This window comes from Pelodiscus sinensis, chromosome 11 (assembly GCF_049634645.1).
Source record: "Pelodiscus sinensis isolate JC-2024 chromosome 11, ASM4963464v1, whole genome shotgun sequence".
NCBI lineage: Eukaryota > Metazoa > Chordata > Testudines > Trionychidae > Pelodiscus > Pelodiscus sinensis.
In genome coordinates this window covers 22,783,249-22,905,632 of record NC_134721.1, presented here as the reverse complement: position 1 = coordinate 22,905,632, position 122,384 = coordinate 22,783,249, and the positions used below count along the sequence as shown (strand labels likewise).

General features: G+C 43.3%; 1 protein-coding gene across 2 annotated transcripts; it reads left to right on the top strand.

Annotated features, from left to right (window-relative positions):
• The first annotated feature begins 7,251 nt into the window (after positions 1-7,251).
• On the top strand, positions 7,252-102,739 carry C11H3orf22 (chromosome 11 C3orf22 homolog). Of its 2 annotated transcripts, none has more exons than XM_075938780.1 (33): positions 7,252-7,389; positions 9,739-9,914; positions 10,588-10,653; positions 11,324-11,424; positions 13,099-13,185; positions 14,784-14,893; positions 16,800-16,922; positions 17,642-17,718; positions 20,320-20,537; positions 22,243-22,408; positions 23,822-24,028; positions 24,697-24,858; positions 37,829-37,909; positions 40,453-40,615; positions 42,367-42,441; positions 43,892-44,044; positions 44,798-44,903; positions 55,533-55,638; positions 57,203-57,408; positions 59,190-59,278; positions 60,726-60,797; positions 61,357-61,489; positions 62,363-62,511; positions 67,074-67,242; positions 68,320-68,381; positions 70,325-70,385; positions 75,870-75,901; positions 79,396-79,418; positions 84,172-84,246; positions 85,372-85,514; positions 95,214-95,358; positions 100,401-100,547; positions 101,380-102,739. In XM_075938780.1, the coding sequence occupies exons 2-33, from the start codon at positions 9,838-9,840 to the stop codon at positions 101,567-101,569; spliced, it is 3,774 nt and encodes a 1,257-aa protein (XP_075794895.1). In that variant the 5' UTR covers positions 7,252-7,389; positions 9,739-9,837; the 3' UTR covers positions 101,570-102,739. The 2 variants fall into 2 exon arrangements, with proteins under 2 accessions (XP_075794895.1, XP_025038925.2); XM_025183140.2 differs by lacking the exon at positions 7,252-7,389 and adding an exon at positions 7,443-7,611.
• Positions 102,740-122,384: the final 19,645 nt, after the last annotated feature.

Here is a 122,384-nt window from a genome sequence, read left to right as displayed (position 1 = left end):
GGATTCAACGTTTAGTTCATTGCTGAAGTGGTGATTATTTCTGGTACATACCTTGCATACTGAGCATGAGTCCTATCTGGGCAGCTTTACATGGTTACCATCTGTGCAGGTCATTCAGTTGTAACAGCTTAAAAGAGGATCAATGAAATTATACATAGCTCTGTGTGGAACATCTGTTTGAACTGAGTGGCAATTCAAATTGTAACTTCCAACCATGCAGAATCTCTCTGAATGGAGGAGCAAGCAGAAGAAACAGATTTCAGAAGTTATTGCTCTTAAACAGGGGTCTCAAACTCTGGCCAGCAGGCCATCCGTAGCTGGAGTGATTGTGCCCTCTGGCCCAGGACTTCGAGAGGAGAAGGGCTTTCTCTTACTGACCCACAAGCCTTTCTTTTTCTCACCCTCACCCTGCCCTCTTCTCTTCCCCCTCCCCATTTCATGGCACTGCATCCCTGAGGACAGAGCTTCGGGGATTGCCAAGCGACCAGGAAGTGGGGTGCAGCGGAGCGAGAGTACTTTCCCAGTCTGCTACATTTCCCCCATGGCTTATGGCACCACGTGGCATGTGGAGGAGAGGGGCATGACAGCTGTTGCCACGCTGCGCCAGGCTCCTTCCCTCTATTCCCTCTTCCCCCAGTGATTTTTTTTTTCTGAAGCAATGTCCTTAGGGACAAGGTGCTGTGGGGGGGGGGAGAGGAGGGCAGAATGATGGCAGGAAAGGTGGGGGTGGGTGTTAAAGATCAGTTAATAGATTTTGCATTGTCCTAGTAGCTCTAGAAATAAGCAAACCTATTAAGTTCTAATGCACATGTACACTGTATATATACTGTTATCCACATTTTTAACATTCTTATATCAATCCATTATAAACAATTTAAATGGAGCCTTAATAAAATATGTCAGTACAGGCAGTCCCCGAGTTACGTGGATCCGACTTATGTCGGATCCGCAATTACGAACGGGGCCGTTCCTCTCCCTGGTCTCCAGCAGACCAGGGAGAGGAAGCAAAGCAGCGGAACACGTGGGCAGCGGACAGGGCTGTTCGCTGCCCACGCGCTCCGCGGCTTGGCTCTGCTTTGCTCTGCTTTGCCCCCCCGTCCCCCTGGTCTGCAGACGCGTCTGGGCTGTCAGCTGATCGCGCGCTCCGCGGCTTGGCTCTGCTTTGGCCTCCCGTCCCCCTGGTCTGCAGACCAGGGGGACGGGGGGGGGGGGGGCAAAGCAGAGCCAAGCCGCTGAGCACGCAGGCAGCGGACAGCCCAGACACGTCTGGGCTGTCCGCTGCCCGCGTGTTCCGCCGCTTTGCTCCCCGTCCCCCTGGTCTGCAGACCAGGGGGACGGGGAGCAAAGCAGAGCAAAGCCACGGAGCCCGAGGGCAGCAGGACAGCCACGGCGCGTCTGGGCTGTCCCGCTGCCCCCGTGCTCTGTGGCTTTGCTCCGGACACCTGAGGTACAGCAGCTGGGGCGCTGTCAGTTGGTCCCGTAGCGCCGCTCTGGGCGCTACTGGACCAACCGGGCAGCACCCCAGCTGTTCTGCCCTAGGTGTCCTGATTCAGCCACTGCTGGTCAGATTCAGCAGCGGCTGAATCAGGATGCCTGGGGCAGAGCAGCTTGGGTGCTGCTGGGTTGGTCCAGTAGCGCCAAGGAGCGGCGGCGCTACTGGACCAACCCAGCAGCACCCCAGCTGCTCTGCCCCAGGCGTCCCCAAGTCAGCCGCTGCTGAAACCGACCAGTGGCTGACTACAGGAAGCCCCTGCCCCGGGCTTCCTGGAATCTGCCGCTGATCAGTTTCAGCAGCAGCTGACTTTGGGATGCCTGGGGTTCTTAAGTTGAATCTGTATGTAAGTCAGAACTGGCGTCCAGATTCAGCCACTGTTGAAACTGATCAGTTTCAGCAGCGGCTGAATCTGGACGCCAGTTCCGACTTACATACAGATTCAACTTAAGAACAAACCTACAGTCCCTATCTTGTACGTAACCCGGGGACTGCCTGTACTCGTATAATTGGCCTCTGCATATTGAATGAAGTGGCTGAGAAGTCTACAATAGTTTGTACAAAGAATAATGTTAAAATAGTATCAGTCTGCTCACAAGGAATATTCTGCTTGTAGCAATTAATCAGTGGCACTTATCTTTAAAGTGGAGATCAGAATGGCAGCATGAGATCAGAATGGAGATCATTGTAAGCGGAAGAGATCAGGGTTCCATCAAATGTGATTATGTAAAGGAATCAATTTTAGAAATAAAAACTCAGTTATCCTGGTGAGCATGGTGTTAATGGTCTTGTTATTACTCCGACTGGTATGCAGTTCTCTGCAACAACATTTTTCTCGAACTAGCGTTGAGTCTCACCTTCCTGCAGTTTGGATGTTGAATGGCAGTGCCTGAACTTCACAAGAAAGGAGATACCAGATCTGCAGTGGAAGCATGATATCTTCGGCAGGCTCTTCTTTCCAACATCAAAATCTGGATCATTCATCAGATTTTTTAGTAAAAGTCGCAGACAGGTTTGCAGGCAAAAAGAAGTCACATAAGTTGTGCCCTGTTACGGCTTACTAAAAATCTGTAACAAAATAGGGATCTGGGCATTATTTCCAAATAAAGTCCTTGTGTAGACCAGGGCTTGGTTTCTGTGGTTAATATCTACTGGGGCAAAACTCTTAACATATCAGTTTAGTAATTGAGGGGTTAAGAAACCTTAAAAGTGAAATTTACTACCTTTATTTTTATCCTGTAGTTCGGGAAGTATCCTAGAATTTGAAGACTATTTTGATAAACTGTAACCTAAGCAGTTATTCATGATATTAAGCCTTGTTTACTAATTTACTAATTAGTAATTTACCTTATTTACTAATTTCTCTTCTAGTAAATTAGTGCCATACTCTCATTCATGAAAGCACTCTTGACCTTCATCAGAAGTTCATAGGATTACAATTCATTTGTTTTTCTTTTGACAATTGAACTTAAATACATCTAGAATATGAGCTACATCTAGCTTAGGGATTGGCTATGGATGGCAATCACTGTACTATATGTTTAAATTCAGATACTGTAATATTCATAGCAAAGGAGATGCATTCTTGTAAAATGCTTCTCAAAACACTTAATCTTGCACTTTCATATTAGTAAATCTACAGATTTATTTATATCTGGAAAAAATTCAACTACATTAATAAGTCTGTTGTTAGTCAAAACAATGTTGGGTCTTGTATCTGCTTTATAATCAAGGTTGAGTCTGTGTATGCATCTTCTCTTGAAGCAATGAATAAATACCAAAGATGCACGTTTTACTAATAAGTGGAAGAAATGTACTCTACAAATGTTAGTAACTATAGCTAGTGTAAATATGAAAACATTAGATTAGTTTATGCCACAGTCTTTGATTGTAATTATAGCTTCACTACTGCAATTTGTTGTTAGTAACACCTGAGCTGGTAGTTGCCTGTGTCATAGTTTCACAAGCTAAGCTATCTTTAAATAAAGAAGAAGAGGACAAAGGCTTTCAAAATATTGCCTGATACTTAAGGGGGAGCTGGCTGGAAAATGTCATTCAGTTTTCCAATGGAAAACCTTTTTGTTCTAACAAGTGACAAGTTTATGGAAAGTCTACTTTCCTTGAACACTTCGTTTTTTGTTTTAAAGAAAAACTTCTGGCAACTGGAAAGGAATTTATTCAAAACCAAGGTTTTTTTTTTCTGCATTCCCCCAAAATGCCAACAAATTCAATATAATCTTTATGAATTGGATAATAGTCTGGGTAGTTGGTTTTGTGGTTATGGGTCTTTTACATAGCAAGAATGAGAAGATAAGAGGAGTAGTCGTGTTAGTCTATAACTTTAAAACAACCAATAGTCCTGTGGCATCTTATGCTGTGTCTAGACTACATCCCTCCTTCGACAGTGGGATGTAAATTAGACACTTCAAAATTGCAAATGAAGGGGGGATTTGAATATCCATGCTTCATTTGCATAATCACGTTATAGTGCTTTTTAGAAAAAGCGTCATTTCGAAAGTAAAACCGTGGTCTATATGTGGTTCTTTCAAAAACAGAAGGCTTTTTTGAAAGATCCTATAAACCTCAAAAAATGAGGGTTACAGGATCTTTCAAAAAAGCCTGCCATTTTCAAAAGAACCACATCTAGACAGTGGTTTTACTTTCAAAATGTTGCTTTTTCGAAAGAGCACCATTAAGTGATTATGCAAATGAAGCACGGGTATTCAAATCCCTGCTTCGTTTGCAATTTCGAAGTGTCTAATTTATATCCCTTTATCGAAAAAGGGATGTAGTTTAGATGTAACCTTAGGGTAGGTCAAGACTGCAAGCCTCTTTCGAAAGACAGCGTCTAGACTACAAGCAGATTTTTTTTTAAAAAAATGAGCCGCTTTTTTGAAAGTGAGTCTAGACGCTCTTTCGAAAAAGCAGTTTGAATTCAATAGTGCCTTTTTTCGAAAGAGTACTTTTGAAAAAAGGCGTTTTTCCTTGTAAAATGAGGTTTACCGCGATCAAAAAACTGCAACATTCTTTCGATTTACTTTCGAAAACACAGCTGCAGTCCAGACACAGGTAAAGTTTTTTCAAAAAAAGGCTACTTTTTTGGAAAAAACCCTGTAGTCTAGACACAGCCTTAGAGAGTAACAATAGACTTTAAAAAGTTAGAACCATCCAACAAGTCACTTTCAATATGTTGTTTTAAAAATTCATCAGAAAATCTTTCTTAATTAGTCATTTAATGTTTGTTTTAAAGGAACACAAAAGTAAATAAACCTGGCACTAAGTTTAGATGGGGGGGGGGGGGAATTAAAGACTTTTTAAGACTTGTAAAAACTAGGGCTAGTAGAAATGTTTCACAGAAAAAAAAACCACAAAGTTTTCAACTGAAACATTTTTAAACACACTCCTCTGCACTGTTTGCAGTCCAAACCTCATATCCGCGAGAACCTGGAAACTAATTTCATTGATTCTGAATGTCTAAATGGGAAAAGTAAACAAGAGCCTAGAAAAAAAGGAATTAGATTTTTAAACTTGACAGTTTAACTACCAGTAAATCAATATGGCAATCTGATTAGATTGTGTCCATTTAACTAGTAACAATTACTATTTTTTCAAAAAAATACCTGAAAAATGTAATTGCTTAAGTCAGACTGAGTTTAAATAAGACTCAGCCCTTTTGAAATTTGTACTTCATATATGTTAATTTAATTATGTTCATATAGAAGTCATTAGTACATATTTGTGACTAGATCCTTACTAATTTATTTGTGATAGCTTAGTTGAGGAATACATTTTATTTTGCCACAGTTGTTTAGTTCTGTAATATTTTATAGTCCTACAATAATTGTAGATGTATTTTCTTACTTGATGTAATTTTCCTTATTTTAAAATGATAAAAAATAAGGGACAATTGGCCATATCTGTCTACACTGAGCTGTTTTAAATACTTTTAACACACTTCTGAATAAGGGAATTTATTCATGAGCATCTTTATTGATACTCCCTAATGTTGGGATGAAATTTTCTGATTAAAATTAAACTAATCTCTTTTGCCACTCAATCAGGAACAGTAACATTTTTCTTTGCTGTTTTGTGAACAGGCAAGCATTTATTATAAATGTGGCTGTATTTGTAGGTTAATCTGAGATGAGGGTGCTTGCATAGACATGGTAACTACTACTCCCCTGTTCAAGACTAATTTAGGAAAATCAGTTGCACAGTAATTTTAAGACGAGAGGGATGGAATTAGCAAGGAATTATCTGTGTAAACTAGAGGCTCTTTTTGTCACAGAAGCTGAAGGCTTATAAGGAAAGAGCTTTCCCTCTTTTACCCTCTTACCCCACTACCCTGCAACCCCTTCCATACATGTACGTATAGCTCATTTAGGGTTTAACCATGTCAAGAACTACGAGTGACTTATTCAAGTATTTCTGCTGCCTTAACAGGAGCTCTCCAAAATGGAGATATTGTGGGCCTATGTCTTTGCAGGACTGGGCTCTTAAAATACAAGAGTGGGGAGATGAAGAAAGTGTGTTTGGTTTTAGGGTCCCCTGTTTGAATTTGTGTTAAAACATTTAAAAAAAATTTTTTTAAACCCTCATTTAAAAAAAAAAAAAAGAAAGTTGAAATGGGATTCTTAAAGTGGCAGGTTGCCATTGGATTCTCATGGGGAAAGGATTAGCAGTGGGTTGGATAGAAAGGGTTTACAGCAATGGTTTTCAACTTTCCAGTTGCAGACCCCTAAAAATGAGTGATACAGGCCCTCTTGGAAATCTTACACAGTGACTGTGTTCCACTTTTCCGGAAAAACTTGCCAGCTGTTTACACTGGCCGCTTGAATTTCCGCAAAAGCACTGACTTCCTACTGTAAGAAATCAGTGCTTTTTGCAGAAATACTATGCTGTTCCCGTTCGGGCAAAAATCCCTTTTGCGCAAAACTTTTGCACAAAAGGGCCAGTGTAGACAGCTGAGATTTGTTTTGCGCAAAAAAGCCCCGATCGCAAACAGGGCGATCGGGGCTTTTTTGCGCAAAAGCGCATCTAGATTGGCACGAACGCTTTTCCGCAAAAAGTGCTTTTGCGGAAAAGGGTCCATGCCAATCTAGACGCTCTGTTCCGAGAATGCTTTTAACAGAAAACTTTTCCATTAAAAGCATTTCCGGAAAATCATGCCAGTTTAGACGTAGCCAGTCTGTTCTATGGGGCTATGCAGACCTCTTAGATGTAGTTCATAGACTCCTACCCCAGGGGGGTTGCAGACCACAGATTAAAAACCACCAGTTTGCAATGAATATCCAGAAACTGATTTGTCTGAAGAGTCCTCACTGCTGTAGAAACAGCCTAATAATCTGTTTTGTTGCCTTGTGAAATAAGACTCTTAAATTCACAGCAGCTCCTTTACATAAACCTGGTGTGCCAGGTATCTCATGATGTTCAGGGATTGTGATGGGGAAGGGTTGGGGGCATCTGCTAGAGCAGGTGAGGGGAAATTTGGGAGCATCTGGGCTGAAGGGTCCTGGAATAATTTTTGGGGGGGATAGATGTTGCTATCTATGCTAGAGGAGATGAAGGGAGATTTGGGGGCAGCTGGGCTGTAGGGGGTGTAATAATTGGGGGGGATCTGTGCTAGAGGAGGTCTGGGCGATAGATGTTGGTATCTATGCTAGAGGAGACTGGAGGCTCTGTGCTGCTATCTGTGCTGGAGGGGGTGGGAGGTTTGGGGGTTCTGGTGGGAGAGGATGGGGGAGGGGCGGGGGATCTGTGGTTGGCGAGGTTTGGCTGTGGGGCTGCAGGAGGAAGTGGGATCTCGCAGATCGGTGGGGACACATCTCCCCTTTGTTCCCCTGCCCTGAACAGGAAGGCGCGTTCAGCGCCGCAGGCCAGTGTGGGCTCGTTGCCAGGTAACGGTGTGGGCTCCTGGGCCAGGCTGCTACAGGGAGGCCCCGTGTGAAGCAGGGACAGAGGGGGGCCCCTCGCACAGTGCTGCAGCGCCTGCGGGCCAGGGACACGGCGCAACTGCCGGCTCCCTCCAGGGGCAGGAACAGCCCCCACCTAAATCCCCCACTTACCTACAGCGCGTCTCCCGGACCTGCTCCCGGGCTGCAAATAGCGCCCCCTCCCTCGTAAGAAATCCTCACCCCACCCAGCCTATTGCCCCTCCCACCTTCTACCTGCCCTTGCCCCCTCCTGATCCTATTGCCCCTCCCACCTTCTACCACCTACCTACCCTGCCCCCTTTGAGCCTATTGCCCCTTCTGCTTTCTACCCACCTACCTACCCTGCCCCCTTTGAGCCTATTGCCCCTTCTGCTTTCTACCCACCTACCTACCCTGCCCCCTTTGAGCCTATTGCCCCTCCTTCCTACCCACCTGCCCCCAACTCCTTTGAGCCTATTGCCCCTCCTGCCTTCTACCTACTTACCCACCCCCTGCCCCCTCTGGAACCTGCCTACCCCAATCCCTTCCAGAGCCTATTGCCACTTCTGCTACTTACCTATCCTTGCTCTTTCTGGAGTCTACTGCCCCTGTTGCCTCCATCTGCCCCCACCTCCTCCGGAGCCTATTGCCCTTCCCACCTAATCTGTTCCCAGCCCCTTTGGCGGCTATTGCCCCCCTCACTCCACCTGTCTGTCCCTGCCCCCTCTGGAGCCCATTGTCCCTGCCACTTCCCATCTGTCTGCCTCTGCCCCCCTAGAGCCTATTGTCCCTCCTACTTTCCATCTGTCTGACCCTAGTCTCCCAGAGCTTATTACTCCCTTCAGTCAGACCAAAAGCTCCCTGCCTTCCAGTATTTCATCTACTTGCCCTCATCTCTCTCCAGAGCAAGCATCTCCCTGCCTGTTCAGCATCCCTAATACTTACACTCAATCTTCCCAAGTAATATCCTCCAGCTTCCCTTCTCTCCTTCTCCCCCCACACTTCCAGATCCTTCCTGTTTCCTATCCACTTTAGCAGATTCCCCCTGCAAGGACAGACCTTCCTCCCATCTTTCCTAATCCATGCAATCTTCTACCTCTTCTTCAAACACATCCTCGAATCACTGTTTCCCTCCCACTTTTCCACCGCCATGTCCAGGCTTCTCATTACAGCCCACCATTGCTCTAGTATATTTTATCAGTCTGTTAAACTTTAATTTAAATGACTTGATTATCCTCCTCCCATCTGGAAAGAGAAAGATGAAGCAATTTAGGAGTGACTTGGATAATGTGGCAGCTTCTTTGAATTCCAGATCCCTGCTGATCTGGGGATCTGGAATTTTCTCCCCTTTCCTTTAGTAGAGGAGTAAAATGGTCCAGGGAAATAAGCCTGGGATTTCTGTGTGCCTGAGTCTGCTAATGACTGGCTGGTAACTTTAGGGAAGTAACTTCACCTCTCTGGGGTTAATAATACTTTCCTAAATCATAAGGGTGTTGAGCCAATTACTCAATGTTTGCACAACACTCCTAAAATATAAAATGTTGTGTAAGTGTTAAGAGACCTATGTAATTGAAAACAATTGCTTGGTGATAGCCTGAAAGTAATCTAAATTAGCATTATGTGAGGTCCTGTTTAAACACTCTAAAGAAATTACAGTACCTTTTTCCTGGATTTTTCTTTTAAGATGACAAAGAGAACTTAAAAGAGTGAAAGAATCTGAAACAGGGATGACTAAAGTCCCAATCTTTCTTAGCCAATCCTAGTGTGTGAACCCTAATACAGAGAGGGCAAGAGCAATATTTCCTGTAAGTTGTGTGCTTCTGCAGCCATGCAGGAGAGATTAGGTGTTTGTTCTACTTGTGGTGCGCTTTCACATATGCCCAGGTGCATATAAAATTATTCTGCACCCAGTTGGAAAAAAATCCACACATGGATGGAAAAGATTACAGAGAACATTGGTCAACAGGTTCCACCTGGGCAGAGATTGGCTCATGTGGCCAGATCTCAGGATGAGCAGTGGGGAAAAGTAGTATGGTTTATTTAAGGTACAGGACATCTTGGTTTTTGTGTTTAGCTCTGGCATAGACTTCTCGGGTGACATTGGACAAGTTACTTGCGCCCTCACTTTTTAAATAAGCCATTGATTTATGATAGTTGGGTCTTGATTTTTTCAAAGGTGCTAAGAACCTCTCATTTCTGTATACTTGCTACTGCTATAAATATAACTTCTGAAATGTGGACTCAGGTTGGGTACCCAAAACAATTTATTTTGGCAGAAAATTCTGCTTTATCACAAACTCTATGTAAGCCAACATTTTTACTTTTAAATTTCAGATCATCCTTTTGTGGGTTAATGACAGAGAAAATTACCAGGAATCAAACCAAAACTTCCCAATGATTAGTTTCACGTTCACTGGCTAACAACTTTCCCAGATGGAACTAGACACATCAATCAATAGCACTTTTACTAAAAAGCCTCCTGAAGATGCTGCAGAGAGTTGCAGAAAAAGGTGAATTTGAATATTAGACTCAACTTGCATATTAAGTACATGGTAACACATTCCTATTGTCCTTTCAGATTGCTATGAACTCACCTTGAACAAGTATAATTTAACAATGAACCTAATATATTTCTGAGATCTATATAAAACAACTAACTGTGTAACAGTGAATGAACATATTTTATCTTGATAATGATGACATTTTAAACACAGAATTAAAAAATAGTAAACTCTTAGATATGCAAACTGGCTGAATCATAACACTGTAGTTTGCGGTCTTCATGCAACCTCAGTTTGGCTCCTTTTTCTAGTCTTGGATTCTGCAGGGAAGCAGTGGATGAGAAGTTATTGAGCTTCTGAAAGTAAGGAAAATTATTTCTCTGCAATGTCCCTTTTGGCTGCTTACCTATAGCTTCAGATCCTTCTACTTCCATTCTACCCTTGTTGGTCAGAAGTGTTAGAAGACTTCCAAGATATGAATGTGGGCTTCTTATAGGAATCATTAACCATTAATAGAGCTGAAAAAATTAATGACAAAAATCTAAGGAGAAGGCTCCATTTACCAGGGGACAATTTGCTTCTGGAGTTCCCTGCCAGACTTTGGGTGTCAATAAATTCAAAAGTATTATTTAAATTACCCATTGTTATAACCTAATTCTATGTTGTTGTTGTTGTTGTCAAGATTATCTTTTCTAGATGATATAAATATATCAGAAGATGACCACAAATTAAAAGAGACCGTGAAAGTGTACGTATGTATTATATATGGGATGGGATGGGATGGGATGGTTCCCTGATGAAATATAAGACCTTTTTAGAACACTTGAACATCCATTCTCTTCTGAGGGAGCTTTGGGTACTAAATGTTCTTAAAATTGGGCCTAGAGCACTTTACTAGAACTAGAGTGGAGTCTTCAGTTTAATATTTGGTATCTCCACCAGCCTGGGATGCTTCAAACGCTCCACACTGTGCGTGGGGCAAGATAAATGAATTATGAACTATAAAATCCAGTCTGATCCTGATCTGTTAAAAGGATGTTGATTCTAAGACAGGGAAACAGAGAGCTTTGTATGGCTAGAACTAAAAGTCACAGAACATCTCCACCGAAAGGGAAATGAGAATAGACATTTGTAGATATAAGGCCAGAAGGGATCACTATGACCCTGTAATGTGATATCCTGCACAACACATGCTGTAGAACGTCCCTAAATTAGTTATTATTTGAACTAGAGCATATCTTTTAGAAAAAAATCCAATCTTGGTTTTAAAATTTTTCTGTGATGGAGAATCTACTACAATCCTTGGTTAAAATATATTTTATTACTGACTGCCACATTTTTATTGCTATCTTTTCAGTTACCCTTTGATCCTGTACAATTGTAAATACTGAAATAACAGATCATTCTCCCTATTGCAGAATTGCAGGAAAAGAAGAAACTGCAAAGGCTGTTTGGTTTCTTACCTTTGGCCTCTACTTGGTTAAAAGCTTTACTCAGCAACGCTTAAATATAGTAGGAGGTAAGAGGCAGCAAAGTTTAGTCAAATAAAAGGAGCTAGAGGAATATATAAATAAAAAGAAAAGCAAAGTCTGACAATATCATGATGGAAAAACATGCTGAAGCATTTGGTTTGTTTATAGGGAATTGCATGGCTAAATACCTGCAAAGCATTTTGTTAATACAGGTGAAAATTCTCCCTTTCCCATACTTCCACAGGAGAGAGGGAGAGGCCACAGAAGTATGGAAAAGGGAGAATTTTTCTCCAAAACACATTAATAGTGTTTTGCTAGTGTTCAGCTATGCATCTCCCTATAAACATAACAATGCTAGCAGTTGGAATAAACTCTTGAAAATGGACCCATAAATATAAGCTAAGTTTAAATTAAAACTCTATACAGCACCTGTTGAAGATAGAAACCAGCCACCCACCCACTGGTGATTAGTTTGAGGCCTGGGTTTATATGTGATAAGAGCACTTCTCTTTATAAGCATTATGTATAGTAATAATGACAAAAATATCATGTATTTAGAATACTTTTTGGCTGCTTACCTTTAGTTCATAGGCAACTGGTGCCTTCAGGGGAAGGGTGTTCAGGGAATGCCATCCAATGGGTCAGGAAGGGGATATGTGGGGGCACCCCATTTAGCAATTAAAATTTTGGCTGGGACACAGGATACCTCCAGAGTGCTACCAGGAGTCATCTAAGCATTAATTGCTAGTTTAAAGCAATGCCAAATTCAGTGAAACATTTTAAAGCATTAGTCCAGTAGTTATGAACATCATAAAGTTAAATTTGCTCTTCTGTTGTACCAGAAATGCTGCAGTTGTTCATAAATTTTGTTAGAGGACACATGTTAGTTCAGTAACACAATAGGGGTATGATTTACTACAATGGTCACCAACCAGTAGATCAAGATCTACTGGTAGATCTTGGAGCCTCTGAGAAGTAATGCTGACTGGTTTGGCCAAGAGGCTATCAAGTGCTGGCACTTCAGCTACCCTTTCACCCACTGCTGCACAGCTCCTGCTCTCTGCCTTGGAACTGTCCCCTCATTCCTTGTGGAACAGAGCAGGGAAGGGAGAGGAGGATGTTGATGTAAAGGTGCTCCCTCCCATCCTGTATTCTATCTCCACAGAACGGGTCGGGGGGGGGGGCAGGGGGTAAGGGGAGTTTTCTGACTTCTTTTGAGAGTGGTACAGGGCCAGGACAGGGGTGAGCCTGCCTTAGCCCCACTGCACCACCACCACGGAGCCACCTGAAGTAAGCAGTGTCCAGCTGGAGCCAGCTCCCAAACCCTGCCCCAGTCATGAACTCCCTCCTGCATCCCAAGCCCCTGCCTGAGGCCCGAGCCCTCTGGACCCAAACTCCCTTACAGAGCCTGTACCCTGAACCCTCTTCTGTTCAGGCTCAGCTCAGAGCCCCCTCACACTGAAAATCCCTTAGCTCAACCCTCTGCCTATGCCTGGTGAAAGGGAGGGAAGATCAAGTGAGCAGGGTCAGGGCCTTGGAGAAGGGGCATGAAGGAGGTGGGGCCAGGGTATTTGGGTTTGAGGTAGATCTTACATTGCACTTAAAATTCAAAAAGTGATCTTGTGATTAAAAAGGTTGTAAACTAGTGCTTTATTCCAACATTGCTAGAACATTTAGCCACAGTCAAGCAGTGAAACTGACCTCTTCGCAATTCTGTTTAGTGACCTACAACAGCAGGACTAGAAGACTGATCCTTGTAGATGGCAGAGGTTTGTTCAGCTTGGATTTACTTGCTTCCAAGACTGTAGGTGAGAGAGATCTTTATCTGTCAGGTTCAAGAGGTCTGTCAATCTTGAACTCCATAAAAGATTAAAGCAAATGTGCAAACTTTTGTTTTTCAGTTAGCACATAACTTTCCTGGCATGATCATCTTCCTTTTCAACTCATTTTGATTTACATTCATGTGTCTCCATGAAAAAGCCCTCGGGCTGCAGCATCCTGTTGTACATTTATTACCTGCAAGCAGTGTAAATGAGTGGGCTTCAGCTACTCTTGGTTTTGTTTACACTTCAGAATATCATGACTGTCTGGATGGGATCAGGAAATTAGAAATATGATAACAGAATATTTTACTTATAAACTATTCATCCCAGGCTGATAGCAAATGGCTTGATATTGTTACCATCTGATGGCTCTTCATTGATCCATGTGAATTGAATTGAATTGGGAGATTCAGTTCAGTTCCTTCAATTAGCTCTTTTGATAGTTATCCCAAGAGTACCACTGATTGAATTGGCCACAGACACTGAATTCTTCTTTTGCTGGCAGATGTTGTCCCTTTGTTGCTGAGATACATTAGTGGGGCAGTGTGTCAAAATCTTCCATTGCTATATTGTTCATATTGCACCTATTTTGTAGAAAGAAGACTTCTGTTTCCATGGTTTTTTTTTTAATTTATTGCCTTCCATTAGCACTAAAAAAATTACAATTTAAAAATCTTAACAAAAATTATATCTAATATATAAAGGAGAATATTTGTATGTTTGTGCCCTGATAACTTGGGCACTATCAGAGTTACCGCAACCAAACTTTGCATGGGGTAACCTTTCATCTAGGAGAAGGTTTTAAGGTAATCTTGGCAGTACTGGGAGAAGCAGCTTCCCAGGGGAAGCAGAGGGGACAGTCACTCACTAAGGCTGGCAGCGGAGGTGCGAGGGGAGGGGCAGCGCTCCGAGCGGCAGCTGCCCCACTCGCCTCTACCAGGCCGTTCCACTGCACAGGCACCTCCAGAGCAGGGGAGCCCTCTCCTCCCTCCCACCCGTGATGTCACTCGGCCTGGGCCCCTCTCTCTGGTGGTGGCCGAGGGTTGCCGAGCGGCGGGCTGGAGTTTATTCTACACTAGTTACCATCTACATGTTTTGTTAGTCTATAAAGTGCTGCCAGACCATTTGTTGCTTTTTTTTAGTGGTATCTTAGACAACAGATCCAGTCAGTTGGGGAGAAGGTAGATAGGTGGTTTTTTGAAAGTGTTGTCCATTGTCTGAAAAACTGTAGGAGATGCTTTGAATGTAAGGAGAGGCTGATGGAATTCTTTTTTTTTTTTTTTTTTTTTTTTTGCTATAAACTTTTTCCATTTGTATTAATGTGAAAATGCTTCTTTAATCCTTTAAAGACAATATATATAATACCTGCTCTCATATTTTATTGTGCCATCTATTTTTCCGTACAAAAAAAGATATTTTGAGTAAATTTGCTAAGAGTAATAGGATATTATATATATCTAAGTAGGCAATTTTTCACATGCATTAAAACTTCATAAGGTAAGCTATGCTGAAAAAGAATGTAAGTAATTTATTATAAATTGTTTAGTTTGTGCTTTTATTTTGTGTTTTGTTTTTATTTTTAGTTAAAAGGGAAATGGATTTTCACAAGTATCAGTTCAACATAGTGAGATGCATCACATACTGTGAAAAATTCAATGTTTACTTTGTGTTGAGAAGAGACTATTCACTTACGGTAAAACCACCTACTATCTGCTCAGTTTATTTTTTTCAGTTGTTTTGATTTTGAATTTATATGTAAGCTTTGTTAGAAGTATAAACTAATTCTTATATGTAGGAGAAAGTCTCAAATCCTAACCAGGATTTAGGCAGCAAAGAGATAGTGCATAGTAATTACAGACTTTTAAGGATACTCTCCTCTTGCTGTTCAGTAGTCAAATAGAAGTTGCTTTTGGAAGTATACAAACCCATTCTACTCCCATCGTTTCCATCTCTCAAGCTGTTTATTCCTGTTCTGTAATACTTGTACATCTGCTATTTAAAATCAGGAGACAATGTTCAAGGTGTAAACTCAGTTCATCTGGGCAGCAAAGCCCAGCGTTATCATTGTGCCATAAGAACTGCTATGCTGGATCAGACTCAAGGTCATCTAGCTCAGTATTCTGTCTCCTAATAGTGGCTAATGCCAGGTGTTCCAGAAGGTAATCATAGAACATTAGAATTGGAAGGGTCCTTGAGAGGTCATCAAGTCCAGTCCCCTGCCCTCATGGAACCAGTACAGGTAGATATCAAGTGATCTATCCTCTGTTACCTATTCCTAGCTTCTGATAGAGGCTAGGGACACCATCCCTGCCCATCCTGGCAAAAGGATGGACCTATCCTCCATGAATTTATATAGCTCTTTTTTTAACCCTGTTATAGTCTTGACCATTACTACATCCTGTGGCAAGGAGTTCCATAGGTTGACTATATGTTGTGTGAAGAAGTACTTTTGTTGTTTGTTTTTGTTTATTTTAAACCCGCTACCTATTAATTTCATTTGGTGACTTCTAGTTCTTGAGTTATGGGAAGGAGTAAATAACTCTTCTTTATTCACTTTTTCTACACCAGCCATGATTTTATAGACTTTAATCATATTCCCCCTTAGTATCTCTTTTCCAAACTGAAAAATTCCAGGCGTATTAATCTCTCCTCATATAGCAGCTGTTACACACCCCTAATAATTTTGTTGCCCTTTTCTAAATTTTACCAATGCCAATATATCTTTTTTTAGATTAAACAAACGCATTTGCACACAATATTCAGGATATGGTTGTACCATGGATTTATACAGAGGCAATACAATATTCTCTGTCTTAATGATTCCCAATACTCTGTTTGCTTTTTTAGACTGCCACTGCACACTGAGTAATGTTTTCTGAGAACTATCCACAATGATTCTAAGATCTCTCTCTTGAGTGGTAACAGCTAATTTAGACACCATAATTTTGTTTCTTTCACCATAGTTACTAATTAATTCCATTGATGTTTAGTATGACGTAGTAAACATTGCAAGAAAACAACAATCCCTTGAAGAAAGAATGGCTGATTTTTGCATCCACTCTTAGTATGGAAAGCAGTACAAGAACTATGGCAAGAGAAATTTGTTTTTTATCACTTTGTGTGATTAATGTATTTAGCTTAGATTAATCAATGTATCTAATCTATTTTAGGTATTTTAGGATTCATGTCATCATAGTAGCTGAAAATGAATGGATGAGCCATATATTGGTAGAAATACAGCTTAACTTACCCCTAAGTTCCTGTCTCTGTTAATCATATATCTCTAATTGTTTGCTACTGTAAAGTTTACAAATAGGATTGATAATTTTTCCCTGCAAGTTGTGAATTCACCCTTGGGGATGATTTGTATTTCTCTGTTTATAATTTCATTTAAAAAATTCAAATAAATACTCTGTTAATGAGGACAAAGTTTCTGAAAAAAAATGTACAATATATTTTGGGAAATTATATGTTTGCTCTCAAAGGCTGTTAGTCTCAAAGGAGATGACTTCCATACTTCAGTGCTTTGCGCGATCTGGGACTTAATCACCCACAGCCTTTTTGGCGTGATTTGTGATCATCACTTTTCTTTTCATAAGGTGTCTAATAAGGATTATGAAGAGATTTGCTCAGTAGAGAATGTGGAGTCACATTTCATGACATTTATGGTATTCAATCCTGTGAGTGATGAACTCATTACTGGAGGAATCAAAGGAGTAAAGGTAAGGGAATATCGCAGATGGGGTTTGAGTTGACTTATGTAACATTTTGAAAGCACAAGTATGACTTTAGTGTAGGGCAAAGTGAGACTGTATGCCTTGGTGGACAAATCAAGGGAACTTTCACATTTAATTCACTGATTGAGCCCAGCATGATCAGTAGTGACTGAAGGATGTTACCATCTGATGGCTGCTTTGTTGTGCTGATTAGTTTTTTTTAGTAATCAGATATTCAGATCCCAAAAACACTATCATAACTTGGTGGTAGTCTCAGCAGAGAGACCAAGGGCCTATATATATATATATATATATATAGACAGAACTGTCAATGCAGAACCTTTCAGCACTGTATTTACTTTGAAAAGAAAATGAGAAAATATTGTGGATTGGCTGCTTTATTTAGTTTCACTTATAGCTGAGTTGTCATGATGAACAAAGATCATCAGTTGAGAAGCATTTTTAGGTGATGAAATTGTGTCATGATCATCATTTAGTTTTTTTCTGTCAAAACAAATTAAAAGTTTGATAAATGTTTTCTCATGAAAGCTGCTCTTACTTTAGGTTTATGTGTTCTGAAGCATTCAGCTGGGTAAGTATGGAAGTAATGGGTGAACATAATGGCTTGTTGAAAGTTTTTACACTTGTCATTCAGATTTCTAGTTCTAGACTCAAGTACCAAATCAAGCTTGCAAAATTATCTTTGTATTCCTTTTTTCTTTTAGATTTGGAAGTTTAAAGAAACAGAAAATACAGATTACTCTGGTGCAGTTCACATGTCCAATTACAAACTTTTCCCCAGGTAAACAAATTGTAATTATTTGAGTTTATCAAGTGAATATGTGCACAGGTTCTCACTAAGGATGTTAAAGAGCAGTTATGTGGATAATCATGTTGTTAATACAATTTGTATCGACTCTTACTACGTTTAAAATGCAGAGGGGCATTGGTCCTGGACAAACCGGGTCCATCAGCCCCTGTTTGTGGTGGCCTGCAGCGAGCCTCAGGGCAGCATGAGTAGAGGCTGCTTTGCAGCAGCCTCCTCTATCCCCAACTGGGGGAGGAGGCAGGTGGCACCATGGAGATGGTGCTGAGGGTAACCAGCTTTTACGTTGGCTCCCTCCAGCACCGGCTCCTGTTCCCCCCTCCTTGCTGCCTTTCATACAAAGGTGGGGGGGGGGAGAAGGGAGGCAGCGGGGGGAATGAGTAGTTGACTACTCACTTACATCCCTTGTTCTCACAACCAGTAGTGGGTTGTTTGTTTGGGGTTTTTTTGACCTCAGAACATAGCCACCAACTCTCACTGGTAACCATACTAACTCTTTTTCCTAAAATTCTTAAATTAACATAGAAAAAAATAAATATGCACACATACAGATCCAATTGTTGTAACTAATTTATGTAGGTTTTGTGTATTTGGGGTTTTTTGCTGATTCAGTAATAAAAATAATGCTGTGAAAAGTGATATTTATATATTTGTTAATATAATTTTTCACAACAAACTTACTAGGTGGATGGGAGATTGTGAAAAGTGATGTTGAGAAACACACAAAAATAACTTTTCACAGCTTCCAAGCTATCTTATAGGTCTGCTGTGAAAAGTGATACTTGGATGTTTTTAATATCACTGTTTTCATTAGCTCCAGGGAAAACTACTGTATATCTTTGTTGAGAATGCTTTTATTATGAATGATTGTACACAGGGGCATTGTGCAGGGGCACAGGGTCACATGCCTCCAAATGCCATGTGTGGGAGGGAGCAGCCAGTGGATGGAGTAGTAGAGAGGCTCGGTTCCTCAGCAGGGGTCATCCCTTTCCCCACTCACTCACTCTGCTCTTCTGGCCATGTCACTCAGGGGAGGGATTTGGGACCACCCTTTTACTCACCAGCGGAAAGTAGAGCAATGTGGCCAGAGGAGCAGAGCAAGCTGGGGCTGCATCGCTCCACTTCCACCACCCCATTATTCTCCTGGGCCACTTCAGCTAGAGAAAAATCAGGGTCCAGAAGCTGGGAGAGGGCAGAGGAGAGGTGGGGAGAAGTATGGCTTGGGGCGGGGGATTATCTCCGCCCTTCCCCAGGTTGACAGGGTCACATGACCAGTGCAAACGCCCCCCCCCCCCCCCCCCCCCATGGCCACAGCACCAGTAGCTCCTGATTTTACATTATGTGTCTATTCACAAACACGTATTCTGTGTATTTGGAAATTGCTGCCCTGTGATTTCTATTCAGAACCTTGTACTAAGTGAGTTTATCATCTTCGAATGCCTCACCTGCACTCTGCCAACTAATCCATCTCCCCTGTATTTATTCCAAAATTCTGAAATCTTGAGTAACTTCAACCAGAAGTGGGGGGCGTGGAAGGAGTGAGGAAGGAAATCCCCTTTCTACTCCCAAGAGTTAAATTCTCACACAGCCCTCTAAGTGCTTCCAAAAATTATATTGGTCTGAGGTTCAGGACAAATAAATGTTCAATACATATAAACAGCTTATATATATAGATATATAAACATCTATTTTTACAATTCATTGACATATGGCATTGAGAATTAGAAACTGTAGCATTATATCTTTACAAAATAGATACTCCCAGGTTCTCAATGGGATCAAAGACTATCTTCTAATCATGGGAAATTGAGGTACTGAACTTTCAATTTGTATAATTTTTATGTAGAAAGAAGGTATTTAGGAAGGTTTCATGGCTCTTTCTGAATCCAGTAGACTTGGATTTATAATAAGTAAGGGTACATTTACACTTGCTCCTTATCTCAAGATAGGGATGCAAATGTAGTGTACCGAAATTGCTAATGAAGCGCGGGATTTAAATATCCCATGCTTAATTAGCATAATCACGTCCGGGCACCATTTTGAAATCGTATTATTGCAAAATAAAACACCCTGTGTAGCAGTGTTATTTCGAGAGAAAACCTCTCTCTCGAAATAACTGTTACTCCTAATACAAAAATAATCTTTGTGACCTTTTTAAAAACTCCTAAAATAGTTTTTATGTCAACATATTTAATCTGGGATGATATGCTGTAAAATTGTATTGGCTTTTATTTGGAATGATCAAATTTACTTACCAATAGTAAATCCATGAGTGAATTAGATGGCCATCCCAAACAAGTGTCATTAAAACCTCTAAAACACACCATTACATATTCCCAGCATACTGTGTTATGATTAGACAATTGTTTGAACACTATAATCAACTGAAATGTACTCATTACTGCTTCTAGGAAAACATGCTTTTTAGAAATATAAAATATATCCAGCAGCTTTGATCAAATGAACTGTGTAATCTTGTAGTATGCAAAGAGCTTCACAAACCAGATGAGACTGTCATTTTATTTAAATGTGTGCAGAAGTGTTGCTGTGGTTTTAATCATGTTTTTTTTAATATAGTGCAGAATTCCCACACCTGAGGGAAATGTGGTGTACAAATTTGGAGTTGGATATCAGTATGCAAAGACTCTATTGCTTTTCTAATTGCCACCTCTTCTGCTATGATACCAAAGGGAATATACTGTTTCAGCTAACCAACGCCCACCAAAGTACCATTCTCTCCTGCGTCTATTCATCATATTCTAATGCTTTGCTTACATCCTCCAGAGACTCGGAAAGTAAGATGGACCACTATCGCAAAGCATCTGAGCTTATGATCACACTTCTTTGTTTCTTTTTACTTTACCATATGTTTTAATGAGACATCAATGCAAATCAGTAGTGTTTCAGTGTATGAACAGAATTTTAATTCTAAACTTACTTGCTCTCTCATTTGAAGTCATTAAGGACAATTTCTGTAGGCCATATTGGCAGGGAGTCTGTTGACTGCCTTCCTCAGAAATACAAAGTCCAGGTCACATGTTGTGTCACACGATCTATTTTTTGTAGTAAAAAAGGATACCTAGAAATTAATGGGTCTAAGTCTTCCCCATCATCATCTTTTGTGTTTCTCTGAGTTTTCATAAATAGAAATGTTAACTATTAACATTTGAAACACAAACATAAATCTTAACATACAAAGTGTGACTTCTTTATTAATGCAAATATACTGGAGCTTTTCAAAATAGTTCCGCAGATGAATAACTCTTAACCATTATTTATTAATATTGACATCTCCAAAATATCTTCCCATTATCTGCCAGTGAATTCATGAATTATTTTCTGTGATAATGACAAGGTGCTGAGCACATCCTAAAAGATGCAAAATGTGTTCAGTTTCATGTTATAGAAGGATTTCTCGTGTCCTTTGAGGAATTGGGCCCTGTTGTGCAGCCTTTCAACCTAAATTTTGAACAATTCCTCCAAGCAACATTATATTTTATTCATTATCTCACTAAGTCAGTATGGCATAGGTTTTGATTGGACTATTATCTATCAAGAATCATTCTTTTGTAAATATGTAGCCTTCAAGGGGATAAGCAGGCACACTCTGAATGGCTAATGGAGAATATAGCTATCCAGATTTTATAGTCTTTTCCAAGTAAAGAAGCATCTAGCTTCCTTTTCAATATACTGACTAACGCATGAGAAAATGCCCAACCACTCTCTTTTGATTTTCTCACAATAATTATTAGAAAAATCAGAGATGGTCATGATGAAAAGCACTAGTTTTCAAAACACAGAACTCAGGGTACTCATGACTCCCATGAACTGACTCCCCTCATCGTCTATTGCATTTTTTCACAGTACAGTATATCATTAGCTCTTAGGCTACGTCTACACTGGCCCCTTTTCCGGAAGGGGCATGTAAATTTCATGAGTCGTCGTAGGGAAATCCGCGGGGGATTTAAATATCCCCCGCGGCATTTAAATAAAAATGTCCGCCGCTTTTTTCCGGCTTTTAAAAAAGCCGGAAAAGAGCGTCTAGACTGGCCCCGATCCTCCGGAAAAAGCGCCCTTTTCCGGAGGCTCTTATTCCTACTTTGAATAAGGAATAAGAGCCTCCGGAAAAGGGCGCTTTTTCCGGAGGATCGGGGCCAGTCTAGACGCTCTTTTCCAGCTTTTTTAAAAGCCGGAAAAAAGCGGCGGACATTTTTATTTAAATGCCGCGGGGGATATTTAAATCCCCCGCGGATTTCCCTACGACGACTCATGAAATTTACATGCCCCTTCCGGAAAAGGGGCCAGTGTAGACGTAGCCTTAGAGTATTAGATCCGAAGCACAGAGTGTTTTTAGTGTTTGTGGGTTTTTAAAAGAATAATCTTGTTTTTAGTGCTGTCCTCAGTAAAATAACTAGAGACAAAGAAATATAGTTTATTTTTGCTTCTTCATAGTTTAGTTCTCATTGATGGTTATTGTTTTTTGTTTTAAAATGTAACCAGTAAAATCTTGGAATGACCAGGGCTGTTTGCTGCATGTGTTTCATGGCCATACCAAGTCTGTCACACATGTCTTCCTTCACCCAAACACTTTGTCTTTATTTATCTCTGGATCTTTGGATGGGACAGTGAAACTCTGGTCCCTGGATACAATGGAGCTGTTTTACAGGTATGTAGAACAGTCATACCATTTATGTGAGCCTCACTGCTAACAAATAATGAAATATAAGCAAGTTAATATGCATTTCTACCATTAGAATTTGCAGCATTTATGGTATGTTGGATGTATTTCAAAAGGTAAATAGTGAATCTTTAAGGAGCAAGGTAAGTATCTTTATAGATTGTATGTCTTAAGAATATTTCCACAGTTTAGCTCTATTTTCTAACTCTTTGGGGGCTGAAATTGTGAGGAGTTGAGGGGACTCAAAATGTTGCAGAAGGTACCTATCTCTTAACATCTGGGCCCAGATCCTCGAAGGTATTTTAGCATTTAACTTCAATGAATTTGATTTTGGTGGGAGTTAGGCATCTTATGTATATTTTGGAGATAACCCCACTTGCTTTGAGTGTAAGGCAAGAAACCCTGCTAAATAGAAAGTTATGTATCTCATCTATTCTCAGCTCATTAGATGGTGATGATCTCTTCAACACAGCTTCTGTTAAAAGCTGTGCAAATAATGATTTTTTTCAGTTCAATGGCAATTTGGGTGAAACCCAAACCAAAATATTTTGTCTAGATTTCAAGCATTGAAATGCCATTGAATTTTTTTAAATAAAATTGGTGGAATTTTTTTTTAAAAGTCATTTTGTGAGTAAAGTTAAACACAAGCATAAGATTTGCAGCTCAAGGTCTTCTTCATTAAAGGGTCAGTTCACCTTTAGTAGTGAGTTCTACTGTAATTCTGTGAGTATTTATATAAGAGCTAAGATGTGCAAGAAGTGTTTAATTTATAAAGAAAAAATAAGATGTACAGTTCATGGGCTTCCATTTTGTTTTACAGTTATGAATAGATATATAAATGTTTGTGTGACATTTCCCGAGGCATAAATAATTTACACAGCTCTGAATTGGCTTTGAAGTGTTGGCCCTGTAGTTGCAAGGCACCATATCATATAACTGACTTTTAAAGAGACCTCCATGTCATTGACTTACAGCCTGTAATAAGAGATTCAATAAAATACATCATTTTTAGTAACTTCTAAAAGGTTATCATAAGAACTTGAAATGGAAATCATGGCCTCTTGAATATTATAATTTCCAGCAACATATTTATATAACCTGCAGGAATTCACACAGAATATACTTAGGATGTAAGTACATGGTAGATCCATGTCTTTGTGGTCTGCAAACCAGATTCACCAAGGTGATCAAAGTAGTCAGGGGTGACAGTCACTATAACTAGTGACAGTCAGAAATAGAAGACAGGACAAGAAGAATTATTTTTTGGCTGAACATGGTCATCACTGAAAAAATGTCCCATCTAGTTCAACCTGCACTCAAATGTAATTAATGTAAACTCCCTGCTGATTTATTTTAATTCATGATTTTATTTGGCTTATGGTGATTTTATCTTTCATTTAGTTTATCATTGTTCACTGAAGGAATTGTTTGGATGGGCCTGACTGAAGATAAATTGATATACTGTTCTTCTGCCCATAATCTTCATGTGTATGACTTGAACCATTTTACCAAATTCTGGACTCGTGTCAGCAGTCAGATTAAGGCTCTGTCTCTCTGTGGTGCCAATGGCAAATCCAGTAGGGTGGTAGCTATGGGATCTGACAACAGGTATGTCTGACTATGTGTGCTAATGGAATTTGGAGATTGTTTAAAGCTGGGTTCTTGGTTGTATTGCGTCTCCACCACTAGCAATAAACTTGCAATAGAAAAATGGTAAAGTGTGTCTGTTAATAAACACCATATTCAACCATATCAAAGGGTTTTAGCTGTCGCCTGTTAAAATTGTAAAGTAACTAATCAAATAGAGAAAGTATCTGCTTGCTTGACTCAATATAGGTTACAAATTGTCCATATTTCTGAGATTTAGGTTATGTTAGTCAAAATAAATAACTGTGACTCATTCTTAATGAAAGTTGCACATTCAGGAAGAAAAGTATCAATGTCTTATGAGATCTTCAGATTGTGGAAACTGAGCAGAACAGCATACAGGCCAACATTGTAAACATGGGCATTACTGGAAAAAATAGCATCACAACTTTTAACTCCATTGATGTGCACTAGCTTACAAAAGCTTTCAACACAAAGTGAATGGGAAAATTGTGGTACTTTTCACTTTAAAACAACAGGCCCCTCCATTTAAAAGGGGATGTTTCCATGGCATACTAAAATTACTGTGGGAGGATGAACTGAAGTGTCTTCCCTATGTCTTGATTAAACAACACCTCTGTATTAACCTTTTTCCTTTATTACTTTCTTCTCTGTTTGTCTTTCCTAAGTTTAAGAATTTTCTCTCTGCATAATGGGACAAAGTTATGTACTGTGCTGCCGCCTCCCTATCCCTCTCCGCTCCAGTCAGTTCTCAGCTTTGCCTATAATCGAACCAGTGGAACAATTTATTTCCTCCTGACTTCTTGGGATATATGGGTCTACACAGCTAAGTACGACATCTGTTTTGTTAAGCATTTACTGTTTTCTAGCCTGTCTTAATTGCCTACTTTTCTCATACTGTAGTATTTGGTTTTTTGTTTATTTTCACTTAATTACAACAGATGAGTAGGATGTTTTGGTGTTAGATGAAGTAGTGTTACATGAAGAGAGTGTTTGTGTTCTGGAAAATGTTTAAAGTGTTTTACAAATGTTAATATTAATTAATATTGTATAGGTGGATCAGTATTATTACTGCCTACTGTCCCGAGGACAACAGTGAGTCCCAAAGAGGCAAAGTAACTAGACTAAGGTCACACACAAAGTCTGTGGTAAAGCTGCTTATAAAACCCAGATTTCTCAGATCCCTATCCATTAACGATAAAAACAGCCTTTCTTCATATTTGAAACACTGTACTTACAATTACCATCAATCCCTAACATTCCCATGAGATAGGTAACAAGAAATACTCCGTAGAGGGAGACATTGAGGTTACATCTACAGTTACAGCTTGTGACATGATTCTCAGCCTGTGTGGATGTATTTGCTCTAGCATTGTGCAAGCTAATGCACTGAAAATAGCAGCATAGCTGCGATAGTACAGGCAGCAGCAAGGGAGATCATGAGAGTATAGGTGTGTATGTACTTGGGGAGGCTATCTGTGTCACTGCTCTCTGTGCTATCCTAACAACACTGCTATTTTTATTGCACTAACTTGAACAGAGCTAGCATGGTATATCTGCATGAGCTGGGAATCACACCTCCATAGGTCCATAGTATAGACATAACCTTAGCTGCAAAATTCCACCTGCCAAGCAACACCCTACTATCTGATTGGTGTATGCAACTTTGAATGTGCAGTTTTATTGCCATTATTCATTACTTGCATTGCAGTAGTGCCTAGAGGCATTGATGAGGGCACTGTATAGTCAACATGCCATAGGCAAGCAAACAGGAAAAGAGAGCTGGAGCAATGTGGGTGACAGGGAGCAGCAAACATAGAGGTATTTGCATAAACCAGCCTGACCAGGTGCAAATACTTGTGTGAGCATTTTTAAATATAATTTATTTAAATTAATGTCTTACAAAACCTGAGGGTGATTTGAGGCAATCTAAAAATTTGGCTTATTTGCTTTTACCTTCAGAATTTCATTTTTTCATGATTAGTGACTCGGTTCACTAGCATACTTTTTTCATCATTTGAAGGAGAAAAACAGGCAGCATTGCCAGATCACTTTTGGATTTCAGTTAATAAGAGTCTTCTTGAATTTTGTTTCTTATATAATTTTAATTAATAAAGTGATGTTTTCAGCTGCTTTTCATTTTATTTTACATTTGGAGATGACTAAATAGCAGACAATGATAATCTGAGGTCATGCAATACTCTGGAGATGGAGACTGGCAATTCCATCATCTACTTTAAATCTCCAGTGAGCAAAACATGGAAGAGACCACACTGAAGGCAGAAACTATAGGCCTGGTTTGTTATCACAGTATAGAATAGAGCTGTTGTTTGTGTTTTCTTTCCCTATCACATTAAATCCTTGCCTCCCCTTTCAGCTCTGAGGCCTATTGTGATGGCATCTTAACTCTTGCCAGGAAAGCATTGCTTCCAACAATGTGTTCAGTGAGTTGCAAAATTTCAGCTAAAATATTAGCCAAATGATTTATGGGCTTATCCAACCTTAATGCCCAATGATCAGTTTGGATTAATTCTTTAGAGATTTTTATCTTTGCCGACTGGGTGAGTTGAACAACTAGCATACAGGCATTTTGAAGTATACTGGAGACCAGGCTTCTGATTTTGTGATTATGTGGAGGATTGTAAGGAATGGACCCTTTCAACTGACAACACATCTTCTGGTCCCCTACAAGATAATTATAACAATGTTATTTCCATTGGCATCTTTGAGCATGAAAGATGCAAATAATTTTATACGCTTGCTAATATACCAACATAATTTCATCAACCATCTTATTGAAAAGCAGAACAATATAACAACATTCTGTGGGAATTTGGGGCAGGAAATGAAGAAGAAGAATGTATTCAGCTGAAACCATGAAGGGAATTTAGGTCAGTAGAACCATAGCCAGAATGTGGTCAGGATGCCAAGGTTAACAATCCTATTCTGGAGAACAGAGAAATATAATCTTTAATAACAATGAATGATCAGGATTAAAAAAAAGCCTCTGATGCTACATTTATTGTTGGTATCTTGTAATTACAATGTATATATATAGTGGGGGGGGGGGGGAGGGTTTAACTGTAAACATTGGATTCAAAATAAAAGGAGATGGATTAAACTTTTTAAAAAACAGTGACCCAGGTAATTTTCCTCCTAGTCAGAACTGGTTTAAGGAGTTTGTCACAGTTTTAATTGATAATTGAGGTTACTAGTAGTTGTCCTAAATACTTATTCAGTAGACTGCCCTTGACTAATACTCCAATCAGAGACAGGCAGCGGGAGTTTTAATGACTAGAAAGTGATAAAGGCAGTAGGGGGCTTAATTAATTTTGATAGAATATGTCCCTTTCGCACCTAGAAGTGAGAATCTAATGTAAATACTGGACAGTGGGGTGGAAAGTTAAGGATAAAATAAGGGGAAGAATGAAAACAGCTACAGGAAGTAACACAGGAAGAACAAAACAAGTGTTAATGCCTTTGCCTCAAGACCAACATGCTAGTACAGTGTTTCTCAAATTGTGCTCCGCAGAGCCCCAGGACTCCGTGAGACATCTCCAGGGGCTCCGCGAGGTTGACAAACTGGAAACATCGATAGGTACAACACATAAAATCAGTGGACTGCTGGGGCTCCGCATTAATTTTTACACATGTAAAGGGCTCCAGAGCCCAAAAAGTTTGAGAACTGCTGTGCTAGTATATATCTGAGAGTTGATAGAACTTGGTCCTTATTGTCTCTGAATGCTTCAGATCCTTGGAAGAAATAAGAAAAATAAATTAAACTGCTTGTTCTCATTGATCGTAATAAAGATTGTGCAGGCAGAATTTGGCCCTACTTGAAACATGAGTAATAATTCTACTGATTGTTCATAAAATATTATATAATCCACTTCACAGCTGTGTTGACTCTCCACAGCTGATTTGAGTAAAATAGAGCTGTCAAGCAATTAAAAAAAACCATGATTAATTGTGCTGTTAACAATAATAGAATACCATTTATTTAAATATTCTTGATATTTTCTACATTTTTAAATATATTGATTTCAGTGACAACACAGAATACAAGGTGTACAGTGCTCGTTTTATATTTATTTTTATTACAAATACTTGTACTATAAAAAACCCAAAGTAGTAATTTTATATTCCTCTAATACAAGTACTATAATGCAATCTCTTTATCATGAAAGTTGTACTTAGTAATGTGTAATTAGGTGGGGAAAATAACTGCATGTTAAACAACATAAAACTTTAGAGCATCAAAATCCATTCAGTATTACTTCTTGTTCAGCTACTTGCTCAGACAAGTAAGTTTGTTTACATTTGCAGTATATAATGCTGCCCACTTCTTATTTTTAATGTCACCTAAAAGTGTTCTCATGGCACTATTGTAGCTAGCATCGCAAGATAATCACATGCTAGTTGTGCTAAAAGTTCACATGTCCCTTCATGCTTCAATCAGATTCTCCTTGATAATGATCCAAAGCAGGATGGACCAATGCATGTTTATTTTCATCATCTGAGTCAGATGCTACCTACCAAAGGTTGACTTTCTTTTTTGGTGGTTTGGGTTTCTGCATTGAAGTATTGCTGTCTTAAGCATGCATTATACCTATCTCTCTCAGATTTTGGAAAATACTTTAGAATTTTAAACCTTGGTTTGAGTGCTGTAACTATCTTTAGAAATTTTACATTGGTATCTTCTTTGTGTTTTGTCAAATCTGAAGTGAAAGTATTCTTAAAACAGCATGTGCTGGGTCATAATCAGAGACTGCTATGACATGAAATATATGGCAGAATGCGGGTAAAACAAAAAGAGAAATACAATTATCCCCTAAGGAGTTCAGTCACAAATTTAATCATTCTTTTTTTAACAAGCATCATCAACATGGAAGAATGTCCTATAGAATGGTGGCTGAAGCATGAAGAAGTATACAAATGTTGAGCATATGTGGCATGTAAATACCTTGTAATACTGGCTACAACAGTGCCATGCGAACACCTGTGCTCACTTTCACCTAAGCACATTGCAAATGAGAAGCAGTCATCATCATCATCATCATCATCATCATCCTCCTCCTCCTTCTCTCTCTCTCTCTCTCTCTCTCTCTGTATATATCTATCTATATATATAATTTTTCCTGTGGGATGACAGAATGATGTTATCACTTCGCTCTGTATTGCCACGCCCCCAACTCCAAGCCCAGGACATGCTCCCCACCCCCAAAGGCCTTTTCCCAAGCTTCCAGTGCCACCAGCAGGCTTTCCCACTAACCAGCCTCTTCTGCAGCCCTACAGGCTTCAGCTCCTCTGCACACCACCCTCAGCCCCCTCACTTACCCTCCCCCCCCCACACCAGCTCAAGCACTGCCCTGATGGTGGCCCCCCGCCAGCCTCTCATCACACTACCAGTGCTGCCAGCAGGCTTCCCTGCTGACCAGCATCTGTGAAATGCGGGGTGGCGGGGGAGCAGTGACTCCATTCCTGCACATCACCTGGAGCAGCATCCGCTTGCTTCTGGGCCCCACCTCCAGCCTGCCTGGCCCATGTGCTTGCTGCGTGGATTTCCTCTATGGAGCTCAAGTCTGGCCACAACGTTTGGGGACTATGCTGCAGGTCTCCTCCCCCAAGCGAGCTGCTCTGGCATGTGCCAGTAACCCAGGGCCAGGCCCCTGACTCAGGCGCGCTCTCCCAGGCCCACTGCAAGCTGGGCAGGTCTTGCATGTCAGCCACTTCCCCGGCTCTCCAGAGCAGCCACTATGGGCTCTGGGCTCTCTGGGTTTGCCTCAGAGCAAAGCTGCCCCCAACAACCCCATTCGGAAAGGCTCTGCTGGGGGCCTTCCTCAAGTGAACTGGGAACCCTTCTCACGTCATCATTCCTGCCGTTGGTCACCTTGCTGCTACTGATTGGAGCCCAAGCATAGCTGGTCTAATTCACCCACCCCTGCCAACACGAGACTCCCCCACTCCTACCCAAAGCGCATCCCAGAGACTCCAACATTCTGAGCCTGAGGAGAGTCAACTCTCCGACCAAGAACATCTGCAGGGAGTTTCTCCAACAGATCCATGTTAGTCTTCTCCCGACAAGGGTATTTCCAGGAGACTCATCACTGATCAATGACCGCTGACAATTTCAGGACCTTTTCAAACAGGTTTTTGACAGTCAGGAGGTCCAGTTCACGGAAATACAGGAAAAGCAGCACCATCTTTTAAAAAATGTGCAGCCCTCTCAGAAATCCCAAGGTCGCTTTGCCATTTCATGAGGCTATTTTAGAAGTGGTGGATGACATTTGGCAAACACCTGCTTCTGTCCCTGTGACCAACAAGAGGGCCAATAAGAAATACTTCATTCCTGCTGAAAGTATGGATTTTATATTCACACATCCACAACTTAATTCCCTTGTGGTTGATGTGGCGCAACAGAGGGCCAGGGCCCCACAATATAAGAACAGTACCAATGACAAGGACAGTAAACTTTTTTGGCAGGAAAGTTTATTCACTGGCTACTCTGACCTTGAGCATGACCCAGTATGCGACTCTCCTGGCAAATCATAACTTCGATAACTATACTTATAGAGCACCTCTTGGACAGCAAATGCCAGATTCTAAAATCTGCGGTACAGGAAGGGTACGCCGCTTCCTGTACCGCTCAGCAGATCACGCTTGACATTGCCGACACAGCCGCATGATCTACTGCGCAGCGCCTCATGGCTGCAGTCCTCAGGAGCAACCAAAGAATTACAGTTGAAGGTGGAAGACCACCCCTTTGATAGACAAAAGCTATTCATAGAGAAAACTGATAAAGTCCTACACTCCAGCAAGGACTCAAGAACTACATTAAGAACACTGGGCATGTACACACCACCAAACAGACACAAACATGATATTCCTTTCCAGAGGCACGGGCCCATCCCTTACCTGCACCTCAGCTTAGATCGTTTGACCAGCATCGTACTAAACAGCGCCCACAGAAATTATGCCCTCAGAACAATAGGACATCTAACCAGCAGAATAACTGGCAGCAAGTTTGATGCACTAGTCGAGGGCCTGCAAACCATTCCGCTCATTAGTCACCAATGCAAAGAGGCTAGGTTGTTTCATCACCATCTAAGACCATTCCAATGATGATGGGCCTCCATCACCACCGATCAGTGGGTCCTCAAGCTAGTAACACCCAGGTACTCGATTGCCTTCACTTCGCTCCCTTCTCATTCCCCACCCTTCCCGTCCCTCTTCACGGTCCCTTCTCACAAGACTCTTCTGAGGCAAGAGGTCTTGCGCCTCCTCACCATCAGAGCAGTAGAGAGAGTACCCAAAGAGTTCAGGGGCAAGGGATCTTATTCCCATTATTTTCTTACCCAGAAAAAGTCAGGTGGGTGGAGGCCAATCTTAGACCTCTGCTGTCTCAACCGACATCTTCTCAAACAGAGATTCAAGATAGTGACCTTAGCATCTATTATCCCAGCTCTCGACAGTGGGGATTGGTTAGCATCCCTCGACCTGCAGGACATCTACTTTCATGTCACAATCCATCTGGCGCACAGACATTTCCTAAGATTTGTCATCAGAGCCAAGCACTTTCAATACAGAGTTTTACCCTTCAGTTTGTCTTTGGCACCCAGAGTCTTTTTGAAGACACTTGCGGTCATAGTGGCCTGCCTCTGTCAAGCCGGGATCATTATCTTCCCTTATGTCGATGACTGTTTGATCAAGGGCCCATCCTTCGACGACTTGCTGCTGTCTACCAGCATGACAAGGGCAGTCTTCAAAGCTCTCAGTTTTATAATCAATTTCCCAAAATCATCAATGACATCACAACAATCTTTGGAATTCATCGGTGCCTAGACTCATCTACTGCCCGGGCTTACCTGCCGTTAAACAGATTTCAGGTTATTCGGGATCTCATACAGGTTCTTCCCACAAGCTCCACAATTTCCGACTTACCTGCCTTCAACTCATGGGGCACGTGGCAGCTACCACATATGTTGTAGAGCATGCCAGGCTTGCCTTCAGCACTGGATAGCCTCAGTTTACGTTCCTGGCAAACACGACGCTGACAGGAGAATTGCAGTACCTCCAAAAGTGGTGAAGTCTTTGAGTTGGTGGACCATCCCCGCCAACATGTTAGCCAGCGTACCCTTCCACTGACCTCAAGCCATGATGCAAGTTATCATGATACAGTGCAAATATTAGTAATCAAAAATAATAATATAAAGTGAGCACTGTACACTTGATATTCTGTGTTGTAATTGAAATCAATATATTTTAAAATATAGAAAAATATCCAAGAATAATTGGTATTCTCTTGTTTAAGATGGCAATGAAAATTGTGATTAATTACAATAATTATATTAATTAACAATTTTTGAGCTAATCACATGAATTAACTGAAATTAATAAATATCCCTGGAGTAATTAACCCCCCGTATTTTTATTATTAAAATTAGTTTGAATGATGTGAAATAGAATAAAACACAGATCTTCTTTCAGAACTGCATTTTAAAATATATAATACATACCTCTGCCTATAAATCATCAATGTAACTGAAAGCATTTAAGTACTTTTCTTCTAACTTACAACGATGGTACTATGCTCCATGTAAGTAATAGATGAATTAGAGTTATTTTTCCTCTCTAAATTTCCAGCATCAGTGGAAGAGATTTTATTATAATTCCTTTTTTTTTTTTTTTTGGTGGTTACGAAATCCAGAGCCAATAAAGAAGTCACATCATTAATTTTTGTGAATATATGACATGTTAATTTTGCAATTCATAGCAGTGTATGTTCAGTAAGTACTGGCACATATTCCCGATTTAATAGATGAGTAGTGACAGAGACACAAACATAAATCATTGTTCCTTCATGACGGATGTCAATGTGTTTGCACATGAGACTCTAGAACACTTGGCCAGACCTGACTATTCTGCTCTTTTCTCTAACTTTGTAATTAGGTGAGTAGGAGATGGCTTGTTATTTTGCAGATCTCCCCACAGCTCAGTGAGTAGGTGTCACACGCTATTGATTATAGAGATACAGAGTGTCCAGTTGTGCAATCATCAGTCCCTTTGCATTTCAAAAACAATAATATTTAAAACCAAGAACTACATATACAGAGGTGGTCTAATATCTCTGGGCATCATGATATTTTCCCTCCAGTAATATTCATTACAAGATACTTTTTCTTATTTGTATGACAGTAGCATCTGGAGGACCCTGCTGAGCTTAGCACCCCATTGTATAATTTCATACACATGTAATTTGCCAGTGTATGCCCTAAAAAGCTTACTGAGCAAATAGAGGAAACATACAAAGGAATGAGGAGAAGAGGAAAGGAAGTTGAATATTGCCATTTTATAGATGGAAAACTGAAGCACAGAGCAATTAACTTGGCTGAGTCACTCAGGAAGGCTTTGATTTCTGGAATGCATTAACAGGTGTGTTGTGAGCAAGACACGAGAAGTCATTCTTCCAGGCTATTCTGCGCTGATTAGGCCTCAGTTGCAGTATTGTGTCCAGTTCTGGACACAACATTTCAAGAAAAATGTGGAGAAATTGGAGAAGGTCCAGAGAAGAGCAACCAGAATGATTAAAGGTCTAGAGAACATGACTTATGAAGGAAGATTGAAAGAACTGGGCTTGTTTAGTTTGGAAAGGAGAAGGCTGAGAGGGGACATGATAGTGGTTTTCAGGTATTTAAAAGGGTGTCACAAGGAGGAGGGAGAAAAATTGTTCTCCTTAGCCTCTGAAGATAGGACAAGAAGCAATGGGCTTAAACTGCAGCAAGGGAAATTTCGGCTGGACATTAGGAAAAACTTCCTAACTGTCAGAGTAGTGAAACACTGGAATAAGTTGCCTAGGGAGGTTTTGGAATCTCCATCTCTGGAGATATTTAAGAGCAGGTTAGATAGACATCTATCAGGGATGTTCTAGACAGTATTGGGTCCTGAGGGCAGGGGACTAGACTCGATGACCTTTTGAGGTCCCTTCCAGTTCTAGTGTTCTATGATTCTATGATACCAGTAGAATGAAAACTCCCATAAGAAAGTTTGGGTTTCATTTTGGATCAATGAGATTACACATAAATCACTGCAGATCTAGTCTTGCAACTTGATATGGAGCCAGTCAATGACTTAGTGCATCCATATTTAGTCTGTGTAGTTTTCTTTTCTATGCTGGAATGAGTATTCAGTTCATGAATGCCATGTCAGCCAGGCATGGCAAGAAGGCCCTCACAGCACATCTACATTCAGGGGAAAAGTCAAATTGAGATACGCAACTTCAGTTACATGAATTGCATAGCTAAAGTCGAAATAGCTTAATTCGGATTTTGGCACTATCTACACAGCAGGAAGTCAAAGGAACACTCTTCCTTTGACTTTGCTTATTCCTCATGAAATGAGGTTTTCAGAAGTCAGAGTACAATGTCCGTCATCTTGAAATTATTTCAAAATAACAATTTTCTGTGTAGATGCACACTTTATTATTTCGAAATAACACTGCAGGGTAGATGTGCCCTCAGCTCCCTGAGAGTGGAGCTCAGAATAATAAATTAGACCAAATAGGGTACTAGAGGGGTTACCCAACCTTTTATTTTTTCTGTGCATTCTCAATTACTACCTGGGTGTGCTGTTTTAAAATTGAGGATTCTGTGAGCTGTAGCTTTTCTTACTGTTTGTATCCCTGACATACAAACAGCTCTGCATGGAGCTCTGGGTGTGAATTTCAGTTGTGAGCTAGATTACTGCTGCTCCATTCTTGAACCTCTCTTGAGTCAGACTCAAACAAGACTTGTGGCAGGATGGGGTTGTGATGTGGGTAAACATCCACCACAGAATGAGATCATCAAACTTCATTCATTTGTGATTTACACCTGTATCTCAAGAAATGAAAATAGTGCACTAACCCAGAGTCTCATTTTATTCTGCATTCTGTCAGCTGACGGTCAGGGCAGTGAGTGGTGTGTGTGTGTGTGTGTGTGTGTGTGTGTGTGTGTGTGTGCTATACACCCGAGACTTCAACTGCTGAGACCGGGGTCCCTTGCAGCGGGCAACCTGGAGGAGGTTGACGAGTGCCCCAATAAGTTTGCAGGGAGAGCTTATTACACTTCAGATTTTAGCTGCTAGAATCTGTGATTCCTTTGCAGCGGGCAGCCTGGGGGAGGCTGAGAAGTACCCCAACGGATCTGCCACCTGGGAGTGACACAAATCCAAACGCCCAAGCTCTCCATATATCTGTCCCTTAAGACCGGCTGAAGTTCTTTTAAATTGTGCCTGGTTCTGTTACAGCAACTGAAGGAGTCAGGTTAAAGCTTAAACAGTTACAGGTTTATTGAGGAAGCTTATAAATCATATGGTTGCAATGGCTATTGTTCTATTTCTTAACTGCTAACAAAATATAGATCTTAAAAATGGTTACAAAGAAGATAAAGATAGGAAAAACAGAAATAATAGTACCAAATAACAGCTTAACCTTTAAAGAGCTCTTAGTCTGTGTACACTTAAGACAGAGGACCACATCCAGGTACAATTTTTACCCCCCTTCTGTGCTTCTCGACTCCAGCATGTCAGGCCAGGACCAGTCCCTCAATTCCTAGGAAAGACAAAGATACGAGATACCCCATAGAACCTCGGGAGGTCAAACACCTAACCCGACCAGCAGGTAGAGGGTAGAATGACACTCAAAAGTGAGTGTGCTGCTGTACCCATATTTATACCCATGGGGTCACGTATTTCTCTTTCTTATCTGTGATGCCAAATGGTGCTGGTCTGTCTTTTGTGAGACCAGTTCTTACAAGGGAGTTGTGAACTTAATTTACACTTGTAAGAGAGAGAACTAAATTGGAAGTACTGGGCATTCTTTTCTCAGTGGGAAATTCCTGTTCCAGGGACTGTGTGTTCGTATCAACATGGGAGCCAGCCGGGTACTTCTCGCAGCCTCGAGGCCAGCTTATTGCCTTAATTGTTCTCTCCTCATATCTGTTTTCAGCTTCTCAGGATCAGATGAGCCAGCATAGACTATGCTGATTTTATTGCTCCTTCTCTGTCCTGTATGCTTCAGGAACCTCAGAGAGGCAAAATAAGATGGATGAGATGGGGGGGGTGGGGGGGCTGTCTGGCTACAATTCTCTTCCGTGTTTCATCTAAATTTCCCCTGAAGTGGTCTTTACAAATTCCTTACAAAGTACAATTTAAAATTGCAGGTGTTCTGTGTGGTTGGAAATGTTCATGATTCCTGTCATTTCTCATCTGCCAGGATGAGAGTAGTCATGTTGTCACAATTCACAAATGTGTAAAGTATCAGGGTGGGAAGAAATGCACATTCCCCAAAGCTCTGAAATGGAGAGGCGAGGAATTATGTATTCATATGCTTTTGTATGGTACCTAGCATAGTGAGGTTAGTGTGTCTAGGCACTACTGTAATATACATATTAAATACCAATAAATGTTAAATACTAAAACTCACAGATTATTCTAATGCAGAAATAGCTAATGTGCTTCCTGGACTCTGGAAACATCATCTTAATAATCTCCTCATCTGCAGACCACTTGATAAGCCAGGGTTCTGGGGTGGCTGTGAAACCCAGGTGCAGTGTTTTGAAAATATAAAGTGATGTATGTGCTAGGTATTATCATCATCCATGCTGTACTAACCAAGTCACATGATTGCCCAAACCATTAACAGTGCTAAATGTTGATAATTATAGTGTATTAAGTCTGAGATGAAGAGGAGTTCGTTAGGGAGCCACAAAGGAGGGGAGGAAATTAAAGAGGAGAAACTTCCTTGTAGCAGCACCTGTTAAATTGTGAGATATTTGGGCAGAGTAATGAAGAACATACAAGGGAGTTGACCAACTTTTTTGGTGGAAGGAGGAGGAGAAAAGGTGGAGCTTTTGTTCCAGACTATGTGTTTCCTTTATTAATGCAGTCCCTACATTTGGGAAGAAGGTAAAGCCTCCAATTGTATACACCCAAGTATAAGGAACAATCCTTCACTGAGAGGAGGGTGTGTGTGTTTGTATGAGTAAGCCGGGGTATGAGAGTCTGGGCATGAAGGGGTGGGGGGCGCTTACTTGTTTTCAGGGCCCACATAGGTCCCAGGCACTGCTTCCTGCTGCTCTTAGCAGTTGGATTCTGGCCAGTGGGAGCAGCAGGGAAAGCTTCCAAAAAGTACATCTGCCATGCTGCTGCTTCCCCAGCCAGAGGAAGGGGAGCGCTTCTTCCCCATGAGCTGGATAGTGCAGCAAGGCTCAGGGCTTTCTCTCCTCCTCCCCCCACAGCCGGAAGCTGGCCCTCGGGGGAGAGAGGGGATGGAGAGAAATAGGGCAAGGCTGCCGGGGGGAAGGAAGAGGTCTGAGCTTGAGCTGTGGACCACCTGGAAGGTGGCCATTGAGTCCCCTTTTGCTTACTTGGGGCTCAGGGGGTGCATTCTTTACTGCTACAAGTTTAAAAATTTAACTTCTGCAAGAGCCGGAAAATGTCAAAAAATGATGCTGGATGGCTATTGACATTTTTCTGGTTAACTAAAGGAGGAATTACATTGCCCTCTATGACAGATGCCAGTTAACTGAGTTTTCTACCTATTAAAGTGCCAGATAGCATAGCTTGTACTGTACATTACCCTGGCTTCTCTCACTCTTGCTCATCTTCTTCATTGCCCATTTACAATTCCGGAATATTTTGTGTTGTATGGACAAGCTAGTCCATCATTTTACTCAATAAAGAAATGGTACTGCATAAAGAGCATTCATGCCCTAGATGTATTGTCCCATTAAAATTTTCACACTGTGGTATTTTTTATTTCAGAACTGATCCTGCATGTAGGGCAGCAGTATGGACTATTGAAGAAATACACCAGCACCTAAACAGAAAACATCCCTTAGCCTCGTGAGTTTCCTTTATTTGCTGATGGTTTTTTGTTGTTTTACCAGCAGAAAATATATTTTTCTGATTCATTCTTTATTTTCTGAACTAGTTGTACATTAAGGATTTAAAAAAAAAAATTAGAGAGCATCACTAATTTACTAAGGTAGGTAATATGTGCTCCCTACCTCACACAGCTTATAGTCAATAAAATGAGAAGAAACTTAATTAAGCAAAAAGAGATGTTGTCTGGTGGGTAAGAACAATGAAAGCAACTGGAGTAGTCTGTAAGAAAGAACTTATATGAGAATTGGAAAAGAAGAGAAGCTGAGCAATAAAATGAAAAGATTGGGATAAGCATAGAGAGTGAGATGGAGACAGGGAAAATAAGCAGAAATAAGGAAGCAAGATGGGGCCCTCAAGGTGAGGCCAAGGAATTTGAATTAGTGGTGACGGATAGAATTCAGTGGAAGAATTGAGGGAGGGAAATAAAGTGGTCAGAATGTTTGAAGAGGAAGTTTGATTTGACAGTGATATTTTGGACAGATTGGAGCCACTGAGAGGTAGTGAAATCCAAATAAAAGAAGCTTACAACAGTTAAAACAGGAAGTGGTTAGGGCATTGACAACTGTATTAGCCATAGGTCAATAAGGAAACTGAATATCTTGGGATTATTAAAGAGGAAGAAGAGACAGAATTTAACTTCAGATGACTTTATTAATATTAATAGTTACACTAAATGTTGTCTTGCCTGAGAGTCACATAAACTAATGGTGGATATGAGTCTTAAAATAGCATTTTATTCCTATTTTTTTCTTCAGTAAGCATATTGCTACATTAGTCAGAAATACTCTCATGAGAGGTTACTAATGCTGAATTTTTAAATCTTTACTTGCAAAGGTGTTTGCAATATGAGATATCATTTATCATTTATTTAAGAACTTGTTTCTAAATAATATTTGAGGAATTTCAACTTTTTGTTCCAATTTGGAATGCAAACAAATTTCAAATGGTTAGAATTTCCCATGGGACAGAGAGTCTACTTTCTGACCAGTTTTCAACACTGAAAGTAATATAATACATTGTCAAATGAATCTATCTTGAGTACATGTCAAATCTAGAAAGATAATGAATCTAGTAAATGGATCAGTATCATATAATAAGATTTCTGAATGAGTTGTGCCAAGTGTTCTGTAAATTATTTGTTTGCAAGTACTGGGCAATTGCATTTGGTTATATATTAATGTACTTATCCCATACTTCTACCTATATCTGCAATAAAGCACAAATGAGCTTTTTCAAGTATGGGGTCAGTTTAAAAAATGCGATTTCACATTTCAGTTGTTATTGTCTGAATCAGGCACCACCAGCAATAGAAAGCAAGAGTTCATAGAAGATATTCACAGGTGACCAGGTCCATATTAATTGTTTATATTCATTATAGAGTTAAGAATAGTAATTTCTAATAGCCATCAATTTAGCATCAGATCACACCCACCCTACATTTTTTTAAAACACAGATACATGTAAAATCCATGCAATTCAGCAGCCAGAAAACTTTTTTAAATATAAATTAAATAAACATCCATTTTCTATGTAAACAGAAAATAAAATGGGACTTTAATACAGGACAACATAAAAGATGAAATTAGTTTGTGTGCTTAGAACTGAAAGTTAACGTATTCAAATGGTCTGTAGAATAGGGAAAAAATGTATTATTGTCTCACTGAGGATGTCACTGCATAATGTTGTGTTGATTGTCTAGAAATATCATCTCTCCTACTGTGATTTATGCCACAGAAATATTTTGAAATGTATGACTAAATAGAGGGCTTCTGCTTTGTATACAGACATGTCTGCAACACTGAACTTGCCATAGTTAATATTGTTTTATATTGTCACTTCAGCTTCATGCCCACTTAGCAATGTCTAGCTAAGGTGTGGCTGAATTTAACTACTAGCTAACTTTAATTAAATTGCTTTCCTCTCTTTCACTAATGAACTTATACAATGTAGGGATTTTTTAAAATATGCGAATTTCAAAAATAAAATTTGCTTTTAATAAGATGCACTAAAATGGATAAAGCAGGGATTGTTAAATTGGGGCTTTGCTGTCTGCCCACCTCAGAGGGCAATGGAATTCTAATTGCAGAGGAGGTTGATTGGGAGTGAATTAACAATTTGTGCACCAAGTCCAGAGCAAAGGGAGTTGAAACTCTTCATACTGAATATTGCCACAAGGAAACTGACAATGTCCATTGTGGCCCTAGGAATGGCAAATGACTTAAAAGGAGTCAGTCCTTCTTATGTCATGCATCAAAAACAAATTAGAAGCCCAGAATACAGTAGCTGCGCATGCAGTCTCTAGAACATGTGCATATATAAATATTTCTAACAATATTGCATGTCTCTGTATTTTTAAATAGAGTTGGTATGACCTGGTGCTAAAACAAAGCTCATTAAATAATTCATTCATTAGTTACCCTCTGATGTATGGGGATCTGACCACCTGTGAACATGTTATACAAACTCTTTTGGTGCTAATATACAGTAGTATGTTTTCCTAGCTGTACAGAGAAGAATGAATATTTTCAACATGCTCGAAAGGAGAGTGTAAGAGATCCAGTGAAATGTGAATGCCTCTGCAGCCTGTCCTCTCCAATATGCTACTGGGTAGATGACGGGCTGGTGTATGCGGATACCCAAGAATTTCTGGTTCTTGGTATGCAGGTAAAAAGCACAACAAGTATTTCCAATTATCCAGTGTGCAGATATTATAATTAACTGACTTGAAAATTACGTCAAGATACAGTGAGGGATACAAGCTTTGCCATTAGGGAGAGGCACTCACTATGTTGAACCCACTAGGAAACTTTAGAGTTGATACAAACATTGTGATTAAATGTGAGCGCATAAAGACAGATACCTAAATTTGGGTCAGATCGAGCCATGGTTTAACATACACATTATGGACTTAATTAACTACCTCAGAAATGTGCATGACAATTCTTTGTTCAGACTGTCCTACACAATATTTTCTGTTTATGTGTGTGAGGAATTTGCCCGAAGCTGCATGGCATATGGAAAGGTGGATGTGAGCATATAAATTAGAGGTGGTAATTAAGGCCCTCAGGAAACACTATGTTACGCCATCAAAGCCCAGAGCAATATGTAGAATAAAAGACCTTGCAATCAGTAGAATCTATGGGTGATCTGAAAAACAGGATATTTGGCATTAGATATTTAAATGTGGGTTTAGAAATCTATCATTACCTATGCAAGTTTGGACATTTAGTCTGTGAGTACTGAATATGCTTCCTCCAAACTGATGGTCACCAAGTGCCAGATTTTCAAACGTATTTAGTCATCTAAAGATGCAGACAGGCACCTGGTAGAGTTTTTAAAAGATCTGAGCACCTACGTCCATTGAAAAAATGTGTTAAGAATGGCAACCCCAAAGATTAACATGAATAATCTTATGTGAAATCTTGTTACTGTCTCCTGGCCATAAGCTGTGCAAAAATCAACTTGCTTGTAAGGGAAAAAGGCAAAAAGAATTAATATATAGTAAAATGTCTAAGTCCTGGGGCATGTTATTTTAATCACTGTAGGCTTCATTTTCAACAAAAGCTGTTCTAACCCATTTACTAAAATATAATTACTAGTTTTAAAGCATTTAAAATTACGCCCTTGTGCCTGCCAGTACAATTACATATTAAGTATGCAGGCAAAGGCCAATACTGCCTTCTTGTCAGCTTTCATCTTTGGCAAAGGCAACCAGAGCCACAGCACTGACTTAAACCAGCTTTTTTTACTGTTTCCAATGTCTTCTCTACGTCAGGAATTTGTTTCAATTCCAACCATCGCTAGCCTGAATTGAGACAAATTCCCAATGTAAGCAAAGTCGAAAGTCAGTGATACAATCTTTTTTTTAAAAAAAAAAAAAGGTTAAAATCATAGAATCAGTATCTTCCTGACAGAGGCTTTCTTACATATATGAACAATCTTCTATATCGTGTTCTAGATCCCTTATCCTATGTAAGAAGAAGGAACTTTGTGAAAAGTACTCCCCAAAATGTGAAATGATTTTAAATGCCATTGTGTTCTACAAATACATTAAGCAAGGTAGCCAGAAGAGGCGAAATGTCCTCAACTTCTTAAGAATGACACAAGTTAGATTCTGTGGCCTGTTCTTTAGTAAAGGAAGATCATCTTGTGCAAGTGTTATATCATGGATTGACGAAATGTGACTCACTGAAAAGCTGCATTGTGCAAGATCGGTTATATTAACAGTAATTAGGAAATTAACATACAGAAATAAGTGTTTTCTTTTCTGTTCATTGTTTTTTTCCTGTTGTGTTAGTTTTGCCAATACGGCCTTCGTCAGTTTTTTCAAACTTACACATACAATGTGTTACTTTGATTGTTAATCTGGTCTGTTTTTCCATCTGTGGGAATATAATGAAATTCTCTCTGAATAGGACGGAAGAATCCTGTTTCTGCACACATCCATACAAAATCTAGTATATTATGAGTTGAAGGCCTATAAAGATCCTGTAAGTGTACTTTGAATTTACAGAGTTTCATAACAAAACATACATTGTTCCTTATTTTTATATCTAGTCTTATCCAACTTTCTCTTCTTTTATACTATCGTTGTCCTGCTTACAGAATGTAAAGGCCAATCAGTTGTTTTGTTTCAGAAATGTAACCTGCCACAAACACAGTTACAGAATAAATCTGGCTATTTTTGCTCAGGTAAATTGCCAGATGCTAACTCAGAAGTATTGCTGTAAATGAAAAGTAGCTCCATTTAACCTCAATGAAGTGAGTATGCTGAATTTAGTCCACTATTTCATAGGGGAGAGCAACTTCATTCTCAACTACAAATGGATTAAAGAGCTTTTTCTCAGTTTGAAATCTTGTCAAGGAATCTGGCATATTTAATTAGTAATTATGGCAGAATAATGCTGTAGATGTGTCAGCCCAGTCCGGCCAACAGTGCCAGCATATGAAATAACAAACATATAAGGCACAGAAGAAAGGTTCCTACCCTTAGGAATTTAAGAAATTAGGGGAAATTAGTATTTGTCGCATTTGTGAGGGAAAAGTGAATTTTGAGGTGCACTATGGAAAAGGGGGGGGGGGTACCTGAGGCTTTTCTGTTAGGACAGGAAGAGAATTCCAGGAATAGGGGACTGTGTGGCAGAAATGAATATGAGAGGGAGAAGAATAGAAATGGAATAGCAAGACAGAATTCATTGGCAGAGCAAAGGGATGAGGCAGGGGAATGGACTTGATGACCTCTTGAGGTCCCTTCCAGTTCAAGTATCCTATGACTGGGAATAGTAACAAATGTAAATTAACATTCCTTTACTTTATATGGTAATGTGGTCCAGACTAGAGCCCCGTGCGAACTACTTTTTAAATCCTACTCTGGTTCAGCCTCCAATTCCCACTCCCACCCTCTCCCATGTTATTTCTAGCATTTTTATCTCTCTCCCACATGCAAAAGCCTTAGATCTGCAAATCCCGCAAGAGAGACAGATTCCCCTGTGCTACAAAAATAACAAATAATCAGTTGAATATATAAAATATGGAGTTCAGACATAATTTTTCCATTAAAAGAATAAAACAAATTTTGCTTAAACCATGTAAAATAAAATACTTCAATGCCTGTTATAATAGGTATCAAATCTCTTCTATCGCTTTCTTATCTCTATGTATTAACACTTACATTTTTTCAAAAAATAGTATTTTCCTGCAAATTACCATAGACTGTTTTTGTTTGCTTTATTTTGGGGGGCTTTTTGGCCCACCCAATCCTGCTTGCCACAAAGTACATTTTACCTGCTCCTGGTATTATAGCTGCAGGTCCTGTAGGATGCTTAGGATCCCAGTCCACCTGCTGGCTGTGGTCCAGACTTGTGTATTGATTGGTGTATCTATCAAGTATGTGTCTTCTGAGGAATATTCCCTATTAAAGACAAGCAATAACTGTTTTAGGTGATTGGATTAAAACATGACATAGATCACCATCAACTGATAAACATGTGCCAGGAATCTGAATACAAATTGGTGCAGATCCGGAGTTTACCTGCCTTGAAATTGCTTCACCAAATCAATATCCCAAATGAAACTGTAGTTTTCACAAGGCTTGTGAGTAACAAGAATAACTGTTGTTTGTCAGCGGGTATAAATATAAGTATATTGTTGAGGGGATTGTAACTATTTTATTATTTATTACTTAACTGCTTATTGCTGGGTTTCTTGCACCTCCCTCAAGGCTCCTGGTACTGGCCCCTGTTGATGACAGGCTACTGAGCTAGAGCGACCATTGCTCTGATTTGCTATAACAAATCCCATGTTCCCTGTTTATGTTGATAAGGTCCTTAATTGTGCCTAACAGCATTTCAAAAGTAACAGAGAGGCCCCCTCCCCAATTAGGGAAGGATCTAAATGTAGATGCAATGTGATCAGTGGGGTTAAAGACCAGTATGAAGGGGAAATAGGATGAGGAACTGCATATATTACAATAAGTGTTTGTGGTTTTTTAGTTTTGGTAAATACATGTCTTGATGGTACAATAAAAGTTTTCTCTTGTAATAACCACTTTTAATCACAATACTTTGGGGCACCACAGAAGAGGTGAATCATAATGAGAGTCTTGAAGGGTGGTATTTTGGTAGATCAGAACTGGGAGGGAATTGCATGTATCCTTGGTAGCAGTCTTTTTAGGCCTCCAGAATGGAAAATGACACAAGAGTGGGCCTGTACCATCTTAATTCCTAGTAAATCAGCTCTCTTCAATCATCCATGCTGGAGGAGCTAAAAACAAGCCCATTAGTAAATAAGGGCAAGAAACTTGTAAATGCCAACAATTAAAATAATTTTAGATTTCTGGCATTTCAGAACAGTTCACTGTTTCTTGGCCTGCATTCTGGAGCTGTGAATCTCTTTGATGTTCATCATGAAGGAGGCCCAATGGAGTTTCTGAAGAAAAATGAGAAAAAGTCAGGTAAGAATCATTAAAAAACAAAGAAATGAAAGTTCTCTCTCATCACAGAGTGGAAGTCGTGGCTGATGGTTTCATTGCTGATGAAGAGATATAAACATGGTGTCTCATGGTATTATTCATAATAGGAGTTGTACTGTTTCTATTGTTAAGTGAATCACTATAAGGAAAGGGTCAAATCCTCAGATACTTACTCAATTTTTATTCAAGATTTTTGCAATATTTATTCCTTTAAAATATTTTCCTAACTGACAGAGGGAGTAGAATTAGGATATTGCTATTTGCGTCTTTCAGAATTTAACTCAAATTCTGAAGATCTTACTCAGACTTGAATCATTGTAATCATACCTACCTATTAAATAGTGAGGCTAGTGGAAAATCTCCAGAAGCAGAACAAAGAAACCAAATTTTGTGTGGGGAAACATAAATACAAGGCAGTCTCAGAGAAAGATACAAGAAGCTGTGGGCAGAAGAGAGGAGCATGCTTTGGTGCAGGGGTCTCCCTTTTAAGTGGGGGAATCAACTAAGGTCAGAGAAAGCAGGCTGACCTAGACAGAGGCTCATGGTTCGGAAGAGAAACCACGAGCTGCAGGAGTGGAATCACCAACACTCTAGAGAACCCTGTCCAAGCCCAAAGAACTCTCCAGAAGGATGAGAACCCAAGGCAGGAAAATGAGTAGAATTGTATTTTATTATTTTGTAAGCCTGTGAGTATGCTATACTAAGTAAGACATAATTGTTTTTAGAATTACGTGCAGTCAGTGTGTCTGTTGGCTTTACTATCACATACCCCTGAAGAGTTACATTTTAAACCCAGAGCACTCACAAGGCTGCAATTCTGAGAGGGGATGTGTTTAAGAGGGGAGTCGGAAGGCTTGCATTAGTCCCAGCAGCTAGTTAGTTGGACTGTGAGGTCTCAGTTCTTAGGAGCAGGTACTAGACAGAAGCTCTGCACCCCAACAATGTGCCTAGAAACAGAGGCAGCTGCCTAGGGTGGTAGATTTGTCCCAGCCATCCCTCCATTATAATAGAGAAGTGGCTAAACTCCTTTTAAGTGGGGTTATGACTTAGTTTGCCAGATCACAATGCCATTCATACAAATTTGACTTGGCAACCCTCTTTCATGACAGAGAAATGGAGAGGCCAAATTTGAATCGTGTTGTGACCCCATAAGCCAAGTTACAATGCATTCAACTTTGGCCTGGCTGGCCCACCTCCATTCATGACTGAGGTGGGGCCAGGACAAATCTGCCTCCCCAGTTTATGACGAGGATGTCAGCAAACTGAAGTTTTGCCTATGATAGCAGATTCTCTTGAGCAACCTCTTCCTAGATATCTGAGCCAGTGGCAATGCTTGGACTCTAGACTCAAGAGGCTTAAAGAGCACATGGGGCCCAGTGAGGTGGGCCCTAAACACAACATCCTGGTGAATGTCCAGCCAGCAGGAGCTTTACCATGGCTTTGTGTGAGTAATCAGAAGTTAGACCTTGTGTACCCTGTGGTGTTTGTGCTTCAGTCAGATACAATACTGTAAAAATTGTCCCTGAACAGTCACTGAAATAAAAACCTCCAATGCAAGTCAGCTTTTTGGGCCCTTTTAATGTTGCTTTCTGCAGCATTTGTGCTGGTGATTTTTCATGCACACAAGGCAAAAAATTAGCTGATAAATATGTGAATGTTTTCACAATAAAGTGTTATCCCAGAAATGTTTATGTGTAGTTATTTTGGCACTGATTGAATAGACTGTGTGATTTATTTGAACCCTATTCTTGTTTTTAAAAGTTGAGTCATCCAGGAAGGGAGCAGAAAAAAATAGCACATGCCAGAGGTGACCTGTCACACATCTTAAATTGCAAATACTCAAAGCAAAATCTCTAGTGAATAGTTGTGAGGAGAATCTGTAGATGGAAATATATTTGCATAAAATATACATTAACTAATTTTGAATAACAAAAGTGTGTTTGTGAATTATTCAAATATAGAAAAAGATCTGATGTGTTAAGTTTTTTGCTACAAATACTTTGCCGAGTTTTATCCATGCTTTTGTACCAAAGATCATGTACAACTTCTACAGAGGGGCAAAGTTTTCCTCAAACCTATATTGGTCCACATTTTTGTCTTTGGGGTCATGTTCTATGCTCCCCACTTTCTGGGTAGTACCCATTAGCACCTTTCTCTCTCTCTCCCATATAACTCGTGACACAGAATAGTTTAAAATATGCTACAATAGGCCAAATTCTGGATATTGAGCAACAGGTAACAATTTCCCAGAAAGCCAATCAGGGGCATAGATGTGGCATCTTGATCCTGGCCCACCAAAAACAACCAGATTTGGCGGAGGGGATGAAAGGTATGGCTTGCATCAAGTCTACCAACAGGTGGGGAGGGGGCAAAGATAGCAGTTGCACCAAGGCCCCATGAGTCTAAGGAGCCTGGGGCCCCTGGCTGCAACCATCACTGCTACTGCAGCAGCAGCTGGATCCCTGGACCTCTTTGAATCCCCACCAGAGTTCTAGAGCTCCATGCTGAGTGCTCTGCAGGTCTCTGAGGGCTGTGGGAGAGGGGCAGTGCCATGACCTGGATGGTGACAGCCTCCAGCCTCACTACTTCCACCACAAGCTCCACTGCACCATAAGCTCCACTCCCTGGATGCAGAGCCATCACCACCTCCACCCCTCCTTTGCCTTGGGGCCTGCAGTGGCTGTTGGCATATCTCACCACTTCCACATCTCATTTGCCTCCCATCACTAACTCATCCTTTCCTGTTTGAATTACTCATGATCCCAGCATAATTAATATGTGCAGGTGGCTCATAGGGACATGAAGCCAACTTGAATAAAAATGAAAAATAACACTGGTGTTAAAGGCATAAACAAAGAGCTAGAATTTATCACCAGCAGTTTTATTACGTTGTAAGTAAAACTCAATCCCACGTTGGTTCAGTCAACCAGCAGTGAGATGAACACATGCTTGATTAGCCCATTTAATATTTTCTGCTACAAACACTGAGATGCTTTTCCTTCTCTAAAGAAAGCTGAATACTTAGAGCCTGTACCTGGTCCTAAACAGTATTAAAGTAACTTGTAAAGAACTGGAACTCTATGTCTGAATCCCTTCAGACGTTAGAGAGCTGTAAAGAATTGAGTAGTCTCATGGCACCTTAGGGCATGTCAATGCTAGGAAATTATTTAAAAATAATCTATTTAGAAATAATAACTCCCAGAATAACTATTTTGAAGTAGCGTGTCCACACTACAGGGAAGCCTCAAAATTAGTCCAAGACAGGCTCCCTTAATGTGGTCACGCTACCTCCACTCAGAGCCCTGAAAGCACTGGGGAGTAATTACTTTGAATGACTCTAGGGAGCAGTTATTTCAAAACAGCAACAGTGGAGCATCCGCACTACTGCTATTTCAAAATAACTTTTGAATTAACTATTTGGAAATAAGCATTATTCCTCATGGAAAGGAGGACTTGTTATTTCAGAATAACCAGCCTGTTATTTTGAAATAACTCCCTAGGGTAGACCAGGGCTAGAAGACCCACACAAATTTTTTTGTTAGTCTTTAAAGATACATCTACACAGCAGTGTTATTTTGGAATAACTGACATTATTCCAAAATAACATACAGCCGCTCTCTGAGTTACGAACGAGTTACGGACTAACACTTGGTCTGTAACACGAACTGTTTGTAACTCGGATCCCATAGAGTAACATGGCGACCGTGCTGTTCATAAGCACGGATTGCCATTCGTAACTCGGATCCGCATTTATGACCACTTTGGTCATAAGTGCGGATGGTTGTAAGTGGAGGTGGCCGTAAGTCGGGGAGTGGCTGTAGTGCAATATACAAACTACAAGCCTTTATTTTGAAATAATGTAGAGCTGGAGGACTTCTTACTCCATCTCATGGTAACCCTTATTTCACAAGAGCTGTGTCTACACTGGCATGAATTTCCGGAAATGCTTAAAACGGAATACTATTCCGTTTTCAGTTTTTCCGGAAAAGGAGCGTCTACATTGGCAGGCTGCTTTTCCAGAAAAGTCCTTTTTCCAGAAAAGCGTCTGTGGCCAATGTAGACGCGCTTTTCCGGAAAAGAGCCCCGATCGCCATTTTTGCGATCGGGGCTTTTTTCCAGAAAAGACTACTGGGCTGTCTACACTGGCCCTTTTCCGGAACAGTGTTCCGGAATAAGGACTTATGCCCGAGCGGGAGCAGAATAGTTTTTCCGGAATAGCGGCTGATTTTGTACAGTAGAGCGTCGTTGCTTTTCCGGAAATTCAAGGGCCAGTGTAGACAGCTCACAGCTTATTCCGGAAAAGCGGCTGATTTTCCGGAATAAGTGGCCCAGTGTAGACACAGCCAAGGAGTAAGGGAAGTCGAAGGAAGAGTGTTCTTCATTTGCCTTCCTGCTGTGTAGAATGTGTCAAAAGCTGAATTAAGCTATTTCAGCTTAAGATATGCAATTGATGTCGCTGAGTAGTGTAGTTTAATTTGACTTTTGCCCTTCTGTGTAGATGTACCCTACCGTGCCATAGGACTACTTGTTTTTAAAGTTACATACTAACACGGCTACACCTCTGAGACTTTTAGAGAACTATATTTCTGATTCCACTTCCCATCTTGGGGTAACCTCTGTAATATGACTATAAACCCCTTTAAACTGTGGGAAAGTCAGTATTTTATTTTCATATTTCAGAGCTATCTCTTTTGTGATATTTTGTTTTTTCACAATGGTATATTGCCACTATTCCATCCCTTTCTGGAGTAATGTTTGCAACAAAATATCCAAATTGTGTGTGATATGGACATTTAGTGTAGAAAGCCAGCTTTTTAGAACTATTTAGTCTGCACAGCAGGCTTAACAACAAGAACATTACTGACACACAGACTGAGGGAGTATTATTTGGTAGAGAAAACTGAAGTGCTGATATTTATCTTGTTAAAAGAAGAAGAAACAGAACAACAACACTGAAACCTTCTTTAAGAAAGATGTAGATAAATAGTTCTCAGACATGCCTTGAGCTCCCACTTCCATTGTATCTCTACTTGAAGAGACAATCTGAAGAACTAGCTTGCCAAAAGATTTTCATTCAAGTATTAGTTGCTGTGGTAACAGCATGAAGAGGTCAAATGGATTAAAAACCCAGATATGTCTCTATGAGAACTCCTGAAATGTAAATAATCAATAGTAATCCTATTATAAAGTCTCAGAGGGGTAGCCGTGTTAGTCTCTAAGGGTATGTCTACACTACCACCCTAGTTCGAACTAGGGTGGTAATGTAGGCAACCGGAGTTGCAAATGAAGCCCGGGATTTGAATTTCCCGGGCTTCATTTGCATATTGCATATTCCACGAGGAGTAACGGTAGTTCGGAATAGGAAGCCTAATCTGAACTACCTAGTCTGTGCCGCGTGTAGCCGCGGGGCACGGAGTCCGCACTAGCGGACATTTAAAAATGGCGGCACCCGGCAATATGCAAATGAAGCCCGGGAAATTCAAATCCCAGGCTTCATTTGCAACTCCGTTGCCTACATTATCATCCTAGTCCGAACTAGGGTGGTAGTGTAGACATACCTTAACTGAAAAAAATTAAAAAACAATGAATAGTTCTGTAGCACCTTAGAGACTAACAAAAAGTGTAGATAGTAGGAGCTTTAATGGGCACAGCCCATTTCTTCAGATTATTTTGTGTTCCTCTGTCTTAAAAAGTTTAAGAAACACTGATATACAGGGTTTCCAGTTTCCAGCTCCCAGCTCCCCCGCTGCCTTCTCATCATCAAGAGCTGGGCTGAGCCTGGGTCTCTCTCAAAATATTGAGCAACATCCATGTGACTAGCAAAATGGAGTTTCTGCCAGGTCTAACCAGATTTCTGCATATAGATGGCCTGCTGCCTGCATAAATGCCACCCCCACACACTCTGATTAGTTTTCCTTACTAAATATCAGCTCTCTGAGTGGTATCCTTTCTGTCTTAGGAATCTATTTACTGACTTCAATTTTTATCTGCTTAGGTTTAAGTACCCATTCTCCAGATATTTAATGATGCTGTCTCCCACCCTCCCTCCCTTTTTCTTTCTTTCCTCCTCCCCTTCCCCTCTCCTATTTATTTCAAGTTTTCATATCCCAAACTCATTACTCCAGTCATCTGAAGAAGTGGGCTGTGCCCACGAAAGCTCATGATCCCATCTACATGTTTTGTTAGTCTATAAAGTGCTACCAGACCATTTGTTGTTGTTTTTTCTGTAACAGACTAACTCGGCTACCCCCTGAAGCTCCAGCATTATATGTGAGATACACTGGTCAATTTGATCTCGCCGGGTTTTTTTAAATTGGTTTTAAAATTGGTTGACTTTGTCTCTACCCATGCTGTAGTTGAAATCATGTGACCAAAACCACATTTAAACAGTTTATTGCAGTGGTCCCCAACCTTCTGGGGCTACCAGGCTGGCAGGGGTGGGGCCCCGGGGCCCGGGGTGCAAGAATGGCTCAGGCAGGCCCTGGTCACTAGGCAGGCGCGCACAAATGCCCCGGCGGGGGCCATGGCGCCCATGGGCACCATGTTGGGGATCACTGGTATTGCTTATTAAGGTACTCATAGTTTCCCCCACTGGTTTGTACTGTGATTCTTTTTCTGAGAACAGAGTTCTTTTTAGTCTTATTTAAATCATGACATCAGCTTTGTAGATAGATAGGGGCTTTCAGAATTCCACTTACACCAGCATTGTGAGACCTGCTTAGAACCCTGTTCTCCCCTATCCTGGTAAAATGTAGTTATATTTTTAGTGTAGATGATGCTTAACTCTGCCCCTGACCCAAGTCTGGACATAGAATCATAGAATAATAGATCCAGAAGGAACTTCAAGAGGTCATTAAAGTCCAGTTCCCTGCACTCACAGCAGAATCAAGCACTGTCTAGATTAAGGATATAAGTGACTCGTCAAGGCACTACTTGATACTCTGTATCAGAGACAGTGAGCGGGTGGAACCGCGCTGGGGGGAGCCAGCTTAAAAGCCAGTTTCCCCCAGCACCATCTCTGCTGGAGGAGGGTAGGGGAAGCAGAGGGGCTGTGGGCAACCCAGCACAAGCTGGGACTGGGCAGTCTTGGCTCACACCAGGTCCCAGATGCTGTGCCTCTGCTTTTTAAATGTAGTAAGAGCCCCTGGTGGCTCTTACTACGTTTAAAAATCAGAGCAGCAGCATACCCTCTTATCGACTAATCAAGTAGTCGATGGAAGTTCCATTGACTACTAGATTAGCTTACTTCCCGCTATTTAGCATCCCTAGTCTCCCTACACCTTATCTGACAAGCGTCTTACATCTCTAAGGGCATTATAATATTGATATGTTCAAGGTTTTAGCACAGTCTGGAAACAAACTTACTGCTTGGGCCCATCTAGCCGATAAAACAGAAACATGTAACTTATTCCCCTGGCCTGACTGTCATAAGAACGGCCGTACTGGGTCAGACCAAAGGTCCATCTAGCCCAGTAGCCTGTCTGCTGACAGTGGCCAACACCAGGTGCCCCAGAGAGGGTGGACCGAAGACAATGATCAAGCGATTTGTTTCCTGCCATCCCTCTCCAGCCTCTGACAAACAGAGGCCAGGGACACCATTTCTATCCCCTGGCTGATAGCCTTTTATGCACCTAACCTCCATGAAATTATCTAGCTTCTCTTTAAACTCTATTATAGTCCTAGCCTTCACAGCCTCCTCTGGCAAGGAGTTCCACAGGTTGACTACACACTGTGTGAAGAAGAACTTTCTTTTATTAGTTTTAAATCTGGTACCCATTAACTTCATTTGGTGTCCTCTAGTTCTTCCATTGTGGGAATTAATAAATAACTTTTCTTTATTTGCCTGCTCCACACCACTCATGATTTTATATACCTCTAGCATATCCCCCCTCTATTCTAAACTGAAAAGTTCCAGTCGTTTTAACCTCTCTTCATATGGGACCCGTTCCAAACCCCTAATCATTTTTGTTGCCCTTTTCTGAACCCTTTCCAAGGCCAAAATATCTTTTTTGAGGTGAGGAGACCACATCTGTACACAGTATTCAAGATGTGGGCCTACCATAGTTTTATACAGGGGCAGTAAAATATTCTGTGTCTTATTTTCTATCCCTTTCTTAATAATTCCTAGCATCCTATTTGCCTTTTTTGACCACCGCTGCACACTGTGTGGAAGTTTTCAGAGAACTATCCATGATAACTCCAAGATCTCTCTCCTGATTTGTCATAACCAAATTAGTCCCCATCATACTGTATGTCATTATAGTATTGCTAGTCCATTAGTCACTGGATCTACATATACTCTTATAATTTATTTGTATAACACCACAAAGCATGCTAAAGGCTTTGCAGGCAGATAAGAAGGGAAAGGTTTTGCCTCAATTTCTTATCTAAATAAGCAATATAGAAACAATAGTATAGGGCATGGGAATAGAGTATAAAAAAAAAGCAATGGAGTTGTCTTGTGATATTGTGCACACTGTTGGCCCACCCACACCTATCACACTGCTTGGAGCCCTGATTTTATCAGTGCATTCTTAGAAGGCTGAGTAGCTCTTCCATGCTGCTTCGGCTGCAAGTGCCTGTGGCAAAGGATTGTCAGTTTTGAAGGTGTTATAAAAACACCTTCAAACTGTGGGCGTAGAGTTGAAAACTGTCATGATCATGAGTGTTAGCCAGCATCCTGGGGACTAAGGGGTTAACTATATCCATTACCTAAACCAGATGGCAGGCAGCCAATAGAAATGTAGGTAGGAATTTCAAACTGGGACAAACTATTTTTTGGTTTTTTTCCACTTTGTCCTGCATAGTTTCTCTCCAGCTTTTGAAGGGGACAAGATGTCTCCCTCTAAGGCTGTGTCTACACTGCACTCCTTTTCCAGAAAAGGGATGCAGATTAGACACTTCGAAATTGCAAATGCCGCAGGGGATTTAAATATCCCCTGCGGCATTTGCATTTACATGGCTGCCGCTTTTTTCCAGGCTCAGGGTTTTGCCAGAGAAAAGCGCCAGTCTAGACGTGATTTTCCGGAGAATAAACCCTTTTCCAGAGGATCCCTTATTCCTACTTGAAAGTACTTGAAAGTAGGAATAAGGGATCCTCCGGAAAAGTGTTTATTCTCCGGAAAATCGCGTCTAGACTGGCGCTTTTCTCTGGCAAAACCCCGAGCCTGGAAAAAAGCAGCAGCCATGTAAATACAAATGCCGCGGGGGATATTTAAATCCCCCGCGACATTTGCAATTCTGAAGTGTCTAATCTGCATCCCTTTTCCGGAAAAGGGGTGCAGTGTAGACATAGCCTTAGAAAATACTCTTCACAGTCTGTAACTAGGATAAAGTTTAGATAAATCCATTAGGTTTTATTGTTTTATGGTTTGGGAAATAGGATCTGATGTCTGTGCATTTAAAAATGGGTTTTGCGCTCCTTTGTAACTAAGCCCTTGGCCCATGGTAAATTTCTCCTCCATTAATATATTATTTTGTTACTTTTCCATCTAGTCATTATGCTTGCAACAGGAATATTGTGGTGATAATAAAAGTTCTTTCTCTTTCCTTTTATTAACCTGGTATTGGGTAATGGTTGTGTCCTGGTTTGTACTTTAGGGGTGAGTTTTCCCAAGTGATCTTTCTCCTGATTTTTTGTACCAATACGTGGGTGGTAGCAGTGGAGTTTTTATTCCCAACGTCTAAGTTGTTAAGATTTTGGGGGAAGTTTTATACCAAAGCCTAGTAGATAAAGTTTTGGGGTACTTTTGCTGGCCCCCGCTTTTGCATTTATCATGCCAGAGTGGGGAAGGAGCCATGACAGCAACAACGGTAGTGAAAGGTACCAAATTGATAACTGTGGACTGTAATGAATCTTTTGATGTTCTCCGGTAGGAGGATCAGCAAACCTGCTTCGTGGATATAATTAGACAGTGCTCTCCACATGGCAGCAATACCAGTATTATAACTTGGTTACAAGCTGATAATTGTACTATAGCTCTGGTCATGAACAAGGTCAAAACACAATTCACCTCACCTGGTCATTTTTGGAATCATGAGTGACATTCTGGCCCTGTTGAAGTCAATGGGAGTTTTGCCTATGTGTTAACCATCTGAAAGTACAAAGTCAACTGTGTTGCAACCTTCATAAAATCTCAGTAAAAGTCTGTAATGTAGGTGGGCTTAATAGCACAAATTTACTAACATGGTTTTGTATTGAGAAAAAACTCTATGATCACAAGTCAGGAAAATTGCTAGAGCTGTACTAACAACATCCATGTCTAAACAAGGTTGCATGTAGCACAGGAATACTGGCAGATCTTTTGACCCAAGGAGCAGGTCTGTATAGTGGAAATAAATTTTATTTTAAAAATTGATTTCTACTAATTGAGTTTAGCCCTAAAGTAATGCAATCTTAGCAAATGCTGTGTCTGCCTGTACATTACCAGTATACAGAGCATTACCTCCTCATGAGTCATGGTTATAAGTGAAAACTGAAACTCCATTGCAAATCTGGAGAGAACTACTTGTTCAATGACATGTGAAATGACCATCAATAAAGTCAAGGAGGAATTCAAGATCAGCTACTCAGAATGTTCAAATTATCCCTGTGCTTTCTCTGTCTCTAAGGGGAAAAGGAAGAACCAGATATCACTCAGGATTCTGAAAATGATCACAAGGGCCCTGTGGTAGCAGTGGATGCCTGCAAGACCCTCTCTCTCTTTCTAAGCTGTGGGTATGTGAAGCACTGAACATCATCTTATTTATATGGTAATCAGATGGGTTTTATGCGGGGTGGAAGCTCAACATATATCTGTGAAATGTATGAAACCTTATCATTTGGCTGATAATATTTCACACTCTTATAGCTGGTGCAATAGGTTTTCCATGCAATAAACTCAAGCTTGGTAACATCACTTTGGTTTTAGTATTGCTGTTAAATTATGCATGATTAGAACCTTTCCCAGGAGAGATGCTGAGAGTACCACTTATGGACAAAATGGACCAAATTCAACCCAGCTTTCAATATAGCAAGTATCTAGGAAAATCAGTGTAGGTAGAACTGAGGGAGGATCGGAACAATGTGGGAGTGGGATTTCAAACATAACCAAACTAATTGAAGGGAGCAGCTGAATAACCCCATATACATTGTCAATGGAAATTTCTTGTGCAAGCTAAGCTATTGTTTAAAAGAAATAAAATATAAAGAAATTTCACAGGTATTGGTGGGTTTCAATTCAGTTCCTATTGGCCAACATAAAACCTGCCTTCACATTTAGTAATTAATTGGAATCTTTGGCAGTGTTAAAAGAGACATCAAAAGCTGACAATGAATGCAGAGATAGAACGCTCTTCTTTCCTTTAGAGGCAAATTCTTCAGAAGAAGGAATGAGTTTTACTGAATGGGCCACATTTGGAGGAGTTTGCATGGCAGCTGTCTGTGTAAAATACCAATTGTGTGGTTATTCAGTTGCCTTCAGACATCAGAACGTTCAGTTATCTAAAGTAAATTTTCTCTTAAAAAAATCTGTTGGAATTAAACCCATTCTCGGGCTATGTCTACACTAATGTGCTTTATCAGAAAAAGGTATGCAAATTGCGCTCCACAATTTGCATACCTTTTCCGATAGTTTTTTTGGAAGAGGCTTTTCTAAAATTTGGCCCATCTACACTGGGTCAAATTTCAGAAAAAAACCCTCTTTTGGAAGACCCCTTCTTCCTCATGGGAGGAGGAAGACAGAGCTTCCGAAAGAGCGCATCTGCTCTTCCACCAAAAAAAAGTGGAAGAGCAGAAGTTGGACATGGAGAAGTTTTTCTGGGAAAACCCCATAGTCGAGACATAGCCTCAGAAACAGAGGAAGGGCTTATTCCTCATTAACTTTCTAGATTGTCTTTGATGCTGAAGGTGCTATACTAGATAAATACTCTCACTGCATAAAAGGCCTTATGATAAAATGTTGCTCCTTTCTGAACTCTGAAAGTCTTTGCTTTTGGAGAGTTAATTTGGTTATTATTAGTTAAAGAAATCTACTTTGTGTTAGGAATAAAATTACAGGGTAACCAAGAATTTCTCTCCTTATGTGTTCTTACTGAATCTACAGGGTAAAAATTTTGCCAGATGAAACCTATGCACCTTTTATGTTCCACTGAAATCCTATTTTCATGATTTAGTGAGATTTAAAGGGTGCACAGACCTGATACTGGCCCTCTGTGCAAGGGAGGAATTCACCTACAGAGAATTATAAAAATTTGTATTAAGACTATTTGATAAGAAAGTTTCTGATCTCTTTATTTTCCAGTGCTGATTACATGGTGAAACTCTGGGATATTCATAAAAATTTGTTGGCCAACATTCTGCTTGATAGCACTCTCAGCTCTGCTTGTTTCCTGAACGATTCTGGAGATATTTTAGTGGGTTTCAAAAATAATCTCTATATCTTGCCTCATAGTAAGGCACTGGGTATCTCAGTGACAGATACAGATATTTCTGGAATCTCAACAACAGGTATGACATTAGGCAATCTTATGTGGATACATTTACTCTCTTGTTAGGAATCAGGTATTTTAATCATTTGTTATGATTTTCATGTTTGTTATGATTGTTATGATTTTAAAATATATTGCACCATATTAACTATGAACAGTGCTTTAATAAAAGGGCCAGTCATGATGATAATTTAGGTTGCAGTTAGATTCCAATCTAATTTTGTATCAGAGGGGTAGCTGTGTTAGTCTGGATCTGCAAAAGTGACAAGGAGTCCTGTGGCACTTTATAGACTAACAGATGTATTGGAGCATAAGCTTTCGTGGGCAAAGACCCACTTTGTCAGATGTATGTCATCTGATGAAGATGCATCTGACGAAGTGGGTCTTTGCCCACAAAAGCTTTTGCTCCAATACATCTGTTAGTCATAAGGTGCCACAGGACTCCTTGTCACAATCTAACTTTGGGCACTTTACTGGGCATTGTTCTCCTTTATATGCTCTTATTTCAAAGTGACATACAGTATTTGCAAGTCAAAATGAATGCTTGACTACTTTTAAAAAGAAAATTATAAAGATCTTATTCTTAAAAGGCAAACCATCTTGGATCATTTAGTCCTTGATTTTACTTTTATAAAAACAATAGTTTTATAAATCTTAATAATATTTGAAATGTTGTCAAGATTTTTTCCACTTTTCAAATAATACACTTTTTTACTTTCATTTTTCCTTCAACATTTCCAACCAAATATAACAGCATTGTTTTAGTTGTGCACAGCATCCAGAAATGAATCCAGAAACAATTCAATCTATGTTCCATATTTGAGCTGAATGAATTCAAAGGATGAGTGAATGGTGGAGGGCAGGGGGAGGAGGCGGAAACACACCAGGCATCAATTGTAAAAGGTACACCCAGTTTGGGTATTTTTTTCATTCTTAAGTAATCTAAGATACAGTAACACAGATAAGGATATTATAATCTATTATATATTTTGAAGTGTTTATTTGTGGATTTGTTTTGTAAAATAAAGTCATACTTCAGGATTACCTACAAATACCAAATTTTGCATTGCCACTTAAATTAACTGAATGTACTACTTTTTACACTGGAGTATGCTGGGTGAAAGGTTTAAATAATTATTTTTGTTTTTTATCGAAAAAATCATAACTATTATGATTAGAATTCATAAAAATATTTGCTAACAAAATTAGAGTTTGTACTGTTACAAATCACAAAATAATTCAAATTAGTTACAGAAAGAGTAATGCTGAAACAAAAGACAGGACTATGCAGCACTTTATGGAAGCGTTAGGAGTTTCTGATTCAAGTTTACTATGTACGGTAATTATTTAACAAAATGAATAATATTTGAAGTTGAAATCCTACTAATTTAAAACTGTTCTTTTACTTCCCTTTGCAAGCACATTAATAACAATTCTATTACATATACTTAATTTCTTGAAAAAGCGGTGAGGAGTCCTGTGGCACCTTATAGACCAACTGAAGTGTTGGAGCATAAGCTTTCGTGGGCAAAGACCCACTTTGTCAGATGCATCTGACGAAGTGGGTCTTTGCCCACGAAAGCTTATGCTCCAACACTTCAGTTGGTCTATAAGGTGCCACAGGACTCCTCACCGCTTTTGCAGATTGAGACTAACACGGCTACCCCTCTGATACTTAATTTCTTGAACTTTCTTATAAGTGTAATCTACGCAAAATGACTTTGCCCTGTCAACAACAAGCTTCACTTGCTAGTATTATATATAACTTTTTTTCTTGTGATATTTTAATATCTTTACCAGAGTCTTTCATTTATGAAAACCAAGCTTTAAATTACCAAAAGGAAGGAAAAACTGATGTCTCCGAAGTCACTGACATGGACTCTTATCTGGTATGTTCTAATTGCTTGAACCCATACTGTTATCAAATACACAAGAGAAACCGATTCTGAATGAGCCATAACATTCATAGACAAAACATTAAACCAGTTCCACTGAAGAATTTCTGATACTAGCAGCAAAGTCTGTCATTATGTGCTAAATACACCGAAGAACAATAATTCTTGCCTCAGTTCCAGGATTAATGAAGATTCTTCTCTGACTTTCTATAGTAGGAAGTAGGTGATAGGAAAAGATACTGTGTAAAATCCAGAGCTGGAATATGGGTTTCCTAATAAGAAAATATTTCAGTTCCATTACTAGATTTATTGTTCCACTTTGTTTTACTTATAAACTTTACCTCAAAAAGTAGAGATGGTTGCATACTGCAGAAAAGTGAGCTGTTCCTATTATATAGGAAAGAAAATGTGTATAAGTTAGGCTGGGTGACTGAATTAGCACTTGAATGTGAACGCTCCAAATTTGATGGAGTTTATATTTCTGAACAGAACTCCTCTGCATGTATTATACCAAGTTTAGTATCATTCCTAATTTGTTCACCTCTCCCCATTTTTAACTGTTTGTACTTTCAGTCAACCTGCAAGTACTCTAAATGTATATGTGCCTTACTATTAAATATAGAATACAAAATTTCAATATTAAATGAAAGTTTTGCCAACATTTTCATTTCTTTTTTCAGTTTGCTATGGAGCTGATTAAAAAATCTAATTATGAAATTATTATCATTTTTTTCACTGAAATTTGGAATTTTGATGTAAGATGAAAGTGAAATTGTCATGAAAACTTTTTGGGGAAAATGGATTTTTTTAACCACCTCTAATACTGAGTAATATGCTTCTCACCATTTATTTAGTCAACTCTAAGATTTTATTCTGAAAACCATGGGCGCAAATTCTTATATGTACATTTTCACAGCACTATAGTGACTAAGACCTTATAAATTGTAAATTTAAAAACCCCTGTCAAAAAAAACCAACATTCTGGCTCATAGTGGTATGGAAAATAAAATAACCACTTTTCCTGCAATTTAACCACATAGCAAGAATTCAGTTTTTCCTCTATATTTTTAGTTAATATGTCATAGTTGGTTCCTCTTCCTAATACAAATGACACAGAGACACACACAGAACTTTCCTGAGGGCATTTAGGTCTATGGTCCATTTGAGCTTCGCTTAAACCCATGACTGTTATATAGGTCTAGTGCCAATATTCTTCTCTGGATAGGGGTACATTTTACCCACTGAGGATAAATTCTTCCTCCAATGAGACTTTGCACCAATGGACCTCATACAGTGTTTTTGTTTGACACGGATGCCTGATGACTAGAAACACATCCATATGAGTAGCACCAAAAAGAACTGCTCACCAATCTGTTTGTATAGAAACATTTTTCTCACAGATTTATGATTGTTAGGCCTCAATTTTTTCTCATTCCTCTAGATGCCTTACATGGGATTTAATTTCACCAGTAACTTCACAGAATTGCTGGTTTCACCAACAGGTGGAGAAAAGGTTAGACTCAGTTAAATAGTTAAGTTTCTTTGAAATCTGAACATTGTGTTGGAAGTAAACATGTATTGAGCCATTTTGATTCCCTGAAGTTATATAAGCCTTTCTAAGAGCTTGTACACACTACCATTTATGGCAGTATAACTTATGTCACACTGGGATGTAAATAAGTCATCTCCATGAGCAATATAAGTTACACCAACTTAAGCACTGCACTATGTCTCCCATCAACATAAATACTGCTTTTTGGTGGAAGTGGTTTTATTATGCTATTTGGAGAGCTCTCAACTATCTACATAAAATATTTTAATCAGATATCCTACAGCAGCGTGACTATGCTACTTCTAGTCTAGACTAGTCCTAAAAGCAGAGCACGTGTCACCCCAAAAGGGTCACCATCAGCCTAAGTAGGACCCAAAATGTAAAGGAGGGTGTTCCACTGAGTTTATTGGGAAATTCATTAGTACAAGAATGTGAACCTACAACTAGTTCATTTAACAATTTATTACTTGTAAATCAAAGAAACATTGCTATCTGTGCATACTCTACTATCATCCTCCAGCTGCCCTGGAAGTTGCCGTTGGCCCCTTCACAGATTTATTGTTCTCCGAGTATCTCAGCGACTTCACTGAAGATATTTGACTTTCTATTCCAACCTGGACCCCTCAAGATAGATGAGCAAGATAAGGCAGAATGTAAAGGCTTTTTTTCCAATTCTATGTTTCGTATGCTTCTATTTATTCAAGAACTAAAGTAAATCTGGGTAGTATCCTAAACGCTGAACCAGATCCCCAGCTGCTGTGAACTGATGCAGCTTCATTGACTTTTTTGGTGCTAACCTGATTTTTACCAGCAGAGGGTCTGGCCCTATAGGCCAGATTTGCATAATTCCCTGTGCACGATGAGTCTGTTGTACACCCAAAATGCCCCAATCAAAGGGAGGTGCAAATGCTCATCACTTCTGAAAATAGTTTAAGGAGGAAGTAAAACCCCACTGCCATCACCTGAACATCTATCTATTATTAGATCCATAGTGAAGTTTTCAAAGGCACCTAAATGACATAGTTCCTAAGTCTCATTTTCAACAGTGATTTAGGCACATAGGAGCCCAAGTTCCATTAACTTTCACATACCCACAAATGGTAGTTCATGGAAGAGTTGGCTTCCTGGCTGCCCTTCCCTCCTGTAAAAATGCCAGAATGGAGGGGAGTGGGCAGCAAGTCATCCCTTAAATAAGTGTGTTGGTATTTAGAGAAGATAAACTGTCTTAGAGCTTCCTCTCCCTTCCCCCCCAAATAGCTGCCACTGAGTTGCCAGGGGAGTGAAGCCAATTAAGAGGAGGAAGCATGTGTCTGCACAAGGGAGGGACTATGGGGGAGTACCAGAGGTTCTCAGATGCCTTTATTAAGCATTCTGTCTTCTGAAATATTGAGTCAAACATCCTGAAATCCCTTCTTATTCTAATAAGACCTGTTTTCCACGTGTCAGAAAGCTTCCTCATAACATTTTCTTTTTAGAGTGTCATAACAAAGGGTATAACTAAAGCAGCCATTACTCTTTTCTCCCAGTGTCTGAAAGAATGATCCTGACTGATGATATGAAATACTTGCTTGGCCCCAGAACTACACGAGATGTGGATTTGGAAATTCCTGAGTTTGGAATCTCCCCCTGTTCCTCTCCTCACAGTGTATGTTCAGAGGCCCACCTTGAGGAAAAGGTTTGTATGAAACCATTTCATGCTGCTATACAGAGTCCAAAAGTAGGTCAGGTGTGACTACCCTCAACATAGTACCTACCTTTTTCAAGATGGAAAGGAAAAATAGTGATGGCTCAAGTGTATTTTGGCGGTCTCATTTTGAGGCCCCTTCTCAAATGCATTGATTAAACTCAGGACTTCTTACATACAGCCAGCATACTTAGAGTTCACAATAAATTTTCCATAATTCTGTTTTACTATGCTGACACCTGCTGGAAGAATACTGAGCACAAGTAAATTGTGTGCCTGGGAATTTAGCCTGACTTGCATCTCATCAAGAATGCCTATTATTGCCGTGTACATTGCTATTACAGAAAGTAATTTGGGAATGTTTCTGGTTTAGTCCCTAAGATTACAGTTCAAGTGTAGATTACAGTTCAGAGTTTAGGAATATATTTTTAGGGGTTTTTTTCTTCTTCACAGCACTGGAATGCAACCACAAATACTCTAACTTTTTCACATAATGAATGTTAATGCAGTTTATACTGTTCATATTTTTAACAAAAAGTGGAACAAATTTTGAAAGAGAATGTAGTTAAGGGCATAGAGGTGAACAGTAATTGCTATAAAATACAACATTATTTTACAAAAGGTATATCATGCCAGACAAGCCTGGTCTCCTTCTTTGAGAAGATAACTGAATTTTTAGAGAAAGGACATGCAATAGATCAAATGTACCTGAATTTCAGTAATGCATTTGATATGGTTCAACATGGGAAATTATTAGTTAAATTGGAGAATATGGGCATTAATATGAGAACTGAATGATGGACAACAAACTGGTTAAAGGGGAGACTATCACATGTCATCCTGAAAAGTGAATGGTGAGGATGGAGGGAGATTACGAGTGTAGTTCCTCAGGGACTGGTCTTGGGACCAATCCCATTTAACATTTTTATTTCTGATCTTGGCAAAAAAGTGGAAGTATGCTAATAAAATTTGCAGATGACACAAAGTTTGAAGATAATGCCAATATGGAGGGGGGCTGGAATATCATTCAGGAAGGTCTGGATGCCCATGTAAACTGTAGTAATAGAAATAGGATGAAATTTATAATGCAAGTTCATGCATATAGAAACAGTAACCGAGTGCACTCCTACCACCCTTTTCTGAGTGCCGGCTTCCCTCCAAAATCAGGCTCAGAGAGACCTCAGAGTTGTGCAACACCCATGTCTTTATTCACCTTAGCTCTTCCCACCACGAGTGCCAAACTACATACATTCTTTACAGGGTTTTCTCTTTTTACAGGCAGAGTCAGTCTTTTGCTAACAAGTCTCCAATGCCCTTTGTGACTGACCTCTCCCTCACAGCCTGCCCTGCTCTTTTCCAATTTGTATAGCTCTTGGCTCTGTCAGACTGGAAGGTAGCCAATCCTCAGGCATTTTCATCAGCACCAGTCTGTTCCCCTTGGTTGGAGCTGACAGGGCAGAGGTTAATTAGGTGCTGTTGTACCAGCACCATGTTACAGGGACTAACAATGAGATTTTTTTCTGTAAACTGGGGATTTATTGATTGGAAGTGGCAGAGAAGGAGAAACACTTAGGTGTGTTGGTTGACCATAAGATGACTATGGGCTGTCAATATGACATGGCCATGAAAAAGCCTAATGAAGAACTAGCATCAGGTGAAGGATTTCCAGTAGAGAAAGGAAAGTATTAGTCATATTATAGAAGGCACTAGTGAGATGAGAACTCATCTGGAATACTACATGCAACGTCTCTCATGCTTAAGAATTCAATTTGCAACAGGTGCAGGAAAGGGCTACTTAGATGATCTGACGAATGGCAACCCTACCTCGTGAGATGAGGCTCAAAGAGTTTGGCTTTGTTTAACCTATTCAAAAGAAGGCTGAGGGGAGAGATAGTTGCTCTTTATAAGTACATCAGAGTGATAAACACTGGGGAGGAAGAGGTGTTACTTAAGTTGAGCACCAATGTGGATATAAGGACAAATGTCTATACACTGACCCTCAAGTTTAGACTCAAACTTAGGCAAAGGTTTCTAATAATCAGAAGACTGAAGTTCTGAAACAGACTTCCAAGAGGAGCAATAGGGGCAAAAGCCCTAACTGGCTTCAAGGTTGGACTTGATGTGTTTATGGGGGGGATGATATGAGAGGACTACCTATAATGGCATGTGGCCCATCAGTGACAATCCATAGCAAAAACTCCAACTGCTGGAGATGGGACACTAGATGGGGAGGGCTCTAAGTTACTCCAGATAATTCTTTCCAAGTGTCTGGCTAGTGCAGTGGTCCCTAATGCGGTACCCCAGGGTGCCATGGTGCCCACCGGGGCATTTATGTGCACTCGCCTAGCACCGCCCCCGGGAGCGCAGCGCAGCGCATGCACGGCCCCTGCCCCGGGCGCCCAGCAAATGCACGGCCTCACCCCCGGGTGGCCTGGCAGCCCCACCCCCGGGTGGCCTGGCAGCCCCACGCGGCGCCCGCCACCCAAAAAGGTTGGAGACCACTGGGCTAGTGGGTCTTGCCCACATACTCAGGGTCTAACTGATCACCATATTTGGGCTTGGGAAGAAATTTTCCTCCTGGTCAGCTGGGCAGAGACCATGGGGGCAGGTGGAAGTTGCCTTCCTCTGTAGCATGGGGCATGGGTCACTGGCAGGTTTAAACTAATGTAAATTATTTGTAACTTGAAGAATTTAAACCATGATGTGCGGTCTTCGTTAACTTAGCCCAGAGGTTCGGGGTCTATTACAGGAAGCGGGTGGGTAAGGTTCCGTGTTCTACAGTGTGCAGGTGGTCAGACTAGATCATGACAGTGGATGCTTCTGTCCTTAAAGTGCATGAGTTTGAGTCTGTATTGTGCAGATTTTTGTTACTAATCTGCCTGAGACGTCAGGTGATCAGGCTGAGGCCACAGGATCGTTAAGGGAGGAGGTGACGGAACACACCGAGGCTATGTCTACACTCGTGACTTCTTGCGCGAGTAATATGCAAATGAGGCTAAGCAGGGAATATCGCCAAGCCTCATTTGCATACCTAATGAGCCACCATTTTTTTCAGAAGAGGCTCTTGCGCAAGAAGGAGCATCTACACTGCCCCTTCGTGCGCAAGAAAAACCCTCTTGGGCAATGCTGTTACACCTATTACTTTTCAGGAAGAATGGCACTGCGCAAGAGGGTTTTTCTTGCACAAGAAGGGGCAGTGTAGATGCTCCTTCTTGCGCAAGAGCCTCTTCTGAAAAAAATGGTGGCTCATTAGGTATGCAAATGAGGCTCGGCGATATTCCATGCTTAGCCACATTTGCATATTACTCGCGCAAGAAGCCACGAGTGTAGACATAGCCTAAGTGTCTAAGTTTTAAAGCTTTATTGATAAAATAATAAAATAACAGCGTAGAGTGATGGGTGCTTCCCACGTCACTCAGAGGAAGGAAGAAAGCGCTGGTGCCCGAACCCTAACCCACTTTCATACTCACACACTCGCTACCCGAGGCTGGCCAGGCCTGGGTGTAACGAAAGAAGAAGAGGGGGAAGGGTGAATGGAGTTTGGTCCTGTGTACACAGGTCGTCCAGGTTCCGCTGTGATCTCTCTGAATTGCTCCAGCTCTCAGGAGGGTTTTAAGTCCTGGGCTCCTTTTGGGGTGTTCCATTCTGCAACGTCTGGTTCTGGTGCTCTTTGTGACAGTCCAAACCGGCTTTCTGTGGTCTCTTTGACTTTCCCAAAACACAACGGCTAAACTCTGTTCTTTTCTTTGCTTTCCTCTATGCTGGCCTTCGCTTGTCTTGCTTGTTATGGGCTGGCTCTGCTCAATTGAATTTGTCTTTCTTATGGCTGATGAGTGGATTCCAGGCCCCCCTTCTTTTTTGGCTGGCAGCTGAGAGTCAGATGTGTGCTGTGGCCTTTAGCTGGCTGGAATCAACATCTTATCTTCAGGCCTAGCAGGAGAGGAGTTAACCCATTCTCTGCTTTCTTATTTCCTCCCCCTCTTGTCCCCCCTGGCATCTCGCGACCTGCAAAGGAATCCTTCATTCATTCCACACTCACACCTTTGACCCTAACCAAAAGGCCCTGCGATGCTTGCCACTGCATTAGCAATATTCAGTACTGACCTGCCTCCCCAGGGGGACCCTTTGAGGGAGGGAGCCATTGGGGTGTGACAGTATTACAGCAATGGATATTACAAGCAGCATCCCAGAGAATTACACAAAGGCGGCCAAATGCCGTTTAATGAAATATTGCTCTAATTGCCTGAATTTAAACCATATATTTTTATTTCATATCCACATAACAGATCTCCTTTTGCTTATTCTGGTCTCCTTGTGCACAGAAACTCCTGACAGCGAGATCCACAGTGGTGGAGACCACAGCATGCAGAAAGCAAGATCCACAATGTGGTTCTGAAGGAAGAATTTTGCACATAATCAATTAATCAATACCGGATGGATTTGCCATTTTGCAAGCTGTTGGTTTAAAAAATAAAACATAAAAGAGGGATCTTAAAAAAATAGGTGTTTTCCTCCCCCAACAACCAACATTTGTCTGCTTTATTTTTGTTCAGGTTAGTGAAGCTGAGAGTGAATCCCCTGACACAGAATCATTACAGCATATCCCAAGCACTGAACAGCACCAAATCAGAGAAGAATCAGACCAGGCAAGAACATACCTTCATACGGAGGGAGAGTTCTGTTTGGACAAAACTCAGGCCTTACAGATAAAGCAGGAAACAGGTATTAAATGTCTTCTTTTATTGTTGGCTTTTACTGTGTATCACACTTCTACAGATATTCTCCCCAGGCTTCAGCCTATGCTCATTGAAATCAATGACAAAGCTCTCACTGACTTTATTAGTGCGGGACCAGGGCCTTTTGCTCTATTGCTGGCTCTGCCACTGACTTCCTGATTTCCCTGACCAAGTCACTTAAACAGTCCGTGTCTCTAACTTTTCTGTCTGTAAAATGGATACATAATGTTTACCTGAAATGTTATGAGGATTAATTCATGTTGGTAGTGTTTTGAGATCTGATGGAAGATGCTACAAACTGGAAAATTATTATTATACTAACATGTAATTAGAGATTATATGTTGATCAGAGATGGAGCATGAGTGTTATTCAAATTTTGCTTGTTTTACTCATGCAAGAATGACTTCAGTGGGAGTACATATCTAGTAAGGAGCATGATAGAGGTTTTCAGGTATCTAAAAGGGTGTCAGAAGGAGAAGGGAGAAAAAGTGTTCTTCTTGGTCTCTGAGGAGAGAATAAGAAGCAATGGGCTTAAACTGCAGCAACGGAGGTTTAAGTTGGACATTAGGAAAAACTTCCTAACTGTCAGGATGGTTAAACACTGGAATAAGTTGTCTAGAGACGTTGTGAAATCTTCATCTCTGGAGATTCTTAAGAGCAGGTTAGATAGACATCTATCTGGGATGGTCTAGATGGTACTGGGTCCTGCTGTGTGGGCAGGGGACTGGACTTGATAACCTGTTGAGGTCCCTTCCAGTTCTAGTGTTCTATGATTTGCCCCATATTTGAAAATGCCTTCTAGATCAGTTATTCACTCAGCAGTGTGATCATAGCCTTGTTGGTGAGCAGATACGAGAGAGACTGGTAGGTGAGGTAATATATTTTATTGGACCAACTTCTGTTGGTAAAAGAGACACTCTCAAGGTTACACAATACACATCTTCAGTACTCAGTGTGCAGTTCAGCTCTGCTTTCTTGATACACACACACACTTCTGCCCACACCAACAGTCTTCACAGAAAAAAAATCACATTATAAGTTCTTGTTGTTCCCGTTCTGAAGGTTCTAAAAAAAAGAAGAAAAAAGCTTCAAAGAGAGACAGCTTGCCATTCAGCAAAGAAAAGGTATTTTCTCTCAGCATAAGTGCTACAGATAGTATTAGAGGAGCATTGGCAATGACTCATGCCAAAACCATTGATTATTATTTCTGATGGGTTTTTATGAAGTTTGTATAGCAATGCTAAAATTGGTAGCTGAGATACATTAACTATAAGTGGCATAGAAAAGTCCAAGAGGTAATTAATAATTCTCAACTCAGAGTGGGATTTGAACAGTGTACAGTAAATAAGTTCTAGTACCACACTTTAAACAGAAAAGAAAACATAAAATATTAAATAACTGCTCTGGAAGTGAGCACCATGAATTCTGTGCACTGAATGAGGCGGGGGTCTAGTGGAAAAAATAGTATGTGATCATGCAATTAAAGACTGTATTATAATTCAAACGCACAAGAAATCCAGATTGGATCATGCAGACAACCTTAGTTTTGATATATTCTAACTTTGAATGCATATCTTTGCAACATTAATGATCTTTTAATATAGTTTGTTGTGTATAATAGACCACTGATGGGCTCAACTCACAAAATTCCAAATTAATATCTGGATTTTGAGCATCCTCAAAACTGAGAGGTTTAGCTCTCAAGTTCTGATTTGGCCCAACTCAAATAAAAATGCATAATAATTTAATAAGATTCAATAAAAATATACTTTAAAATATATTCCTAGTTATTAAACAGAGTTTTCCCCTCCTTGTGCATTTGCTGTTGCATAGTATGTTCTTAAACATCACTTATTTATTTATGATTTAGAAGTGTGTGCCCAAGAATTTATCTAGTTCAGAAGATGCAGGTCTGAGAAAGACACACACACTAAAACATAAAAGATTTTCTTCAGAGACTCAGGTACCTGTTGTTGTAAATATGGGTTACCAGTTTACCTCAACTGCTGTTGGATGGCAGGAGAGAAAGCTTGGTGATGCATTTAGAATACAGTTTCACCTTGAAATCATTTTATTCATTTAGAAAATTAATGAATATTAAATAATACACAGAAACCTCCTTTACATCAGTGATTCTGTATAAGATGGTACCTCAGAAGAGAGTAAGTTTTGCTTCAGAAGGACCCGAATACAAATCTTAAGTCAGATTTATTAAACACATTATTAACGTTTTCTTGTAAATCTGGCATTCCTACCATTTTCTCCAGAATTGCTCAGGCCATTGGATTGGCAGTACGGGCGGGGAGGAGGACAGTTGAAAGAAATTCTATACCTAGTGTTACCAAACTCAGCAAATTGACAATGCATTGACAGTGTATTCATAATGGAATATTACCTGCTCGAACCTGTATTCTCCATAGATCCAGTGCATAGCGAGGGGAGTTGAAGAGTGGGGCAGGGTGCCAGTTTAGTTCCCCTCCACTCCCCCTGTCATCCCTCAACTAGCCTGCTCCTCCTCCACTGGCTAGAGCCTCCCCCTTGCCTCTCTGCCCCCAGCCCGACCCCGCTCCACCTCTGCCAGTGGGCTAGTGTGTGCGAGGGCCCAGCCCCAAACCGGAGGGGGTAGGGGAAGACACAGTACAAGCTCTCCCCCCCACCTTCCAGGGTCGGGTTCAACCAGGCACCAGGTTTGAGGTCCTGTGGTGGGGGGAGGTGGACGGGCAAATTTTGCCTTTGCCCTTGGGCACATAACATGATCTCTATGCTTCTGCACAGATCTCACTTCCTCTGTATTAATTGTCAGGCATCTGCAATCTGCCCCACTTAAAACACATTAATCTGAAGAAGTGGGTTGTACCATCTATGTGTTTTGTTAGTCTTTAAGGTGCTGCTGCACTATTGGTTGCTTTTTAAGTTTTTCCAGTTACAGACTAACTTGGCTACCTTCCTGAAATTTTTAAGACACATTAATTACTATGCTAAGGCTCTTGTAGCCTGTGCTGGGTATCGTATCTCCCTGATCATTTATTTAAAAAGAAAAATGTTGAATTCTATTTTTTTTAATCAGAAGGCCTTGATGGCTAGAGACCTCAAGACTGTCTCCCCGGCCCATTCGACTATTCCTATAGGTAAGGTCAGATATTCCAACTTCATTATAAGTTTGTACTTGAAATGATAGGCATTAACATTCTCTTCTTCACAGAGTGATCCCAAAAGACATTTTGCAGTAATTAATCAAATAACTCACAATAAACCTTAAAGGAACTAAAAATCTTTTGTAATTAAAGGTATAAATTGTTGAATTTCATCATACCTGGTAAGACCGAAGACCAAGGAATCTGTAGTCTTAAATGTCATTCAGTGGTGCAATTTGGATATTTGAACATACATTGACTTATTTGCACATTTTCTTTTCTGCCCCCATACCAATTATTTACCCTCCCACTGCTTTTTCTTTGTCTCCTTAGCATTTTCCCCTATCCTTTCCCCCTCCTTAATTTTCCTCAGCCTTAGAGTCCTAACTCAGTCCTTCAAGAACTTTGGCCATAGTGATGAAGTCTAGAGTACCTTCTCCATACAACTCCTCTGCTCTCCCAATGAAAGTAAGAGATAGGAACAGCAGGTGCCCAATATTAGCAGTTTACTGATAAATCTGGGAGACTTAACAACTCTTTATCCCAAGTCATTGCGATATTGGAAGCAGGACTGTTCATTGTTGAAATCAGATCCTGTTGTGCTAACAGTTCAAGAAGGTTCTCCAATAGCTCAAGTGTCAGGGACCTGTGTTTTGGAAGCAGGAAAATCTGTGTTCTGTTATCTCCTCTGCTGCTGGAATGTTCTGAATGACTAATATAATCTGCAAAAGCGGCAAGGAGTCCTGTGGCACCTTATAGACTAACTGAAGTGTTGGAGCATAAGCTTTCGTGGGCAAAGACCATGCATCTGACGAAGTGGGTCTTTGCCCATGAAAGCTTATGCTCCTACACTTCAGTTAGTCTATAAGGTGCCACAGGACTCCTCGCCGCTTTTGCAGATTCAGACTAACACGGCTACACCTCTGATACTTAATATAATCTAGTGACAGCCATGAAGCGGACATGTGCTTAGTGGTTTTTCAGGCCTGGCTTGACAAAGCCCTGGCTGGGATGATTTAGTTGGGGTTGGTTCTGCTTTGAGCAGAGGTTGGACTAGATAACCTCCTAAAGTCTCCTCCAATGCTAATCTTCTATGATTCTCTGTGGCCCCAGATTTGTTGAAATATGATGTATTCTTTCTAAACGTCTCTTGGTTTACAAGCTGTCATCACCAGTGCAATTGCCTGGTGCATAATTGGGGCAGAATTTAACCACCAATGTTTAATAAATTTGCCACTCTGTCTTTTAACCATGAATGGTCTGTTCCATTGACCTAGAATGATTCGCACTTTAGAAGTTTCTAACAAACGACTTTGCTCTCCCAAGAGCTGTATTAATTCTTCAGCAAAGCAATGGTCAAACATTTTTGCCATGCAATGTCTTTCATTGACCTGAAGGTGGAGCACAGGCCCTATTTGTTTTAAAACTTTTGTTCTAAAACATAAACCTTTCTATATGACTGATCCCAGAGGCTCACTGATGCTGAACGCTGGCCACAAGGCCCACTGGATTCAGTGGGGATAAAAAAAAGCTAGACTGGAGATGAAATTCACAGGTATTTCATTACAGAAAAACTCAGGTTTTGCACATTCAGATATGAAACCTGGACCAAAGGATCCTTCACTAATTGTGCTCCTGAGGCCACCCTATTGTTTAAGGCCCAGGAATGAATAGATTATATCTTCTCTTTCAGTGAACAAGCCCATTGTATTACACAGGAGTTAGAATTAGAGGGGAAAGATAAGGTTAAAGGAGAATATAACTGAGCAGAGGCCAAGCCTTCCATTCATCTCTGTTTGCCTTTGTTCCTGAAATTGGGGTGGGGGAAAGTAGTCATGTCATGATATTCAAACCTTGTGGCTGAATAGGCCCCATCATAACAGACCTTATTTTTCTATGTTATCAGTAAGGGTATGTCTACACTACCACCCTAGTTCGAACTAGAGTGGTTAATGTAGGCAACCGGAGTTGCAAATGAAGCCCGGGATTTGAATTTCCCGGGCTTCATTTGTATATTGCCGGGCGCACCATTTTTAAATGTCTGCTAGTTCGGACTCCGTGCCCACAGCTACACGCGGCACGAACTAGGTAGTTCGGATTAGGCTTCCTATTCCGAACTACCGTTACTCCTCCCTGCCACCCAGACCCTGCACGGCCTTGCCCCTGCCCCATGCCAACACCCTACACCCCCATCCTGCTCCTTTCCCCTTTCTCTGGCCAGACACCTACTCCTGGCTTGCTCCAGCACCCTACCTCCCACCCAGATTCTGCACCTCCATTCCTATCCCACCTACTGTCAGCTCTGACCCCCACACTAGACCCCTCATTTTTGGCCCTACCCCAGAGCCTATGGAGGCCCACAAAATCCATTGACCCCAAATTTCCCAGAACTTTCTCCCATTTCCCCTCCCCCTCCCCATCCATGGGCCTGGAGTACCAGGGGAGTGAGGTGTCTCAGGCGCTACATCAGTCAGGGCTGGAGGTTTTTGGAGGCGTTGTTCTTTTGCTTCTCACTTGTATGGTCCTCAACTGATTTTTCTGTGGGACAGTGGTCCCTGGCCCAAAAAACGTTCCCCACCTCGGACATAAATAAAGACCATATTGAAACCTTTTGTGTTGGACGTAATATTTTAGTTTATTTATTTAAAAATGAAGCCTGGCCAACAAGCCCCCAACTGGGGCCCAGCCCCCATCTGTCTGCAGCATCATAAAACTCCAACAACCCCACATGCCCCAACCCTGAGCCCATCATACTCTTCAACCTCCTGCCCTGAGCCCCACATCCCCAAACTCCTGCACCCCCACATCCCCACCCCCTGCCATAAGATTGACTGAAGACAGCCTGAATATGTGCATGAAGCTAGATTTGACCAGTTATGATGTAAACTTCCAAGAAATGTACGAAAAGATGCAACAGCAGAAGTTCCATTAAATAAAGTCTGTGAGTACAGTGCTTCATTTATGCTATTATTAATCATTATGTCAATTATCAATACTATTAAGTTGTATATTTTCAGTCATGCAAACAGGCATTCTTATATGGTTCTTTGACCAGTTATTCTGAATTTTGATGTAGTTTCGCTCTTTGGTTTGAAAAGGCTGCTGACCCCTGAGCTGGAGTGAGATTAATGGAGCTGCAAAGAAAGCTCTGATTCTGCTAGGCCTAAATACTGAGACGAATGATATTTTAGAGAAAAATAAGGCCTTTATGAAGGACACTTTTGTCTCTGTGCCCACAATGGATTTGGCGCTTCCTAAAGTTAGTCTTCTGGCTTCAAAGTAGATGGTATACATTTCTGTTGATCTGTGGGGTAACGGTGGTATTCAGATTTTCAGAAGGTTCCATGACAGCATAGAAATGTCCTTTCAGGAATACTGCTACTGTCAAATTTCAGCACAAATGCTATTGGAACTATTTATTTATTTTATGGTTTATAAAACACAGCTCTTGGTGTGCGTACACAAGTATAACATCACATATCTCAGGATCTAACGACATAAGGATGCCCGTCCTAGCCCCACTGAACTCACTGGGAACCTTACCATTGACTTCTGTGGGGGAGAGGAATTGGGCACAAAATGAAAACTGAAAAGAAAAAAATATGCCCCCAAAACTATTCAGCCCTTCCCAGCTCACCCCTTCTGACAAAGGTTTGAGTAATAGACTTAACAACATGGCCTTGATGTCAGCCAACTCATTTCTATGAAGCCAGTGAGGAAAACAAACTGCAGAGTCAAGGGCCTTTTACTAAGAGCCTCTTGGCACCATCTCCCAGACCTTTTAATCTAAGGTTTGCTAGCTGATGCAGACCTGCTGATTTCAACCACTGGAATAAAACATAAAGAGAAAGACGGTGGGCAAAGTGGCCAGGATCAAAGTTGCATAGTGCTTTGGTGATCTAAGATATTGTGCAAAGGCATTTCCTTTTGTATGTTAAACGTGGGATGTGAAATACTTCGTCTTATTCTGATAAATTATACCTCCACGTAAGATAGTGATAGAAACGTAGCCGTGTTAGTCTAGGGTAGCTGAAACAAAATACAGGACTATGTAGCACTTTCAAGACTAACAAGATGGTTTATTAGATGATGAGCTTTCCTGGGCCAGACCCACTTCCTCAGATCAAATAGTGGAAGGAAGTAGGTCTGGCCCATGAAAGCTCATCATCTAATAAACCATCTTGTTAGTCTTTAAAGTGCTACATAGTCCTGTATTTTGTTTCATCTCCATGTAAGGTATGACATATATCATGGACTGTCTGCTTCTCAGAGGAAGGCATATCTCTATTCCATTGTATTACTGACATTCTAGAAAGCAGCACAAAGATCTCCACAAAATTAGCACTCGGAAAAAAGAAGTAACATCTTGGCATCCGTCACTACTGTGATGCCACTGCTGCCAACGATGTAAAAGCAGGTCAGTTCCCTCAGGTTTGACAGCCTAGTCTTTAGGTACAGTAAGTAAAGTACTCATCTAAGTCAGGTAAGGTCCTTCATTCTCCAGCCTACTTTTAATTATAATTGCTGTCGTCCTCATTTCTTTTGTGAAAGCTGCAAATGCAGTTAGGGTTCTGGTATGCTGATCTCTGACAATATCAAATGTTCTAAGAACTCTTAATCGAAGGCAGTTCATGAAAGCACCTCAGGGAACACTTTATTCTCTGTGTTTAAAAGGACATGAAAGTACAATAGCTCTCTTTATACTGGTATAAAGCAGTTGATTGATCTTGGCAGTTTAATAAATAATACAGTTGCTTCCATTAGACACTGTTAATAGACTCCTGCCTGGACTAATGTTGTATTAAGTTGTTTAAGTGCTTAGATGTTGTCTCCCCACGTCTTCTCTGAGTTAATCTTTTATCTCCTGAAGGTAGAGCTTCCAACAGTAACCCCCAAAAAGGGCATGAAGAGCCCAACTCGTCATCCCTTTCTCTGTTTTCATATGTACTGTTGCAAGCAGCAAACTACTTATGTTCCTGGCTTGGCCAGTTGACTGGCTAGCATCTCATGTTTGGAGGGATTCAAATGCACTTGTACATGTAGAATCACAGACACTTTGTATTAGAGGGGGTCAGGGTAGAGGTGGTTTCAAGATGAAAAGTTTGAATCAGTACATTGAATTTTAGGGTGTTTGAATCTAGATTTTTATTTCAGTCCACTATAAAAATATGGATCAGTTCCAAAATGTATCTCTATGTTCAGATTTCAATCCTAAATTCAATTTTTTGGGGCCCAACCCTATTTTTATGTTAACATGAGCAATAATGCCATTTGTTTTATATGGAGAGAAGTGCACTCAGTGCTTTTGTTTCTAAAATGTGAGGCCTGTGTGTGTGTTTTATCATGAGTGATATGCCAGGGACCATGAGACATGGTACAAATGCTAAGACTGAAGAAATGTGCAAGTAACATTGGTAGCTAGGGATCATAAAACCTTTAGTGTGTTGTCTTCTGCTTATTTTTTTCTCTCTGTGCCAGGAAAGAAAATGATTCCTACTCTTCCACCTGAGGTATGTGATAAACAAGAGGGGGAAAATGCTTTGATCATTGGGAATATGTTCCAAGGATTTTCATGACCAGAATTTGATGCTTTGAAAACATGGCTTATGCACTGGCATGTGTACAGGGTGTGCCAGGTGTGCCCAGGCACACATTAATGTCTTAAGGTTGCCAAGTGTCTGGTTTTCTACTGGACAGTCTGTTTTTTTTGGGCTCTGTCCGGTAAAAAAAAATCCAGAAAATACTGGACATGTGCAGTGTCTGGTATTTTCTGGTTTTCTGACCAGGCTCCTGGAAGCCTGGCTCGGGGAGTGGCTGGAAGGCAGGGCGCGATCGGCGCTGGGAGCCCTGGTTGCGTGTGAGGAGGAGGGGCAGCCTGGTCTGTGCTCCTGCACGCTGGTCAAGCACGTGGTGGAGCTGCAGCCAGACTGACTCGTGCTTCGCCTGAACCGTGCGGGGGGCAGGAGCGCCCTGGGATCTGCACTGCCCAGGTCAGTCCCGCTCCCCAACCCCACCGCCAGCTCTATCTCCCGCCGGCTGGTTCCTCCTCCCAGTCTTCCCCGGCCAGCCCCGCTGCACCCCCTGCCAGCGCTGCTTCGGGCAGCCAGTTCTCCCCTCCTCCTGAGCTCGCCCGGCCAGCCCTGCTCCCGCTGGCCTCCCCTCCTTCCCCCCGATCTCCACCGGCCAGCCCTGCTCTGCCCTCCCCCCTCCTCCTACCAACCAGCTCTGCTTCCCATCAGCTGCCTCCCCCCCCCCCGATAACCGCCGGCCAGCCCCCGACACCCTCTCACCAGCTCTGCTTGCCAGCCCCCCACTTTCCTCCCGGTCAGCCCCACTCCCCTCCCGGCTGGTCGTCCTCCCCCCCCCATGAAGTGTGTCCAGTATTTTTTTTTAAGACTACCTGGCAACCCTATAATGTCTCCAAAAAAAAGTAACTTTGTGTTTTAATGTAATCGCATGATATGCTTTTTTAGTTTTAAAGTATGGATTGCTGTATTATGCAATAAGCGCTGAATTGCACATGTAAAAAACAAACTAAGAAGTACGTCCCATACTTAAGTTTGTATTTTTTAAGTAAAGTTTAGTTGTTAATTTAAAAAAAATTAAGTTTAGTTAAGTTTTAGTTTCTTTAGTTTGTTTGATGAATAAATATAATGTCCTTTATGATTGAGTATTCAATAAATGTTTGCCTTTAAAAAAAAAATCTCTGGGTGCACACCTTAATGAAATGTGCTGCGCACGCCTATGGGCTTATGGTATTGCTGTTATGCATGTTCAGAATTTTTAAGAACTACAGAGTGTTTCCAGTTTGACTCTCTGAAGACTGTGTTTCCTCCAACTTAAAACCCATTTCCCCAAATGAGGATCCATGCAATGTCATCTTTGTTCCTGCTGATAAAGATTGGACAGATTCCCTTTGGAGTCGTGCAGAGCTCCAGCTTCATTGCTTACAGGAGTTGCTGCAGAGGTGATATGAATTGACTTGGCACCTGTGTGTAAGATCATTCTGATTGTAGTGGATGTTTACCATTCCTAGAGTCAGTAATTCATTTGATTATAATAATTATTAGCACTCTTGCTGTTTATCTGGAATATTCTATCTGGGCATGTTTACTGGAAACAAAGCAAAAACTGGGGAGTTAACATCAATCAAAAACTGTACCTAGTGATAGAGAAATAGTCAGAGTTCTAACCTGGCACTCAAGAGAAGAGGATTTTTGTCTTTGCTACAGACATTGTGTGTGATCTTTGGCAAGTTACTTAGTATACCAGTGCTTCAGATTCCTGCCTATAAAATGGAGATAATATAGCTCTGCCCTACCTCACAGAGATGTTGTTAGAAGAAATACATTAAAGAGAGAAGGTGCTTAGATCCTACAGTAATAAATACTTAAGATAGATAGCTTGCTCAAATAGAAGAAATTCACACTGTGAGGAGAGGATCAACAGCTTTGGGTTCTTTCAGATCAAGAGGGGAATGAGCTCCAGAGCTAAAAACCCTTTCCCCAGACTTGTGTGTTCGAGGCTTGTGGCTGTTATAAAGAGGACCTCTTCTAGTTTCAACTGTTGAAGTAGTGCTTGCAGTTTTTGAGGCCTTTCCACATTGTAATTTAAAGTTAAAATAAAAAAACATTTCCGTTCAAATACAAAATCCTGGACTGGAGTCATGCATAAGCTTCGAAATGGTAAATGGATTCATTTAAAAAAACAAAATTTTTTTGTTGAAAGCTACTAGCTCTGAGTTCAGGATTCTCAACATGTGAAGTCAGAACTAATGATGTTACCAAAACCTAAATGTGCCAGAAAGGTAGCTCTTTGCTCTGCTGTGAGTGCTATTGATTTCTTCATGATTCCTGTGTGAAAGACAAAACTCAGCTCTCAGGTCTTGGTAAGTTAAGTAATTCAGTTCATTTTCAGAATCATGCTGCTGAAAGGTTTTGTTTTTTAATCAGACAGGTAGGATTATTTCTTTTCTCTAAGATGTGTGAGCAATTGCTGCTTCTGTCAGTAAGGGTACGTCTACACTGTGTAGCTTTTTCAGGATACTGGAGGTATCCTGTAATATCTACCCACCTCCACCCCTGTCTTAGCAAGCCGCCTGTTATTTCGAAATATTTTTCAAAATAATTGGTGCACTATTTCAGAATCCCCATAAGCCTCATTCCACGAGGGTTAAGGGACGTCTCAAAATAGTGCGTTATTCCAAAATTTGGTTCTGTGTAGATGTGCCAAATTTCAAAATAAGCAGTTTTGAAATAGAATTGAAATAAGATATGCAATTTGCATAGCACATCCTAAATGGACAGGTTTCTTCCTGTGCCCAATGTGCAAGGACTATTAATGAAATCTGCAATAAACACCTGAGTACTAGACATACTCAACACATTTTGCATCTGGCTGACATGTCAGGGAACTAAATCCTCCTAGATATTTTGATGCTTTTAAACACCATTTAAGGACTGAATGTAGGGACTTTTGGGAAATGCAATACAGAACCTTTCTTTTTAAGATCACCCAGTGGCTGGTTGAGGCACATTAGCAAGGGGTATTGAAAGGGAAGCTTGTCTTGCTGAATATGTGGTACTTGCCCTTTGCAGAGCGGATAAGGTTTCCAATGTTGTCAAACTTGCACTTTTCAGGAGCTCAAGCTCATGTGGATATTCCCAACTGGATTTAAAGAAGTGACTATTTCTTTTTGTTAGCAATTGAGGTCATTCGATTAAAATGGCTGCCAACACATAATGATGTAGAGCAGAAGAATTAGGAAGCTGAGATTTGAACCCAAGTTATGATCTTCTGTATTGTAGCCACATGTTCCAGTTGCTATTTTTCCATAAGTACTGAGCACCTCCTGGGATGTGCTAAGCACCCACACTGCTCAGAGAGGTCAATAGGCATTGAAGATGCTCAGCCCCATGCAAGGTTTGACCCTTTGACTCCCATCTCTTTAGTTAGAAATCATGTTGTTTTATCTAATGCTTGTCTCTCTGTCTGTGTGTTTTAGGCGGTGGCGCCAGCTGAGAAAAGGTATGCGGAGTGGAATGATTAAATCATGCATTTTCAAATAATCAAAGGCACGCTCTTTCTGCTAAGCAAGAATGTGGTTTCTTTGAACAGACATCTAACCAGATTCAGGATTTCTTTGGGATTTTAAATTTCTTAGAAGAACAATGGAGGAAAACTGAATCTGGTTAAGGCTGGTTCTGCTCTCCTATATACCCAGGGCCAGATGTAATCTCATTTATATTCTTTTCATGTTTCAGCTGACAAAAAATAACTGTGCAGTCTGATTTCATTCTCTAAAGAAAATTGTTCCTATTGTGACAGTGTTTCAAAGCATTTCACACCAACATCCTTATTCTATGTATGTTGTTGGCTATGACTGCAGCACAGGAATGACACTTCAGTGAAACAAGTGGAAGGGGGACAGATTGTTACTATATATTATTTGTCTAGGGCCAGGCATGGACCAGGACCCCATTGCACTAGGGGCTGTACAAGCACAGAAGAAAAGGATGGTCTTGCCCCCAAAGAGCATATTCATTATTTTTGTTCAACTGTTCTCTTCCTTCATCACGAATTCCTAACGTCGTAACAGCTTCCAGCTTGGAATGTACCTCCCTCAGTTCACTGGACTCTGACAAACATTAAAGCCAATTGAGACTACTCATGTGCTTAAAGTTAGGCAGGTACTTAAATACTTTGCTTGAATTAGAGCCAAATAGTACCATTTAGGGACTGGCCAGTGTCTGGATTGTTCAGAGCTACTACACATAGAGGGAACTCCAGAAGATAACATGCCTCCATCATTTGCACTTCCTGTAATGCTAGTAGGAAGCAGGGGATGCCCATTAACAAACAGAGGTGCTGTGATTGGGCCTGGTTTTTACACTGCCCTCTTGGGTAGGGTTGCCAGGCATCTGGGATTGACCCAGACAGTCTGGTATTTTCAGCTCCTGTCCGGTAAAAAAATGATCAGAAAATACCAGACACTTAAAATGTCCGGTATTTTCTGATTTTTTTTCCCAGCCAGGGGGCAAAAATACCAGACTGTCCGGGTCAATACTGGACACCTGGCAACCCTACACACAGTCAGCAATCGTCCCCCTCCCCCTGCCGCCGCTGCTTACCTGCTTCTGCAGGGGAGCTGTTTGACCCAGAGCAGGGAGGGAGGCAAGATGGCCACTGGCTTTCTTTCAACAACATTTTTTCCACGTTTTTTTGGGGTGGGGAGGGGGAGAGGAGTTTGGTATTTTTGGTTAAACAATCTGGCAACTCTACTCTTGGGCTAGACATAGCCTGCTCCTTTTGGGGCATGTTCTCCCCTCTTTATGTGAACATACTGTTTTTATTTTGGTTCATGGACACACATGTTCTGGTTGCTCTCCTGGCTTTTTGGCTTTGTCATAATGAGCCAACATTTGCATGGTAATTCCATTCTTGAGGATGTCTACTTTGCCTTGTCAGGTCATTTAAATGACACAGTGATGGTGAAACAATTGAGGCTAATGTGCTTTTTGTGACAAAAATGGAAAGGAATTGAAAATTCAGGCAGCTGTGCCACAGCACTGTCTTCTGGACATGATTTTGCAGCTCAAAGATATAGCCTGAAGGAGAAAAAAATGATGATGAGTAGCCTTCCCTCAGAGCATCATGATTATAAAATTGGGGGACAATGTTGCTTTTAGTAGCCAACTTAAGGGAGCAAAAAATGTCATGTGAGTGTTGTAAGGTCAAATACTGTCTTTCAAACACAGGGATCATACTTTTTAATCATAGCTTGATGTTTAACTTTGGCCAAAGAAGTCATATGGGCACACCTGATTTGCTGAAAAAGAACCAGTCACAACCAGTCTCATTTTTCATACAAAGGGTTGCTCCAAGATTACAGTTCTCAGCCTGCAAAGCTTCAGGGTCATGGATCAGAGAGCAGGCCCATCAATAGGCGGGGAGGAGGGAGGCAGTGAGAGGGCAAGAAGACAAGGCACCCTGTGGCTCAGTGACACAAAACAACCTCAGAACTCTTGGCTGCCACTGCTGCTATTATGGCATCAGCTGCAGCTGGAACCTCGGGCCCTTTAAGTTACTGCTAGAGCACCACGCAGCATGTTTCAGTCAGCGCTGAGGTGGGGAGGCATGGTGCTCTCCAGGTGGTGCTGAGGCCTGCCTAGCCCCAGCCTCAGCCCTTCCACTTGAGGCCCAGAGAGCAGGCCTCCCCCATCTTGCCCAGAAGTCTGGCTAGGCTGTTGGCCTTGCTGCCTGAAAGTGAAAATCACTATGACCTGGTGGTTAGGGAACTCACTTAAGAATTAGGTGATGCAAAGTTGAAACGCTGTGCCAATGACTAATTAGTTGTGTGCAGAGGAACAGCTTCAGCTGGAGATGTTGGGAGTTCTCCTCCCCTGAATACCCCATAGTGCACTGGCTAATGGCTATTGTACTGTCCTGCAATGTGGGAGACCCACGTTCAAATTCCTTCCCCTGTCAAGCAGAAAGGAAATTGAATCCAAGTCTCACATATGTCAGGCATAATAATAGAATGTAGCCGTGTTAGTCTGGTGTAGCTGAAGCAAAATACAGGACTATGTAGCACTTTAAAGACTAACAAGATGGTTTATTAGATGATGAGCTTTTGTGGGCCAGACCCACTTCCTCAGATCAAATAGTGGAAGAAAATAGTCGCAACCATATATACCAAAGGATACAATTTTAAAAAAGGAACACATATGAAAAGGACAAATCAAATTTCAGAACAGAAGTAGGATGGGGGGGGTTGAATGTTTGTGGGCTGATGATATTAGAGGTGATAATTGGGGAAGCTATCTTTGTAATGGGTAAGATAACTAGATCCTTTGTTTAGACTCAGGTGTAGAGTGTAGAGGATTCCCTTTCAAGTGCAGATTTAAAAGGTCTTTGTAGCCGGATGCAGGTAGTTAAGTCGTTGAGACAGTGTCCTTTCTGGTTGAAATGGCAAGAAACTGTTTTTTCTTTGTGATCCTGTCTAATATATGTTTTGTGGGCATTGATCCTTTGGCGAAGTGTCTGAGACGTTTGTCCAATGTACAAAGCAGACGGACACTTACGGCACATGATAGCATAAATTATATTTCTGGATGAGCAGGAATATGTGTTCTTGATCTTAGAACTCACTTGGTTAGGTCCAATAATGGTATCAGCAGGGTGAATATGTGGACAAAGCTGGCAACGGGGTTTGTTGCAAGGGAAGGTACCAGGGTTGGTATTAGTGTGCTATGTCCTGTGGTCGTTGGTAAGAATCATCTTGAGGTTAGGTGGTTGTCTATAGGAGACTATGGGTCTGTCTCCCAGAGCCTCTTGGAGTTTGGTATCCTGTTCCAGTATAGGCTGCAGTTTATTGATAATGTGTTGGGCAGGTTTAAGTTGGGGGCTGTACGTGATGACAAGTGGTGTTCTATTGTTGGTTTTCTTGGGTCTGTCTTGAAGTAGATGGTTTCTAGGTATTCGGCTGGCTCTTTCAATTTGCTTTTTTATTTCTCCGGGTGGGTAGTTGAGTTTTATAAATGCTTGGTAGAGATCCTGAAGTTTCTGGTCTCTGTCAGTGGGATTAGAGCAGATGCGGTTGTATCAAAGGGCTTGGCTATAGATGATGGATCGTATGGTGTGTTCTGGATGGGAGCTGGAAGCATGTAGGTAACTGTATGAGTCAGTGGGTTTTCTGTAGAGAGTGGTGTCTAATTTTCCATTGTTGATTTGTACTGTGGTGTCCAGGAAATGGATCTCTCGTGTAGAATGGTCCAGGCTGAGGTTGATGGTGGGGTGTAGGTTGTTGAAATCTCTGTGGAATGTCTCTATGTCAGGCATGTGCTCTAGCCACTGGACTAAAGGTTAAAAGGGAGACAGTATTACTCTCTCCTCTTCTGGCTGTTTTGGGTCTGGTCCTTTATTCCATTTTATTTAAAAAACAAATCAACCATGAAATAAAATAAACTACCAGTAAACTGAAAAATCAGCTATTCACCCAGTTCTAGCCAGGACACAGCTTAGACAGTTGTTTTCATTTAAATTCACATTGGAAAGCAAATTTTTGGACTTTACTCTAGACCTGTATTTTGTCAGCTGACAAATTAAAACAAACAAACTTAGGAAAGATCCTGTCTCCAAGTCCAGTGCTCAGAATATTGATGAGCAGTTTATTATTTCCATTAAGCAAGATTAAATTGCCATGCTAGTCACCCTGTATTTTAAAATGCTACTACAGAATGTACACTCTTACTGTATTTCTATTTTTGTCTGTTGAATTTGATCATAAGGGGTATGTCTAGACTGCATCCCTCTGTCGGCAGAGGGATGCAGATTAGGCGGGTCGACATTGCAAATGAAGCGGGGATTTAGCTATCCCGTGCCTAATTTGAATAAAAATGGCCGCTGTTTTTGCCGACTCAGCACTTTGTTGGCAAAAAGCGTCAATCTAGAGGGGGATCTGTTGAGAAAAAAAGCCTTTTTCAACAGACCCCTTATGCCTCCTGCAAGGATTTTATAAATCTTTATATGCTGTCGTTTTCACTAACTGAAACATCTGCCATTCCAAAATGAACATAGAGAGGGGTCCTAGTGAATGAGATGCAAGTTGGTGAGAAGTAAAATATACAGAAAAACTTTAAAATTTCTCTTAGAAAATCCTGATTCTGTCAATTTTGTAAGCAAAGCCACCCAAAATATATTCTAGATTCTACATTAAAAAATAATTGTAAGTGTCTTGATTACAACTCTTTCCTGATTCATGCTCAGTTTTTCTCCCTAGGACCTTTCTGAAGAAGCAAACTTATCAACCAAAAGATGGTAGCAATGTGACCTGGAGTGATAAAGCCCTAGTGAGGTGCAGTATTTGGAACCTTAAGCCATGTCATAGTATCTAATGCTTCATCTGAAGAAGTGGGTTGTGCCCACCAAAGCTCATGATAGCATCTACATTTTTGTTAGTCTCTAAGGTGCTGCAGGACTATTCGTTGTTTTTTACGTTTTTTTCAATTACAGACTAACACGACTACCCCTCTGAAACTTAATGCTGCTTCTGTTTATGTTGCAGTACCCAGAATCTGCTAAACATTCCAGGCCACCTCAGACAGGGGCTGCTGCCCACCTCCCTCTGTCTCTGACAGAGGTAGCAGCGATGGGGGGATGGGTGGCACCATGGAGCCGGTGCTGGGGGCAACCAGCATTTGAGCCAGCTCCCCCTGTCACCAGCTTCTGCTTCCCTTCTCCTTATTGCCTCTGATATAGCAAGGGAGGGAAATGTGAGTAGTCAACTTGACTACCCGATAAGCATAGATATGAGGCCAGTCACAAAATAGAATCCTCCCCCGGGGTGAGAAGGGTGGGATACCTTGTTTTACTCTAGCATCTGAGAATCCCAAACCATTTACAAGCCCCACTGATGATGTAGCCCTTCTGTAAGACAAGCCAGCACTATTTTCCCTGTTTGGAGAGCCTGAGGTACAGATTTTCAAATTTTAAAAGTGTCCTTTAATTTTGGGTGCCCAACATTAACCTTCTTGGGCCTGACTTTCAGAGATTCTAAGCCACTCTCAACTTCCACTGAAGTCAAAGAAGGCTGCAGTTGTCTTGCTTGGCATAAATTAGACTCTCTTTTGAAAATGTGCCCTGAGTCATTTGCCCAAAATCACATTGGGATTCAGGAGCAGAGCTGGCAGGATCCCAGCTCTTTTAGCTTCTAGTCTCATGCCTGATCAACACTACCCATCTTTCCTGACCATAGCCTGCTGACAGATGAACATTCAGATTCTAACACCTCATTTTTAGAAGCAGAAGCAGAAAGGGAAATGAGTCTCTTAGGGCATGGTCCTATCACAGTGACACAAAAATTCATTAGTCTAATCCTAGCCCCTTGTCATTATGAGCAAAGCTGGATGACTGGAGACAATAAGCTGAGGTGTACAGGCATACTAGTTGAAAACACCATGCGTGTCTGTCTTATTTCCAGATTGGAGACTTGGAGAAGAAAAGAAAATGAAAGGACTGAACATGCAAGAAAGAAGCGAGCAATACTTGAGCTTCAGAAACTGCAGCATCTCCAGTTTCCAACAAGTCACTGGTGCTGTACTCAACCAATCACTTCCCAGCAATGTAAGGCTCTTTATTCTCAATAATATGTAATATTTATACATGGGACAAAGGATAAGTAGGGGAAAAATTTGTTAGTAAGGAGAAATCAGCCCCCCAGATATACCTGTTTTCACTGGTATGTCTCTGATTGAAACAGACAGGGTTAGGCATCATATTTATGGCTTGATCCAATTGTATTCTTAGAGTCAGAGCATGACCCAAGAAAACATGCTAGGAGAGCAGGGGTGGCATTTTTTTAAGCCTGCACCAAAATCTTCATTCCAAGTGTTGAATTTGTAAAATGACTGCTGGGACCTAGCAGAAAGTTCTATGTAAGGCTGAAGTCCCCAGTGTTATTGAGCACAGCCAGCCCTATGTTCACTTTTATAACAGTCATTTGGATGAGTAAGAAGGTTTAAAATATAGCATGGTGTCCATTCTGGGATACTTGTTGCTAGGAAGCACAGAAAGAGTTTATAGGAAAAGGATAATGTCGGTGTGCTTTATCATAGTGGTAGACACCCACATGCAATTTCCCTCTATGCTTCTCCTGCTTTCTCTTTTTTATAGTCTTCCTTCTACCTCCTCAGCCACTCATCTTGCAGCTTTTCCCTTTCTCCACCATTGACCTGATCCCTTCCATTTGAAAATTCTCCGGATCCACTTCCTACTTTAAAGAAGAACTTGAAACCCAACGGCCTCTGTGCTAGGCCCAGCACAGATCTCTTTTGTTCAGCCCTTGCATTGGTGTGCAGTGGAGGCTGGGCACTGTGTATTTGAGTCTTGAGTGATTTGAAGTAACCCCAGTCTCCATTGAACATCTAAGACTGCAAATTTTAACAAGGAGAGATATTGGTTAGGCCACAAACAGAGGCAAGAGGACCCTGGATTTGTTTATTATGGAAGGAAAACAGTGCAAGAGAAGGGGGTTGCTTTCGAGACTTGGGTAGCAGGTAGATTGCATTGTGCATTTGAATCAGAAGTTCCTGTCTGAACCGATCTCTGCTATTTACTTTGTGCCTTTCAGGTTCAGAAATCATACTGACTCTTTTCTAGAGAGACATGAAGATAACTTCTGTATACAAAAAATATTTCTATTTCTTTCTGTATTCCTTGTCTCGTCTTACTTCTTTCAAACTCTATCACTTCTTGTGATCACCTTCAAAAAATATGTATATCTCCAGGCACAGAAATAAAGCTTTTGCCATTCCACCCATTTTCCCCAGTGTTATGGGTGGAGCAGTAATACAGTTAGGCTCTGTCTACACTACAGGGTTCTTGCACAAAAACCCGTGGGGCGTCCACACCTCAAGCGTGTTTTTGCTCCAGAAAATCTACAGTCAATCGACAGAACAGAGGGCTTTTTGCAGTGTAGGAATACCTCCTTCTATGAAGTATGACATCCTTTTGCGCAAGAGTTCTTGTGCAAAAAGGTGTGTGGACGCTCATCGGGGTTTCTTGCACAAAAAGAGCCTATCACAAAAAGCACAGGTGCTCTGATGGCCATTCTGTGAATGGCTATCAGAACTTTCTTCCACAAGAGTGTCCATGCAGTGTGGATGCTCTCTTGCGCAAAAGATCTCTTCCGCAAAAGGGTTCTTTCACAAAACCCCTGCAGTGTAGACAAAGCCTTAGTGCTGCAGTGTAGGCGTAGCTTATTTCGGAATACCTATGGTATCCCAAAATAGCTATTCCGCATCTTTTCAGTGCGCCCATTATTTTGAAATATAACACGCTCGCTGTTCCAATGTCCCTGTAAACCTCATCCCATGAGGAGTAAGGGACGTTTTGAAACAGCGATTTGTTTCGAAATAAGTGCTGTGTAGACAGCACCAAATTTCAAAATAAGCTATTTTGAAATTGACTCAAAATAAGCTATGCAAATTGTGTAGGTCAAATTGCGTAACTTATTTCAAGTTATGGATGCAGTGCAGACACACCCTTATACATAGATACACACCCTTTTTTTATAGTATTTTAGTTATTTTTATTACTGTACAGGCTGACAACACAGCTCATTACTAAGGAAAATAATGGTTTTCTCTCCTTCTGTGGTGAAAAGTAAGTCCTAAAATAATTTTTGTGTGTGATGAGTGTCTGATTCAGACATTTGATGCAGCAGCTCCTGCCTTGGCCAGTTGATTTATTGTCTAGACTGCTTTAATACATGCCATTTAGTAGATGTATTGGTGAAAGATTGGCACAGATTTCCCTACCATAAAGATACCTTAACAATAAAAATATACACTTTGGAGTCTATAAATGATGTCAGTTGTCCTGAAACAAAGATTGCATACAATTGCCAGCACAGAGTTCTGGATTCCTTATCCCAAGTATTTTGCATTTGCAAGGTCCCTTGTCACAAGCAGATAGTATTATCCTTCCACTCTGCTTTGTTGTTAGGTTCAATCAGTATATTAAAAATACAAGAAAATTCTGCTCTGTCAAGTGCTCCAAGGACTGTTAAATTCTGTAGTTTAATAATCTACCTATTCATATGAAAACACCCAGCAGCAGGCAGAGGAGAGAGCAATGTGTTGGCCAACCAAATCACAGCTGGTATATCTCATTTGACGTCTGCCAGCCTTTGTGCTGCCACTTTAAAGGATTAAGCTAAATCTTCTGTATGCACTGCTCAGGTCACCTTGTTCCAGAACAGTTTCACCAATAGTCTATATTTTTTTCCTTCCTTGTCTTCATCCCCTGTGGTTTTGGCATAGAAATAGTAGTCATAGAAATATAATAGACCTTCCCAAATGACATGCAAACCCATGTTAAACTTGCCTGGTTCTGTTACCTGCTTAAAATTCAGGCCAGAATCATGGAAAAAAAAGTTTAATTTAGAATTCATAAATCTTGTGAACAAACCTGGGGTGATTTATGGTTGCACATCAAAACCAGGTAGAATTTGCAGTTTTGCCTGGTTTCAGAATGGGAATATGTTAAATTGAGTTTTACTATAATCTTTTGGCTTTCTTGGAAACTCCAAACTCAACTCTAAATCTGGGGAATGGGAGCAATTGTTAAACCCACATGGATTAAATGTTGAGTGAGTTTTTGCAGAATGAAACCACTGAGTTTTACTGTGCTCCTTTCTCTTACCTAATCTGTGCTATATAAAAACCAAATCATGGAATTAGAAGTAAATTTCCACTACTGCCTAAAAGCTCATTGCCTTGGTTTTGGTAAAAGTATCTCTTCCAAGGGTAGCTTTAAATATGTGAGTTATGCTTAAATTCTGCTTTTAAAATGGAGCAAATCCTGGCAGAGCTGAAGTTTTGTCTGTAGTTCTGTAATTATTGTACTAAGCATGGGTTTGGATCTTTTATTGCTTGCGTGTCACAGCCCTTTTTATGTTACCACTGGTGGATGAATCAGTAGAATAAATTTTCTAGATTAACTGCTAGAGGACAGGAAAAACCTTGGTTTGTTGCTTTTATATATACTGTATACAATTATCCTCTATTTCTACATTATTGGCTTTTTATAATTATTTTTTAGTTTTGCCACAGATGTGCATGGTGCTTTACAGTTAAATGAAGCAGCTTCTTATTCTGACTACTTCACAGTCTAAAGTCCACATCCTGCAAATCCTTTCATACTTGAGTAGTTCCACTGGAGTGAACAGAGCTATTCACATAAACACAGATTTTTCAAATGTATTTAGGCATTGCTGTGCTCATCACCTTACTCATATTCAAAAGAGATTTAGGCACTTATAGGCCATTTGATGGGATTTAGGCTCTGAAGCAACTAATATCTCTTTTGAAAATAGGACTTAGGCTCCTAAATCAGTTAGGCATTTCAACACTGAGTGCAGCAATGTCTGAATACCTTTGAAAAATCAGGATCATAAAGACTACTAATCAGAGTGAGGCTTTTGTAGGATCAAAGACTGTAAATTACAGATTTAAAAAATCAACAAAACATTGACTGACGCACCCGTAAACCCATAATTACTTGTCTGATGCATGTCCAAAAATAATCCAATTACAATTATATAACAATAAAAAGTTTTTATTCCCAAAGGGAAAGAACAGTCAGACTTTCAACATGGCAGATGTTTTGGTCCACAGACATCCTTTGTGCTCTCCGAATTTAATAGTTAAAGTAACATAGTCAACATAAAAATCCTTTATTTGCATTCTCTATATGTGGTAAATTGCACCACATTAGGTTATTAAAAGGAAGGGATTTTTAAAATCAAATTTGCTTTGAACCATTTATGCTGCTTACTTCTTGGCATTCAACTCAGTACGAAGTATGAAACTAGGTTAGTCAGTTTCATTCTAGTCTGTTCAGGATGGTGAGGCTTTAGACCAAGTACTGTGTCCAGTTCTGGGCACCACACTTCAGCAAAGATATGGACAGACCTGACAGAGTCCAGAGGACAGCAACAAAAATGCTAAAAGATTTAGAAAACTTGACCTATGAAGAAAGGTTAAAAAAACTGGGCATGCTTAATCTTGAGAAAAGAAGACTGAAGGGAGCACCTAATATTAGGGCTTCAAATATTTTCAGGTCTGTTATAAAGGAAGGTGATCAATCATCCACTGAAGTTAGGATAAAACAATGGTCTAAATCTGAAGCAAAGGAGATTTAGGTTAGACAGTAAAAAGCAGGGCTGGCTCTAGGCACCAGCAAATCAGGCAGGTGCTTGGGGCGGCACTTTGCCAGGGGCAGAATTTCAAGTAAGCAGCTGGTGCCGACCCTGGCAACACCTAGCCCCGCCCCTCCGATTTAAAGGGCCGCAGCCGGGAAACACTGAGAAACGCCGCGGCTGTGTGCAGCCAGCTGGCAGCACCAATGTGCCCCGGAGCCTACTGGCCACCCCTGTCTCCTCTCCTGCTGCTCCTCCCTGCCCCCGTCAACGCCTAGTCCCTGCCCCGCCCCGCCCCGCTGATTTAAAGAGCTGCGGCCCAATGTGCACCGGAGCCTGCTGGCCGCCCCCGTCTCCTCTCTGTCCTGCTCTTCCTCACCCCTGGCAACACCTAGCCCTGCCCTGTCAATTTAAAGGGCCACAGCCCGTGGTCCAATGCGCCCTGGAGCCTGCTAGCCTCCCCTGTCTCCTCTCCTGCTCCTCCCCTCCCCCGCCAATGCCTAGCCTAGCCCTGCCCTGCCCTGCCCGGCCCTGCCGATTTAAAGGAGACGCAGGAGACGCTGCGGCTGTGCAGCCAGCACTGGCACCATGTGCGCCTGGCCCCGGAGCCTGCTGGCCAGTCCTGTCTCCTAGACCTGAGTCCTGCTCCTCCCCGGCGGCTGCTGCCTCCGAGAGCCTCTCCACTCCAAGCCATCAGCCACCCCTCCGCCTACATCGTATGGAAATCCCAAGTAAGATGCCCCCTTTCCGCCTAGGCTTGCCATGTGTCCGGTATTTTCGCTTCCTGTCTCATAAAAAAATCAGAAAATACTGAATACCTGGCAAACCTACAAACACTCAGCCTGCTGGCCCAGCCCCTGGCCTCTCCCTCCAAGCCCCAGCCCCCGACATCCTCAGACCCACGGACCCTTTGAAGTCTGTTCCTAATATATTTTTCTTGTTCATGTTTGTAGTAGAAGTAGAACCAAACAAGGATCCAGAACACACACACTCAGAGAGAAACTATTAACTGTTCTACACTCTTCAAAGAACCACACATGCTGTTTCACAGAAATTTCTTTAAAGAATTAAACTTTGTTGATCTGGGTAAACTTTTGTGTTTGATGTCTCTAAGGCAAGCTTCATTTCATATATAGTTGTATTGGGCACATACAACTCTCCACTCCCTCTAACACCTCAGAAACTTGAATATATAATGGCTACTAACAAGATGGACACACAAAAATAATGTGCACATGCACACCCACCAATCTCAGTTTATCTGATGACATAGATATGTTAGAACCACAGCATTCCAAAACAAATCTAGTTTAACAATACAACTATTTATCGGTGTAGTTTAGATGTCTTATGTGCTATATTTATCATAATTGTTTGACAAGTATGTTTAAACAGAGTGGTGTTGTTAGCTGATTGTAATTGGTTTGAAGATTGATTAAGTATAGCCATAAACTACTTGAGTTTTAGATGTGGCACAAGTTCTCCCTTCTATTTTTGGTACTTAGTTAAGGAAATATAAACTATTTGTGTTAATAGTTTTTCATGCATTCAAACCACAATTAAAAAGTAGCCTATTTCTATAAGAACAATTAAGTAGAGATTTAAGGTACATTTCCCACTCTTGAAAAAGAGTTTTGTGTGAGCTGGAAATCTCGTCTCTGTCACCAAAACAAAGCAAAAAAATTGCGAAGTGCAAACATGTAAAAGCCAGCAAAAAAGGGGGTGAGCGGGGCAGCCAAAAAATGTTTTGCTTGAGTCAGCAAAAAGCCTAGAGCCGGCCCTGGTAAGAAGCACTTTTTAACAGGGCAGTTAAAAGCTAGTGTGATTTCCATGGAAGATTGTGGAATTCCCATGACTGAAGTTTTAAAAAAGAGATTGGATAAACATCTGTCACTCAGAGAAGGCCTAGATTTACTTGGTCCTGACACAATGCAAGCATCTAGACTTGATGATTTCTCAAAATCCCTCCAGCTCTACATTTCTACAATTCTGTGATTCTGTGAACATTATCATCATGAATACTCACAGAAAGTGTATTTGAATTGTGCACATTGAAATTCATATTGTTTTAACTCCTCACCAGAGCCCTGGTGTAGAGATAATTGAAAGATCTGACTTCTCTCTCTGAAAATAATTGAATGCAAGCATCTGCACTTAGTCTAGGTAAACAACTGTAGTGTAAATTACAAATCAATTAATGCAATATGCCTAGTATATTTTATTTTGTCTGTCTCACTGTTTGACACAATAGTTAGGGTTCCCCAAACTCATGGCCAGATTCCTGGCACAGAGGCAATTCCATGAGCCATACTGTGAGCTAACTGCCTCTTTCAGAACTAAAATCACAGACTCAATTACTCTGTGTGAGTGTAATAAGAACAATACATTAATATACCCTCTGAACCCATCCAATAACTTTTACAGTAGCCTGTGTTTTCTAGGAATAACACCTTGGGCAAGATCTGGCTGATCTGGAAGAGAAAAAGTTTAATGCTCCCAAAATTTCCCCAATCCTGTTTATCTGCTCCAAAACCCTGATGGCTTCCTCAGTCTTTCTCCTCCTTATAGGAATTATAACTTAGCAACAGAAATAAAGCAATGGGACTTTTGTGACTCTGGGACTTTTGTGACCAATCATTGCTCAATGTAATATTACGTCAGTGAACTGTTTGCAATCAGTCCATAGGAAACAACACCACAACAAAATTTGTGGAGTAAATATAAATGTGAGGGAATGGTGATCGGCTTATAAATTTTTCGTAAGCAGAAAAAGAAGTTACATGTATCAAGTAAATTATTCCCAAGGAATCATTCACTCAGTTCTATCCACCATGTCATCGGGGATATAATTAATCAGAAAAATTAATTTTTTAAATACATATCACTAATATTAGATTCTATAAATCCCTTCTTGGGCCTAAGACCATGAGAGTACTCCTTAATAACCTAGCCAAACAGTCCTATATAGAAAGTCTGTTTTAATCAACAGCCTAATGACATCAAGAGAAAATATGTACCCTGCACTGAAGATTTAGTTGTGATTGTGACCTCAAGTATATATCTTCTGATGTAATTTCTCAGGCTTTTGACTGATTGGCTGCCATGTATTAAATAAACCCTGTAAATGGATTAGCTGTAACATTACTTTAGTCCACCAATATGGGAAGGAATTTTTGCCAAACCATCAGTGCTGTGGGGATGGCAGCTGTTTTGCATCAGCCAAAAAAAGTTTGGCTGAAGCAGAGTAGGTTTGTTTGGATTCTTGGGGCACATTTTAGACTTGGTTTGTAGCTCTTTGGGATGATTGTTTTGCTGGTTTTACCTCTCTTATTCCATGACTATTGTCAAAGAGGAAAGCACATACTTTTAGTGCAAAATAATGTTTTCCTTAACCTAGGAATGTAAAGTATCTATGGCATCATCTATGTGTAGAGCCAATGGACTCAGGTCATTGGCAGGAGAGAGTGAACCTGTGACCTAAGGAACTAAAAGCCACGAACCTCTACTACATGAGCTAAAAGCTAACTAGCTCTCAGCTAAGTCTGTAGAGCTGATGTCACTCTCCTTTGTCAGTGATCTCCGTGCCTGTGGGTTATATGTGCTAGAAATGTCCTTACTGATCAGTGGTGGCCCATCAATACAGGCGACCTAGGCAGTTGCCTAGGGCACCAAGATAAATGGCCGATGAGGGCTTTGGAGGTGGGGGCACCGATCGTGCGCCGATCGCGTGTTTCGCCTAGGGTGCCAGTTGCCGGCAGCTCGTGTAGGGCCACTCCTGTTACTGATTATTCCCAAAGGGCAGTGCTCTGGGCAGCATTACAGGACAATGTGATAAAAACACCCGAGTCAGACTTGTTCTTGTTTATTTGTGCCAGCACCTGTGGTGAAATGTTACCTATAGGGACTATCAGGTACATAGGCATAGATCTACGGGTACTGCCACACTCCCCGGCTTGAAGTGATTCATGTATATCCATTACAGTCTGGTTCAATGGCTCTCAGCAACCCCACTGTACCAATTGATCCAGCATCCTGGAATGTCTAATAGCATTTCTATTGCAGGCAGGATCTGTATGAGAGAAAACCCAATGTGTCTTCCATTGTGAAACCCTCCACTTCAAATTCTTTGTCAGCCCTGCTCTCTAATTGTCAGGTAAATGGACTTCTGTCATAGAAGACAGAGTACCACTATCCCACAATTTCCTTTAGTCTATTGCGGTTTGCACTTTTCAAGGAAATCATTTCAATCCGTTTTGGTCTAAGGCGAGATCAGTCTCCAAATATTCAGTTTATACGCTCCAGGTAAAGATGTATCAAACCAACCTCACATTCTTCCTTAACTAAGATAGTATTAAAGTATAGAGAACAGAGCCTTTAAGACTGGTTTTTAGGTTAAGAATGTGTGTTTGAGTAAACACACCATTTTAATTCCCCAAAAAGAATAGGCCAAATGAAGAAGTGCTAAGATTTATCCTTTACTTTGAAAGGTATTTCAGATACCCTGGTGATGTGTTTTGCCTGAGAATCTATATGGAACAGAATAGAGAGACTAGAATAGATAATTTGGGTTACATATCAGAAAGTGAGTCCAAATATGTTTAAGTTGGTTTAACATAAATAGCAAGGAGCCAGAAGATGCTGTTACTTTAATTCTCACCTTTATTACACCTTCTAGAAGATGGTTTTCCTATTACACTCCTCTCTTCTGGTCTCTTCTTCTGTGACACCAACTTGGGTTCCATTAAATTCAATTACATTTTTCCTGACATGTTATGTATATTCCTTTATACATCACCTCAGAATCTGGCCCTCTAGTAAAACACTGCATGTAAGCAGTATTTATGAATAAATATAATGAGCTGTTCTGTACATAAGGGTATAGAGTGCGAGAAATGGGCTTAATAAACTGAATAAAAGAAACATGGTAAGAGAAAAGAATGCAATAAAATGCTGAGTTATTTAAAGTTTCCCCAATTGCTTGGAGCTTATTAGCATCTTTCTCACTCCCAGGCATACAGACCCATGCAAGTGAAATACAGTAGTTTAGATATCTGTCTGAATTCATTTCTGTAGATAAAGATGCATGAAGATCCTTCTAGCTTTCTCTTCCCATTCTCTAGATCCAAATATGCAGATTTCTGAAAACCAATCTGAGATGGAGTTTGCTGCTTGGATGCAGCCTCACAGGAAGTCTCAGGTCCTTTCCTATCCCAGCACTGTGATGGAGGAGGCCCCCATCAACTTTTCCAGGGAGTTTCCTTACAGGTAAACAGAACATTCAGTACACTTGGTGAAATCTGGGTTCTGTGCCAATTCACTCTTCATTTGCCAGTGAATTACTCAGCAGGAAACATTAAAGCTTCACGGACTAAATGTAAAAAGTAAAGGCCTTTTCTGAATCTTGTTAGCTTTGTAGTAGATTGATTTGAACATGTGGGGAACAGTGATGCAGCATCACCACCCAGCATTCAGTGGGTTTTTTTTGTTTGTTTTGTTTTTGTTTTCAAGAAGTCCAGTGAGATGAGTTCTGGACACAAACTCCCAGGGCTGGAATGGTACAATACAAGCCCTAGAGGACTATTTTTTCCCCTTTGCATTTCCCTCTTCCTGGGAAGTCTCTGGTTTTAACTAGTGATTCCTTTAAACCACTCAAGCCTTCTAGAGGCAGTCCCCAGCTGAGGGGAATTGGGCAGGAGTCCCCCTGGAATTCAGCAACACTGCACCTTGAACAAGAAAGGCGCAAATGCTGTGCATCATGAACTATCCCCTCCCAGTGCTGTGCTGGTGCTGAGCATGCTGCTTCTGTAGGACTTTTCATCTTTTGCAGGTAGTAGGGTGTGACGTAGTGGGGGTACCTGGCTGGTTTCTATGCTGCTGGCTCTGGGGGAACCCCCACTGGCTGCCGTGGGTACCACGACCCAGCAAAACAGGATGAGTCACTATGCAAACCAGTGGCCAGACACCCCCCATGGAGAGGAACAAAGGAAGGTGGAATGCTGCCTTGGCTGGGGGGCAGGGCTGGAAGTGAGTGAGTTGGTTGCTGGCTGTCGGAGGGCATGGATGAGACAGCCTAGGGAGAGGAGCTGGAGTTTAGGGGCCCAGTCTCCCCCATCTCAAGGGGGCCTGAGGCATCCTAGCCCAGTTCCTGTGACCAGATTACATCTGTGCTGCGCTGTGCTGGAGGAGCAGTAAACCACCCTCAATTCCACTGGCTGGTGCAGTCTGTTTGCGCCATTTCGGGGTGCAGGAGACGGGGGACCCCAACGCGCCGTCACACTGGTGTCAGGGGTGGGATGCACTGCACCCCGTGGATGGAGCTTCCAGCGGCAAGCGACAAGGCGCAGTAGAAGCAAGAGCCCTGGAGCCAGGCATGCTGGAGACAGAGCGAAGCGGTTCCTGGGAATCGTGGGGCGCTGCAGCACTAGACTGGTGAGTCTGCACCGAGGGGCCCAGCGGGCAGATGGCCTACGCCCGACTCTTGAAGGCAGAGCTGGTGGGGCTGTGCAGAGAGAGGGGCTTGCCTGTGCGGAAAGCAGCCAAGGCCCAGCTGATTACCCAGCTGGAAGAGAATGACCAGCCACAGGGCCAGGATCTTGTCCCCAGGGGAAGCAGCCAGACCCCCCCTGAGAGTGTGTCAGGCTCAGAGAGGGGGAGGAGCGCTGGAACCCAACGGAGAGATGAGACAGCGTCTCCCGGGAGGCCTGCAAGCCGTAGCCCATCTAGGGCAGGGGCCAGCCCAGCGGAGCTGCGGCGGCTGGAGATCCAGCTGCGGATCAGGGAATTGGAAGTAGAGGACCGAGAGAAGGAGCGCCAAGATCGAGAGAGGCAGCGACAGCATGAGCTGGCCATGGCAGAGCGGAGAACCGGCGGGGCACCGGCTGCGCCAAGTGCGGATGGGCCCCAAGGTCCCAGGGCTGCCAGCCACTTGGAGAGGCTCGTGGTGGCCCAATTGAAGGACATGGGTGACATAGACGGGTTCCTCAGCTCCTTTGAGAGGGCCTGTGGACTGCAACGGGTTCCCCCAGCTGACTGGCTGCAGGAGCTCATCCCCGCACTGAGCCAGGAGGCGGCCGGAGTGCTCAGTCAGCTGGAGGACCTACAGCCAGGGGATTACAACCGAGTCAAGGAGGCCCTGCTGCACAAGTTCGGGCTGACCCCCGAGATATACAGGAAGAAGTTCCGGGGGGTACAGAAAGGGCCACGGGAGACCTATGTGGACCTGGCCTCCCGCCTGGCGCAATACTGCCGCAAGTGGGTGTCTGGAGTTGGAGCCCAGACCGCAGAGGAGCTGCTCAAGCTGGTCATGATGGAGCAGTTCTATGAAGCGTGCCCACCCAAACTGAGGCTGTGGCTCAAGGACCGGAGACCAGAGAACCCCCAGGAGGCCGGGAGACTGGCGGATGAGTTCACGGAGAGCCGGTCCGGGTGTGAACGGGAGTCCCGGAGAGAAAGGGAACCGCGCAGAGACCGGATCTCGGCTGAGCGACGGAGGGAGTCAACTACGGGGCGAGACCAAGGAACAGGTCGTCTGCGCCCCAGAGAACCAGCCAGGGCCTGGACAGAGACAGCCCAAAGCCTAACTTGCCATCGCTGTGGGCAAAAAGGCCACAAGAGGGCTCAGTGCACCAGGTCCCAGGACCGGGGACTGTCCAGGGTTAACTGGCTGGGGCGGGAGGAAGGGCAGGCTGCCCCAGAGGCAGGGGCTGGCAGGCAAACCTCAGCTCAGAGAGAGGGGAAGGATGCTCAGTGCACCTCCCCTGGGAGGTCTGATTCTCAGGAGGCGGATTCCTCCGTGTACCGGGTGGGGGCAGGACGGCCCCTGCGGAGCGAGTGCCTCATACCCCTGGAGGTGGATGGTAGGAAGGTGACGGGCTTCTGGGACACGGGGGCGGAGGTGACTCTGGCCCGATCTGACATAGTGGCCCCGGAGCGGATACTACCCCACGCGCAGCTGACCCTGAAGGGCATAGACGGGTCCCCGTTTAAGGTGCCTGTAGCCAGGGTGCATCTGAAATGGGGGGCCAAGGAGGGCCTCAAGGAAGTGGGGGTGCACCCGCACTTGCCCACCGAGGTGCTGATGGGGAACGACCTAGAGGAGTGGCCCCATGAATCCCAGCGGGCTCTAGTCACTACCCGGAGCCAGAGCCAGCGGGGGGCTGACAACGTGGGTCCAGGGAAGGACTCCTGGCAGCGTCCTCAGGGTCCCATCCCAGTGGACACGGGGTCCAGCCAGGCTGGGACTCCGGACCTAGGCAGAGGTGGGGGACAGGTCCCGATCCCTGCCTCAGCAGCTGAATTCCAGGCTGAGGTGCAGGCAGACCCCTCCTTGCAGAGGCTGAGGGACCAGGCTGGCCTCCGTGCAGCTCAGCCCCGGGGGAGAGGTGGCCAGGAGAGATTCCTGCGGGAGCGTGGGCTCCTGTTCCGTGAGTGGCTCCTCCCCAGGAAGGCGAGGGCATGGAGGGTAGAGCGGCAGCTGGTCGTCCCCCGAAAGTATCGCCTCAAGCTGCTGTATTTGGCCCACGATGTCCCCGTTGGGGGCCACCGGGGGATCCGGAGCACCCGGCTGAAGCTGCTCCAGCACTTCTATTGGCCGGGAATCTTTACAGCTGTGCAGCGGTACTGCCGGTCCTGTGACTCCTGCCAGAGGGGCGGGAAGGCCCAAGACAGGAGGAACGCGGCTTGGGGGTCTCTACCCCAGATAGAGGACCCTCTGGGCTTGCTGAGAGAGTTATGGGAGGGGAAGTCCTCCCTGGATGGAGCATCGGGGGTGGAAGCCGCCCTGGCTGTCCAGAGAAGGCTCGCTGGGCTCATGGCCCTGGCCCGAGAGACCCCGGCCAGAGATCAAGGCCAGCGGAAGGGTGGGTGTGACCCCCGAGGACAGGCCTGGGCCAGTCACCCTGGAGCGGGGCGGCGAGTGGACAGAGGGAAGCCAATTCATGTGGGGCCTCGCCACGGCCGGCCCGAGTCAAGGGGAGCACCCATGTCCTCAGGGCGGGTTCCCACGCAGAGGACCCGAACTTCCCTAGGTCACGAGCGGAGTGACCCTGCTCAGTTCGCTCTCGGAGGGGGGAGAACTGTGACGTAGTGGGGGTACCTGGCTGGTTTCTATGCTGCTGGCTCTGGGGGAACCCCCACTGGCTGCCGTGGGTACCACGACCCAGCAAAACAGGATGAGTCACTATGCAAACCAGTGGCCAGACACCCCCCATGGAGAGGAACAAAGGAAGGTGGAATGCTGCCTTGGCTGGGGGGCAGGGCTGGAAGTGAGTGAGTTGGTTGCTGGCTGTCGGAGGGCATGGATGAGACAGCCTAGGGAGAGGAGCTGGAGTTTAGGGGCCCAGTCTCCCCCATCTCAAGGGGGCCTGAGGCATCCTAGCCCAGTTCCTGTGACCAGATTACATCTGTGCTGCGCTGTGCTGGAGGAGCAGTAAACCACCCTCAATTCCACTGGCTGGTGCAGTCTGTTTGCGCCATTTCGGGGTGCAGGAGACGGGGGACCCCCCCCAGCTGAGGGGAATTGGGCAGGAGTCCCCCTGGAATTCAGCAACACTGCACCTTGAACAAGAAAGGCGCAAATGCTGTGCATCATGAACTATCCCCTCCCAGTGCTGTGCTGGTGCTGAGCATGCTGCTTCTGTAGGACTTTTCATCTTTTGCAGGTAGTAGGGAGACAGCCCAGTTTGACAAGTGATCTTGGGGATCTTGCAGAGCAGTCGCTGTTATGGCACAAAAGTTTCACTGGGAGCTTAATTGTACAGAAAGGGGAGAAGGAACAAGGGCTAGCTGCTAACGAGGGGATTGGGAATCAGAATACCTGGGTCCTACCAGCAACTCACCATGTGGTCATAGGCAAGTCACTTCACCTCTGTGAATCAGCAGCCCGATGTATAAATTAGGGATAATGTTCACATTCCTCACTACTAGAGGAGGAATATGCCCATTCCTTGCCATTTGTCTTCCTCTCCTCCATCCCCGTGCACACCCTGAGATGAAGGATAACATTCTGATGCACAGTGGTTTATGCTGATGGAAGCGTGGTTCCAGAGTCCTGACCGCCAGTGTATCTCTGGATTGAGAATTAAAATCCAATCCTCATGTAACATAAGACTCGGAGAACTGTTACATATTGCAGTTGCTTACCTGTGTCTGAAGCAGCACCTCAGTTAAATCAAATGATCAATTGTTTCACCCTTGCAGACAGAAGCACGGCTATGAACAAAAGAATGCCTTCATAACTCCTGTTTTCATCTTGATTTTAATCTTTCTTTATCCCAATTATTTGAAATTCATCTAATGTGATATTTTAGACTAGCCTGGGGACCTGTGACCACCCATGACCCAGATTCAAAACTCCGTTACCCAAGGATGAAGCTGGACATGTGTAAAGACGGCAAAGCAAGCAGCCTCCTTGTAGAGCGAAAACTACAACCAACAAGATCAATCCCTAGCAAGGGGTGAGTACACAAGCTTCTGTGTCTGCCAACAAATGATGAACAATCACTGTTGTTCCCCCATGCTTTTCTTTCTTCCATCATGCTTCACTCACTGGCAATGGTCTGATACCATCATGTAAAGCAGGTATGGGGAACCCATGGCCTGGGGACCAGATCCAGACCCCAGCTTGCCTGGATCTGGTCCTCAATGCTCGGGGCTCCCTCCCCAGTATCGGGGAGCCAGTGCGGGCACTGCAGCCCTGTGGCCCCCTGCCCCCACCAGTGACAGCTCTCTGCTATGTAGGGGGAAGCCCCAAGCCTCTCAGGTCAGATTCAGGCAAACGAGGGCTGGATCCAAACCATGGGCTCTGCCTGGTGTGGGGAGGAAGCAGCTCCGCATACTTCACTTCCTCCCTCCCCTGCTCCACCCAGCTGGGAAAATGGCAGCACAGCAAAGTGCTGCCTGGAAGCTTTTCCCCTGCTATTCCAATTGGCTATGAACATGGCCAATAGGAGCAGCAAGGGGTGGTGGGAGACATGAAGTCATATGCGTTCCTAGGGAGCTGTGCCAGGTAAGCGCCCCCTTCACCCAGACCTTTCCCCACAGGTATTTTGCCTCTAGTCGTGATCTCATTTCCTGCTTGCTTTTCCTAACAGTCCCTTTTGACTTACCTCCATATAGTTGATAACTGCCCTTACCACAATTGGCAATCATAGAGTGCGTTTAAATGAATACAGAATAGCCCAAATCCTCCACACATAGTACATACAACACTAGTGTTTAGGAAGATTGACATCTACCTCTATCTTAAAATCAATCACCTGGAGATGTCTCTACTGTTTTTCTTTTCAGGAGGCACATCTTGGTGAATCCTGAGACTCCTTCAATTTCCTCTACTCTGCCTATAAGCAGCCCACTGGAGGACAGGTTGCTGAGTGTCCGATTCCCTCCCAAAAAAGAAAGGAAACTTCAAACTCTGCCCCACTCTGTGTGCAGGCAGTCTCAGCGTCCTGCAGCAATGCGACACACTCTGGCTTTATAAAGGCATTTCGGGGGGTGGCTAACAACACAACAAGACCGCTTTTCTAATCCTGCAGATCACATTCTGCAATGTATTTTTACAAGCTATATTGTCTATTTTTTCCTTAATCTTGTATTAATACTCCATAGTTGATACTTGTTAGCATCAAAGTGAATATTCAATAAGCAACTATAGCCAAAGGGGTTAGTGTTTCCTAGCTGTTAATTACCGGGTAGGCTGAGAGCTAGGAAGTGGGGTTGTGGACAACTTTTATGTCAAAACCCATCTTTTCTATTTTCATTACCAGAGCAAAGCTCTCAGGAGAGTGTGCTGGCCTCTAGACGATTTCATGTGAACCTGGGATTGTGCTGGGCCTCCCAATAAACTGCACACCTGTAGCCATTTTAATATAAAATTGGGCCTTTATTCCCCCAGCAAAAGGTCTTTGAGGAGGAGCTAGATGATCCTCTCTTCCCACCAGACGTCATCTGAGGAGCCGGCAAGCAGGCTTGCTGTGCTTCCCAATACAAGAATGGTTTTTGAAGGAGGCCCGGTAGCTACACACTACCTGCCATCTGAGACCTGAGGTGACTCAGTAGGGCCAGCACTCATTGACAGGGTTTGCCTCCATCTCAAGATCGTGGGATGGGGAGTGTGGCCTAGAATCCATCACATGGAAACTCCTCAAAGCCGGTAAAATCCTTTAGGTCTTGCCCTCTCCTTGAAGACATCTGAACTAAACATTTCAGTGTGGCGAGCCAGGGAAACCAACGCCAAGCGCTACAAACCAGATAAACTGAAATTCTCCCCCAACTCCAGATTCATTTCAGTGAACAAAACCCAAGAGGTTTTATGCAGTCCTGCTTGAGAACTCAAGCTCTCTATCCAACCACTCATAAATAGCCAGAAACTACCCAAGTCAGATTTCATATCACCCCAGTAAACTGTAACAGTAATAAACGAAGAAAACAGAAAATATCAAAGGTTTCACTCTGGTTTTGTCTATATCCTCCTTTTCATGCCAGCAAATTATTCTAATGAACAGACAAGCAGGATTGGTTCTCATCATTAGGCTAAGCTAACAATGTTATATGTTACTCTTCAAGAGTCCTGCTAAATCAAGGCTCCTGCAAAAAGGTATTACAGGTTCAACTATTTCTGTCTGTTCCCATCTATTCTACTATGTTGTAGATTCCAATTATAACACTGTAATCCCTGAGGGTATGTCTACACTACCACCCTAGTTCGAACTAGGGTGGTTAATGTAGTCATACGAACTTGCAAATGAAGCCCGGGATTTGAATTTCCCGGGCTTCATTTGCATGTTGCCAGGCGCCGCCATTTTCGTGCCCGCGGCTACACGCGGCACGAACTAGATAGTTCGGACTAGGCTTCCTATTCCGAACTATCTGTACGCCTTGTGGCACATACAGATAGTTCGGAATAGGAAGCCTAGTCCGAACTATCTAGTTCGTGCCGCATGTAGCCGCAGGCACGGAGTTCGCACTAGCGGACATTTAAAATGGCGGCACCCGGCAACATGCAAATAAAGCACGGGAAATTCAAATCCCGGGCTTCATTTGCAAGTTCGTATGACTACATTTACCACCCTAGTTCAAACTAGGGTGGTAGTGTAGACAAACCCTGAGAGAGTTAAAACATGGTTTGATCTTGCAGTGTAGCCATGATCTAAAGCCATGCTGTAGTACTGGACTTTAGCAGGGCAGTAGCAGAGTTCAGAAACATGTTTAAAATACTGTTTGGTACAAAATACAGGACTATGTAGCACTTTAAAGACTAACAAGATGGTTTATTAGGTGATGAGCTTTCGTGGGCCAGACCCACTTCCTCAGATCAAATAGTGGAAGAAAATTGTCACAGCCATATATACCAAAGGATACAGTTAAAAAAAATGAACACACATGAAAAGGACAAATCAAATTTCAGAACAGAAGGGGGATGCGGGGGGGGGGAGGGGAAGGTAGATGTCTGTGAGCTAATGGTATTAGAAGTGATAATTGGGGAAGCTATCTTTGTAATAGGTAAGATACCCAGAGTCTTTGTTGAGACTCACGCGTAGAGTGTCGAATTTTAGCATGAATGACAGTTCAGAGGATTCCCTTTCAAGTGCAGATTTAAAAGGCTTTTGGAGCAGGATGCAGGTGATTAAGTCATTGAGACAATGTCCTTTCTGGTTGAAATGGCAAGAAACTGTTTTTTCTTTGTGATCCTGTCTAATATCTGTTTTGTGGGCATTGATCCTTTGGCGAAGTGTCTGAGACGTTTGTCCAATGTACAAAGCAGACGGACACTTACAGCACATGATAGCATAAATTATATTTCTGGATGCGCAGGAATATGTGTTCTTGATCTTAGAACTTACTTGGTTAGGTCCAATAATGGTATCAGCAGAGTGACTATGTGGACAAAGCTGGCAACGAGGTTTGTTGCAAGGGAAGGTACCAGGGTTGATATTAGTGTGGTATGACCAGTGGTTGTTGGTGTGACGGGGAGACTCCCCCCCGCACTAGCTGACGCGGGATCCGCAGCCCCACGTCGAGGGTCAGCTGGCGCCGGGAGGCCGGTGCCGCGCGGCGGGGCAGCCAGCAGGGTTGGGGGAAGCTGACACGGACGGGTTTTAGGACCCAGGAAACCGGCAGCGGCCCCGGGAAGGGCGGGGGCCGGAGGAACGCCGAGCGGGGAATTTAAAAGGGGGGAGAAAGAGACAAAGGGGGGGGGAGGCGAGCGGAGAGCAGGGGAGATTCTGCTCTCAGCCTCCTCCGCAGGACAGACTGCAAGACCAGCTGGGGGGACAGCCAGGAGAGGACGCAGAGGGAAGGCGACCGACGCGGGCGGCCAAGGCGGCACGGAGAGAGCCGACGGGGAGCCCTGCGGTAGTGGCGTTGCCGGACCAGCCAGCGATCCGGAGCAGCGGCGCAGTGGACGGGGCACAAAAGGAAGCCTCTGGTGGGATTGGCGAGGATGCGAGGAAAGGACTGTTAGGAGTGGACCGTGGGAACGGCGCATTAGAAGCCGGGGGCAGGGAAGGGTCGGGATAGTGGCCCTCGAACTGGAGGGGACCCCAAGGCCCCTAGCAGGCCACCCGGTTACACTGGTGGAGAATGTGGGTGTCCCTGTAGGGGGGGAGGTGGACAGGTGGAGTGCCAGTGTAGCTTAACTCGCACGCATCCAGTTTATATATATATATCATCAAAAAAAAAAAAAAGCAGAGGGAGACTCTGTATGTATAGACACAAGGAGAAAAGGGAAAAGGTGAGAGCGAGATCAGTCCCTAGCATAGAGATGGACGCAGGTAAGCTGCTGGAGTGGCTGGCCGACAGCCAGCGCCAACAGCAGCAACAGCAAACTCAGCTCCTCCAGCAAATGGCGGAGCAACAAAAAGAGCAACAGAGGCTGGTGAGGGACTTAATGGAGCAACAGCAGAGTCAGATGGATAGGTGGGTGACGCAGGGGGCAGCGGTTTCAGGGGGCCCTACGGGAGTGGTTGGGGAAAACGTAGGCGTGGGCCCTGCCTTGGCCCTGCCCCTGAGACTGGTGAAAATGACTGCGAGTGATGACCCGGAAGCCTTCCTCGTGACTTTCGAGAGGGTGGCCACGGCAGCCAGGTAGCCCGAGGAGAACTGGGCGACGTTGTTAGCCCCCTACCTTACGGGTGCCGCGCAAGGGGCCTACCGCGGCCTGTCTGCGCGGGATGCACTATATTATCATAAGGTAAAGAAGCCATTTTAGGTCACGGAAGGGATTACCCCGGAGACCCATCGGCAGAGGTTTAGGGCTGAGAAGTATCGGCCAGGGGAAAGACCCAGGGCGGTGGTGCAAAGACTTAAAGACGCGGCGGTACGGTGGCTGGAGCCAGAGCAAAAGTCTGCCATGCAGGTGGTCGAAATGATAGTACTGGACCAGTTCTTGCAGATCCTGCCACCAGACAGTCGCCTGTGGGTCCACCGGCATCAATCCACTACTCTCGGAGAAGCGACAGCCATTTTGGAGAACTACATGGCAGCGGCCAGTGGAGAAGAAAGGCCAGGGCGGAGTCCGGAAGGACCCGGAGGTCGAGGCGAACAAGGGAGAGCACGCACAGCTAGGGTGCGAGGGCCAGAGGTCGGGCCCCCAATACTGTGGGGAAGGTGGGGAGAAAGCGTAGCCCCAAGCCCTCCAGGCCCGCCCAAAACAACCGTTGTCCGAGAAAGTGAGGGGACCCCCGGGAAGCCGACAGAGACCACAGCCAGAGGAGCCTGCTTTGAATGTGGCCAGGAGGTGCACTTCAAGAGGGACTGCCCATTTATGGACTGCTCCTACGGGAGAGCGTCGGGGGCAGACCAGCGGGCGAGGGGCCGTGACGACTGTAAGATCACCGTGCAGGTAGGCATCGCGGGACAAGTGGTGTGGGCCCTAGTGGACACGGGTTGTAATCAGACGCTAGTCCGGAAAGAGCTGGTATCCCGGGAAGGGGCCACGGGCCCCACCGTAGCGATGCAGTATATCCACGGGGACGTAAGGCACTACCCAACGCAGGCGGTCCTGATTACCGAGGGAGAATGACAGCAGACCTGCCGAGTCGCGGTGGCCCCCAATTTGGCTTACCCCGAAGTGTTGGGGCGGGACTGGCCAGGACTGCCCCGGCTGATTCAAGACTGGGGGAGGGCACACCCTGACCCGAAGGGAGGCAGACGGCCACGCTACAATGAAGAGGAGCCTGCACGGGAAGCCCAGGCCGGGGACGTGACAAGTGGCAGAGTCGGACGGGAGATTCCAGAGGCCGACTCTGATTTCGTAAGGGAGCAGAGGGAGGATGAATCCTTGAAGCACGCCTGGGAACAAGCGGGAACTGAAGAGGACCCCGACGGACAGGGGGAGCAGGGGCCTCGGTTTGAGGTAAGAGGCGAGCGCTTGTACCGGGTAGTCTCCCATCCGGGGCAAAAAGAGGGGGGTGCAGCAGCTCCTGGTTTCCGCCTGAAGGCGATGGCAGGTGCTGGAGGCGGCCCACGCCAATCGCTGGGCAGGACACTTGGGAACTGAAAAGACTCTGCAGCGTATACTGCAGAGATTTTATTGGCCAGGGATCCATAAAGAGGTTAGAGACTTTTGCAGCTCCTGCCCGGAGTGTCAGCGGGTGGCGGGGAAGAACGTGGCCCGTGCTCCGCTCGTACCCTTACCGGTGGTGGACATACCCTTTAGAAGGGTCGTGCTGGATCTGGTGGGGTCCCTGGAACGGTCACGGCGGGGCAACTGCCATATCTTAGTGTTGATAGACTATGCCACCCGCTACCCAGAGGCGGTTCCGCTTCGCAACACCAAGGCCCCGACCTTGGCAGGGGAACTGGTCAAGGTGTTCGCCAGGGTAGGCTTACCCCAAGAGATACTGACAGACCAGGGGGCGAACCTGACGGGGCGGGTCATGGAGGAACTCTGCTGCCTGTTGAAAGTGAAACAGCTCCGCACCTCCGTATACCACCCTCAGATGGATGGGTTGGTAGAGCGTTTTAACAGGACACTTAGGACCATGCTTAGAAAGTTCGTAGAGTTAGACCCCCAGGACTGGGACCAGTTCCTCCCGGCTCTCCTGTTTGCAGTACGGGAAGTACCCCAAGCCTCTACCGGGTTCTCCCCATTTGAGCTGCTCTACAGGAGACAGCCCCGGGGGATCTTAGACCTAATCAAGGAGGAGTGGGAAGAACAGCCCACGAGGGTACGAGGGACAGTACAGTATATTATGGAGCTGCGCGAAAGAATGAAGGTGGTGGGCGAACTGGCTCAGGAGAACCTCCGCAAGGCCCAGGCAAGGCAGGCGCACTATTACAACCAAGGGGCACGGGCTCGGACCTTTGCTCCGGGGGACCGAGTCCTGCTGCTGCCGTCGGCCGAGTCGAAACTGCTGGCGAAGTGGCAAGGCCCCTATGAAGTAGTGCGGCAAGTGGGCCCAGTTGACTACAAGATCAAACTCCTGGACCGGCGGAAAGGAACACAGATCTACCACGTGAACTTGTTAAAAGGATAGAGGGAACGAGAAGGCCTCATGGTCAGCCTACAAAGGTCCGAGCCAGAGTTGGGACCCTGGGGCGGCGACATCGAAAACGCCGGGAAGGAGGTGACGCTGGGAACGGAGCTGACGGCAGCCCAAATGGACGAGATGAGGAACCTGCTACAAGAGTTCGCGGGGGTGTTGTCAGCCCAGCCAGGTAGGACAACAGCAGGGTACCACCATATCCAGACTCCACCCGGCCAGAAGGTGCGAGTACCCCTCCGTCCTTTACCCTGAAAGATGTGGGGACCGGTTCAAGAGGAGGTAAATACAATGCTGAGGATGGGGGTCATACAGGAGTCCAAAAGCGGCTGGCGGAGCCCCATAGTTCTCGTCCCCAAGTGGGACGGGACCTTACGGTTCTTCATTGATTTCAGAAAGGTTAACGCCATTTCCCGCATGGACGCCTATCCGATGCCCCGGGTAGAAGAATTGCTGAAGAGGCTAGGGCAGGCGCAGTTCCTGTCAACATTGGACCTGACGAAGGGGTATTGGCAGATCCCACTTACATCAGCCTCGCAGGCGAAAACTGTCTTTGCCACCCCGTCCGGGCTATATCACTTCCTCACGATGCCCTTCGGTTTGAACGGGGTGGCGGCCACCTTCCAGAGGGTAATGGACAGGGTGCTGAGAGACCACCAGGCATACGCCGCCGCCTACATTGATGATATTATCATATACAGTGCATCCTGGGAGGAACACCTAGCGCACGTCTGGACTATTCTTCAGGCACTAGAGGAAGCCCGGTTAACGGCCAACCCTAGCAAGTGTGCGTTTGGCCAGTCAGAAGTGATGTACCTGGGGTATGTGGTAGGAAGGGGGTGCCTGAAGCCCCAGGTAACCAAGGTGGAGGCGGTGCAAAAGTTCCAGGCTCCGTCTACGAAAAAGCAGGTGAGGCGGTTTCTGGGCCTGGCCGGGTACTACCGTTGGTTTATACTGCAGTTTGCCACGGTGGCGGGCCCGCTGACGGACTTAACGAGGAAGGGCTGCCCGGAAAAGGTGAAGTGGACACCACAATGCGAAGAGGCCTTTCAGCAGCTAAAGCGAAGACTTACTACGGCACCGGTGTTGGCACAACCAGACTTCACTAAGCCCTTTATTGTACAGACGGATGCATCAGACACCGGGATTGGGGCAATATTAGCCCAGGAGCATGGAGGGAGCGATAGGCCCATCTTATACCTGAGCCGCAAACTAGTGCCAAGAGAGCGACGCTACTCCACAATAGAGAAGGAAGCCTTGGCCATTAGGTGGGCGGTAAAACCGTTGAGATACTACCTATTAGGAAACCCGTTCAGGCTAGTGACAGACCATGCACCGCTAACATGGATGCACAATATGAAGGAGGCTAATCCTCGTATAATGATGTGGTATTTGTTTTTACAGCAGTACTCGTTTAAAATAGAACACCGGGCAGGACGAGAACATACAAACGTGGACTTTTTATCAAGGGCGGCTGGGAGGGAGGAGACAAGGGAGGAGGTGAAAGAGACCCCGGGGGAGGGGTGTGAACAGACAAATGGAAGGTGAAGCACAGGCTATTCTGGTCATTCTAGAGCAAGCCACTTGCCAGATGATTGTGAACTCCTTTTTCTGGCACTCTGCTTGCTCTCTCACATCCTTCTTTAGTTGATTCTGAGGTGAGAGAACTCTCAGCTCCTTCCTGAAGCCAACTATTAATCCCCCCCACCTCACATCTCTCAACCCTTCCTTCTTCAGCTTCCCTACTAAAAGGCAGGGAAACCCTTCTCTCTCAGGCCTTGTCTACACTTACCAGAAGATCAGCGCACAGGGATTGATCCCCCAGGAGTCAATTAAGAGGGTCTAGTAAAGATGTGCTAAATCAACTGCTGATCACACTCTCATCAACTCCAGTACTTCATTGGATAAAGAAGCATCAGAGGAGATGATGGGAGAGTTTCTCCTGTTGATTTCCTGCAGTGAAGATGCTCTGGTAACTCAGTGTAACGTAAGTTGACTCCAGCTACACTATTCACGTAGCTGGAGTTGCCTATCTTAGTTCAACATAGTCCCTAGTGTAGACTTGGCCTCAGGTTGTTGGTTGCAAGGTTTCAATGTCCTGATGATTGAGCTTGCTGTTGTCTTCTCATATTTGTCATTGATGTACGTTGGCCTAGGATGGTCCTTTTTAATGACCCATTATACTACTGAGACATGCATACAATTATCTCTTAGACCAGGTCTACTCTACAAAATTACATTGGTATAACAACACTTTTCAGGTGTGTGAAAAATCCACACGCACACCCCTCAGCGAAGCAGTTATACTGACCTAATCCTCCATGTAAACAGCACTGTGTTGACAAGAGGTCTTTTTCCTTCAATACAGCTATCAGCTCTCATGAAGGTAGATTAACTACACTGATGGGAGAAGCTCTCTCATCAGCATAGTAGCACTGAGACTTAACTGCTGCAGAGGTGCAACTGCAACACTATAGTGTAGTAAGTGTAGCCATGTCCTTAGCCTGCCCTGATATCAAACTTAGTCCTTTCTCCTCCCACACCTCACTGAATAGGCATGCTAAGTATAGGGGAAACTGAGGCACATGACAGATTCTATGAGGAAGAATGCCTTTTCCAAAAGAGCTCTTTTGGAAGAAGGCGTGTATGGACAGGGAAGAGGCCTTTTTTTTCAAAAGAAGAGGCCTCCAGGAAATAACACAGGTGTCCTGGTGGACACTCCGTCCATACTAATCACAACTCTATAGTTCCTGTCTCCTGGCAGCTCTTAAAGCTGCAGGGACTCTGGACAAGCCTTGTGGCAGAAAGCCGGCCATGAAGTAGCACCTTGACTATGCAGCTCTCTCTGCCACACAAATCAGAGGTATGGCAGAGCAACGAGCCCCATGAGGCCTCCCTGACCCTTACAAGGAGAAGCACCAGGGCTCCCAGGACCCACCCAGGGGCAACAAATGCCATGCGGCCTCCTGGTCCAAGGCAGAGATCCCGGAGATCTCTGCTCCCGGAGGCGGAATTCTGACATTTATGGCTAGATGGCCAAGGTTCTGGCCAAGAGGAGACATCACTCACGCACCTTGGACCAAACCAGGAGCAAAGTCAAGGAGCTGCACAAAGGATACACCGGGGCCAGGGAGCGCAGCTCTTGCTCCAGGGAAGGACCACACACGTGCCCATATTACAAAGAGCTGCACAGAATCCTGGGGGATAGTGAAGCCCTTTCTCCACCCATACTGATGGACTTGGGGCTTGAGGTGCCCATGGTGGCCTGGTCGGAGCTCCTTGACGAGGAGGAGGAGCAGCTGCGGGAGGAGGAGAACATGGCCAATATGGTCACATTCACCCTGGAGCCGGTACCCCAGGCTCTGGAGATCTCCCAGGCAACCTCTGATGCTGGGGAGGGATCATCAGGTGAGTGCTATCAGTTTTGCACACACACAGGGCAGAAGGGGGGTGCAGAGGGGATGGGGTGCCATCATCGCTTGACCTGCTCGGCCTGGACAGCGTGCTGCACTCCGTGCATGTGCAAACACATGCAGTGGCAGTGTGCAACATCTGGCCTCAGGAGCTAGCCCTGAAGTACCCACCGGGCTTGTGCTCCCAGGTTGTGGGAAGGACCCACACATATCTGACCCCTGCGGGAGACACCCTCCCACCACCAGACACCACTGGAAGCAGGCTGGGCACAGGGGCGCACACATGACCCCAAGCACTCCGAAGAGTGCCGCACACAGCACATGGCCATGACTGCACGCTCGAGGAACCACCCGCTATCATGGACAGTGCTGCTAGGCGCAGGTTTGTGTGAGGCCCCCATGGAAGGCCAGGCTGCTTCAGGCCCCTTTCCCGCCCATGGGATTGCACTGTGGCCAGACACTTCCCTTGCCTGCTTGTCTGTGGGACGGGGGTGGAGGGAAGCAGGAAGCATGGTCCCCTTGGCACCTCGGGGCCCCTGTGAGGCAAAGCCTGCTGTGCTGGCCACACGTGGCCTTGCTCCCGGGATATCACCATCCTCTGGCCCGAGGACTGTTGCTCGCTGCTCACACAGGAGAGTACAGCCTCAGGCACAGTGTCTGCATGGATGACTGACCGCCTCTCCCTCTGGTCCTCCACAGCTGGGCCAGCCATCGCTGAGGGGTGATCAATGCCATCAGTGGCAGCTGCCTGAACCTGGGGGAGCCGCAAGCACAGGAGGGTCCACAAGGACCGCATGAGGGAGCACATGGCCATCCTCTGCGACATGCAGCAAACCCTGGTTCTAAAGGTCCGGCATGAAGCTGAGTGGCGCAACCGCATGTGGGACCAGCTTGTGCAGCAGGACGAAAACTTGTGTGCCACCATCCGGGAAGTGATGGGCACACCTGGCTCCTGTCCCCACTCTAGCCCTCCCCACTCCAGCTCCTGTCCCTGCTTCCCCTGCCATACCTACGCCCCCTCCCCTGGCTCCTCTGCCATCTCTGACCCCGCTCCAGCCCCTCATCCCACCTACCCCCTTGTGGTCCCAAGCCCCAGCCACCCCTGAGTTTTCCAAGGTCCCCAGACCCGAGGTGGCTCCACCAGGCACCCCACATGCCACTCCCAGCCCTGTGTCCCCCTCACCCATCCAAGTTCCCAGCCCCCCTGCTCCACAGTTACATTTATTTGAAAAAAAAAAAAAAAAAAGCTTTTGTTGTTCCACTCAAAACTGGTGTCTTTACTGGGAGTACAGGGAAGGGAGCAGTTGTGATGGGAAAGGCATGGGGGGCAAGGCACAGGCCCCTAGTGGGGAGTTACTGGAGTCCTTCAGAGAAACTCTCCTTCAAGGCCTCCCAGCTGCACATTCCGGCCTGATGTCCCTGGCAGATGGCAACTGACCACAGCTACTCAAAGGCCCTCCCTTCGTGGCCAGCCTCAGCCCCCCACCCAGGAAGGAAGGCCTCCCCTTTCTTCTCCACAATATTGTAGAGAACACAACATGCCACGACAACCTCGGGGATGTTGTGCTCCCCCACGTCGAGGCAGGTCAGGAGGCACCTGAACCACATCTTGAGGCACCCAAAGAGGCATTCCACCTGCATGGAGGCCCAGCTGAGATGTGCATTGAATTGTTCTCTGGTGGGATCCAGGTGGCCAGTGTAGGGCTTCATGAGCTGCAGCATGAATGGGTAGGCTGGGTCCCCTATGATGCACAGTGACATCTGCACATCCCTCATGTGAGAATCCCACTAGGGCAAGAATGTGCCAGCCTCCAGCTTGTGGTAGAGGCTGGAGTTTCTGAATATGCGGGCATCATGTGCCCGGCTCGACAAAAACATCCAAAAACCATTTACAGTGATCAACCAGGGCACGCGGCACCATGGAGAAATAGCCCTTCCTGTTGATGTATTGGGCTGCCTGATGATGTGGTGCGTGGATCAGGATGTGGGTTCCATCAGTGGCTCCCCTGCAGTTGGGGAAACCCAGGCGGCAAATCCTGCAACGATGGGTCCAGGTCTCCGAAGCAGATGACCCTGCGCAGCAGGATGGAGTTGATGGCCCTCATGACCTGCAGCAGGAGACAAAGAAACACACAAAACACAGAATGAGAGGGAGTGCCTCAGCCCTAGGAAGATATCCTTCCCTCCCCCCCCCCCCACATCCCAGGAACCACCCCCTATAAGGCTGCCCCCCCAGCAGCAGGGCTGTGTGAGGGACAGATGGCACAACTCCCTGGGGATGGGGCTCCTCCCCCCCACACCCAGGCCAGCCCCAAACCCCACACCCTCCCTTTTCCCTAGGGTCCCCCTTTCCAGTACTTTCTCCCCCGCCCCAGGGCCTGCAGCCCAAGAGTGCCTTACCTCCATGAGGAGGGCCCCAACAGTGGACTTCTCCATGCCAAACTGGTTGGCCACCGACCAGTAGCTGTCTCGGGTGGTGAGCTTCCAGACGGCAATGGCGACCTGCTTCTCCAGGGGGATGGCGGGCCCCAGGTGGGTATCGTGTCGGCGGGCAGGGGGCAAGCCAGGCACACAGATCCATGCATCTGACAAAGTGGGTCTTTGCCCACGGAAGCTTATGCTCCAACACTTCGGTTAGTCTATAAGGTGCCACAGGACTCCCTGTCGCTTTTGCAGATCCAGACTAACACGGCTACCCCTCTGATACTTAGCTCCATAAAGGTGGCCTTCTGCATGCAGAAGTTGTTGAGCCTCTGCTGGTCGTCCCACCAGTTGGAACTAGTGTCCAGCCTCCAGATTTGTGTGTCTACTGTGGGGTGTAGGTACAAGGGCATTGCTCCCGCATCCAGGCAGAGGGACTCTCAGATGAGCTCAGAGTCAAGCTGGGGTAGGACTGTCAAAACAGTCTGCACAAACTCCTGCAGAACCTGTAGCATGACAGTGTGGGGCCATCACATGCCCAGAGGCAGCTCCGGCTCCATGGCAAAAAGAAAAATGCTGTGACTTCCAAAAAAGCTGGGCTACCAGAGCACGCACTGCAAGAGCTTTGCTGTCCCTCATAGAGATAGGCAAGCAGGCAGCAGAACTTCCCTTTAAGCAGGTGTTGTAGATAGCCTTAGGGGAGTTGTAGTTAACACTTTCCCTTAGCAGACATCCAACCTAGAGAATGTCTGAAGTGCACTTTAACCCCCTGTGAGCATGGACTTGGAAGCCTGGTAGGCCTAATCTCCAGGGAGTGACACAAACTGACAAAACATTAGAGATATTCAAAGTGAAATCTGAACGCCTTTCTTTGCTCTCCATATTGTTCTTGAATATTACAGTCTACAGGGTGTGCAAGTGTGTTTGTAAGTGTAAATTATATACAAAATCTACATAAAAAGCTTGCAAAGTCAACCACTGAGAAGTTAGGAAATGCCAGAATTAAAGTTGCTTGAGCAAGCTTAATTTATCCCCTTTGTACATATGCACTATAAGTCTTTAATTACATGATCACATGGTTTTATTAAAAATGTGGATGGTTTTTCCTGGATACAATAAAAGGTGAATCCCGTATACAAAGCCCATCCTCCTACCAATTTTCAAGTCCTTCCTCCAAAGCGTGGAGACACTTGAGTTGTAGAAATTGTTGTAAAAACTTTTTAAGATGGGCATAACAATTCCCCACCCTTGTGTGTGTTCTCAGAAACAGCTGAACGGTTTGAGCTGAAACTTTTCAGAAAACAACTGGCTTAGAAAATTTCAGCTTAGATGACAATGATTTGGCAAAGTTATACACAACTGAAAACAGGATTGGAAGGGTTTGGCCAATCTTAACTATAGGACGGAGGTTATATCAACTCCGCCTAAAAGTTACAATGCTCTTCTCTATTACATTGAAAATGTACAACATAATAAAATACAGCTTAGGATAATCTCCTGCCTGGTTTCTGTGAGGAGAACTCCCTTCAGACATGTTATTAACAGATTTCCTTTTCAGCAAAAAGTGTATATATAGTGATAGATCTCCCAGGCCAGACTCTCAGCTGTGTAAATGGGCGTAGTCATGCAGCTATTTACATCATCTGGCTCTTCAATTGTATGTTCTAAACTAACAATTCTGAGCTTGCGCATACATAAATGAAGGAGCCATACTTTTGGGGGCAAGCCCTTTCTCCCTTTTAGTCATATCCAGCTGGAGTCAAATCATTTAAAAGTCATGTATCATTTTTTAGACAAACCCTCAAGGTGTCACCCCAGATGTCTTGCTCCCATGTATGGAATCTTTTAACTCAAACCACTGTTCAGGGCTTGAAAGAGAGAATTTCCCTGTCTCAACATACTGGAATCCTGTTAGCTGTGTCAGCACTGGCAAAGCAGCTGTGCAGATGTCTCCTGCCAGCACTGGACAGGACTGAAATATTTCAACTCCCTTTCCATGCTGTCCCTAAATTCTGATCCTGCAAGGTGCAGTGCAGCTGCCTTCTGATTCTGGCTGCCATATGAATGCAACATTCAAGTGACTCTAAAGTTCAAGAAAGGAGCTAGACTGACAGCCTGGGAGATTGAAATGTGTCTGTATAATAGGTAAAGAAGAAGCAACCGCTGTGCAGGCTTCTCGCACTCCAGAATACTTTGGTTGTGGTCTCTACGGAGCTGTCATTGTCACCCCTTAGTTGGTTGCTGGAGAGCTGAGGCACACCACCATTGTTCTGGTGAAGTTCAGTAGACCACTTGCTTGCCCTGCAGGACATGGCTTTGCACCATATAATCAATATATCTATACTGTCCTCTAAACCCACAGGAAAAGAGGCAAGTAGCTGTCACATCAGATGATCGTTAGTTAAGGGGACCTAACTGGACCTAACTGCAGCTCTAGCACTTTCAAGATCAGGATCTGCAGGCAAAATCCCAGTAATTCCCAGAGAAGGTTCCCAGCAAAGGGGCATGGATCCACACAATGTGTTACTATTAATGAGACTCTGCAGGGTTCGGTCACTGCCCAGCAGGTAAGTGATGACAAAACTCCTATTGAAAGATCAAGGAGAGGGTTGTTGTTCTTTGTTGTTTTCTGGAGCAAAGACTGAATATAAATGAAGCAAAGATTTCAGGATCTGAGCCTAAGAAGGATCACTAAGGGAAGACTCCTGCTGCCAGCAGAGAGTAGCATGAAGAGGTCTTGGATCCTTTCCTGTATGTCGCTGATGAAAAGAGGGTGCTAGCCTATAGGGAATTCTCTAAAACCAAGGGGTAAGGGTGGTAGGTAGCAAGATCCCACTAGTTGGATGTAGGCCCCTCAGAAAGTATGCCTCAGCTTCAGGTAGGTACCTATGCCAGCTTAAACCTCTGTCCCTCTTCAGGTTTGTTCACCATTCCCTAGTGATTTCCGTCAGGAGCATTCATGGGGTCTGGCCGAGGACTATGGAATGAATTTCTCCAAGATCTAAGGACCCCGACAAACCTCACTAACTTCCCCTCTGTGTGCAAGATGCATTTTTTTACATGGCTACCTGGGTTTATATGTAGTATAAAAACACTCAAATGAGGCATGTACTTTTCCTCTGGGGAAAGGATGAGAAAAAAAACGTGAAAGTTTTAGTCACTTCACTTAATGCATCACTGGAAGGAATTGAGCAACTACAGTGGCAGTGCAGAGTAAAAACCTGAAAAGAATAGAATAGAATTTTGCTGGGGTTCGGAAAGATATATGTCAAGATGACACATGTTGGCTGCTTCTGTCCTGTCTGCGTCTTGGCTTTCATACCTGGGGACATCTTGTCTGTTACGCTCTTTTGCAGAAAACAAAGGTCTATCCATGCATGTGCTGATTTCCTAGAAGCTAACAATGTATCCCAGAGGCAGTCTGGCTTTTGTTTACATAACTGCTATCCAACACTAGCGTCACAAAGCGCACATGGCATTTCTAATAACCATCTTGAGCCAGCTGGATTCCGTGGAGGAGAAACTGTGTTGACAGTCTAACTTATTAAATCACACACTTACAGTTAAGGCTGTCGCTGCTGTTGTGTTGCCAGTCGAGAGACTTATTCAAAAGCAATCTGAGACTCAATCTTTCTGGGGGGCAGGGTGCTGTGATCTGGACTGTAATGCAGAAGCACAAGGACCTGGGTATTGAGCTGCAAATGGAAGTGAAAGGGGACCGCTGTCAGTGATAGACTTTATTTGAGAGGCTAGATGAAATAGAATAGAAGAGAAATGGCATTTTTTAATGCAAATCTAGTGTCAAACCCATGCAGACGAGTGTGTTTTGTGTTGCATAGGACATGTGTGTGTTCCTGGCTATATGTGTGTCATGTGGGTTTTTTCCTCTTCTCTTTTAACAAATGCTTGCCCACACTTTGTGTTTTGTCCATTTCTGCATTTTTCAACATAATGTGTGTGACTGGGTGAGGTCACAGAAGACCGCTTGGGGGTGCCTCCCCGGGTGCTGACACGGCCACTGCAACTCACCTTCCCACTTTCTGGGGCTTCTCACCGGCTAGTCCTGCTGGGCACCTCCGCTGGTCTCCCCCAACCAAGGCCCTGAGGTGTGGATCATTGCCCACAAAAAGCAGTACAGACACTGAACCTCTGCAGGTCCAAAGAGAGTGCAGTTTATGGGGTAGCTTCCTGGGATACCACTCCCCAAATGGGATCAAAATCCCTAATGAATTACCTGGGTAAGCTCCCTTTAGCAATGAAAGGGAGAATGTACACACTGGCTGCCCCTCCAGGTTAACAATTATTGACACTGGGTTTGATAGAAAATATCAAATTTTTTAAAGTACAAGCTGCAGGATTTAAGTGGTAATAAGTAAGAACAGGCAGAGCAAAGTAGATTACAAATCAAAAGAAACTTAAACACTTAGAAGCTTCCCGGGGTAGCCGAGTTAGTCTGTACAGGATAAACTTAAAAAAACAACCAATCGTCTGGTAGCACTTTATAGACTAACCAAACATGTAGATGGGATCATGAGCTTTCGTGGGCACAGCCCACTTCTTCAGATGACCAGAGCACTCATTTTTTCAGGAAGAACAGCTCTTGCGCAAGAGGAGGTTTTTGCGCAAAAAGGAGCCGTCTACATGGCTCTTTTTTTGCACAAAAGCCTCTTGCGCAAAAACGGCTGCTCATTAATTATGCAAATAAAGTGCAGCAATATTCCACGCCGAGCTTCATTTGCATAAGCTTTTCCTCAAGAAGGCTACAGTGTAGATGTAGCCTCAGCTACATCTACGCTGAAACCTCAGTACAAACTTTTCAAATTTACCCTAAAAAACCTCTTTTCCAGCTGCCGCTCCAAACCAGGGCTGTGTCCAAACCCTGGGGTCTTTGCCTCCTTCCTTCAGGTGCAGCCCAGTCAAAAGACCTAGGCCCCTGCTTTCCTATTCTTTTTTAAAGAATTGAGGCCACTCCCTAACACTGCTCAGACTTAAGGACAAAAGGGATTGTTTAACACTTGCTCATCAAGATATGGAGGGTAACACCCTCGATGCCTCTCATTCACACATTTAAAACCCACAAAGCATTTCCCACTCCATATGTCTAATCTTACACACAAAATGATGCATACATCAAAGTAAGATAAACAGAACCAGCGGATCATGACATGAATATTGATGGGTTACGTTAAATAATTTGCTCAAAGCATCTTTGAGTTATGTATATTCCTGTCCATAAGTCCATTTCATAAAGCATGGTTGTGGTGGGTCCATTACTATGTGTTCCTAAGTTTGCAACAAAACAAATGTTAGCATCCATCATGTTTTAGGCATGCTCATGTGATCAGCTACATTCACTTGAATGGCTCTCTGAAACATGCTGGCTTCCGCATGGTCAGAAAGGAGGACAATGGAGCACATGTCTAGGAAAAGGATTCTGACCCCCTTCTTGGTTACAGAGGAGCACGGTCAGTTCATCCACCCATAGCCATGTGTGTCCTTATGGAAAAACTAAAGTGTCCGGACAGAGCCCACCACTTCCTGCTTCCTCCTCCACCAAAGCAAAGGATATACAAAAACACCATTTGCCTTATGTGCTGTAACCCAGTTGGGTAGCATCAGATACCACAGTGATGGGCACAGTGTAAGAACCTAGGTAGGCTGGAGCTGGCAGACACTGACAAAGCTGTGGCCATGGTGGATATCATGTTGCTGGATGTACGGGTGCCAGTGTGACCTGCGTTCTGGTCTTGGTGTGTGTCACAGTGATGACTCTTCTGTGGCACGGGTATCATGATGGGAAGATGGCTGTTTTTTTGGTTTACATTGAGAGAGTTATTTTAAGCCCAAAGTATGCAGATGAGCTCCCCACTGGAGGGCAATGTTATCCTCATCTAGGGATTGAAACCTGGCACTCCGGATCAGGGGCTGCAGGGGGAGAAGAAGGACAATTGTCCCAGCTCCTACAAGAAAGTCTCTCCCCTCCCTTCACCAGGCCTGCCAAGCCTGTTAAAATGTGTCTGATGCCCTGAATAATCGCATTGTGGCTCTAGCCATGCAATGTTGCATGAGTGTGGTGCAATGAGGTTGGTCTCCATTGCTTTGTGAGATGAAACTGCAAAACCCAGAATGAACTCAGGGGCTGCATCTAGACTGGCAAGTTTTTCCGCAAAAGCAGCTGCTTTTGCGGAAAAACTTGCCAGCTGTCTACACTGGCCACTTGAATTTCCGCAAGAACACTGATGATCTCATGTAAGATTGTCAGTGTTCTTGTGGAAATACTATGCTGCTCCCGTTCGGGCAAAAGCCCTCTTGCACATATGCTTTTGCACAAGAGGGCCAGTGTAGACAACGCGGTATTGTTTAGCGCAAAAAAGCCCCGATCGCAAAAATGGCAATCGGGGCTTTCTTGCGCAAAACCGCGTCTAGATTGGCACGGACACTTTTCTGCAAAAAGTGCTTTTGTGGAAAAGCATCCATGCCAATCTAGACGCTCTTTTCCGGAAATGCTTTTAACAGAAAAGCTTTTCCGTTAAAAGCATTTGCGGAAAATCATGCCAGTCTAGACGTAGCCAGGTTGTCTACAGTTTACAGAGCTGGCCCTTTAATATTTATCCTGCCATGAAGTATAGAGGTGTGTGGATTGGAGTGTACGCAACTCCCCTTTTCTTCAGCCAAAGCACCCACCCGCCCACATGCAGGAGCACAGTGTTGATCATTGGAATTTGCACTGCAAGACAGGAATAATTTAAAAGGGACAGGACAGGTAAGACTCAGCATAACTAATATTTGTATTCCAGCCACAGCCAACTACTCTGGTGCAGCTGCAATGGAATGAAACTACCACTTAGATACTTGCTTCAGAACACAGGCATTTTATTTGCTCTGAGTTTTCATGACATTAGCAGTAGAAAGGCTCCTGAACCCTGTTTCATGTGGGCTTCCCCCATAGCTACTCTTAGCTGCAGTTGTGCTGGAATATGGGGACCGTTCTTCTCTAGTGTGGACAAGACCAACTGGGAGACAAGGATGACTGGGAAATCTGGGCCAGTAATTCCCCCCCATCAGAGAGATTTTTTTTTTTAAAAAGATGGGGGGGCTGATTTTTCCCCAAGCCTTATTTAGGTCTGTGTCACACGCAGGCCTGTAATTCACCCTGGGGCCAGCAAGCAATGTTAGCAGCAGTGGAAACTGTAGTGAAAACAGGATCTTAGGCATTTTGGTCACTGTATCATCTAGGTCAGCTCAATGCAGGCCTTTGTGACACCCATGTAAAAACTCCTGAACGTTTTCTTTACCAGAATTCCCACTGATACAGCTGCACAGCTGTATGTCTTAGTTTGCCGGTGTGCTTGAGAGCCAAGACAATTAGTTTTCCATTATGCATTTGCCATGCCCTTCAGCATATGAATCTGTAAATCAGGTGTCATCAGTGAATTAGCTCTTTTCTTATGATACTATGGAGCCCTAAATAAATATAAATCCCCAGTCCAAAAAGCAAACAATCCCCAATTGCCATGAGCTCAACCAAATGGTTTAACTATTGTTTTCAATGTTGGTACTGTATTCCAGCAGACTGAGCACTGCAGGCAGCGAGAGGTTCCCACAACCTGTCATTTGGTTTGGTTCTCCCACCACACCTGCTTTTAAAAGAAGGAAGGTGCAAGGTTTTAGTTTTAGTTTTAAATTGCTTCCGTACAGATGTTCAGAGGCAGCTGTGGCTGAAGGCATGAATTCCTCAAAGCTCGTTCTGAAAAGTACAGCATGACCCCGAGGGGAAGAAGGATCCCAAACTTTCAATCTCCTCATGACAAATTCTCTCCAGAAGTATTTTCCAAGAGCTAGTTGTGAAGGGATCTCTGCAGCCCTCAGTGGTACTATTGCACGGGTGGGAAAAAGGAACTCCACAGGCCGGATTCGGCCCACTAAGTAGGTTGATCTGGCCTGCGGAGGCCCTGCCACTCCCCCACCCCCGGCCAATAAGGGCTGGGGATGGGGGGAAGTGCATGAAGTTTCCTCCACACTACCAGGAGCGTGCAGCTCCTGGCAGGGCAAGCCTGATTGTCCTGGGGGTGGGGGGAGCATGCAAAGTTTTTTCTGCCCTGCCCCCACCCTGCAATTAGAAGCACCACACAGTCCTGGAAGGGTGGGAGGAGGCTCCATGCGCTCCCCCACCCCCAGGCCAATCAGGGCCTGGGAGTGGGGGGAGCGTGCAAAGTTTCCTCCACCCTGCCCCCACCTTAGAAGTGCCACGTGCTCCTGTCAGGGTGGGAGGAGATGGCACGTGTTCCCCCGCCCCCAAGCCCTGATTGGCCTGGAGGCAGAAGGGGGAGCACATGGAGTCTCTTTCCACCACTGAGGCATGGGCGCCTAGAGGGAACCTGGGGGGGGGGGCAAAGGTGCTCCCGCACCTCCAGACCAATCGTGGTCTGTGTGTGGGAAAGCAGGGAAGTATCATGGCCCCACTCTTTCTGTTTGAGGCCACACCCCTTCTGGTGAAGACAGGCCACTTCAAAAATTTCTGAATGGGCCCCCCAGCAAAAAAATATTGCTCACCCCTGTGCTATTAGTTTAGGATTTTGTATTCCTAAACTGAAATGGTAGCAAGACATGAAAATGACAAGAGTGCAACTCCCTTCACTGAACACCAGATTCTCTTAGTCTAGCCAACTGTTACTATCTTAGGCTTCAAATCCACATCCGCATGCGCCTGCTCAACCTTACTCACTGTGTGTCAGCCCGCAATCAAAGCGAACAGGACTATACACGGTATGTGAGAATAAGCACATATATTGGTCTTTGCTGGACTGACACTATTCCATAAAATGTCCAACCACGGTCAATAGGATTACTCAATAAGGGGTTATTCAGTGTGAGTAAAAGGGGCAGGATTTGGCCCTAGTTTTAGAAGATACAAATGCAGCCTTCATTGCATTGTCTATGTTTATCATTATTGAATGATCTTTCCACCTTGATAACC

Excerpts from the sequence above, each read along its gene's own strand:
- C11H3orf22 (XM_075938780.1), top strand. The coding sequence starts at position 9,838 with ATGGAACTAGACACATCAATCAATAGCACTTTTACTAAAAAGCCTCCT. Across the intron at positions 62,512-67,073 it reads AGGCCCACCTTGAGGAAAAG|GTTAGTGAAGCTGAGAGTGA; the intron begins GTTTGTATGAAA and ends ATTTTTGTTCAG. Across the intron at positions 79,419-84,171 it reads GTGGCGCCAGCTGAGAAAAG|GACCTTTCTGAAGAAGCAAA; the intron begins GTATGCGGAGTG and ends TTTTCTCCCTAG.